Genomic DNA, 106,793 nt, shown 5'->3' with positions numbered 1-106,793 from the left:
TGCTTTTTCATATTTTGAATGGTTTCAAACTTGCTTTCATTCCGAATCAAAGATAGTCCAATCCAAATGTATTCGACACCATTTTGCATTGCTAAATTAGTGCGAAGGCATTCATTGTGAATGTACTTCGACCTCATAAAAACACGCACTGCTGATATATTCGAATCGATAATACTTGGCTAAACTTCCCTAGTGGAGGTACAAGTATCAGCCCATAACCACAGCAGAGTCTCTGCTAGGAAAAACGCTCTACTGCCACTCACTGCTGTTTCTGCTTGACCGTTTGCCTTTACCCGAACATTCACATGCCAAGGATGAATGGTTCATAAGAAGATAACAAAATCATTATAGTGGATTCTCGCCATAGAATTTAAATTCGTTTTAGTGTTGGCATCGTAAGGCAAACATGTCGCATAGATTGGTATAGAAACTCATAGTAATTATTTAATGCGAACACCCCCTGGTGAACTCCTCAAAATTTTATATACAAACTGTACACATTAAAAATTAGTAACAAAGTAATATATTAACCTTAGTAACTATAGTTACCTACAGTAAATTTACTGCAATTAGTGGTTATGATCTGCAATAAAGTGTAGTGTTACAACATACTATGCGCAATACAAAACTGTAGGGAGTTTTTACCTTGGAGACAGACACATAACAAAAACGTTGAATTTAACTTAAATGAATTTAGCTTACTGAACACATACTTAAAGGCTTAAAATCTAAATTTTAGTATGTATTTTACTAAACATCAACTTTGTCATCAGCTAAAATGTTATCACCTATCTGTATCCAGTTTCATTTTCACTCTAACTAATAACGAATAATGCTGGAATAAGAGTACGAGCATCATATCTCTTTCATGCGCTGTGTTGCGGGAAGGATTTCGACGAATAGCATATCAACATCTTCATTATTTAGTTATTTATTTATTTAGCACACTACTGCCAAATTTGAACTTCGAGAGAAATTTGGGTTGATATCGTATGGCAACAACATGTTGTATGGCGACGGTGAAGAAACATTGTGTTCTACATGAGAAGATGGAAAAATTGTATAACAGGGTCATCCTAACCTGAGGACGCACGGTACCTTCTTAGTGCAACTAGTTGACTAGGAATAAATTAAAAAGTTACTGTGACCTGAAAGTGAGTCTATTTTATCAAATTTTGTTTTGAATGATACATAGCTAATCTTGAAAAGATCTATATTGAAACTACACGATGAGTCATTGAATGAAAAGGTGCACATTTGACGGCCGTGGAAAACTCCAAACCCAAGTTTTAATATTTAATATAAAGATGTTAAATCTTGTCTAGTGACTTTCGGACTGTAAACAGTTTGCTAATGCAGTCTCTAATTACATTTCGCTTGCTGAGCTAGGAACCATTTTTCTTACAAGAACTTTAGTAGCCAACTAGCTAAGGAACAACATGCTAGACAATTAGCTCATTTTCAATTTTTGATAAAAACTAACTTAGAGGATTCACGAGATGTCTACTTCATTCTCAATGTTGTTTGGTGACTAAAAGACTAAAGAAACACTCAAACTGGGCTTTTATTTAGAAAATATTTTTTAATTTACTTCTTCCTCATCATTTGACCGGAGAGCTCCATGCCTAGAACATTTTCCTGCTACCATTCACCCTATCTTCACGTCACAGTCAAACGATGCTTGGTATGCAAATCAGGAGACGCACAACTCTATTCTATTCGCCGTGAAAGTACTTTGACCTCATAAGAACACTCACTGTTGATAGATTCGAATCAATAATACTTGGCTAAACCTCTCCAATGGAGGTACAAGTATCAGCCCACAACCACAGCAGAGTCTCTGCTAGAAAAAACGTTCTACTGCCACTCACTGCTGTTTCTACTTAACCCACTCATATAACTTAAAAAAAGTTGTATTCTTTAATCGTGCAGCGCTCATCATAAATTTTATGGTTTGACAAAATGCTAAACATTTTAGTTAACTTGAGGGCTGTGTGAAGAAATAGAAATTTGGCTGCAAATGGAACTTCAAATATTATTTGCGACCAGTACCCTGACAGCCATGTGTGCCGTGGGAGATTATTAAGTGTAAGAACTACAGTATATGCACAATTATTCTGGACATTCAGAGGCATGTCCATTTGTCCATATTCTCACTGTTGATGGATCTGGATTGATAATACTTGGCTAAACTTCCCTAGTGAAGGTACAAGTATCAGCACATAACCACAGCAGAGTCTCTGCTAGGAAAACATTCTACTGCCACTCACTGCTGTTTCTGTTTAACTTTTTGCCTTTACATGAACATTTATATGCCAAGGAAGGGTGGTGCAAAAGAAGATCAGGAGGCGCACAACTCTATGTAATGCTAAAAGCTGTGCTGAAGCTTCCCCTCGAGGCTCACCACCTCATAGGTTATGCATCTTGTTGCATACTGCTGCTACTCATGCCTTTGAGATGGATTACTTACTTGCATAAGAAGTACATTTACCCAGAATGCCAAGGCTGTTTACCTTTTTAATAGCATCAAGCATTTGTTTTCATTTGTTGCCAAATATTCTCACTATATCTAACAATTATCAAAAATTTTACATCACTTATCTGTTCAGTTTTCATGGTACAACATGCTTGTGTTCCAACTTCATTGTAATTTTCCACAATCAAAGAAGGGCTACAAGTTTCGAATTAAAATTTCAAATGCATCAAATATAACCTCTTGGCAATATGTGATAATCGATGAGAGATACAATGAATTCATTCTCTCCTTGGATTCAAGCCAGACTAGAGATTACATCACATTCATGGTAGTATTGTAAATGAACAGTGCTAGTATAAGGATCATGCAGTTAGTATAAAGCCTATTAGTATATGCGTTAGGTCAATGCTGGCCGATCGTAGGCTTCTAGCAAGAAATTCCGACCAGCTATCATGATCGGTCAACGGCAGAAAATCTTCCAGGCACTTGTGCTGACTTCACCATGTATTGTTTATTTTCTCATGGCTATTTACTATAGAATGTCGGGTGAGTATATCTGTTACTAGTTACTTTCTCTATTATATCTTAAAATAAATCGCTGTAGTAAATATTGAACTTTGACTGTAGCAAAGATGCTTATTTCTAAAGTGTTCAACTGTAATATATAAGTTCCATAGCCTTGCTTTTTGTACCGATAGAGCTCTTAATTCAAAAATGAACATTGTTCAAAATGATGCACTCTTCCTAACGCATGTTTATGGACTTTTAGGACCAGGTGGCTCTTACCATCTATAAATATATTTCCAAGTCCGTCTGTATTCAGTATGTCTAGCTATAGCTATTAAAATCTTAATATTCAAATTCCAAATTTTGATGGTTTTGAACTCACGTCGAATGCATCAACAAGTTTCATTTCCAGGCACTCTACCACTGAGCTAGAACGGCATATTGATCACAGATGTTTTTACATACCACATATCGCATGCGCATGCTAATTATTTTAGCCTTGCAATTGCGCGTTACGATCCCTCTGTTAAAAAATATTTTGGGACCTAAGTTTATGCGACACGATGCTTCTTCGTTTTTCTCATCAAGGCTAATTTATTCAACCCCACTGTACCGCACTAGTAGACTTGTAAGTCTACTAGTGCGGCACATGCTGAAAGTGTCACTACCTGCTACCAAGGCATGTCTATGTACAGTGTTTGCTGTTTAAACTCTTTTTGACTTGGCATGCTTTTAAAACTGAGTAACAAGTTCTACAGATAGCACCAAGGTTCACCTCTGAAGTCACTGCCTGCCAAAACAAACTCAGATAAATCTAAATGCTACGAGTCATAAGTGGAAGTAACTCTCAATTTATGTAGGTAATACTATAGTTAAGTTTCTGGGTGAGTATTTTAACCAATCGGCATTAAAGTTTGGCAGGTCTGATACATGTAAGTAACTATTCCATAGTTTAGCCTGTTAGACAAGTAATGTCATGGATAATACACTTGTCAGCAGAGGTTCTGAGTTCAATTCTAGTATAGAGTAGATTCTTCATTCCTATAACTTTCTCGCTATAGCTAGACACACGACAGACAGACAGATGACAGACAAACAAATACTGATATATATACTAGGTGAATGCCTGGCATTGTCCGGGTAATAATTTGCAGGTCTTAATGACGCTAAAAATCTCGATGGTACTACTTTAGAAACATTGTTTAAAATGTTAGTAAGACTTTTACATAGGGCTTTGCATGGATCACTCTTAAAATTAACCTTTTTTCTACAAATGTATTGATATAAACCTTATTTTTATATGAAACAGACATACGCAGACGTGACTGGCAGCATTGTGCAAGTTGAGTAGAATGTCAGATGACACAACCTTTCAACAACTTATAAGGACTTTAATGAATGTCAGATGACATAACCTTTCAACAACTTATAAGGACTTTAATGAATGTCAGATGACATAACCTTTCAACAACTTATAAGGACTTTAATGAATGTCAGATGACATAACCTTTCAACAACTTATAAGGACTTTAATGAATGTCAGATGACATAACCTTTCAACAACTTATAAGGACTTTAATGAATGTCAGATGACATAACCTTTCAACAACTTATAAGGACTTTAATGAATGTCAGATGACATAACCTTTCAATAACTTATAAGGACTTTAATGAATGTCAGATGACATAGCCTTTCAACAACTTATAAGGACTTTAATGAATGTCAGATGACACAACCTTTCAACAACTTATAAGGACTTTAATGAATGTCAGATGACACAACCTTTTAACAACTTATAAGGACTTTAATGAATGTCAGATGACACAACCTTTTAACAACTTATAAGGACTTTAATGAATGTCAGATGACATAACTTTTCAACAACTTATAAGGACTTTAATGAATGTCAGATGACATAACCTTTCAACAACTTATAAGGACTTTAATGAATGTCAGATGACATAACCTTTCAACAACTTATAAGGACTTTAATGAATGTCAGATGACACAACCTTTCAACAACTTATAAGGACTTTAATGAATGTCAGATGACATAACCTTTCAACAACTTATAAGGACTTTAATGAATGTCAGATGACATAACCTTTCAACAACTTATAAGGACTTTAATGAATGTCAGATGACATAACCTTTCAACAACTTATAAGGACTTTAATGAATGTCAGATGACACAACCTTTTAACAACTTATAAGGACTTTAATGAATGTCAGATGACACAACCTTTCAACAACTTATAAGGACTTTAATGAATGTCAGATGACATAACCTTTCAACAACTTATAAGGACTTTAATGAATGGTAACGTAACTGAGTACAAGAATAATATTTTATAATATGTTTCACTCCATAACATCTTTCCATATGTCAGAAATCTGACATATGGAAAGCTGTTATGGAGATGAAATACTGTTACTGTTAAGAGATTTCTGACATATGTTATAATTACTAATTACATAATTGTAGCTGTCAGATTTAGTGTAACATATGTCAGATTTCTGACATATATTGTAACATTATCAGAAATCTGATATATGTTACGATTACTGTAACCAGTTCTACTCTTATGTCTAATTAACCGCTGTGCTTTAGAAGTGGCTTTTATTCATTCTATTGATCCTAGTAGCTAAGTGACTATTACTGCAGCAGCTTGGCATTGCGCGACTTTGAAACGATCGAAAATTTACAGCTTGTAAGACAGGTTTTTATCGTTTATACAGATGTCTATCTAAGAGGTGATAGCTTTCTATTTCAACAGTATTTGTATATTTAAATATATTTTTGTTAAGATATCAAACATGAGAGCAGAATCAGAACAATTGAACATTTAGATTAAATTATGTATAAGTTTAATATAAGCTTTGTTTATGAAGTCATATACCGCAATCCCAGAGTTTACAAGCGCTTAGAGTTTGAGACAGGCTGAAAATATGTAATTTTATACCCAATTCATCAGTATCCAGTGCTCTCAGTCTTAAATTATTTTAACGGAAAGTTCACTTAATGTCTTCACATGGTTACGCTAATAGGTGACAGCGAATACTTCATAGAAACAGCAATGATCACTTGGGCTGTCAGCCACAAAACTTTGAAACTTGTTAAAGCATTCGCCACCTGATCGCCACTTTTATAAAAAAATGTATACCAGTTTTTTCTAGTTAGCAAAAGCTGCTTCTGTAATGATGTTCTGTGGCTATTAAGATCATGATTGTAAAAGTGTTTTGGAGTCATTTCAGAAAAGTTACTTGTAGCAAATAATATTATTATATGGTAATTGAGGCCTTGGAAGAGTCTATGAAATGAATTCTGGCATCGAAAATGTGAATTTCTCAACACTTATGATACCAAAATTTGTACTTTTGGTACCTGAAGTGTCTTTACAAACATTGCTCAACCAATTGACCTTTGATCTGGACTGGTCATCTTTGCAGTCAGTAGGTGAGAAACAGTAATGACTAGAGACATGCCCAGTTGCAGATATCAATTACAGTTTGGATGCCATTCTTCTCACCACTGGGAGAATTCCCAGTGGTGAAAAGAATGGCATCCGAACTTCAATTGATATCTGCAACTGAGCATGTCTGGTATACATTTTATACAAAAAACTGGTATACATTTTTTATAAAAGTGGCGATAAGATGGTGAATGCTTTAACAACAAGCGTCAAACTTTTGTGGCAGTCCAGTAGAACAGTCCAGACCAGAGTACTAATCGCTGCTTCACAGCTGTTCCTTAATTTTCTTTCCTGAGGTCTTTAGATGCACATACCATCCCTTTTACTAGGAAGTTTCTATTCATTGCAAGCATTCATACATATGAGGGAGCAAGTCATAAGAGTGAATCAAAACTGACTGTTTCACTACCTTATCAACTGTAATGCTTCATTATAATGACAAGATGAATGTCTGGCATTGCACAAGTAATTAAAACAAGTTTTTGCATGGAAAATTTATTTTTAATTGGCTAAGTTTTTTTGAGTTACTTAAGCTAGTCTAAATTTTTAACATAATAAAAGCCATATTCATCCCTCTGAAGCTAGTGTTAGGAAAAAAGATTGCATCATGATCTCTCTTGTAATCATGATCTTTAAGCGTGCTAGCTGAAGGGAAGCGTGAGTATTTTAACCAATCGACATTAAAGATTGGCGGGTCTAATAAAATAATTATTCCATAGTTAAGCCTATCCAGCAAGTATTGTAATTGGTTAGTACGCCTGCCTGTAGAGCTGGAGGTTCTGAGTTCAATTCCAGTACGAGGTAGATTCTTCGTTCCTATAACTTTTTTGCTATAGCTGGACACACTACAGACAAACAAATACTGAGATTTATATATACAGTAGGGGCTTCTACAACGTAAATAATCTGTTCCAGGAACGTTTAAGCTATAGAGATTTCATGCTATAAGAACAGTAATATACATGTAAACTGTCTAATCCGTGCCAAGATCTTTTAAACTAATCCCTTTGATCATACAAAAAAACCTGCTTAACTTTTTAATTTGTTGGCTGTGCCGTAACTGTAATATCATTACTTTGCATCGAAAAATTGTCTCCTTTTTCTGATTGATTTCACTGGTCTTATACGTAGATAATGGTTTTATAGGTAGTTTTACAACTAGTTGACGGGAACACATTGACGCACATATTTGACGTCCATTTACAAAGATTTGTTCATGTTTTCTAGACAGTAAAGTCTATTTTGGAAAATAAAACTAATAGCAAATATTTTATACGTTTACAATAACGCAAAACAAAAATATATTTTACTATAAAAAGAGCGGCGTCTACCTGTTCATCATTATCTGTATCCAGGGGCAAAGGTTAGAATAAAAGATAACTTCCGGAGATATTCCCAACTCGTGACATTCAGATTGGTAGACTTACGTTGTAAGACCTGCACCAATCGATCGCCTTTAAGTATTTTTTAACAATTGCGCAGTTACCTATTCTCGGTTTTGTCGACACATCTGACGATCTATTATGATGAACTAGAATGTCATGAAAGTTATAATATACGTAATAACTATAACGCTATACGCAGTGTCATTTTTCTCACAAGTGCTATGAGATATGTTACCATTCAAATCAAATTTGAAAAGTTGCCCCGACTTGACACTTTATGTTATATGAAATTTTTTACATAGTACCAAGCAAACTCTTTACATAATCTTGTTTAAGCTATCTGCAATTTACGTTATAAGAGTTATACGTTAAAGGAGTGTCTACTGTATATAGACAGATTTATATTGTTTATATGTTATATAGTTAGCAAATTTTTAGAGCGCATCACATCTTCAGCTTGCTTTTATCTAAGCAACTGTGATGCCTTTTCAAAATGGCAGAATTACATTATGTTTTATTTTATTCTCACAGAAAATGAAACAAATGGATACTATAGAGACGTACAGTTATATTCAGGTATGCTATATTTTTTGAAACTTAGCAACTGAGATTTTTGAAACTGAGTAAGTCATATATATATAAGCCAGTGAAAGTATCCGAGCTTATCAAGACCTATGAGGATGGTAAAAGCGGTGACTTCAGTGTCTGGGTGGACAAGCTAGAGTTAGTGGCCAAGCTTCAAAAAATGGATGATCTTACAACATTCTTACCACTATTCTTGTCAGGAGCAGCATTTGCCGTGTATAAACATTTAGAAGATCATATCAAAGAAGACTACCCAAAACTAAAGGCAAGCACTTTGTTTACAGCTTTTTGTGTAGACAGGTTCAGTGCTTATATTCAGCTGCAAAACCGAGCTTTAAGAGATGGTGAAGCTGTAGATGTATATCTGGCAGATCTCAAACGTTTAGCAACTTTGATGGGAAAATGTGCATTCATGGCAGGATTACCTACAGAAGTAGCTACACAACTAAAATCTATTGCTTCCGTAGAAGATATGGCTCCTCGAAATTACTGAACAGGGCCTGCATGATGATAACTGCAGAAAATGGTGAAACTACCTCATGTGCTGCTGAGAAAAGGAGGCAGCATTGGCAGCGCAGTGAGGTCAGGTGCTACCGGTGTAATAAACTTGGGCACATCCAGAAAAACTGTTTTCAGATGCAGGGAAATGCCAGTGGGGAAGTGTATGCACCGGCTCTTCCCCCAATGTAAAAAACTCGGGGCTACCATTTGTTTATGCATGGATAAAAGGCACAAAGATAAAAGCATTGGTGGATAGCGGATGTGAGCAATCAATTATACAACAACAGTGGGCACAGCAGTTAGGATTGCTGCCGAAAGGTCCTCAGCGACAAATAATGATGTTAAATGGACATATCACTACATGCAAAGGTGAGGCAACTCTTGACATAGAACTGGATCGCTCTTGTAAAATTACAGTTCAGTGTATGATTGCTCGGGAGCTCGTAAGTGGTTGCCAGATGATACTGGAATGGATGGCATTGCAAAGCTAGGTGGGGTGTAATAATAAATAGAGGTGTACTTTTTGGACTAGACAGTTAAGAACAGTTGGCGTGATGCTACATAACAAAACTATTCCTGTCAGTCATAATGATGACCAGCAGCCGCTGATAGTTATAGATGATAGAGACGTTAAAGCACAATATGATGGTCACAAGTGGACAGTTGCTTGAAAATGGTTAAATGTTGACTTGCAATAAAATTCACATTACAGTTATGTGGTATCAAAAGATTCACCATGTCTTACTCTGTTGTGTTGTAGGTGCCAAATGTGTGGAAAAGTGATTACAAGCTCTTAAAAGCTCAAAAACGAAAAGCCGCCGTAGATTGGAATCTTTTTATTTTTCTGATGTAGCCATGAAATTTATTTATTGTCTTGTCACGGACATTCTCACGTAAATTGAAAGGCCAATAAAAAACTTATCGTAGCACTAGTTTATGACAAACACTTCGGCTTTTACCGAAGACCCCGTATCAAATATAGATGCTCGCTACTTTACAGTTTTGTTTCGGCCTGGTTTAATCGGCAAGTCGTAATCTGATCATGTGACTCAATACTTCGCAAATAATTTTTGCAGCACTTTTCGATTATCACAAGTGACCAACAGGCTCGTTATGATTGTCAGACAATGATAAGTACTCCTTCAAGCTAAGGCTAAAAAATTAAATGAATTTTTACGATAAGTTATAAGATATCACTGCTAAAGGTGACAGCATTTACAATGACGATAAAATAGACGCGTAAGAACAATAGACATGGTTTTATTGAATGCATGAAGTATATTTGTAAAAATATTTTGACGAATAAGGTTGCATGAAGGTGTAAACAGAAATCATTTTTCACAATTACGTCACATTTGAGCGGTTTTCGAAAGAGAATCCAAACTACGGCGGTCTCGTGTGGCTGCGATTAACTGTTCGTTATTTCGCTTTTAAGAGCTTGTAATCACATTCCCACATATTTGGCACCTACAACACAACAGAGTAAGACATGGTGAATCTTTTGATATCAAATAACTGTAATTTGAATTTTGTTGCAAGTCAACCTTTAAGCGCCTACATTGTCCAATACATGTGGAGAATACGCTATAAATGATATCATCAGAGAAGAATATGAAAAACAGGTTATGTAATGGATAGACAATAGATGGCTGCAGCCACACGAAGAAGCTCTTCATGGACCTGTAACTGGCATGATTTCATTGTTGTCAGCTGCACAACCTGGTAACAAAGAGACAAAAGTATGACCTATAATGGATTATAGCGGAGAACTGAATGGGTATGTCAGCAGTCATCCTGGTTTGGACACCGCAGTATGCCAAGATAAACTCCGCAAGTGTTGTAAGTTAGGCAGTGATGCTTGCATGTTAGACTTAAAGAAAGCATATTTACAACTGCATGTTGATGGTAGTTTGCAAAGATTTCAAGCTGTTAAGTTCAATGGAACATTGTACATGTATGTCATGACTAGACTAGGTTTCGATCTCAATGTAGCACCTAAGATTATGTCGAAAATATTGTCAACAGTGTTTTCACTTGATCCCGGGGGTGCTGCTGGTACTGATCACTATATTGATGATACTTTGGTAAATAAGTCAGTAGTGCCAGCCAAAGTTGTGTGCAGCCATTTGTTAAAGTTTGGTGTAGTCACAAAAGAGCCTGTCAATTTACGTGAAGCGCAAGTTCTAGGGCTTCGCGTGGCAATCAGTAAAAAAGGAATATGTACATGGCAACGCGACTCAGCTATGCCAACAGTAGAAAGCATTCGTACAAAAAGAGATTTGTTTTCTGTGTGCGGTAAACTGATTGATCACTACCCAGTAGCTGGCTGGTTACGAGTTGCATGCAGCTACATGCAGCGGTGTGCTGCTGATGGCAAGTGGGATGATGCAATAGCAAAAGAAGTGCTGCAGATGATAGATGAACCACTAAATAGGGTAACAAGACATGACCCAGTGCAGGGCAAATGGTCTGTGAATAGAGATGAGTGTTGCCAGGTCTGGTGTGATGCCAGCTCTATAGCTATTGGTGTGTGCATAGAAATGGAAGGTAGCATTGTAGAAGATGCATCATGGCTAAGGAAAATTGATGACAGTACTGTAGGCATATAAATGTGGCTGAACTTGAAGCAGTACTTAAAGGATTAAATCTTGCAATAAAGTGGGGAGTAAAACAAGCTACACTTGTTACAGACTCATTATCAGTGTATAAATGGGTCAATTCCATTATCACAGAAAGCTATCACCCCAAAGTCAGTGGATTTTCAGAAATGATAGTCAAAAGGCGGCTTGAGATTATTGCGCAATTAGTAGAAGAATATGGCATCACTCAGCAAATGTCCTTGGTCAAGTCAGCGGATAACTGTGCTGATGTTTTAACTAGGGTGAACTAAAGATGGCTGAAACCACTAGTATCATGTGCAGGTGTAGCAGGCTCTAGCAGCGGAGGAAGTTTCAAGTATTGATGAAGAAATATATAACATGCATCAAGTTCACCATTTAGGAGTTGACAAGATGAGTTACTTAGCTAATCAGAGGTTTGGTGATAGGGCCTCAAAAGATATGAATGAAAGGGTTGTGAAAGAATGTCAAATCTGTAAACAAATTGATCCTTCACCTGTGAGATGGGAGAGAGGAAATTTGGAAGTCGAAAAGGTGTGGCATAGACTTGCTGTTGACATCACACATGTGGGCCGAATACCTTATTTGACCATCTTAGATTGCGGCCCTAGCAGATTTGTAATATGGTTAAAACTGAGAGATGAGACAGCCAACTCTGTAACAGCACATTTGGTATGCATATTTGAGGAGCGGGGTTCTCCACAAGAGTTGCTTTCTGACAACGGTCCATGGTTCAAAAGCGCGCAGTTGTCTAGCATCCTAAAGACATGGAACGTAAATCATTTGTTAAGTTGTGCTTACAGGCCATCTGGTAATGGCATTGTCGAATGTAACCATAGGACCATTAAAAGAATGGCTGCGCGTTCAGGCAACTATGTTAACAGAATGGTATTTTGGTTCAACAATACCCCAAACAGGCAAGGTGTTGTACCTTCGCAAATGGTATACTCCTATGTAGTAAGAAATCCTGACGTTGTTGCAGAGCCACAAAAATTTTCTCGTGGAGTGGTAAGAAACCCGTACAAAGTTGGTGACACAGTGTATGTTAGGCCAGTGCATGCTAAATGTACTACAATATGGGCAAAAGGAACAGTAACTGCGTTGGTATCTGATGTAGTCTTAGAGGTTGATGGCACAAACAGGCACGTTGCAGAAATATGCTTAGCTGATTGTAATAGCAGCGAGGGTACTGGCAGTGATAGGGTGTCAAGTGAAAATGCTGTGGAAGTTGAATTTGATAATCTCAACATCTGTAAAAATGACAATAGTTCTGCAGACTCAGATACTGAGCGTGACAGTGATCATGACAATGAAAATACTGCAGTGGGCAATACCAGGCCAATTAGAGACAGGCGACCTCCAGAAAGATAGGGAGAATTTGATGAACACTAGAGTCATGTTTGTGTGTTGCCGATCTATATTTTCAGTTCAGATATACATGTATGTTATGCTAGTATGTAATCTATTAATATTTTCTGATTACGCTGGTTGTGATTTATAAGCCAAGTGGGGATGTAGTTTGCATTGTATTATGTAACACCCCCTTTGTCATGTAGCTAGAACTAATCCTTTACTGACATTTCTACTGTAGTTTTGTGCCGAAATAGCTTGTGGTTTATTAGAGCAATCACAAATTTACACCTTGACACTATGGGTGTATTTTCACCAATGCTGGCTTAAAGGATAAATTCTAGCTACGTGAAAAAGGGGGTGTTACATAATACATTACATAATACAATACAAACTATAACCTTTTACTGTTTTATTTCAGAAGACAAAGCAGAAGTTTTCAAGGATGTAGATCTACATTCAAAAACGCCGAACTCAGAAATAACACCCGTAAAAACAGTTACTAAAACAACTATGAAACAAACCGATAAAATCAAAACAATACAAGAATTGAATTACTATGCTCGAAAACCGGGTGAGCGGAAAATCAGATCTGCAAAACATGTATGTAGGTATGAATTCGGTGTACGTAACTCTTCTGAAGCTGATATCACTGTTTTTTGCGAAAGAGCGGTTTTTACTCTGAAAAGGCCACCACATAAAAAGACTGGAGACTTGTGGGCGTTCTACTCAAAAGAACCTCAAGCTCGAATTTTAGACAAAACTATTCAGTCAAACTGGGATGGCTTGTTTAATTATAGTATTACATATGATAGAAAAACAGAAGAAAGCTATCACGTGTTTCGGCCAAGGCTGATGAAGATAACTGAACCTAAAACCAAATTTTATAGACCGTATCCAAAGATGCGAGAGTTTCGTGGACTGTTGCTCAATTCCCATTGCACTTCCCCCGATGATTTTCGGCTTATATTAAGTGCAAGGGAGCAATATATCTTAGAGCTCGCTAAATATATGCCTGTTGATCTTTATACCGCAGCCTTCAAAAATCAGTGTCGAGAAGCGCTCAAAGACATGAATGGGAATATCTACGTAGGCACTCAACCAAATATGAAAAACTACATGTTTTACATGGCTTTTGAAAACAATCTTTGCAAAGATTACATTTCTGAAAAGTTTTGGAAAATTTTAATTGCTGATAGTTTAACTATTCCAATAGCCTTAGGTGGTCTTTCAATAGAGGAATACAGTTCGATCGCTCCTCCAAATAGCTTTATACACGTCAGAAACTTTACATCACCTGCAGCACTTGCCAAGCACCTGAAGCTCGTGTCAGAAAATGAAAATGCTTTTAACTACTACCATGAATGGAGGAACAACTACAAACTTGATACTAATGCTCAACGAAGCTTCCATGGTTACAGATCACTTGGCTATTATGGAGGTGAGCATGTAAAATTGTGTCAACAGTAAGGGGTAGTGGGTCTTAAAGTTTGGTCAGAAATACTACAATACCAAATACTATAACTATAAAAAACCAAAGACACAGTGTTTAGTATGAGAGCTTCAGATACAAGACTAGGAGTGCTTTGTTAGCCGGTTTTGTACTGCAAACTGGAAACTTACAAAATTTCAGGCGTGTTCGTGTAATAAAACACAAACAGATTTATCCAGTATAAATGCATGATGATGAGATTGTTTAATATGATTGGTTAAGTTTCATATAGGTCAGTTAATGAAAACGCATGAGAATAGAACAACTAAAACTGAGATGTTCAAATAACCTTATTATTGATATAATTTTAAAGTATCTGAACATTTAAGGATCCGCTGTTAGCTAAACCGCCAACTTTATATTTTTATAATTCATACTTCATAGTAAGTTCTGTGACAACCCGTCAATCATCATCCAAAATGAATGACAGCTTCGAATGTACAATAGTAAAAGATACTGAAATATAGTAAAATATAGCAAAGGATGTGAGAAATCTTAAGTAATAGCCAAGAAATGAAGTCAAAAGTTGGAAGAGAAGACATTTTTAAACTTTAAAATTTAGCTCTCTTTCCATAGCCATATTCTTAATAGATAGAACAGAAATTCATAAAGTGGTTCAGTAAACCTGTTTTATGTTAACATTCTGCAGAGTAATGGAAGAAACACAACTCTTCTAGCAGTATGAACTAATATATTAATAGCAATCCTCTGTGACAATTATCTTCAATTTTATTGGCTGTAAAATTGCTTTTAATAAGAATAGAGCTCTATATATGTAGAAAGAATAATTAAACTTTATTTTTATTCATTCATTCATTAGTATACGGATACCTAGAGTTGTACCTTTGTACTGATTTTAGAAAATGCTCTTTTTAGATTATATGGAATATATCTGTGACTTGGCCTATGAGAAACCACATAAAGTTTGGGAGACATTTAGCAAAGACTACACTCCAAATGACTGCATCGATATATCAAAGCCTGAGGACCACTGCGTTTACTACAACTTGACCTGTACAATAGAATAAGTCTTTTGTAAAGTGCTAGATGACAAGTCCCTTGGTTCTGACTTTTCATACAACACCAGCAAGAAGATGTGCATTTCTTATCAGGCGTCAGAAAATGCTTCTTAGCTAAATGTACTCCAGTCAAGTGTTTTAGCATCCTAAATATTTGTGATCATCAGTACACTGGTTATTTCAAAGTTGCGCTGACTGGTGTCGCTTTTTGACAGCCACTCGATAGACTAATGTAAAGCTAAAACAGAACACAATGAAGATGGAAGTGTGTCATCATAATTTAATAAAACGGAATCAAGTTTTTATATTATCAGATTGCACCATGAAAAATATAATTTCTCCATTATTCTAAATGGTACTAAATGGTGCCAGTAGTCTTTAACTTGTACAAAATATGATTGGGTTTTTTCTATTAAATTAGAAATGTTGTATTTGATTACAATACTACTTTTATCCGGTAAAAAGGAAAAACACCCATAAGATACTTTAGCGATGTGGAAACATTGCTAGGATTTTTGACTTTCGAGAGGTTATAACTTTACTGATATGTATGATTGTAATAAACTTTATTGATTTTGAACCTTGACTTTCAACCTCAACACTTCCGGGAAATCTAAAAGCAAATGCAATTGAGTAATACAGAAGTTCAGAACTAGTTGAATGACTAACAACATTACCAAGTTTGCACAGTACAACTATAGGCAAATGGAAGAACAAGAACCTACAGATTAGAAATATAATAATGTTGTATATATTCTCACGTAATGAGAGTATATTAGATATACCAATATGCTCTCATTGTGCGTTTAGCTATACTAATATGCTCTCATTGTGTGTTTAGCTATACTAATATGCTCTCATTGTGCGTTTAGCTATGCTAATATGCTCTCATTGTGTGTTTAGCTATACTAATATGCACTCATTGTGTGTTTAGCTATACTAATATGCTATCATCGTGTGTTTAGCTAAACTAATATGCTCTCATTGTGTGTTTAGCTATACCATTATGCTCTCGTTGTGTGTTTAGCTATACCAATATGCTATCACCGCCTGTTTCGCTATACCAATATGCTTTCATTGTGTGTTTAGCTACACTAATATGCTCTCATCGTGTGTTTAGCTAAACTAATATGTTCTCATTGTGTGTTTAGCTATACCGTTATGCTCTCATTGTGTGTTTAACTATACCAATATGCTATCACCGCGTGTTTCGCTATACCAATATGCTTTCATTGTGTGTTTAGCTACACTAATATGTTCTCATTGTGTGTTTAGCTAAACTAATATGTTCTCATTGTGTATTTAGCTATACCATTATTGGCTTTGTGGTTCCAACAAAAAATATTCATGAGCTGCTGCCCGTCCTACTTAAGCTTGCGTATTTCTACTCCCAAATAGACTCCGTTACCAACTATTTCGTTGTCAACAAATAGGCTGTTTTATCAATCCCATTAACAACAAAATTACAATTTTGCAAAAATACATGATTTCAATTTGGTAAAACTGAATAATTTCAATAATAATTAAATTAAAGAATAATAACCTGACAGTATAACGCAAGGAAAATCTGTTATACTATTGTAATGGTGACAGAACAAAAAACTTCCATGGCTAATGCAGTATCACTGGGTACACCACTTAAAAAGGCCTCCAAAAAAACAACATACTTTAACTGAACTAACTATTAACTAGGTTTTAACAGATCTCAACAAATCTTATACCAAAAGGAGACAACAGCCTTTAGGTGACACACTAACAAACAAACTGCCGACACATGGCGTGTAATTGCTTTTCTTAGCTATTATATAACTACCTGCAAAAATATCAGCCACTAAAAGGTATTCCAATCAATTCCCTGCCAAAAGATATTCATGATGGAGAGGCTTACTTCTTAATTTGATGCTGTAGCAACTAAATGTATAGGATATTTAAATACACGAATAATATAAATAATCACAAAAAATGAAGTAAAAGCTGAAAAAACTGATTCAATTTATGCTTAGCATTAATGGTTAAAATAGCAATTTTATATATAGAAGTTATATTGGTGGTGGTAATCTGCACGGGATTAATGTAGGAAGGATTATTTTATATTCAGATATGTTTGTTATTAACATTTTCTTGCATTATTTAGTTTCTTTTCTTCTGACAAATTATGCATCCCCTCACGCTGTTTGTGTTACTTTCAAACTAGTGAAATCTGTACAAGCGTAAATGTGCATGTTACACTATGTTGACTTCTACCATTTATGTGGTGCAAACAGGTTTTAAATTTCATCTGGGCATTTGATGGATAACTAGCTGTTGCGAATCGTATAGCATTTGTTAATTCGAATGTCTTTATGTTGAAAACCTGTACACTCTCAAGTGATCCTCACAAACTAGCTAATGAACATTGTTTGACGATAGACTGCTTATATTAGCCGAAGTCATAAATAATCTCACAGCTTGTGATGAAAAGCTTAGCTTGTTAATTTAAGGAGAGATAATACTATTGCTTGTAGCAAACCTGAAACAGTTGTATACATAATGATCTGACAACGTATTTTGTGCTTTTGGCATCTGCAAAGACTATGTATTATTATGGTCATTTCTTAGACTTAACCATGGAAGGAGTTATCTTTTCCCTTGTTTCTCAATTGCATCGCATCATCATTTCTAATACAGCGCACGTTTGTACAGTGATCTGGAGGCAGGTTGAGTGACACTTGCATAGTTTATAGTTTGGTAGACCTTCAGTGTTGTTACAGCATGATTGGCTGATGGGCCATACTTGTTGGTCAGTCAGAGCCGTATAGCGCACAGAGCGGCGCAACCCAGAGCCGTATAGATTCACATGTGAAACTATACGGCTCTGGGGCAACCTATAGGGGAGGGTCAAATTTAAAAAAGATAACTATTAATGAATTTCTAGCCCGCAGTTCCTTACTCGGTGTGGTTGCGGAATACACAGAAATAAATTTTGGCGCCTACAATATAACTGCATGTTGACAAGGTCGTTTCTCCGGGAACTACAAAACTGCTAATGCTAGTTGTACTGTGTAGTTGTAGTAGGTTGTTGTTGTAAATGTTTTTTAGTATACTCTTGAATAGGGCTTGTACATTGATACTATTATTATTACAAACTATTATGTATGTACTGCATTACAAAACAGTTATTTTATATAACTACAGCAGGTTTTAGCTTGCCTACAAAACAGTTATACTTTTCCTTCTAATTACAATACATGTTAGAACCTGACTTTTTAGCAAGTATCAGCCTAGCTACAAAACAGTTATTTTATTTCAACTTCATGGACTTGAACAGCAAGTATTAGCCTGGCTACATAAAAGTTTTATGACTTCATACAAACTAAAGCTTTGAATTATGACAAGGTATTATCATTGTATGTTGTATGTAAAAGTTATATATTATTCAGATTTACATAACACCTCCCAACGAAACATAATATGCACCAAATAGAAAACCATTTAAAAAGTTAAATACACCAAGTTGCAAAATTGTATAAAAAGGTACACACTGAGTACAGCTGAGTACACACTGCCTTGATGCATATTCCACTAAAGCAAACAAACTGACTAGAAATACAGGATGGCTAAACTATATAAATGTATGCAACATAAAGGTTTATAAAACAGTAGTTACTACTGGATCAGGACATCAAATAGTTATTAACGTGACAGGTAATACACTATAGTAGTCCGGTCTGGACAAACAATAAAATTGTGTTTTAAAACATATTGAAGGTATGTCAGTTATCCGCATACATGTGTACATTGGAAAGCATAACAGGAAAATATATGTTTAGCTATGCGTAATAGATTTTTCTGTATATGATGTATAAATGCGTTTAGCAGACGTATGTACATATATTAAAAATCATGTGTTGTGCATACATATGTATACATTCATTACAGATGTCAGACGAAGACATACATATTTTCAACATTGTAACATGTAGTGTGTAATCTCATGGTTTAGATCTATTAAGGTGGTTACACAAATATGTAATAGATGTCTAAATAATCTGTTATGTGTAGGTTTATATTGCAGGCTATAATACAGAATATGAGTTAGGGTAGAAGTGACATAGAGTGACCATATATCTAGGTACTACTAGGAGCAATAAAAAGTTTGGCTGCTAATATGTTGGAAATATTGATACCAAACAATATGAAACTTCTATTAACTATCTGACATATAGCATTCAATAGAACAACAGCGCATACTTTTGTTTTCATTCAACTTCTTCTTAGTAGACTAGTTCTTATCAAGTCCATGGCGACACAGTAGCCACATCTTTCCAACAAGCAACACAGGGACCCCATTTAAGTTTTGCACATTCTTCAAATCTGCAGCACATGTTATATAATTTTACTTTAGATAAAATGCTAAAAAAATTATTTTAGAAATAGAACTCGCAAGCATATAAATGAACAACACGATGCAGAATAAAACTATTTTTTAGCTTTTTATGCTTTTTATTTTTGTTATAGAAACTCATAATCAGAAACATCCAATGTCTAAATATTTAGGCTTTTTAGTCCATTTTTGTATGTTTCTTACAACATTTTATTGCAAAAATTTTCTAAAATCAATGCTCACGCGTGTTAATGTAAACCAAGGAAATAAGTTGGAATCGCCAAATTGTGGTAGAAGTCCAGTAGTTCATTCTTGCAGTCATTGACTGCCCATGAAGTTACAGATCCAAACCCCAGACAGCTACAAACATTGTCCCCAAAACTTTTAGGCTTCAGCCCCTTTGTATAGCTGTCTGTGATCCAAACCAATCCTTTCTTTTTCCAGCTACCCAATCCCATGAGCACAGCCAGCTAGGTGTATAGTTGGCTAAATCAGGATTAGCCTCTAGGCCTACAGAAAATTTATAATAATTATAATCCTATAAATCAATAATTCCCCTAGCTGGGGAACCAGGAGCACATGCACTTCCAATCTCATCTCATCCAATACTAAAAAGTTGACCAAACAAATAACTCATTTTGCGTTGTATCTAAAGTAATTGTACTGTATGCAAAACACCAGTAACCATTATTTAATGCCAGTAATCATTCTTTATTTTCAAGAAGAAGAGTTTTGACTGCAAGCATGCAGCACAATGTTGCTTGTTTTAGAAATGCAAAAACGAAACAAATATTGCCCGCTAGAACAGGGCACCTAACACTGATGTCAAAGGTTATTTTTAAAAAGTTATACAAAACTATTTTCTTACGTCCATGGTACTACTGATTACTTATAATCGCCAACACAGCTACACACTTTTCAAACCGAGTTAGGAACTGCGGGCTAGAAACTCACGAATAGTTATTTTTTTAAATCTTACCATACGGGAGCTCGTAATTTTCAAACAGACCATGCCCACTGTTTGTAAATAAGCTATAATGGAAAGACCACAACATTAGTAAAAAACAACTTCCATTTGCAGTTGCTCCAACATTGATTTTGGTATTATACACCATTTGAAAGAAGACAAAATCCCCTACAAGATGGTAGTAATAATTTTTATAATTTAAGATAAGATAACCCTTTTAAAGCTGAAATCAAAACATAGGTCTTACCTAAATTTGCATACATATAACTCAAATTCTGATAGATTTTGCATTTTCATTGAGATTTTGGTTTGGATTCTTAAAGGAGTCATGTTTTGCTGTCTGTGGAAAACCTTAGGTGATGCTGCTTCACAGATATAACAACATAGTGGTTAGTGGTATTATTCATTTGAATACTGTATGTGGATGCCTTTCCTTACCCTGTTAATCTCTTTTAGTCGGTTTTCTATTTTGGTCACCGGACTCTGTGCACTATGTGGCTCTGTTAGCCAGTGATTTGTGATTTCAGGGCTGGTTGTTGACCTATGAACTCTGATTTAGCAGCCGAGTGCGCAGTTAGCTTGCACAGTCAAAGTAACACGTATTTAATTACCAAAATAATTCTTGTTACACAAAGTCTCAAAGTTATTTACCAAAAGGCAAAATATTCTAGTTATGAACTTTTATATTATACTTCTAATCTGTAGGTTCTTGTTCTTCCATTTACCTACAGTTGTACTGTGCAAACATGGTAATGTTGCTATTCATTCAACTAGTTTTGAACTTCTGTATTACTTATTTGCATTTGCTTTTAGACTTCCCGGAAGTGTTGAGACTGAAAGTCAAGATTCAAAATCAATAAAGTCTTTACAATCATACATATCAGTCAAGTTATAACCTCTCGAGAGTCCAAAATCCTAGCAATGTTTCCACATCGCTAAAGTGTGTGGGTGTTTATGGGCGCTTATGGGTGTTTTTACTTTTTACTTGGTAAAAGTAGTATTGTAACCAAATACAACATTTTAAATTAAAAAAAACCCAATCATGATTTGTACAAGTTAAAGACTACTGGCATCATTTAGTACTATTTAGAATAGGGGAGAAATTATATTTTTCATGGTGCAGTCCGATAACATAAAAACTTGACTCCGTTTTACTAAATTATGATCACACTTCCATCTTCATAGTGTTCTGTTTTAGCTTTACATTAATCTAATATGCGGCTGTCAAAAAGCGACACCAGTCAGGGCAGCTTTGAAATAACCAGTGTCCTGGTGAGGAGAACTATTTAGGATGCTAAAACACTTGACTGGAGGTTTAGCTGAGAAGCATTTTCTCATTTTCTGACGCTTGATAAGAAATGCACATCTTGATAATATATAACTTTTACACACAACATACAATGATAATACCTTCTCATAACTCTAAGCTTTAGTTTGTATGAGGTCATAAAACTTTTATGTAGCCAAGCAAATACTTGCTGTTCAAGTCCATGAAGTTCAAATAAGATAACTGTTTTGTAGCTAGGCTGATAATTGCTGAAAAGTCAGGTTCTAACATGTATTGTAATTAGAAGAAAAAGTATAACTGTATAACTGTTTTGTAGGCAAGCTAAAACCTGCTGTAGTCATGTAAAATAACCCTTTTGTAATGTAGTACATGCATAATAGTTTGTAATAATAATAGTATCAATGTACAAGCCCTATTCAAGAGTATACTAAAAACATTTACAACAACAGCCTACTACAACTACACAGTACAACTAGCATTAGCAGTTTTGTAGTTCCCGGAGAAACGACCTTGTCAACATGCAGTTATATTGTAGGCGTCAAAATTTATTTCGGTATACATTCCGCAACCGAGTAAGGAACTGCAGGCTAGAAACTTGCAAATAGGTAGTTATCTTTTTTAAATCTGACCCTCCCTTATAGGTTGCCCCAGAGCCGTATAGTTTCACATGTGAAACTATAGGCCTATGCCTCTGGGTTGCGCTACTCTGTGCACTAGACGGCTCTGACTGACCAACAAGTATGGCCCACCAGCCAATCATGCTGTAACAACACTGAAGGCCTATCAAACTATAAACTATGCAAGTGTCACTCAACCTGCCTCCAGATCACTGTACAAACATGCGCTGTATTAGAAATGATGATGCAATGCAATTGAGAAACAAGGGAAAAGATAACTCCTTCCATGGTTAAGTCTAAGAAATGACCATAATAATACATAGTCTTTGCAGATGCCAAAAGCACAAAATACGTTGTCAGATCATTATGTATACAACTGTTTCAGGTTTGCTACAAGCAATAGTATTATCTCTCCTTAAATTAACAAGCTAAGCTTTTCATCACAAGCTGTGAGATTATTTATGACTTCGGCTAATATAAGCAGTCTATCGTCAAACAATGTTCATTAGCTAGTTTGTGAGGATCACTTGAGAGTGTACAGGTTTTCTAGTATTTGGAGGACATCTGCCAGGTTATTATTCTTTAATTTAATTATTATTGAAATTATTCAGTTTTACCAAACTGAAATCATGTATTTCGACAAAATTGAATTTTGTTGTTAATGGGATTGATAAAACAACTTAGTATTTGACAACGAAATAGTTGGTAACAGAGTCTATTTGGGAGTAGAAATACGCAAGCTTAAGTAGGACGGGCAGGAGCTCATGAAGACTTTTGTTGGAACCACAAAGCCAATATTGGTATAGCTAAATACACAATGATAGCATATTAGTATAGCTAAACACACAATGAGAGCATATTAGTATAGCTAAACACACAATGAGAGCATATTAGTATAGCTAAACACACAATGAGAGCATATTAGTATAGCTAAACACACAATGAGAGCATACTAGTATAGCTAAACACACAATGAGAGCATATTAGTATAGCTAAACACACAATGAGAGCATATTAGTATAGCTCAACACACAATGATAGCATATTAGTAAAGCTCAACACACAATGAGAGCATATTAGTATAGCTAAACACACATTGAGAGCATATTAGTATAGCTAAACACACAATGAGAGCATATTAGTATAGCTAAACACACAATGAGAGCATATTAGTATAGCTAAACACACAATGAGAGCATATTAGTATAGCTAAACACTCATTGAGAGCATATTAGTATAGCTAAACACACAATGAGAGCATATTAATATAGCTCAACACACGATGAGAGCATATTAGTATAGCTAAACACACAATGAGAGCATATTAGTATAGCTCAACACACGATGAGAGCTTATTAGTATAGCTAAACACACGATGAAATCATATTAGTATAGTTGAACACACAATAAGAGCATATTAGTATAGCTAAACACACAATGAGAGCATATTAGTAAAGCTAAACACACAATGATAGCATATTAGTATAGCTAAATACACAATAAGAGCATATTAGTATAGCTAAACAAACAATAAGGACATATTAGTATAGCTAAACACACAATGAGAGCATATTAGTATAACTAAACACACAATGAAAGCATATTAGTATAGCTACACACACAATTAGAACATATTAGTATAGCTAAACACACAATGAGAACATATTAGTATAGCTAAACACACAATGAGAACATATTAGTATAGCTAAACACACAATGAGAGCATATTAGTATAGCTCAACACACGATGAGAGCATATTAGTATAGCTAAACACACGATGAAATCATATTAGTATAGTTGAACACACAATAAGAGCATATTAGTATAGCTAAACACACAATGATAGCATATTAGTAAAGCTAAACACACAATGATAGCATATTAGTATAGCTAAATACACAATGAGAGCATATTAGTATAGCTAAACAAACAATAAGAGCATATTAGTATAGCTAAACACACAATGAGAGCATATTAGTATAACTAAACACACAATGAAAGCATATTAGTATAGCTAAACACACAATGAGAGCATATTAGTATAGCTAAATACACAATAAGAGCATATTAGTATAGCTAAACAAACAATAAGAGCATATTAGTATAGCTAAACACACAATGAGAGCATATTAGTATATCTAAACACACAATGAAAGCATATTAGTATAGCTACACACACAATTAGAACATATTAGTATAGCTAAACACACAATGAGAGCATATTAGTATAGCTAAACACACGATGAGAGCTTATTGGTATAGCTAAACACACGATGGAAGTTGGGTTTGGGAAAGCTGGGTTGAGTAGGTTTCTTTTTGTGTACAACATCCACAACACTCCAATTAATTGAACAAATTCTTGTGTACATGTATTTTTAAAAGTCGATTATAATATATGTAAACTTTGTAAGATATGCTGACTCGAACAATGCTACTAAATGTGTAGTCATATATTTTAGCCAGTGAACTTTGTATAAATAAAACAGGTGGGGGGAAGGTAGAATATGGCGCAAATGTGTGATGACAGAGTCGCAGTATGCCCGATGTGAGATTACATGTCACGTTGTGTTGGCTACGTTATTTCAAAAATTGAGATACGAATTAAAATTTAAAATGCATTATGCTAGGTAGAGGTATCTACACAATGATTTATAGTTTCATTATAAGCGTCTCTATCAGAGGTAGATATCTATTAATATTACGTCCGGGCAATTCTTTATTTGTAGACCATGAGAAAGGCTTACCTTTAAAAACCTGGCTAAAAAATTTGGAACTTCCCCAATCATACATGTATCTATTGATGCATCTTATTTGGAGCACTATGCAGACATGTGAAGTGGTGTGCTTAACACGATGTGAGAGGGAAGACAGAGTGTACACAGAGTAAAACAATGTTAGTATCAACTATAATAATGTTTGTAAAATATGGTATATTATTTTAGTACATGTACACATTTTAAAAATGTTAAGTTTGAAACCATTATTAGTATGAAATTTTAATTTTTAGAGCAACCTGGTTTTGTTATCAATCAAACTTTTTCTTATCGTGGTACTTTTGTTGAATTTGCCAGGAAATCTGTTCAACATTGTTTCAGCCTGTAGACTGTCAGTGAATCATGACAGAATGCGCAAAAGTTAAAATACTTTTGTCAAGGAAACCAGTAGACAGGGTTAGCGAAGTACTACCTTTAGTATGATATCAAGAGGCCTCTATGACTATAGCTCTATGACTATAGCAGTGCTCTAACTGTCAGACTGTGAGCTAACTTACACAAAAGGTAAATGTACTAAAATAAACACTATCTATAAAATACAAGCACCAATAAAATTTGATGTATCCCAAAATTTAAACTATATTGTCCCAAAATGATGAATCAAGATATAACTACAAACAAACAGGTGTCCAACATTTAAAATTAATAATTCATCAAATGTCACAAAAAACCGAATATCTTTCTTTTATCCACACCAACCAACAAATTTTTGGAACGGGCTAAAATCCTAACAGACTATCGATGCCTTTGCAGTATCATATCGGATGCCTTTTCTCCTATCATGATGGCGGGTGCATTGGTGTTGCCAGAGGTGAGGTGTGGCATTATGGAGTTGTCTACCACTCTCAAACCTTCTATTCCTCCCTGTACTCTGTAGAATAGACAAAATATTTCTTACTTTACGATTCATTTACCATTCATATGTAATTATTGTAGTTATCAAATAAGGACTCTCCATAAATATAGCGAGTTTTGGTGTAGAAAACCATGTGTTTAATATTTTTCAAGAGCTCCAATTCAACTTATATTGTATTATATTAACAACTTATATTAACAAGCCCTTTCTTATTGTGTGCGTCTGTTAGTCCATGTGTTTCCAAATTTTTTGGCTGATTTCATCCAAACTTCACAAGCATATGCTACGTGCCTTCTGCAAGGTCACCAAAGTATTTGGTTTCAAAGGTTTGTCTGGTTGATGAAAACCAGCCCTATAAACACCGACCTCTGCGTCATCTGATTGAAAATTAAGGAAATCCCAGGCCCTTCATCAGGGTTAGCGCTTGTATTATGTATAAATTAAACTTCAGAATTTCTAATAAAGCATTCAAAGAAAGCCATTTAATAGGGCTACATGTATGTGGAAGATGCTCATAAGATAAAATGCAAAAGAATTCATGTCATGTATACAATTTATGTTGAAAGGCAGATTAGTTACAACAGTTGTTCTAACACTAGTTGCTGCCACATAGCTAGTTGATGTTCTAGACACTAGTTGCTGTCACATAGCTAGTTAATGTTCTAGACACTAGTTGCTGTCACACAACTAGTTAATGTTCTAGACACTAGTTGCTGTCACATAACTAGTTGATGTTCTAGACACTAGTTGCTGTCACATAGCTAGTTAATGTTCTAGACACTAGTTGCTGTCACACAACTAGTTAATGTTCTAGACACTAGTTGCTGTCACATAACTAGTTGATGTTCTAGACACTAGTTGCTGTCACATAGCTAGTTAATGTTCTAGACACTAGTTGCTGTCACATAGCTAGTCAATGTTCTAGACACTAGTTGCTGTCACATAACTAGTTGATGTTCTAGACACTAGTTGCTGTCACATAGCTAGTTAATGTTCTAGACACTAGTTGCTGTCACACAACTAGTTAATGTTCTAGACACTAGTTGCTGTCACATAGCTAGTCAATGTTCTAGACACTAGTTGCTGTCACATAACTAGTTGATGTTCTAGACACTAGTTGCTGTCACATAGCTAGTCAATGTTCTAGACACTAGTTGCTGTCACATAACTAGTTGATGTTCTAGACACTAGTTGCTGTCACATAGCTAGGTAATGTTCTAGACACTAGTTGCTGTCACATAGCTAGTTAATGTTCTAGACACTAGTTGCTGTCACATAACTAGTTGATGTTCTAGACACTAGTTGCTGTCACATAGCTAGTTAATGTTCTAGACACTAGTTGCTGTCACACAACTAGTTAATGTTCTAGACACTAGTTGCTGTCACATAACTAGTTGATGTTCTAGACACTAGTTGCTGTCACATAGCTAGTCAATGTTCTAGACACTAGTTGCTGTCACATAACTAGTTAATGTTCTAGACACTAGTTGCTGTCACATAGCTAGTTAATGTTCTAGACACTAGTTGCTGTCACACAACTAGTTAATGTTTTAGACACTAGTTGCTGTCACATAACTAGTTGATGTTCTAGACACTAGTTGCTGTCACATAGCTAGTTAATGTTCTAGACACTAGTTGCTGTCACACAACTAGTTAATGTTCTAGACACTAGTTGCTGTCACATAACTAGTTGATGTTCTAGACACTAGTTGCTGTCACATAGCTAGTCAATGTTCTAGACACTAGTTGCTGTCACATAACTAGTTAATGTTCTAGACACTAGTTGCTGTCACATAGCTAGTTAATGTTCTAGACACTAGTTGCTGTCACACAACTAGTTAATGTTTTAGACACTAGTTGCTGCCACATAGCTAGTCAATGTTCTAGACACTAGTTGCTGTCACATAACTAGTTGATGTTCTAGACACTAGTTGCTGTCACATAGCTAGTCAATGTTCTAGACACTAGTTGCTGTCACATAACTAGTTGATGTTCTAGACACTAGTTGCTGTCACATAGCTAAGTAATGTTCTAGACACTAGTTGCTGTCACATAGCTAGTTAATGTTCTAGACACTAGTTGCTGTCACATAACTAGTTGATGTTCTAGACACTAGTTGCTGTCACATAGCTAGTTAATGTTCTAGACACTAGTTGCTGTCACACAACTAGTTAATGTTCTAGACACTAGTTGCTGTCACATAACTAGTTGATGTTCTAGACACTAGTTGCTGTCACATAGCTAGTCAATGTTCTAGACACTAGTTGCTGTCACATAACTAGTTAATGTTCTAGACACTAGTTGCTGTCACATAGCTAGTTAATGTTCTAGACACTAGTTGCTGTCACACAACTAGTTAATGTTTTAGACACTAGTTGCTGCCACATAGCTAGTCAATGTTCTAGACACTAGTTGCTGTCACATAACTAGTTGATGTTCTAGACACTAGTTGCTGTCACATAGCTAGTTAATGTTCTAGACACTAGTTGCTGTCACACAACTAGTTAATGTTTTAGACACTAGTTGCTGCCACATAGCTAGTCAATGTTCTAGACACTAGTTGCTGTCACATAACTAGTTGATGTTCTAGACACTAGTTGCTGTCACATAGCTAGTCAATGTTCTAGACACTAGTTGCTGTCACATAACTAGTTGATGTTCTAGACACTAGTTGCTGTCACATAGCTAGGTAATGTTCTAGACACTAGTTGCTGTTACACAACTAGTTAATGTTCTAGACACTAGTTGCTGTCACACAACTAGTTAATGTTCTAGACACTAGTTGCTGCCACATAGCTAGTTAATGTTCTAACACTAGTTGCTGTCACATAACTAGTTGATGTTCTAGACACTAGTTGCTGTCACATAGCTAGTTAATGTTCTAGACACTAGTTGCTGTCACATAACTAGTTGATGTTCTAGACACTAGTTGCTGTCACATAGCTAGTTAATGTTCTAGACACTAGTTGCTGTCACACAACTAGTTAATGTTTTAGACACTAGTTGCTGCCACATAGCTAGTCAATGTTCTAGACACTAGTTGCTGTCACATAACTAGTTGATGTTCTAGACACTAGTTGCTGTCACATAGCTAGTCAATGTTCTAGACACTAGTTGCTGTCACATAACTAGTTGATGTTCTAGACACTAGTTGCTGTCACATAGCTAGGTAATGTTCTAGACACTAGTTGCTGTCACACAACTAGTTAATGTTCTAGACACTAGTTGCTGTCACACAACTAGTTAATGTTCTAGACACTAGTTGCTGCCACATAGCTAGTTAATGTTCTAACACTAGTTGCTGTCACATAACTAGTTGATGTTCTAGACACTAGTTGCTGTCACATAGCTAGTTAATGTTCTAGACACTAGTTGCTGTCACATAACTAGTTGATGTTCTAGACACTAGTTGCTGTCACATAGCTAGTTAATGTTCTAGACACTAGTTGCTGTCACACAACTAGTTAATGTTCTAGACACTAGTTGCTGTCACATAACTAGTTGATGTTCTAGACACTAGTTGCTGTCACATAGCTAGTCAATGTTCTAGACACTAGTTGCTGTCACATAACTAGTTAATGTTCTAGACACTAGTTGCTGTCACATAGCTAGTTAATGTTCTAGACACTAGTTGCTGTCACACAACTAGTTAATGTTTTAGACACTAGTTGCTGCCACATAGCTAGTCAATGTTCTAGACACTAGTTGCTGTCACATAACTAGTTGATGTTCTAGACACTAGTTGCTGTCACATAGCTAGTTAATGTTCTAGACACTAGTTGCTGTCACACAACTAGTTAATGTTTTAGACACTAGTTGCTGCCACATAGCTAGTCAATGTTCTAGACACTAGTTGCTGTCACATAACTAGTTGATGTTCTAGACACTAGTTGCTGTCACACAACTAGTTAATGTTCTAGACACTAGTTGCTGCTACATAGTTGATGTTCTAGACACTAGTTGCTGTCACATAGCTAGTTAATGTTCTAGACACTAGTTGCTGCCACATAGCTAGTCAATGTTCTAGACACTAGTTGCTGTCACATAACTAGTTGATGTTCTAGACACTAGTTGCTGTCACATAGCTAGTTAATGTTCTAGACACTAGTTGCTGTCACACAACTAGTTAATGTTTTAGACACTAGTTGCTGCCACATAGCTAGTCAATGTTCTAGACACTAGTTGCTGTCACATAACTAGTTGATGTTCTAGACACTAGTTGCTGTCACACAACTAGTTAATGTTCTAGACACTAGTTGCTGCTACATAGTTAATGTTTTAGACACTAGTTGCTGCTACATAGTTAATGTTCTAGACACTAGTTGCTGTCACATAGCTAATTAATATTCTACACACTAGTTGCTGTCACATAGCTAGTTAATGTTCTAGACACCAGTTGCTGTCACATAGCTAGTCAATGTTCTAGACACTAGTTGCTGCTACATAGTTAATGTTCTAGACACTAATTGCTGTCACATAGCTAATTAATATTTTAGACACGAGTTGCTGTCACATAGCTAGTTAATGTTCTAGAGTCTAGATACTAGTTGCTGTCACATAGCTAGCCTTAGCAGCAAGTCCAGCGATGCCTGGGATTTTTCTCATTTCTAATCAAATACCTCGCTAGCATGCATGCAGATTTTAACACAAGTTGCTGCACAGCTTTCAAAACAACAATCTATGACTGCATTTATTGAGCGCAGTTGTAATCAATGTATGAGATGGCGGACACTTGAGTTTCAATTCCGATAGATCGTGGCAGATTTATACAGAAAACGAAAGTTCAAGACTGGCTATTTATCAAGGCGTATTTTGGAGTTGGCTTCTTTTACATTAAATAGGTCATAGATGACTCGCGGAACTTTGGTAATCCGCTCTCATATTTCTTCCTTTATGCGAGAATTTTTAAGTGTCATGGAACAGCGCTTTTATTATAGCAAACATATTCCGCAAAGCGACAAGGCAGTTGGTTACTTACAATAAAATAACTCTGTTCAGATTGTAATCTTACTTAAAACCGTAAGTAAGATTTAAGATGATGAAATAATGAAATAAGATAAGCGGTAATTAAAGTGCCTCATAAAAGATTGCTTTGGAAGAGATTTGAACCCAAAACTTTCAGTTTAATAGACCAGAAGTGTGCACTAATCAACTGCTGTTTGACTGACTGCCTGGCTGTAAGTCCGGTGATGCCAAGGATTTCATTAATTTTCAATCATATATCTCGCATGTGGGTGTTTGAAATGGTAGTTCTTAAAAGCCGGATGGAGTTTTGAGATCAGATATTCTCAGTGATCTGGCAGAAGGCATGGAGTATATGAAGGTGAAGTTGGAGATCAGATATTCTCAGTGATCTGGCAGAAGGCATGGAGTATATGAAGGTGAAGTTGGAGATCAGATATTCTCAGTGATCTGGCAGAAGGCTTAGAGTATATGAAGGTGAAGTTTGAGATCAGATATTCTCAGTGATCTGGCAGAAGGCATGGAGTATATGAAGGTGAAGTTTGAGATCAGATATTCTCAGTGATCTGGCAGAAGGCATGGAGTATATGAAGGTGAAGTTTGAGATGAGATATTCTCAGTGATCTGGCAGAAGGCATGGAGTATATGAAGGTGAAGTTGGAGATCAGATATTCTCAGTGATCTGGCAGAAGGCATGGAGTATATGAAGGTGAAGTTTGAGATCAGATATTCTCAGTGATCTGGCAGAAGGCATGGATTATATGAAGGTGAAGTTTGAGATCAGATATTCTCAGTGATCTGGCAGAAGGCATGGAGTATATGAAGGTGAAGTTTGAGATCAGATATTCTCAGTGATCTGGCAGAAGGCATGGAGTATATGAAGGTGAAGTTTGAGATCAGATATTCTCAGTGATCTGGCAGAAGGCATGGAGTATATGAAGGTGAAGTTTGAGATCAGATATTCTCAGTGATCTGGCAGAAGGCATGGAGTATATGAAGGTGAAGTTTGAGATCAGATATTCTCAGTGATCTGGCAGAAGGCATGGAGTATATGAAGGTGAAGTTTGAGATCAGATATTCTCAGTGATCTGGCAGAAGGCATGGAGTATATGAAGGTGAAGTTTGAGATCAGATATTCTCAGTGATCTGGCAGAAGGCTTGGAGTATATGAAGGTGAAGTTTGAGATCAGATATTCTCAGTGATCTGGCAGAAGGCATGGAGTATATGAAGGTGAAGTTTGAGATGAGATATTCTCAGTGATCTGGCAGAAGGCATGGAGTATATGAAGGTGAAGTTTGAGATGAGATATTCTCAGTGATCTGGCAGAAGGCATGGAGTATATGAAGGTGAAGTTTGAGATGAGATATTCTCAGTGATCTGGCAGAAGGCATGGAGAATATGAAGGTGAAGTTTGAGATGAGATATTCTCAGTGATCTGGCAGAAGGCTTGGAGAATATGAAGGTGAAGTTTGGCGGAAAATGACCAAAAAGTGTGACAAAACATAATGTTTACGCAGACTAACAAATACACAGACAATGACAAAGTGAGTATTAATAATACAGTAGACCATCGCCAAATGATTTTAATTCATTCCATGCAGTGTTGGCATCGCAAGGCGAAAATTTTGTATAGAGGGTATAAAAACCCATAGTAACTATCCAATAGAAACACCCCATGGCAAAAATCATCAAAATCTTATATACGTACTGCACGTATTAAAAATTAGTAACGAAATAATATGTTAACCTTAGCAATAACTATAATTACCTACAGTAACTTTAGCGTATTTAGTGGTTATGATCTGTAATAAAATGTAATATGTGCAGGACGTACAGTCGGAGTTCTTACTATTGAGGCAGACGTATAAAATAAATGTTGAATTTAACTTAAATGAATTTAGCTTTTCAAACATATACTTAAAGCTAAGTTTTAGTATGTATTTTTAACTATTTTATTGAACTTCAACTTTTTCATCGCAAAAATTTTATCACTTATCTGTTTCCGGTTTTGTTTTCACAATAACTGTGATGTAACCTACTAAATATCACTGTCTCAACGTAAACCACATATAGGGGCCTACTTTTGTTTGGCTTGATGCTATAGCTTTAATATATTGTTTCGTTTTTGCCCATACTGTTGGGCATATTTTTTTTTGGACGTAATCAGCACACCGACTTCCAAATTTGAATTCCGAAAATTTTTTGATTTCGTATGGCGAAAAATATTTTGAATGGAGAGAGCAAAAAATTGGCTGTTTTACACCACAGGGCGAAACAATCTTATAACAGGGAAGGGACATCGCAACCCAAGGGTGCGCTGTATTCGTAATTGGTTAATTTATGTGTATTATGTAATGTAAACTTTGTATTAATCTAATACAGTGCACCCTGGGTTAATGAGTCCTGGTTTTACAATTTTTTTGGCTTACAACTTGAAATTAAAATATGGTAGTTGGTGTGCGGAATACGCATAAATCACGAAAATGCCGATAGGCTAATTGCCCAAAATCCCTCCCACAACGCCTTAAAGAGATACGATGCTTGCTGTCTCTCAGTTCAGCATTCTTCGTGTTTTGTAAATGCTTGATATTGCGTGAGTGAAACGAAAATTAGTAGAAGTTAAGCGAAAGTAAAAATTTATTATTCTCCCTCTCTTTCCTTACCCCTCCCCCTCCCCTCCTCCTCCCCCTCTAGACTGCATCCTAACTAAAACTAACCTTAGCTGATGATCTACAACAGCTGAGGGGTCTCCTATGGCACCCATCTTACAAGATCCAGCAGGGTGGTAAAGAACTCCACTTAGATTCTTAATCATCTCATCTTCGTACTCCGTAGAGGCTGGGTCTAGTTCAGAGGCTATTCTGTCCCTGGTTGGGTACTTATCGTCTAGCAGGTAGGCACCGAGAGCGCGGAGCGATTCAGTTTGTATAAGATCTTTGATGAACTTGAAGCCTGCGAAAAACAGCACAAAACAATGCCTCAATTCCTAAAAACAACACGTATGTCACCAGGGCCGTAGCACTTAAACTTACACTTTTATATTACTTTTACATTTAAACTTAAACAATATTGAAGGCTAATCTAGCAGCTTTATAAAATACACATTTTGGCATCATTCTCATGCAACTTGGTGATACTTGTCTATGCATTTCCTGTACAGCTGCTTTGGTTTAGCAAAAGAGAATATATCAAAAATGAATCATGTAAAACAAAAAAGAACAACAAATTCCCAGAAAAGCTTATCATTTCTGTAAGATCTTATAACAGTGACCAAATGAACTAAGGTAAGACGATTTCAAAGGCCAATCAGCTTACTTATCAAACACACTATGTACAAGCTCATAAGTTTAATTGAGAACCACCTACAGCTAACCAAGACGTGAGCGTCATAAGACAATAAATTAACTTCTAGCTAGGTAGCTAGCAACTGTGGAATCAGTCAATTCTAAGCAAGTATTACCCTACATACAGTAACATTCTTATGTCAAAGGTGACTGAAAGCTAAGCATATGTAGGTAATGGATCTATTTATATATTTTCATAATTCAAACTAGGCTGCTAGATAGATGACATACATATTTATATTTTTATTTATTTCAGCTCCCCATGCCGGTCTTGCCTATACTGTCTTTTCTACATGATTATTAAACAAAGTAGAGCACATGTATTCATTCACATACAAGCTTCAAAACTGGGTTCCAGAGGGCTAAAGACCATGAGGTTTATAACTTAGAACAGCACCCAGGCTATGCATCCTCAAACATGGCGTTTAGAATGTTACCTATCGACTTTGGTAGAGCCTAGAATAACACCTCAGACCCTGAAGCCTCAAAAATGGGGTCCAGAAGGCTGCCTTAGGCCGTGGTCACACGATGGCCGAACCGACTTAGGTTTGGTTCGGAGGTTGTTTCGGTTCGGCTAAGCCGCATGTCACACGGCATCCGAAGTCACTTCACTTCCTATATACCATAATCATGGAGACAGGGCACTGTTTCATTGGTAGTTTTTATGTATTTGAGCTAAATATTTCTATTGTAAACAAAAAACTTTGAGGAACAATTAATAATTATAATTACGCAGCAGATTTATCAGAAAATCGTTCAGCTGCTCAAAACAAATCACACGATACAAAGATTTTGCCAACCATTCTCGTCAACAAAATGATATTTTTTATTAACATATGAATGTTTTTCTATGCTGAGTACATAACACACAAAATCAGTCTTTATCATAGTACTGTGGTTTTACATAAATAAATCAGTCACCATTCTTCATCAGGATGAGTATGACACATTACTTCTACATATCTACTTCTATTCTACACGAAAGAAATCCACACTCATTCTCTTACATTTATGCAACACAATCACAAGTTACATTGTGCCTGAGTAAAGCCCGGCAAAATACTTTTACAATATATCATCCTATGGCAATTGATGACATCTTTTAATTATTTTACTTATTTACTAACGAATTCCATATAGTTTTGTGCTCTCAATTCATTCGAAATGAAGGACCAAATGCTGTAAATGACGCCATCTTTTTTGAGGTAGTCCGGGTGAGCCTTGTCTTAAATTGCTTCATGTTGTTTAATTAACGAAATAAAAAAGATCGTCCCATTTCTTTTTTAACTTTGCTCACACACGTAAGGAAAAATGTGACACGTGCTCACTAAAATTTCAACCAGCCAATAAGAGCAGGGGTTTGGCCACGAAATTAGGAGCAGAACTGAAATGGTTTGTTTTGGCCAGAAATGTCTTCTGCCGAACAGTTTACAACTGACACCGACGTCATTTTGCGTCATTTCGGCTCTCGTTTGTCTACCCCTTTAAACCCATAGTGGAGGCTACAACAGCACCCTATCTCCTGAAGCCTCAAAATGGAGTCCAAAATGCTGCCTTAGACCCTTGGTAGAGCCTAGAGCAACACCCTAGCTCCTGAAGTCTCAATAATGGGGTCCATAATGCTGCCTTAGACCCTTGGTAGAGCCTAGAACAGCACCCTAGCTTCTGAAGCCTCAATAATGGGGTCCATAATGCTGCCTTAGACCCTTGGCGGAGGCCAGAACAGCCCCAGCTCTTGAAGCAATTGAGAGCTGGAGCTACACATTCACCTTATACAATATTTGAGGCTAGATTAACGAATAGCTTCAATATACTTTATGAGTTGTTCTGAGAAGATAAGTCTTGTCAGAACAACAAAACAAATCATGTCAAACAATTATTACTAGAGATAAGACAACTCGCCAATAATGTAGTCTCTGTATGCCCGTTGCACCATGAATATGATGCGCTACAGTTTTGGTTAGTGGTTCTCAATAAAACCTACAAGCTTAGATATGATAAAAACTTGATTGGTCGACAGAAGGATCTTTGAGGTTAGTTCTTTTTGATACCGTTGTACAATCATTTACACGAATCTTATCTCTTTGAAATTATCATCTTTTCTGACAATTTCACTCTGCTTTATCCTGATTTGCATTACCCTTGCTAGATGCGCCCCCTTCGCGAAACTGAACCAGTTTGACAGAAAATGTGTAAATAGGTAATTACTGTTAAACAACTCAAAATTGTCACTTTGGTACTAGAAGTGAAAATGTCTAGCAAAATTAAAACAATAATAATAATGGCAATAATGATAATAACAACAAGAATTATGAAAGTGTTGATAAGAGAACAAGGCAGAGAGACAGAGAATAACACAATTACAATAAAACTAAAGCAATGAGTTATAATATTTAAAATAAAACATAATAAGAGTTAAATGAATGAAACTGTGACGTTTTCTGTCAAAGGTTAAAAGAAAAAAAAACTGTAGCATTCATGAAATCAACCAATAACAAACTCTTCACAAATTTATTTCCAACAAATTTTTATTCAAACTGAATTAATAATAATTTAATTATAATGTCTTAATTTTGTATTTAAGTTATGTTGTGTTGTAATTAGAATTTTAGTGCAATAAACTGTAAGATATACAACTTACCCGCCCTAGCAACCTCTTTATCCTCTGGATGTGAGAGCAGTTTAGGGTCAATTTTAGGTCTGTCGAGAGGGTCAGCGCTAGCAAGACTGATACTGCCAACACTACGAGGGTGTAGAATTGTAACAGACAGCAAAGTTCCACTGCGGTAAGACCCACTGTAGTATCTTGATACCTACGCACCAACACAATATATGTAAAAAATGCATGCGTAACAAAAATGGTTTTTTAGCTATGTGTACGTAGTGTGTGAGTGTACTACCCAGTTATATATGGAAACAGATTGATTCACCATATTTCATGCTCACACAATAGAATCCACTGATTAATTTTGAATGAAAAACTCTTAAATAGTTTTTTGACATCAACTTATCAACTGATGTCACATAGAAATTGTATCTAATATCTTTTGGTTTGGACAAAATTTAAAAAAACGAAAAATAACCATCGTACAGGTATAGATTTATTCATAATATTATACAGTTATGAGTGCCAAATAACTAGTTCCAGAAAAGAATGAATATCCGCGCTTTGTCAACTCATTGTCTAAGAGTTATGAGTCAAGGTCAAGGTCAACGCTGCTTGGTCACACTTCAGTGATGCTAATCTTTACTTTTCATTCGCCGAACTGAAGATGGGCATGTGGTACATAAACGAAAGTTACAATGATGGATTCAAGCTTGAAAAACTAATAGTTTCTTATCAAAATTTATCAAACATTAAAGCCATTATTCGGCACCTGCTGGTGTGTGTCAGAGAACAGAGTGACAGCTGCACATTATCTCCGTTCAGAAAAATTTCCATCACATGAACTAGCGTCACATAGTAACGGTAATAAGCAATTTGGTTTTCTATTCTTATTGAACGACTTCTGCAAAATTGTTCTACGATTTTTTCAAAAGTCTATATTTTATATAACAGTAACTGAAAGTTTTTTGAGTAAACTGTTGTGTGACATGCCAACTGAGTACCTTCTCTCTTTTTGTGTTTTTATGAACAACGGCACAAAGTTGAGAAACATTAGTTTTTATGATTTTAGCTACAGTTTACAAGAGCGTTCTATTTACAAATAAAACAACAGATCAAAAAAATAGTTACTGGATCCGAAAAAAGAAAGTCCATTTGCCATTCTGAATTAAGTCCAGTTTCTACCATAAATACGGCCAACACTTTTGATAAAACAGGTGGATTATCAACAGATGAGCGCAATCGCTATGTTAGTCACTTTGAAGGTGAACTTACACCATTGAAGTTATTCAAATAAAAATAATCTATAAATGTATAAATCTCAGTGCTTGTCTGTCTTTCGTTTTTTCAGTTGTAGTGATAACGGTTTAGCAACGAAAAAGTCTCTTCGTACCGGATTTAAACTCGTGACATGCAAATCGCAAGTCTACTAACAAGCGCGCGTAACCACAATGGTAAGCCAATCCTATTGCCCCCCTCGCTCGTACCATATATTGTATATCCTTTTGACAATTGCATACGCTAAATGTGCCCTTTTTATTATTAATTTGTTAATTATTAATGTGCCTTTATTTATTTTTATTACAGTGTGTCCTTGGGTTAAGATGTCTCCGTTTTACGATTTTTTGCTTTACAACGTGGAACATGATGGTTTGCCGTCTTCGCCAAACAACGACAAAATTTTTTTAGACTTTTTCACTATACGATATTAACAAAAGATTTACTCGAATTTAAAATTTGGCAGTTGGTGTGCCGATTACGCCAAAATAACAAAGATTCCTGTATGCTATTCGCCAAAATCCCTCTCACAATGCCTGAAAGAGATACGATGCTCGCTCTCTCAGTTCAGCATTATTCATTATAAGTTATGGTGAGAATGAACCTGAAAATAAGTAGGCGATAAAATTTAAGCCGCTTACAAAGTTGAAGCTAAGTTTAGTAAAATACATACTAAAACTTAGCTATAAGTATGTTGTTTAGTAAGCTAAGGTAAGAACTCCTATGGTACGTACTGCATGTACTACATCGTAATGTTACATTTTATTGCAGATCGTAACCACTACATGCACTAAAGTTACAGCATGGTAACCTTTTTATACACACACTTCTATGCTCTAACTGCTGTTATTAAGTCAACAAATTCATTATTTTTATTGCGCTTTTTCAGTTTGTATTAATTTTTATCATTACTAAATCATTTTTCATTGCAATTGTAGCAAAGCAGACTTTCTTTAGCCATTACTTGCTAATTATTTAACATTTACATTTAAACACCTTTACAGTTGTTTTATTTTTTCTCTTAATTTATTTGAACTGCACAAAACGCTTTTCTCATGATATGAAGTTTGGAAGTTAAGAATGGTAACTGTTGTTATATGTTAAACAAAAATTAATTTTCTGTGCAATTCAACTAGTATAAATATAAAGCTGGGACATCAAGGTTCAATTTGGTATAATTTTTGTCTTTGTAGACCTACCCAGTCCAGAGATATAATAGTTTAAATGAGATCCTTGCATTGACGATGCAGATTCAAGTGAAAGTGTTGTTATAATATCTATAGTTTCACTTCGACAAAGTTACCAACAGAATAGCAGGGGTCTCAACCTGTCCAGAAAAAAATCCAAGCAAATACTTCACATTTCTTTGGTAAGGAACTTCTTACCTGAGTTCAAAAGTTTTATTGGTATGAGGGCTTTCAACTTGATGAAGAACAGAAAGTGAGTGGGATGTAGCACTTAATGACGTATGAACAATAAGAACAATCGCTATACAGGCAAAGAAATTTAGGAACTGTGCAATCTGTTATAGTCCATTGTAGCTTTTTTGCAACGTTTCAACAATTCATCTTTATTGTCAATTTCCGTGGCTGGAGATCGTTTGTTGACCTTCATTTGTAGGATCGCATTTATTGTCTCTATAGCAAGACTATTGCGTACTGGTGTGTGTACAGCCTTTAATAGACTAAATAGCCTTTCAGTACCTGCATTGCTATTGGGAAAAGCTAGAATATAGCTCATCGCTAACTGCACAGCTGGATACTTCTCTGCCATATGAATCCAGAACGGTATACAATCCTTGGCTGTGTCAAACTCATCACAAAGCATCATCCTCAGCTGTGTTTTAAGGTCTTCTGGCACTGGTGCTCCTATCAGCTTACACAGATCAATAAATAGTTTAATGACATTGCGATTCTCAGAAATGGTTTGTGGGTTGAGGACACTGAAGGCTTTTAGTAGGTCAACTGGAAAGGTGGTTCGGAGCTTGGTAAAAAATGCAAGTATCCAATCCTTGCAGTAATTTAGTACCTTGTGTTCGGTCTCGGTGTCTTCATCATAGATACGTTCCAATTCTATCCTACAATCAGTACTGATGGCAAACTCTGATGGTTCTAGGAAACTACTCAAATCAATCTGGGAGAGATCATGTCGCAGATACGGTCGAATCTTTTCTGGAGGGAGAATGCGACCCAGTAAGTCCTTGATCAGAGACAGGGTTGCCTCATAACCTCTATCAAGTATAAACTGCTCATTCTGGAAGAGTACATTGTACTTGTCAACAGTTTTCAGCGTATCACTCAAAAAGAACAGCAGTGGCTTTGTCACCGGGTCAGTGAGGATATCTTTTATATTCTTTGCCTTTCCTCGCTTCTCGGCCTCCTTACAATCTATGAAGTACTTCATTATGGGTTCATAGAATACCAGCAGCCGTTCTAGACAGGGCCTTATTGACAACCAGCTAGTAGAACAATGCTTTAGGATCCTCTTATATTCAAGATTTGGGTATGCTGCAAAATAGCTTTTCAGCTCTTCTGTTCTGGGCATGCTGTTGTCAAAGTGGTAATGAATATCTACCAAAAGGTCGTCTACGGAAAATGGTAGAGCTTGACTGGCCTTTTTAACACAGAGATTGCAGAGATGACAAATACAACCCATGTCTACCACATTTGGATTTTGGTCTCTAATGAGTCTTATCACACCTTTGTGTTTGCCTTTCATCACATTGCAATTGTCGCTCTGGAAGGCAACAACATTAGTCCATATTATCACACTATGAGTTTTGAAGAATGAGTCCACGAGCTTGAATATGCCATTAGCAGAGGCATCTGAGCATTTTACCAGCTGAACAAACCTTGTGGAATTTGTCTTGGTAGGTTCATCATATAAGGATGCCAGAATTGCTAATACCTTTTCACTAGAATTGTTGCTTTCGTCGATCATAAGAGTAAAAGGCTTAAGCTTCAGCTCTGCAATGACCTGAGTATTATAATCATTTCCAATGCACTTTGTGATTTGTGCCACTTGAGTAGCTCCACACATCATTGACTTGGCTATCTTGCTGTCAGAGCATACAGATTTTAATCCCCTGTAAAATGTATAACAATGTACAGTATGTAGTCTATTATTGTTAGAATAATATTCCATCAATACTACAAGTGAAAAAGAAAATATATTATGAAAAATAATAAGCTACCTAGACTATATACAACTCGTGAGGAAAGAATCACTGTCATGTAAGAGTGCTTACTAACTACTCTCAGTTAAACTATGTTGTACCTACCTAGCAACCTCAGCACAAGCAACAAAGCTGACATTCTTCATGGTAAGCATCTGAATTAGCATGACCTCGGATTCTATTACATTGTTATCTTCTTTGTTTTTCAAGCCATACATATCCAAAGAACTCTGCTTTTTATTTCGTTCCACTGCCTTGATATGTTTGGTGGTATTGGTATGTTTCTTAGCATCTTTGGCTCCCCCTCTTCGAATGTTAATAACTGATCGGCATTCCAAACAACACAGTTCATATTCAGAGTGCTTTTTAAACGTGTTTGGACAACTTTCATTGAGCTCAGCAAGTAAATTGGCAGATGCTTTGCTGCCAGCAAGCTTCTTAGGTTTGTTAGATGGTGGGGCAGCCTCAACAACAACCCCTTCTTCACTATCGCTGCTGACCGCTAAGGGAGAAGCAGCAGCCATTTTTCTGCACACTAAGTTGCTTTGTAGATAACATGCATGTTACGCATGATAGATTTCATCTTACGTTTAGCATTAATTCTGCTGCATGTATTTCTCAGACTAGCTTTAGCTTGCGATCATAAAAAATGAGCATTTAGCGTATGCCAAAGACGTAAGATTTCATTTGAAATGTGTGATTATTACTATATATAACTATCGATTCAACAACGAGTTACCCACATTCGTATCATACGGGTATATTATGATTAAACCTTCATGATTCACCCTTTATCAGTTACAGAAGTTAGGTTATAAAATTTAGCGATTCAAATAATCATTTCTCTTTCTTTGTCAAAGACAAAGACGTTTTGCTAATTAATTAAACTTCTTTAAATAAAATTTTTTAATGAATTTCTATCTCTTTTAAAACAGAGATTAAGCTGATAAGAAATGTGAACAAGCAAATTCGAGTAAGTGGTTGAAAAATCCTAGCAGATTACAAGGAATCCGAGCATAAACCTTTATTGGACAAAATCCGTCCGAGTGACTGCTTTTGAACTTCAAATCCGACCAATTCGGATTAAATCCGAGTAGTTGAAACCCCTGGAATAGAGACACATCATGCTGCAACTTGAATGCAATAGATGATACTAATAACGAGAGAGACAGTCAGTCGCGCAACTAATGACATCATCTTGCCGCATAGTTTTCTTCTCAGCGTTTTAATCGTGATCAAGTTTTGTCGATTTTAATCTTGAAACATCCTGGCAGTCAGATCACTTAAACATCAAAAACAATCGCAAATGGTAGAAAAAATATTTATACTTCCTGATGAAATCTACAAAAATTTTGTGTAAGTTTATTTTTAAGGATATGTTTGGATATTTTACAAAGTAGATTGACCGCTATCTCTAAATACAATACATTAAAACTTAGACTATGCTAAGTTATCCTTACCGTCCAAGGATTGTAGTTCAAAGACTTCACATAGCTGTCACCCTCCTGGAGACCTATGCACATACCAAGAGCGCATACTTGAACCCGAGGTGGAAGCTCATTGTATACATAGCTTCCATCTTTGATATCCATAAGACACATGGCTTGCACCGGGTTAGTAGCTAGTAAGCCTGGAGAGCAGAAAGTGGATACTACAGATATGCATAACAGTAGCAACAGGTCATGAGTATAAGGTTGACAATAAGGATTTAATTTGATGAATATCTCATCTAACAAAAAACTGTATTATCTGAAATATTGGCTATAATAAGAGTCGTGTCTGTCTGTCCATGTGTCCAAAAACAAGTTAAGAGTGTTAGGTAAAAATATTGCACCACACTAAAATTGAACCCTGATACTCAGTTGCTTAACCAAGCACACTACCTTCAGTGCCACTAGACCATCTTTCCACATCTAAGAATAATTGTACACATATTTATTACACCTGATAATCTCGCATGACACGGACTGTCAGCATACTAGTATTTTAACAGAACAACCTAAATACTTTACCAAAGCCCTGTAATATTTAATATGAAAGCCTGTGAGGCTTGCATGTTAAATATTACAGGGCCCTTTACATGTCGCCATTTTCTCTTATAAAAGCTTGTAAGGCTTGCATAAGAGGAAAGGGCCACATGCTAGCAAGTTGCTTGTCTGGTTGGGGTAAAAACTGCTGCTTAAATTGAGTAAAAATGTTGACGGGGTAAAAGCTTGTGATTTACAAGTACATTGTGACTACTATTTTGGTACGACTTGTGTGACAATTCAAATGGAAGATCTATTAAACAGGACTAGTAAACAAGGCTACACTCACCGGTGCCCCTAAGAGAATGCTTTAAGAATGTTGACTTTTTAGACAACTCAGCGACATCACATGTTTTGGCCTTGGCGGCATCTTCAAAGTACATGTGTCTGAATAGTGATGCGTGGTCCTGGTAGTTTTTTCCCACGGGCAGGTCGGCAATTAAAGGAATCTGTAACAGTTTATATAATCATAGATATTTAAAAAAAGTCAAACCATCATACATTCCATGTACTTTTTTAAAAAACATTTTAAAATGATAAGTTATCTATAAACAATACATTTACCAAATTGTATTTGCCAATAAATTTAGCAAAAAATGCACTCAACAATTTTATTGGGAAGTCTATCTTTTGTCAAATGAGATAAGAGAGATAAGATATATGTCTAGACTCAGTAAGAGAGATAAGATGTATGTCTAGACTCAGTAAGAGAGATAAGATGTATGTCTAGACTCAGTAAGAGAGATAAGATGTATGTCTAGACTCAGTAAGAGAGATAAGATCTTCCTTGTATAAAGTAAGAGAGACAAGTCTTCCTTGTATAAATCTTTGTTTTTGTGTTTATGACATCACATGGCAATACATTTTTTTGAAATTTATCTTCTGTTGCATCTTATGTAAAACAGTTTTGTCTATAAAAAGGATTATGGACTGCTCAATAAAAGTATATTATATATATACTATACTATATATACGTACTATACTGTATATACATACTATACTATATATATATATGTATATATATATATATATATATATACATATATATATATATATATATATATATATATGTATATATATATACATATATTTCTTTATGCATATATATATATACATATATTTCTTTATGCATATATATATATACATATATTTCTTTATGCATATATATATATACATATATTTCTTTATGCATATATATATATACACATATATTTCTTTATGCATATATATATACATATATATACATATATATACATATATATACACATATATATATACATATATATATACATATATATACACATATATATATATATACATATATATAAATATATATATACATATATATATACATATATATACACATATATATACATACATATATATTTATATATATATATATATATATATCATAGAATGAAAAAACTATTTAAAAAACCAATCAGAATCTTTTATACCGTACATAACCACATGTTTGTCAGTCAACTTCTACTCTTAGAGATTTATGCATTTCACTTCATAATCAAACAGCCTTCAATACACATCTAACTAACACAGTTCTGCTGTGAAATCTCACCAGCTGCAGGTAAGAGAACTCTTGTCTCCTGGAAAACAAAACTAATAAATACTAACTCCACTTGCTATAAACATTGTCATGTTTTGCTATGACTAATATTAACATACAACTATTTTCAGTTTTCTATAAACATTCCATAAACAGCTTAAACTACCTTCTTTTACCGGTGCAAAAAGAGTGTAGCTGTAGCGAAGTTACTGGTAGGACCCAGCGAACAACAGTCGACATGCGGGGCGTAATGTTGACTCCTTGAGCAGGTATGTGGAAGTTGTATTTGGCTTGTTTAACTAATTTCTATGTTTGTGGATGCGCTGTTTGAAAAAAATGGCTATTTGTTTACATTATTACTTGTGAGACTATTACTATTATTACGATTACTATTATTACTATAGTAAAACTGCAAACATATGCTCTTATTATAGTACACTTGACCTGCTGGCTACAGTACAGCTATCACTTGCACACGCAGAGACCTTTCATTGCACTACAAACAAGGTTTTTGTTAGCAGGCGCCTTGTTTCTGCCCCGTTTATGGTGGACTTTGGTAGAATTAGATAATATTTTGCTATTTGTCTAGCAAACCGATCTGAGGAAACCGATAGGCGCGTTTGATTTCATTCTGCTCTTCTATCCACTTGCTTCAGACAATGGTAATATCTTTCACTGTTTTGCAGTCTCATTTGCAGCATTTTTATGTATATGCATGTACCTTTGATTTTTTATTTTTTAATCATACTCCATGCTTATAGATTGCATATTTGAAAATTGTTGAGCATTTCCATTTTAGTGTCAAGGATATAGTTATAATAATATAAAACCAATACACGCCTCAGTGAAGATCTTCCTAGACCCTGTTATCTACACTAGTTATGAAGTTACTTATATTTAACCCATAATATGTTTATGTGCAACCCTTTCTAGTTATGCTGGTCAAGATGACTCTAGTTAGTAACTTACTCTATGCTTTTCCAGTTCCTCCTTTGGTCCAACACCAGACAGCATGAGCAAATGTGGGGAGTTGATTGCTCCTGCAGATACAATAACTTCTTTATTTGCAAACACTTTGTATGAGAATCCGCCGTCTCTTACAAACTGCACACCAACTGCTTTCTTTCCTTCAAAGAGTACCTGCATTAGAAAACAAACTATTGCCATTATTTGTTTCATAAACATGCAACTATAAAACAATTAATACATCCTTGCATTAAATTATCTGTTTGTGATTTAATACACTTCAGGGAATGGCACGACTTATTTTAACATTGGAGGTGTGCGCTGTCCTTAACTTATTGTAGAATTAACGCAACCCTGGACCATCACCTAAGTGAAAGTAATAATAAAAAGAAGAAAAGTTGGCTATACAAACCAATAATACTACAATTATGGTACAGCCAACAAATGCAAAGGTTAACTGTAGTTTTTCCTTTTTGGATGGCCAAAAGGGTGAGTTTGAAAATCTCTTGGAACGAATTAAACACTAATAATAATGAATAATAATAATGAACCAATAATACTACAATTATGGTACAGTCAATAAATTAAAACGTAGAGTTTAGATTTTTCTGATTTAAAGGGCTAAAGGGTTGAGTTTGAAACGGATTAGGCATTTTGTATGTATTTTAATATAAAATTTATTCATATTAAAATATAACATATTATTAGTATTTATAACATAAAATTCCTAGGAACATAAACATTCCTAAAACGGATTCCTGAACAGAACATTCTTGGTCCCGGAACGGAACCTACTGTATTATGAAAGTGTGTAAAATAGCAGTTGTTTCCTCCATATAAAAGTGCTGATAACTACAAGCAACTGCTAGGAAGGAGAATAAAGTTTAGAAAGTCACTCATCTCTACGATAAATCTGCTAAAGTAGTCCAGTATTCTTAAATCAAGTTTTGCATAAAGTTTTAATCAATAAATTTTTATTATATAGTGCCTTACCTATACATTTCACACAGTAAAATTCAAACTAATTTTTTTTGACTTTCTTGTCCCACGACCAAACGGGCTGAGCGAATGTTTGAGAGTTTTTATGATAAATGCATGTGCACACAACTCACGAAAATTATTCATCAACAACGTCGCAAACCCTTGTACCAAAATCTCATCAACAAATTTAAGCATTTTTCTGTGGAGCCGTTGAAGTATAATAACGATACAAAACACATATAAACCTATTTAAATATATTACCAAGTCTTTGAAAAGTGTCGACAGTATCTTAAAACTTACCCATCTGAATGGATTATACACAAATAGACAGATTAATTTGGCCGAAAATCGTGATTAAAACTTGCTAAGCCTCACTTTGATCAAAATTAAGACCGGCAATTGAAACGCCGAGCGACAGAGAATAGAACCATTAAGTCATGCGCATTTCACGAAAGAATAACGTGCACATTTCACCAGTCTATAGCATTGTCGAATTGCCGAAGGTTTTTGTAATTAATGTAGGAGTACTGAAATATAATTGTTTCATTTTTGCCAATTTCAAAGTAACTGACATTTTAGACACTTTTGAGTACTTTTGTATTCTAACTGATGTCCAACGCAGTGAAAGTAAAGGAAATGACGATGATATTTTTTTCTAACGATTCTTATGAGATTATTACAATATTTAATTATAAGTTTGGATGGCTATTGAAGTGTTATAGTCACACTAACAACATCGATGATAGGCAGTATGTTACTGTTATTATTTTATCTAAATAGTTTTGTTAAATAGATATTCGAAAAATCTATATAAATATCACAACTTCCTGATATTGTTAGCTATGACGTTTTGAAATGTAAACAAAATTGTGCATTGGTTTTCTATTATTACTGTATATTACTATATTAATAATATTGGTTATTCTAATAATATCAGTGCATTTTACTTCTAATATTGCATTTCTCCTATTGCAGGGGGAGAGATATAAACATATAATCTTTTCCTTTCATTATTGTTGTTTGTCATGACCAAACACTTTTTAAATAGATTTTCTAAAAATCGATATAAATATCACAACTTCTTAACATTGTTAGCTATGACGTTTTGAAATGTAAACACAACTGTGCATTGGTTTTCTATTATTACTATATTAACAATATTGGTTATTCTAATAATATCAGTGCATTTTACTTCTAATATTGGCCAATATTGCATTTCTCCTATTGCAGGGGGAGAGATATAAACATATAATATTTTCCTTTCATTATTGCTGTTTGTTGTATATAATAACACTCACACCCAGTACATTACAGCTATCATTGCAGTTATCCTACTGCACTGCAGTGCCATTTGACTGCTAATATTGCATTTCTCAACCATCAGTACCCTTTCTTTTTCCAATACCGCTTTGGTCGTGGGCTGTATGACAGGGGAATTTCTAGTCTTAAAATGTCAACTAAAATTTAAGCAGGCAAACTGGGTAAGTCATAGCTAATGAACAACGACAAAAGAAAAGTCAGTAGAATAAAACTAGGTGAACCTGTAAATTGAACGGGGTGATGATTCATTATTTAAGACTGCCCTATAGAGCAGCTGTATAATCGGATATTATTTATATATTGTATCAGAGAAGCTTTTAATGAATCTGAGTGACACAGTACCTTGGTGGTATGAGCCCCTGTGACAACGTGGAGATTAGACCTTCCCATGGCTGGCCTAAGATAAACCTTTGCAGTGCTTTCACGCTGCCCATTCTTAGCGCTGACATGAATAGTGGCGCTGCCTAGAAGATGGTGAAAATGATCAGACATTTGTAATCAGCAGGCTCTAAGAGTGCATTCTGAAAAATAAACTATTTATTCTATTAAAATTACATTTCTGCTTGGAAACTGGCTACAAAGGGTTTTTATATGAAAACTCAGAGAACAAATATAATTGATATTTACAAATAAACAACTTTGTGCCCATAAAATTTTCACACCGTTTTAATTTTCTATATTCAATTGCTGGCAGGATATTATGATGTATTATTAGTTGCATGCATTGTGAGAAAAATAGCAACAAAAATGCCAATCATATGCAGTTTATGGTTTCATGCTGGCTAATATCAAACATAACGCTATTGCTGCCAGCATTTAACTTTGTGCAAATGAAAGTCAGCCCGCTTACTCAGAATATGCATGTTTCTACTAGGGTAGCTTTGCACTACTAATGACCTCGTACAACAACTGCTTCTAGACTAGATAAGCTCAAACGAAATTTTGAAAAACTTAAGCTTGGCATTTTTCATAATAATAAAAATATAGTTAGTAGACATTTTTATTATTATAATTTTCTTGCACAATAATGAATCAAATAATTAACTGGCTCATACTCAGCACTAACGTACACTAACATACTCTGCACAAGGAAGACATAATTTGGATGCCAGTTCTAAATTCCAGAGCTATAATGTAAAGAAGAAGTTTGATGAATCACTTGGGCATGTAAATAGTTACTAGCATATGACAGGAAGTTACTAGGATATGGCAGGAAGTTACTAGGATATGACAGGATGTTACTAGGATATGACAGGATGTTACTAGGATATGAAAGGATGTTACTAGCATATGACAGTATGTTACTAGCATATGACAGGATGTTGCTAGGATATGACCGTATATTACTAGCATATGACAGGATGTTACTAGGATATGACAGGATGTTACTAGGATGTGACAGGATGTTACTAGGATGTGACAGGATGTTACTAGCATATGACAGAATGTTACTAAGATATGACAAAATGTTACTAGGATATGGCAAGAAGTTACTAGGATATGACAAGATGTTAATAGCATATGACAGGATGTTACGAGGATATGACAAAATATTATTAGGATATGACAGGATGTTAATAGTATATGACAGAATATGACTTGGATATGACAGAATGTTACTAGGACATGCCAAGATGTTACAGAATTCACTCAGATGAGAGCTAAATGACCTTAACATAATTCTAACAAGAGCTAATGCCCTCGTATCAAACCGGAGAGTTTTTATGTCAAGAATAGGAATAAGTTAGCTACCATTGTTGACTCCGCTGTTGTATGATGGATTTTTAGGAACTCCGAGTTCAGCAGCTGCCTGTATGAGACTATCACTTAGCCCATAGTTTGTATTGTCAGATATAGTCAGCGGTCCTCCATGACCCAGCTCCTCTGTAATTGAACATTGTTTTCATGCAGAGACCTATGACCATGTCAAATATCCTAGTATGATGTTTAGCTACATTGGAAACCACTGATGGTTCTTGACAGTGTTAAAACTAATCGAATAGCGGATCACGTTAAAGTAATTCTACGAAAAATATAAATATCATGTTTAGGGTAGCAAAGCATTGACATCAAAAACCACAAAATATGCGTTTATTTAAAGATTGCTATGTTATTAATGACCTTTGAAAAAAACGTAGAAATTTTAAAGGTACATGGAGTAATCTCATGCCACCTGCTATGCAGAAACACAGTAAAACTATAACAAATACTTCATTACTGAATACCTACAGCTTCCATATTTGAATATATTCCAAAAGTTTGTTAATATAGTCTACAAGCCTTTATCACTGTTTCCATGACGCGGTTTACCTGCAAATTTACCATCAGCAAAAATCCACATGTCGAGTGAGTTTTGTTCCACGCAAAATTTTACTGAATGTTTCAAGCTTGCAAAATACGGAAACAGCATGATGATGTGTCAACACTTTCCAAACTTTAGTCATTTTTGTTTTGATTTCAGCAGTTTCGACTGCACCGCTATGACCTCTGGCAAAAAAATCATCTTTTTCAACAAAGTGCTTGGGTTAATCCACAACAGGCGAATGTCTATTAAAACACTTATCACATGGTAACTCAGCGAACGCACAACTCCAAGATCGCATCATCTTCCTCGTGGAAACATATTGTAAATATTACATAGTTAGCATACTTACTGCCGGTATGCAATGATTCAGCTCTGCACAAATAACTGAAGAAAGAGAAGAGTCTTTTTATGAATCCATAAAAGTACTCAACTGTCAGAAGCTCAGAGAACTCTAAGTGATTATTAGACTAGTAACACTGTAAAAAAGACTCATTCAACTAATTTTGACATAAAACTAGAATCTAATACAGTTGATATACACGCAGGTAAAGGAACTGCACAAAATCTGATTATTTATAAAAATTACAACATAAAACTGTGGACCAGCTTTACCGCCAGGCATGAAGTAATTTTCCATCTTCTTGTAGTAAGGCAGCACATCATCCCAGCCCCAGCCTGTGCATCCGAGCTTCTCCCAACTGTTATAATCATCTTTGTGTCCTCTGAGATACATCATCCAGTTTACTGAGCTACTGCCTCCCAAAACCTTGCCATGTTGGGTATAGCTTTTCTACATAATAGTTGAGTGCACTATATCACAACTGCGGAGACCTTCAACTTATAATAATACTGAAATGAGGGCAGTTGCAATTTAACTTAATCACACCTGAATCATCAGCTAGTTTTATATTGAAAAACAAGACAGATAATAAAACTAATACCAGAAAAAAATCTGAAACAATGAGAAAACAACTCCAATAAACAAATAACTGCAGTTAAAATTTTGAGTAGCAAATAAAGACTACAAATGCAAACTTGAAAAGTTCACATCAACTTTTACATAATTCGTAGAAGTAATAGTACATACTTGCATTTCACACTGTCAACATTAAAATCTAACATTTCTAGTAGATGTCAACTGATTGGGAAACTGATTGCTGCCATCTGTGCTATGCTGACACATGTGCTATGTTGTCACTTGTGTTATGCTGCCACTTGTGCTATGTTGTCACTGGCTTTTGATATCCACTCCTAATATGAATAATCTCATCAAAAATGTTGCCTGGAAGTTATCACCCAGACAGATTCACTGATTAGTTATCCTTGCATTATTATGTAAACAGCAGCTGAAAGTAGTTGAAGTCATTCTTCAGTAGCCAGCTTAGTATCTAGAGAAGCAATAAAAGCTGCAACTTGCTAACCTACTGTAAAACCACTATTTGAACGCCATAGTGCTCTATTTTTCAACACATCTAAAGTGGCGTTTTATTAGAGGTGGTGGTCAAGTACAGGGTGGTGTTGTATTTTTTGACTAGCTTGTCACTCTTTTGAGTAGATTAATTTAACCCCTTTAAGGGTTTTTGCACTTTTTGCACGTTTCTTCGAGCAGATAGACATTAATGCCCTCGACCTCAGAAATTTTGCTAAACTGTTTTTCATAGGCAGAAGTATCAGACCAAGTTAAACAAGGAGCTACTTTCGTTATAAAATATTAGCGAGATACAATTATTAATTATTTTGATGGTGTCACTTTCCGAGTTTTAAAGAAACAACATTAAAGCTTTGGAGTTGAAAAATGGAAAAAACTTTTTAAAAGTTTTAAAGACTTTTTTAAAGTAATATAGTTAGTCTCAGAAAAAATTTTTCATCGTTCATCAACACATTTTTTAAAACCTTCAGGTAAGCTTGTAAACTACATTATGGACAAATCTGAAAACAATGGATAGGATTTAGACTTTAGTGACTTCGAATCAGAGTGTAGTTCTGATGATTGCGACGATCGATCATCTCAGGTACATCCTCACTAAAATCATGGCAACTACTACAGCAACAATGAAAGAATTAATTGTTATTGATGTAACCATGTCATTATTAGTACTATTTTGTGGACAATTTTCTACTGATCCCTTTCTGTTATGGGTTCGTAAAGATCAAAGAATGCCAATGTGGCGGTCAAATAGAATTGGGTTCAATTAATGGGCAGTGCTAGATTTTTCAACTCTTCTTTTATGGTGGCGCTCTATTAGAGGTGGTGCTCAAATAAAGGGGGCGTTCAAATAAAGGTTTTATGGTATTTGAGTAAATTTATCATATGAAATAGGCTTGTTTTGCATGTTTTATACATCCTTATAGTTGAGGTCATTAGAAGTCACAGATGGAAGTTAGAAAAAAATCGCATAGCGCAGGATTCAAACTAGTGACATTCACTTTAGCAGCCCAATGTGATAACACGGCACTAATCAACAACCTTGATGCTTTTTGGAATAATGGTACATATACATGTAGTTATTATAGCTAATGATCTCTCACGGCGTTCCAGACTGCCAGGGTAATAGTGACCATCAAAAACAAGTTCTTAGAGCTTCACTAACAATGGCAAGTTAAGACAAGCTGTTTCATGTCTGACACTAGGATAGGCTGCCAATTTATTTACCCTATGTGATGGAACAATTAAGTTGTGGTAGTAGTTTTTAGCCAGCGATGTAAGGCAACTCTTCACAATCTTATACCTCATGCCTGTCAAAATGCAGTCAAAATTACCTGGTCATTGAAGCCCTGACAGTTCTCCTGAGGCACTGTTAAATCCTCCCACATGCAGTCGTACTGGCTGCAGGTTGCGCCAGCCATCATAGGGATGTGCATGAGTGGGTAGCCGGTTTCCTCTTTGCCTGCTTCCAAGACCAGTACTGAAAATTTTCCATTTGCTGATAGCCTGTTAGCAAGGACGCAGCCTGCTGAACCTGCCCCAACTACAAACAGGTATGGATAACTTTAACTACAAACATGTGTGGACAACTTCAACTACAAACAATATGTCAGTCTTTTTGATCATGCTTTGAAGCTCTGGTACTCTGAGTGAGCAATCCCTGAAAGATAGAGTATGCCATCTGCTTATCTCACTGTAAGTAGAGACTGTGTGTGTTGTCAAGAGCCAATGTTACACAAGCAATGGCTGTGATCTTGGCTGGACATGTCTGATTCCAGTGGTGAGAAAACCTTAATGACTGGTTAGGTTACTACAAACAATGATATAAACCCCAACAGGATAGGCGATGGCTATCATATGGGTCAGTAAAACCAGCCAGTGGTCAATTCAAATTACTATGCAAGGGAGGAAAACTGACAATTTTGTGAGCGTGTAACTTACCGATGATGAAGTCATAGCTATCCTTCCAATTGTTACGAACTTGACTCTGCCTCTTTTTATAAATTCTCTGAAGGATTGCTGCCAAAGTAGCCGTGGAGAGAAGCCCTAGCAACAGAGGCCTTACACTACTGCCTGTCAGCCTGTCAGTAATGATGCTCTCCAAATAGTCCATGACTGCGCTAGCAGCTTCTTGCAAATACCTTATCTTAAAGCATGCGCTACTATAGCGGCTGGTATCCGCAACTGTCATAAATCGAGTACCCTTGCAAACATGCCACAGGGCAATCTGCACAGCACTGTCATAGCACCCTTTATGCATATGACATCACATCCAGGGTAGCCATTGTCACTAGCTTATGGCTATGTCATTACTTATACATTATACGCTATATACCCTTATATACGCATATATATCGACGCTATCAACTGACAGATGCTTGATGACCAGGGGTATGTAATTGAAGGCATGGATGCTTAGAGTAGGTCAATGGATATGGAGCCCGGTTCACATTATGAATCAGAATAGGAAGTAAGTGGATCTTTGGAAGGTAAAACCTCCTCTCTATGGCTCCAAAATTTCATACACACCGAGTCAGCCCTTTAAATATAGCTGTTGATTACCAAATTCAAATAGAACATGTGGTAGTTTTTTGAGTTTCATGAAACGTCAAAAATTCATGGGTGGAGTCAAAAAAGATCATTTAATTTTAGTTGCTGCTGGCTACATTACTAACACTACAATGTAAGTTTGGATCTGACAGATATAGGCTGAGACGCTGAGCAGGTGTTCAGCAAATAAAACTCATACATACTTTGTTTGCTGACAACCAGCAAGAGTATCTAGTTTATAAATTGTAGTCATCGCAAGCTTTGAGTCCTGAACACTTTCTAATCTTGCTTATCTAATCCATTTATTCAATTGACTTCTTCACCTCGTTTGGTTTCCTTTTCATCTAGTTAAGCAGAATACAGTACCTCTAGTTGGGGCCTTGAAGTAATTTCTTGTTTCGTAGTTGTCATCTCTTGTACCTCTCTTTATTTTCAGCACACACAAGTTCAAGTTGGAAGGCCCTACGATAGTTACTACTTAATGACCAGTCCATTTTTACATTTTGCTAATGTTCTAGTCAAGCTAACAATGTTCGTCTTTTACCAAATTTTTTCCCTTCTGCATCAGCTCAGCTACTTTACCCTGGTGTCAGAACTCACAATGCCATCTAGGTGAATATCAAGAAATGCATTTGTTAAAAGTTTAACCATCAATTTTTTACTAAAGATGACCTCGAGTTCATCAGCAGGCTGGTGCAACCGTAGACCTATTAACTATAGTATTGTTAATAGGTCTATGGGTGCAACACAACCCCAGCTCGATAAACTATCAGATAACTGGGTATTTACTCCAATCAAGCATCGAAAATTTGCTATTTGGTTTCTATTGGTCTTGCCAGTGGATGCTTGCTGTCTCACCTGAACACCTGCTCTCACACCTCAGAGAGAAATAAGCATGTGCAGTTTTCCTCAATGAATGCCTACTGTGGCGACTACTAGCCTTATGAATGCAAAACAGACAAGTCATATTTTGGGTGATGTTTACGGGATGAACATGGACTAATTATTGTATTTATTTAGACCTAATTTTGATCTTCTTCAAGTATGGAAAATATTTTTATATTATTTATAATTTAAACTAGCGCTCTGGCAGTTTATTGTCTGTGAGAGATCATCAGGTGTAATAACTAATTGTGTAATTATTCCAGTTTTGCGGTAAGGCAGTGGATTGGCGCAGCAGGTAGAGTGTTGGTCGCGAGTTTGAATCCCGTTAAAAGCAGTCTTTTTCTTATTTTTTAAGTGTGGCTTCAAATGGACACGGCTATTATTGTACTAAAAACTTGTAGCAGAAGTACCTAAGAGTCCTAATGAAATTGTGAGAGCGCAACTTCAATCTCAGAGTGTGATGATATGTACAGTAGCTAAATCAATTGGCTGTACACTTACAAGCTAGTTAGTCCTTGATGGCTGATATGATTGTATCTATACCAACCTGTATAAATCTATTTACAGCATCTTCACCTTGATAAAAATAAAAATAACGCCTTCACTAAATAAAATCGAAAGTTCTTTAATTTCTTAAAACTAGATTTGAGTCAAGACAAGAGATGCCGACTCCTAAGCAGCCACTCAATGCATGGAGCCTTCCAGTCTAGTTCTAACACAGCTTTGGATCAATTTCAATGAATCGGGTAACAAACTAGTTAAAATGTTGTACTTCAAAGCCCATCAATGAGTAACTCTCATCATGGTTCAATGCATCTGTAAACGGTTGCTATAGTTACCTATTAAGCTAAGACTAAGCTCCCTCCAGACATCTGAGTTGCAGGAGCGGCGCAACTAACTGATTTGGCAATCTTAAGGTTATAAGAACATTGTGCAGTGACTGCACTGCAAAGATTGGGTACATTAATTCCTGATTTTTCACGATTAATTGGGATCAACGTGAAAAGTAAAAATCTACGCAACACAAACTGATAAACTAGTATCTAATAAGGTTTCTTTTCAGTAATCTTAACCATTTTCCTATTTTTGTAAAATTCATTAATTGATTCATTAAACGATTTGAGGGTCGAGATGGCTTAAGAAACATGCTGAAAGGTGTCACAAGGGCTTTGCACTTTTACACTTGGCAAAACGTAATAAGAAACCAGCGAACTGTGATGACTAATATCACAATGATGCTAGCGAAAGGATCTCACTAATCCAGAGTATGAGAGAGATTTATGTATTTTGGTTTTTAGTTTTATTCATTTTCTATTAATTTATTTTTTTTAATCTATTTTCTGTTAATTAATTTTTTACAACTCAAAAGTACTGAAACTGCTAAAATTGCACTGAGACATAGCAAGAGACTACTGTATTGGTTCACAATCAGGTTACAAAAATTTACATACATGTATATTAATATAATATATCATATATTATACATAGTATACCCCATATATAAATAATATATATTTGTATATATATTACATATATATTTATATAAGGTTACATATATTTACTCGCAACATGTGCTAGTCAGTGCTAGCAAAGGATTCCAAGTTTACAAGGATTAGGGTTTATCTTCTCATGCTCAAGCTCTGAATTATGATTAATAGAAAGGAAGTTGCAGTGTCAACTGAATCAAAATCCTTCTTTTAGTAAAGCCAAAAATAGGTGCACCAATTGAAAAAAATTAAGCAAACATGTACCTTGATAATTTGAGGTAATTTTAGCCCTGCTAAAGCTAATTGTATTCTGCAATCTCACTATGTGTATGATACAGCAGATAGACAATACCTGCCGTTTACAAGTGAGCGTACTCATGACATTGTATGCCTTTAAAATATCAATCTAGAGCAACATAGAGTCTAACCTTGACTATTTAGAATTGTCTTATCCGTCTGCAGTAAGACAAGTGAAAAAATAAGATCCCTTGATTTTCGGCCATGATAAATTTAGCTTGAAGTAAATAAACATCAGGTCGGCTCATAAAAAGTACCAAATTTAGACAGTGTGATAAGGAGTGTCAGCAGGTTAAAAATAGAGAGGCCTAGCATTTAGTTTGCAATAACTTGTTCGACGGATAATATAACTCGCTTAAAAAGGACCCTAAATACAGCAAATGACTATGTATATAGAATACTAATATTATAGCACAAATATATCTGCAGCTGCCAATACCACTACTTGTTGGCAACCTTAACAGCATTCTGAAGGAGCCAAGAGAACTTTACAATTGACCTTGTGGCTGCTAGCCCACTCTATGTTCACATCTTCCTGCTCAAGATGGCTGATGATTAGCGAGATCAACTTGACCTCACACAACCATGTTTCTCAGTTTACTAACACATAATCTAATAAATGTTACAAGTAAACAAAGAGTTCCTGCGTTCAACAAGAATCTAACTTGATTCTGAAATAAATCCGGCATTGAAATGTTTCATCTGTAACTCTGCAGTATGATATCAGACGCCTTTTCTCCTATCATGATGGCGGGTGCATTGGTGTTACCAGAGGTGAGGTGTGGCATTATGGAGTTGTCTACCACTCTCAAACCTTCTATTCCTCCCTGTACTCTGTAAAAAATGTAGAATTTTTCTCTCTATTATTCATTCAGATTTTCGATGCAAAAACCATACTACAGTAGTCAAATGAGGATTCTCTATACATAAAGGGAGTCCTAGGGCAGGGAACCATGTTTTTGGCATTTTTAAGAGCTCCAGTTCAACCCATTATCCATATTAATAAATCCTTTGTTATTGTGTGTGTCTGTTAGTCTGTAAACGTTATTCATTTCTAAATTTCTGGTAAGTTTTCATCCAAGCTTCACACTCATATGTTCAGTGCAGTCCGCCAGGTTGCCAAAAATATTTGGTCTCAAAACTCCATCTGGCTCCTGAGAACCAGAAAACTTTTATTTTCAATTAATAATATTAAAATGTTTTTAATTGAAGGTGAAAGAAATTCCAGACATTACCGGGCTTAATGCTATTAGAACACAATAAGAGCTAACTTTAGCTGAGGATCCACAACTGCTGAAGGGTCTCCAATAGCCCCCATCTTGCAAGATCCGGCAGGATGATAAAGCACACAGCTTATGTGCTTAATGATCTCATCATAATATTCTGATGAAGTAGTCTCGAGTTCTGGGGCTATCCTGTCTCGAGTTGGGTACCTCTCATCTAGCATATAGGCCCCCAAGCTAGCCAGAGTCTTTGTCTTCATTAAGTCTCCAACAAACTTGAACCCTTGACAAGAGTACACAGTAATCACTGGATCTGCTGTCTGTATAAAGTTGTAATATGCTATAGCCAAACCCCTGATGAACACCTCAAAGTCAGAACCACCCAACACTCCATGTAGAGTTTGAGTAAAGACTTCACTTTGTACCACAATATTTTTAAATATATGACATTCAAAGATTTCTAAAACCCATTTCAGTTAAAAAAAACTTTAATTTAAAGATTAAAACAAACAAACTTATGCTATGCATATTGTTTCACTGTTATGACCTTCACCTCTGAGCCTAAGGCTACACTTCTGTTAAACTTCTGTTGATGCACCTGACAGAGAAAGTGATGATAAAAACGTCTCTTTAATAACCCTATTTATTAATTTAGATTTTTACATAGTATTATATAATGTATTTATTTTAATGCTATGTGTAATAGACTACAACGTTTATTAAGATGGTACTGTAAATGTTTGAGCTGGAGAACAAGTGATACCAGTTCTAATGGATTTTCATAACAACATTTGCTCAAGCTTTCGACAAATTTAACATATGCATAAAACCTCGGAACGAATTAACTCTGTTGCAGAGGTTTGAATGTAACATATTTGTTAGCCAAATTAATTATAGGTCAAATGGTTACCTAATTTTTGGCCTACAGAGGGTGTTGACTTCAAGAACAAAGAAATTTAAATTTTACCCAAATAAAAAGCTGATAATCTTAAGTTGAAAAGCCTTCACTTTACAAAGGAACAGTACTAGACATTTTAGCATTAATTTACTTGCAACAAAATTCCCATCACAGTTATTTGGTATCAAAAGGTTCACCATGTCTTACTCTGGTGTGTTGTAGGCGCAAAATATGTGGAAATGTGATTACAAGCTTTTAAAAGCTAAAAAAACGAACAGTTAATCGCAGCCATCACAAAAACGCAGTAGGTTGGAATCCCTTTATTTCGATGACGTATTCAACTTGACGTGGTTATTGTTTAGACACGTGATGTTATCACGTAAATTGAAAGGCCAATAAAAGGCTCAATATAAAACGTCTCGTAGCACTTATTTATGACAAACACTTCGGGTTCTATCGAAAAGCCCTTATCACATATAGACGCTGGCTACTTTACAGTTTTGTTTCAGCTTAGTCTAATCATCTAGTCGTAATCTGATCACGTCACCCATACTTCCTGCCAAATAACGCGAACAATTTCTGCAGCATTTTTCGACTATCACAGGTGACCAACAGGCTCCTCATGTTTATCAGAAGATGATATGTACTCCTTCGAGATAAGGTTAAAAAATTAAACTAAATAGATATGGTTTTGTTGAATGCGTGAAGTTTATTTGTGAAAATATTTTGACGAATGAGGTTGCATGAAAGTGTAAGCACATCGCGGTCAACTACGTTCTATTGAGCCGTTTTGGAGAGGGATTCCATTGCGATGACTGTGATTAACTGTTTGTTTTTTAGCTTTTAAGAGCTTGTAATCACATTTCCACATATTTTGCACCTACAACACAGCAGAGTAAGACACGGTGAACCTTTTGATACCAAATAACAGTAGTGTTAAATTTGTTGCAAGTCAAACTTTAAGGAAGAATAGATGATACTTATAATGTAACACATATGATCATAATACAGTAAAAGTAAAGTAAAATAACAAAAGTGAAATGAAAATAGTAGCAATCGTCTTTGGAAAAAATGATTAATGTAGATCTTTCACGTTCTAAAAATGAACTGTTTATGGACACACTTTAGTTATGTTTTTTAGTAAAAACAGGAAAAAGACTATTGCAACCAGAACAAAAGTAGTTAAGGAATATTGAATAATATTAAATTGATTATTGTCAAATGTTTTATCAGTCGAGATTTAAGTTTGAATTTATGGTTAAATGCAAAGTGGTAAATTTAAATTTGGTTTAAAGTTATGGTAGAGTTTGAAGTTTAATTTATATTTGTGAGCTGCAAAATAAAAAGCCACTTAATCTGCAGCATGTATGCGCTGACCCAATTCATACGGCTGCTGGCAGTATCCAACACGAGAACTCACCCACTCTGGCAGCCTCTTTGTCCTTTGGATGAGTGAAAAGTTTAGGGTCAATCAAAGGCCTTTCTAGAGGGTCAGCGCTGGCTAGGGTTATGCTGCCGATACTCTGAGGGTGCAACAGGACAATAGCTATCAGTGTTCCACATCGGTAAACACTTTCAAAGTATCGGGATTCCTGTACAAATTAGGTCATTCCCTATTCAATAATAAACGTATTACCAGAGAAAAGATCTTTTTAGGGAACTACATATAATCAGCTGTTATTGACGCAAAATGGTGGCAAAAAAATCAGACAAAAAACCTCAAACTCACTATCAACAAGATAGTATACCAGCAACATCATTCAAAATCTTTTGGTATGCTTTAAATAGTATGTATGCAAAGGAGACTTTCAATTCTATGCAATATTACACATAGCATGCAATGCCAACTGGTATATGATTGCCGAAATTACTAATGAATGATAAAAGTGATTTGTGTGAACAGCACATCCAAGCATCACTATGGCATGTGTGCAAGAGTTGATATACAGCTATACAAGCGTGCTGGTCTGTGACAGTTGACGTATGGAACTGCCGTGGAGACATATTTGGTGAGTAACTGAAGGAAGAGGGCTTTCAATGACAGGACTGATGTCTGGTAGCTCAGAAATGGCAACTAAGTACACCTAATAAGACATGCCAACTAGAAATTGTCAGTGACTAAAATGCTCTCAGAAAACCCCTTTCTAGCCAGCCTTACAATGGTATGTCCATTTTGTTTCAACCAAAATTAGTCTTTGTCTAACCTATCAGTAGATATGTAGCGATTCAAACCTGCCATTACATACACACGCTCACACGCACACACACTCGCGCACATATCCGTGCACGCATGCACGGGCAAGCATGCACATGCATGCATGCAAAAACTGGAACACACAGCCAGCAACATCTCATACACCCTTATAGCATAACATGTCTCTCTTTATCTTTAACAAATAGAAATTAAGCAAGATAACTGCAGCTAGTAGTACTAGTAGTACTGTAGAAATCAGCATAAATCTGTAAACATACAATCCATGAAGTGAGATTGAGGGACTTGAGGTGGCTGTCATACTTAGAGGCTCCAAGGCACAGACCCAGAGAGGTGACTTGGAGTTGAGGCATGCTCTTATAGCATGCATAATTATCATTCTCTACATTCAAGAAATTCATAGACTGAGTCGGATTTGCAGCCAGCAACCCTAAAAAGTGGAATACAGTATCACATATGACACTGCATAGATTGTAACAGAAGAACACTATGCCGTGATGCCAGAAACTCTGGCTTTCATGTTTCATCTGCACCAAGTATATCGGTGCACGCAAGTGCTGCTCACTGTGTGACATTTTGCGCAATGTTAAATTACTTGAATATTTTTGAAACCAAATAAACTTTGGGATTCATTCACTAAATGCTAAATATTTTCTTTTTATCTCCTCCCACAAAGTGTTAGCCAATATTTTTCTAGAGCAATAATAAGCAGTAACAAGGCAATAAAGCTTGGGGTAGTAAGCAAATGCAGTTAGAAAAAAGTTCAAATTCGCTTCTTGAGAAGCAACCCTAAGCATGTGACCACTAAGAATAGAATAAAATTGCACTATAATAGCGTGACAGAACTATGATTCACATACCCTACATATATTGGCTATGATGAATGACAATGAAACCTTCTATATGAATGGTCTATGTGTAAAGGTAGTTTTGAGTAATGGGTATATCATAAGAGAATTGGATGTTACTAAATATATAAATTCCTTATAGTGTGCCAACTATGTCACTGATTAAAAATATAGCACCTGTCAAAAGATGACATCTTACCTTATAAACTATAACCTGTAATATATGACTGCTTTGCCTTGACACGCTGAATTTTAATTTAAATAACATAAGGCTTGTGCAAGAAAAAAGTATTTTTAGAAACAATTTTTTGTATCAACTCACGTATTGAATTAAGTAATAACCTAAATTTTTCTGCAAAATCATACACGCAATTGGCAAAATTGATAGACGGCCAGAGAGCACAATGAAAACTGTATTAAATATTACAAAACAAGACATAGAATAATGGTAGTTACAGTTTGTCCTAGTCAGAAAGTCAAACCTGGTTCTCCCAGTGCCCTGCAGCCTCAGACATTTTTTAAAATAATAGCAGTAGAATTCGAATGGATCAGGAATTTTACAATGAAAGACATACTGCTGGTCCTACTTTAAAAACTGCAATGATTCAAAGACTAGTGTGTTGCTCTGAAACTAATAATTACAAACGCAGGTCAAAACAAACTGATTCCCTCATCTGCCGAGAATGTCAGAACTGGAAATCTAACCACAGATAACTAACATTAAAGTATTAAATTATGTAAAAAGCTAGATGCTTGGCTAAGAATAACTGTGAATAAACATGAGTGAAATTTTTGAGGGCCATACATGCCTCCCACCTGAACCGCTGAGACAGTGTTTCAGTTGAGCCGATCTTTTGGTGAGCTCTGCTAGATCAAATGTCCCAGCATTTCCAGCATCTTCAAAGTACACGTGTCTTAGTATAGCCGCATGGTCCTGGTAGTTTTTTCCCACGGGCAAGTCAGCGACTAAAGAAATCTACAGGCAATCCCAATCAATCTTTATTACAGAGACAACAAGACTGAATGGTTGTTCTCTCTTGCTCACCTCTTGCTTTAGTTCAAAAAATCAGAGTTTTCCTTCCTTGTAGTTGTTTGTTTCTAATGAATTTTGCAATGATATAAATTAACAAGTTACTTTAAAAAATACCATAATCAGTTGGTGAATAGCGGCTTATAATAGCTTAAAGAAATTGTCACCTCCTGCTCTCAATAAAATAGTACAAATTATTTGCAGAGAACTACTACAAAAATTGTTTTTATGGGTTGAATATGATTTGAAATGTGAAAGAATTTTACAGTTTTTAAACTTTTGAGTAAACCATATTTTAACATAAAAGTGCCATGCAGCAATGTTAAGGAATCGTCAAGCAACACACCTATATGAGTGAGTCATAGCAAAGATCAAAGGTCACCAGAGACTTGTGATATTGAATAATCTATAATAGCTAAGAAGAAGACAAAGTTAAACTATCTTCAGGTAATTTTGAGTTACCTGCTCAATGCTGTGATTTGCAGCAGATTTCTCCCCTCTTGAGTGATAGCGAGCTATGTTTTGTAAGAGTTGTCCCCTCTTGAGTGATAGCGAGCTATGTTTTGTAAGAGTTGTGAAAGGCTGTCATGATTGAAATGAATCTTATTCATTATGAAACTACTGAATGTAAAATGTAGTGATTTATTATGGCTATCTACCTTAGTATAGAACCCTTGTAAAAAGCTTTCTAACATAGTCTAATCTCACAGAACAGTATTCATATTATATTGACCGCTGATTGTGATGTTTATCTTAAAGAAATTCTTCAAAGTCACTGGTCAGTTCATAACTTCAACAGAACCAATGGCCACCAATGACCTCTACAAACGAATGCAACTATTTTACATGCGTATTCTGAGTAATCAGCACTGCGTTGGCAAAACTATAAACTGACCCCATGCTTTTCCAGTTCCTCTTTTGGTCCAACACCAGACAGCATGAGCAAATGTGGAGAGTTAATTGCTCCTGCAGATACAATGACTTCTTTATTTGCGAACACTTTGTAGGAGAATCCACCGTTTCGTACAAACTGCACACCAACGGCTCTTTTGCCCTCAAAGAGTACCTGCATTAAAACACAAAAGTATAAGGTACAGGGTGGGCTTTCATAGCGATAAATATTAACTGAACTGTCTGTTACCAGATTTTATTGTAGTGATGTGACCTACAATTAGAGGTCAAGTGACATGCGATGACAAGTGACATGCATAGGAAGTGGCTACAATGCAGATACTTAAATTAGCTTTTATACTTTTTAAGCAAGTTTACAAGAAATCTTCAGCTAGCGACGTTGATCTGTTCTTAAGACGTGGTGTAACTCGTATTTCTATGTAAGTTGGAACATTCTGAATAAATTACTCTGCGCTCTTATCAATACCTATTTTCACTTCCATGATGATGGCCCTTCTTTGAATCATTACCGTTAGAAGAATCTGCCTTGCGTTTTAGACTCAAAATGAAAAAACTATAAAAAAAAACTTTACAAGTGACAGATTGAGAACCATCAAGCGCAACCAAAATGGCGTTACAAGCACAACAAAACATATTCCTCTCTTGCACACTGGATACTATTTTGTAATTGTTGCAGGTGACGCTAAGACAAAACTATATGGAATATTATTATAAATATTTTTATGAAGTGCGTTCATAACCTCAAAGCAGCAGAGTCGAGATTGTTGTAATCCAAAAACTCTCTGTATTTTTTGCCAAGCATGAACAAACTATAATTTGCAAATTGATGTTGTTCTAGATTTTAAACAACAGTAAGTAATAACTGACTATATTTACTTTTTATACAAAAAAATTACTGATATAATCACTAAAATACCACCTTTGTTGTATGAGCCTCTGTGACAACATGTAGGTTTGGCCTTGACATAGCAGGTCTAAGATAGGCTTTCGCAGTGCTAGCTCTCTGGCCACTTGTAGTTGAATTGTGAACAGTGGACACACCTAGCAAGTAGATTATTGTGGATAAACAGTCAAACTTCAACTCTCAACAACCTTAACAAATAATTCTTTCAATTATTCTAATATGCAATGTATTTTCACATACCTAGATATATGCATATCATATATTCAAATCTTTAACATGACATGATGCAATATTTTCTAGACCTAATATAACAATAATATCTAAACATAATATATCTACATTTGTAATATAACCAGAAATATGAATGAAAATCATATAGTGACTACTGTTGCTAAGGTGTTTTTCATAAAAGAAGCCACAGCAATGGTGCAACAAGTTATTCTCTGATTGGCGGTGTTTAATAATTCAATGAAAACTAATTTACTAGTGTTAAGAATAGCAAGCCTTAGCACCAGACATTTGTATAGTAAATGAGAAGTGAAAACTGCAGTATCTAAATTTAAAGTATTCCTAAAGTATTTAAAGCCATCTAAAGCATTACTGTCCACTTTTCTGAGAGCCTCTGAATGCACCACATGTGCAAGTCGTTGTATTCAACATAACATAATATCAGTGGATATCAACAAAATGACAAGCGGTAAGTTATAAATGTACACATTAATAATGCTTGAATATATTTTCACAAATCTATGATTAAATTAGATTAAAGGAATCGAAAGGCTGCAGGAGACCAGATAGGTGTGAGTAGCAACTATCTGGCAAGTGATTAACTGGTTGCACCATCAGCCGGCCATAACGGTAGAACATGAATACGGATTAAAAAAATATGAGACATGTAATAGCAAACCAAAATGACAAACAGTTTGAAATGTTTTTACGAAACTAGTGTAATTATTAACTGAACCAAACGAAAACTATCTACCATTATTGACTCCGCTGTTATATGAGGAATTCTGAGGAATTCCGAGTTCAGCAGCCGCTCTTATCATAATATCGCTGATGCCATAGTTGGTATTGTCAGATATGGTCAGCGGTCCTCCATGACCCAATTCTTCTGTAGGTCAACAAGGTATTCATGTAGGGAATTAGAGAAATGTCAAATAACCTAGCATTGTGCAAATCTTTTTAAAATGGACCGTTAGTCTAGATATCGATTAAGACAAATAGATTTGAGAACAGCAGCTGCAATCCAAGTTCAGCTGTGTTCAAACACTTGATATTTAGGTCATAATAAGTTTTAGGAAAAATTAAAAAATAATTAAATGTAAAAAACACTTGTCTATTCAAGCCATTTATATAAATCCCTCGCAAAACCAACTTTCATGAAGAGAAAATATAATTCTATTTAATTAATAAATGCCGTATGTTATAAAACCACAACACAAGTTTGAAAGAGTAACTTATTTTATACTCAGTAAAACCAAACAGTTTTAATATTTTGCGCGAAGATAAACCTTCTAAAATAGTTGGCTGTTACAGGAGCAACCTAACCTTTGGTGCTATTTTTAGAGATATATGCAGCTTACAATTTTTTCTCCCTAAAGGCTAAATATTTAAAAGTATATACAGTATAGTGTACAGTATATAATACAATACATCTGTTTAATTACTGTGATTTTTTCTGTATATATAAACCTATATATAATCACATCGATTAAACTAAATAATTGGCTAAACCGGACCCCCAACATCCCTAGTAGTCTATTTTAATGAGGGTGCTACCGCCGGTGAATGACAAAACTACAAATTATATGATGTTTTTAATATTACAAACTATGTTAACAACATGATATAGGCTAACGAAGAACATATACAAAAATAAAAAGGAAAGCATGCTTAGCAAAAAGGCTAACTCTGACATCACCTACAATGCAGTAGTGTAATTTACCGAACAGTAATATTACCAACACAGGCAAATAACTCCAGATTTTAATTTGACATTCAGGCAATTACCTCGTGCTACCTACATAAGACCATCATAAAAGCTTGAGTCACAAATGTCATCAGCACCTATCACTAGCTCTTCACTAAAAAAATATGTACCATCATCTACAAAAAAGATGAAAGGAGAATTTGTCTAGAGTACAAGCATAAACTATACTTATGCTCTCAAAAGTTAACCTTACCATCAGGCATGAAATAATCTTCCATCTTCTTGTAATAAGGCAGCACATTATCCCAGCCCCAGCCTGTGCACCCGAGCTTCTCCCAGCTGTCATAGTCATCCTTGTGTCCTCTAGCATAGATCAACCAGTTAACAGAGCTTCCACCTCCCAGTACTCGAGCATGCTGAGTGTATGTCCGCTGCATTTATTTAAAAACAAGTTACATTCCACGTATTTTGACAAACTTCTATTTAGAAATGTAATTATTCCTGCCGAGTTTCGGTTTTGGTCTGCCTGATAGCAAATGTCAAGCATTTGTTTTGTTGCAGATTGTTCACACAAAAAACAATTTATAATTTATTCCAATATTACTGACCACATGAAACAAGTGTTCAGAGCTTCACTAACAATGGCAAGTTAAAACAAGCTGTTTCATGTCTGGCACTAAAGCAATCTAATCACATTACCTAACAGGTACATAATAGAACATCAAAGTCTGCAGTAATTTGTAAATAAGTGATGTAAGACAATTCCTCGCAATTCAAAACCACATGTTGGCCGCCCAAAATTACCTGATCATTGAAACCCTGACAGTTCTCCTGGGGTACTGTTAGATCATCCCACATGCAGTCGTACTGGCTGCAGGTTGCGCCAGCCATCATAGGGATGTGCATGAGTGGGTAGCCGGTTTCCTCTTTGCCTGCTTCCAAAACCAGTACTGAAAATTTTCCATCTGCCGAGAGCCTTTTAGCAAGGACGCAGCCAGCTGAACCTGCCCCAACTACAAACAGATATGGATAACTCCAACTATAAACATGTGTGGACAACTTCAACTACAAACACATCACTTCATGCAAGTGTGAGAGACTAGCTACTCTTCAGCTATAACCTAAAAATAAGATCACCATGATATTCTTTTTTCATTGCTTCATCCAACAGGAACATTTTAAAAATCATCTTTCTGCAGGTTACAGCAAAAAATGATACTTGTTATTTTTTCAATAAGGACAAATTTCAAGGCTACTAGACTCATCTAACTAGCATGTGCTATATGTTACAATATATCAAGTCATCATTGCTCTTACAGCAAAACTTACCGATGATAAAGTCATATTGTTCTCTCCACTTTTTACAGATTCGACTCCGCCTCCTCTTAAAGATTCTCTGAAGGATTGCTGCTAAAGTGGCTACAGAGATAAGCCCTAGTAACAGAGGTTGTCTATTAGTCTCTATTAGACTTCTAGTTATGATACTCTTCAAGTAGTCCATTACATCACAACCTTTTATTACTAACTGTGCTGCTATTGAGATTAGACTGATTGGAGGTAAGGCAGCAGATGCGCAGGTAACTTTTCTGGTGAATGTCAAATGTTTTGAGAGCTGACCGGTATGATAAATTGTTTATGTAAAGTTGCAGGTCAAGCAAAGGACAGCCTACTCGCTATAACAGGTTGCTAAATGGATATGTAATAGCCTAGCTTCTCGAAGGCTCTATCAGAGTAACCAGGTCTGGCACACCCATGCCCGAAATGACTTTTGAACTGAAATGAACAGACCACTAGCAAAACGAAAAACCAAAGCAAAATTAAAGGACCTCAATTTGCATACGTAAAATTAAACATGAACACCAAATAGGGGGTGACATCACAGGTCACTTAAGTGGTCAGTTCGACTGACACTGGCTACTCAAACTGACTGTGTCAAAGTCTAGGCATGAAATGAAATGCTTTGAAGGCAAACAATCACCACTGCTAGCTATATAGTTCAATTAAAAAAGCGAGTAGTCGAATTTTCCAAGAACTATCAGTCCAGACAAGACAGCCAGTTTCCAAGATGACCGTTGGTATTGAAACAATTGACAAACTATTGACATAGAAACACCTCCAATGCGTTATAGCTTACAATTAGGTACTTAATCGGATGAGTACCAATAGTGGCCAATACTAGCCTAGAGGAAGAGAGCAAAATGAGCAAACAACTCCTTACCAGCAATGATAAATGAATGATCATGTCATGAAAATGTATATGATCATTAGTTCAATCAATCATATCTTGGTTTGATGTCAAAACTTCAAATAAAAATAATCTACATTCACAAAGTTTTACAAAAATCAAACAGTTCTTCGGTGGTTGCCAAACCAGTTGATGAGTTCCAGAGAAAACTAGAAGCAGATCCAACAAATGAGGTGAAAGTTTTTGATAATTGATGCTTTTAGTAATTACTAGCAATGACAATTTCTCAATCAGGGATTATCACAACTGCATGAATGCTGCAAGGGATCAGGGATTATCACAACTGCATGAATGCTGCAAGGGATCAGGGATTATCACAACTGCATGAATGCTGCAAGGGATCAGGGATTATCACAACTGCATGAATGCTGCAAGGATCAGGGATTATCACAACTGCATGAATGCTGCAAGGGATCAGGGATTATCACAACTGCATGAATGCCGCAAGGGATCAGAAAAGTTTTTTTGGTTTTTTGTTCTAATGAGCCATAGTAAAAAAAGATGAGAAAACTTGTTTGTTTCCGTATTGCTCTCACTACGATGCAGATAAAACGATGAGGTAACAACTCCTAAATATCAACTAACAGTGTGGAAACCCAACTCCTAAATTTAACTACCATTAAATGTGGACAGATAGTTTGTGCTAAATTAGACTTGTATTATAAAATGCTTATAAAATGTTTGTTTCATAAACTTGATCAGACACCTAAAGCACATGTTACATTTGGCAACCAATCGAGCTTTAGTTAACGTGAAAGAAAGCCAAGTAGTTCTGGTCACAAGGTTTGGCTTTTTCGCACTCTGCCCTTGAAGCCAGGTTTCTTGCCTCCGTAGAACTTCTCTATAACTGTTGGATGACCACGCCACCAGCGCTCTTTGTTGATTGGCTGAATGTGAGCCAGTTGGTATGCAACTTCACCATTATTGCCAGGATAACCTGTTCACGAGACCAAAGAACTGCCTGTAATTGAGTGTGACAAAACAACCGCTACAAAAGCATTCTTTTCCATCTAATAATAAACGATTTACCGAGCTGTTACATTGAACTTGATCAGCAAGAACAAAAAAGAACAAATAGTTTGCACAAAAATATTTTTCAACTGTGATTTATCACGTAAATGGTTTCTTACATATATAATGTATACATGTATAATAGTGTGAAGCAATGAATGGCAGCAAAGATTATACTTGTATACATTGTAGACAATTGTTAACATAGTAGTTGTACTTCTTTTGTAAGACTACAAGTCAAATGCTGCTTTGATGCGCTGGTCAAACAAATAAACAACAAAAGGCTGATAGTACATACATTCACTGATTCACTGTGTGGTATTTTTCCAGATTAAAGCCTAACTACATGCTTGTTGGTTCTACATCAATGCTAATAGAACATGTATAATATACATCTACTGTCCTTCAGATATAGTGTGGAGCATTTTTCAGCTTTGATGAAATGTCAGTTAAACCATAAAAGTAAATTGACAAACCCTACATTTGCATTGAGACGAACCCTTGCTAGTAGCGAGAGTGAGTCTCTACATGTATACACGATAGATGAAATTCATGGAACAGCTAGCTTTACATTTTGCCATTATTGTGCAAAAGTGCAACATTACAGATATTTTCTCCTAACTTGAAGCGGTAGACTCATAAGTGTAATCAATGCAAAGCGATAGAACCAAAATTTATATATTCTAGTTGTGGCAAAACTAAAATGGGTTCTGAAATTAACAAACCATCAAGTTCTTTTCATATCTGTTAAAATGTCTGGATAAATTATGGCTACTTGAGATATCAGTACATCTTTAGGATATCATGTGTAAAGTTTCAGCAGTACTCAGGTTTATGCTTCTTTGTGTGAAATTAAATTCTGTTAAGTTACTTTTCAAGAAAAGGAAATCAGGATTCAGTGCACAGTGCAATGCAAAACTGAACCATGAAGCACTGATGCCACAAAAGGAGAGCCGCGTTACTGTATGTCCTCGCGTACAAGCCTATCTAGCGTATAGGTTGAGTCTAGAACAACAGCCAGGGACTATATAAGAATTCACCCACAAGCCGATCATGTAAACCATAACACGCCGTACATACCCATCGAAGCAAAAAGTTGCAGAAGTAGAGAGGCTTTTGTAAGCTTAGAACAAAGCGTTTCTGATTGGATAGTAGTTGGATAATTAGCCTATTATGTCTCAGCCTAATCGAAAGGAAACAATCATCTGTTTGTGTTGAGCCAATAGAAAACATGTTTCTGTCTCACGCTGACCCCGGTTTCGCTTCGCAATAACATTTTTTTATAGTTATTTTTTCTTCACAATGATCAGACACATTACAGTTATGCAAGTTTCACAAATTGTAGATCAAGGAACTTCTGATGATTATCTATTGGGGAATAGTATTAGTGACAGCGAGTATTTATTTTTAACAATAATAATCATGCCGTAAGCTATAGTACTACTGCTAACTCGTCTGACTCGGAACATGCTCAACTTGTCAACCACGGTAGTATGAAGAGAATAATTTAAGGTGTCTGAACTCTTTCTGCAACACAATTGTGGCCTTATTATGGCATCAGATGATCGTCATTAAATTTTATGTTAACTAATTTTTTTCAAACGTTGTAACTTGTATGCGCCAATGTCAAATATTTGGTTTTACCAAAAATTGAATTGTCTCGGTAAAAAGAATTTATCTGGTAGTGAATGAGTGATTGTGGTAACAATTATTGTTATGTTGTTCCTCTACTGCTTTTAGTTTAAAAGAAGCAGAGTAAGATATTTGCTTCTTTTTATTGGTAGAATCAAACATTTCTTTGGTAAAATCTTTTCAACTGTACCAGTGATACTATTAATGCAATTGCATGTGATGCGCATAAAACGCAAACGATCACATGTATGACTAACAAACCATCGACTGTTATTGCCGCCATAGCATAATATTATCAAACAAGCGATGCTTCGCGTGGGTGCACATGCGCTTACCGCTAGAACAGAAGCTGAACAGAACCAGGCTATGTGCACCGGTTCCGTTAAATTTTTGTCAATGAACTTTCATATGCGGCTTTTCTTCAAGTGCAGCCATCGCTACTGTATAAAACAAACTGTAAGTCAAAAGCTACCAGCCGCATGCTTCGAGTTGTAGTTGTTGAAATTAAGTTAGCACAATTTCATTTCGGTTGCTTTTAGTCAGAGCTACGCACGTGTTAGCCGAACCCTTTAGTTTGGTAATGTTTTTGCATTCTAGAATGGGCTTATATACGATATATCAAAGTTTCACCGGATCAACCCAACTATCAAAGAGGGTCAAAAATGGAAAGCGAACATAGATAGTGACATAGTGTAGAAGCTACATAGACAGTGCCATAGCGTAGAAGCTACATAGATAGTGACATAGCGAAGAAGCTACATAGATAGTGACATAGCGTAGAAGCTACATAGATAGTGACATAGCGTAGAAGCTACATAGATAGTGACATAGCGTAGAAGCTACATAAATAGTGACATAGCGTAGAAGCTACATACATGTAGATAGTGACATAGCGTAGAAGCTACATAGATAGTGACATAGCGTAGAAGCTACATAGATAGTGACATAGTGTAGAAGCTACATAGATAGTGACATAGCATAGAAGCTACATAGATAGTGACATAGCGTAGAAGCTACATAGATAGTGACATAGCGTAGAAGCTGGCAATGACAACCAGCTCGTCTGCTTCACTCTTCACTCGCCTAAGAAAAGGCTGTCTAGATGCAAATAAGCTTTAAAAGTGTGAGCAAATGTCTCTATAGTAATAAAAAATACAAATGAAAACACAGGAGTTGTCTTACCTGTTTGAATGCATGAGTGAGACAACTCTTCTTTTTCTTTTTCCAGCGTGTCTTTCTCGGATCGAACCGCATCCATAACCTGAATAGATTTTGCAGTTACCAAGTTTAGAATAATGATAGCGTTAAATAATCCCAAGATTTTTAATACGATGGTATAAAATCCGATCTTCAAATGCGCAAACACTTAGCAGCTTGTATAATTCCAATATTTAACGAGAAGAAGGTTCGTAGGTCTAACAACAATGACAATCGAGGAAGGACATGAGGGAATCTGCCATTAACTTTGTCGAACCTTGCGAGTGAATTCAATAGATCACCTGAAATGTCAACAGACACAATTTGCTAATGAAACACACCTCTTAACAATCTATCACGATAAAGCTCACTGACCTGAGATTTTTTAGCATAATATTCCTCTCGTTCAGCTGCCAGCGACTCCTCTAGTGCTGCCAGCTTGGCACTTTTCATGGCATACATTTCTTTGATAGCCTTAGATCTCAGCTGGGTCCTAATTGATTTCTTGAGGAAATACCTAAAACCAAATAGAGTGAAATTACCCACACTTTCATATATCAACACTTTTACAAGCTGAATTCCAATCACATTCATAATTAAGAGTTGTCTTTTTTTGACATGAGTCTATGGAAACCGTATCATGCAATGCATCTCACAAAAATTATGAGCCAGCAATTGGTGTGGATTTACAGTAAAGGGTTGAATGCCTTCAAGAAAGTGTGACACAAGAATTTTAATAAATTTAGACAAAAAATAACTTTGCAATAACAGAAACAACTAAAAATAAAAAATAGAATCGTCTCCTTCGGCTTTCCTTCAGTGTGAAGGGGTGTGAAAATGCCCATGACTATGCTGTTTAAGTGTGGACTACAAAATGCTTAGTATAAGCTTACATATTGACATATTGGTATGTTTTAATATTTTTGGTACTGCTAAAAATAGAAGATTTGCATGTGCTGTCTTTTTAATATTAAAACCAAATTCAACCAATATTAAACTGCTAGTCTTCAAGCTACTGCTATAGTATGATACCATTGCTCGTATTAATAAACAATGGCATATTTGAATGCCACCTTTATTTAAATGTCACCTCTATTTGAGCGCCACTATGGAAGAATGGTTGAAAAATAGAGCGCCACCCTTTAATTGAACGCCACTTTTATTTCAACGCCCTCTATTTGACCACCCCTTCTATTTGATATTCTTGATCTTTACGACCCCATAATAGCAATGATCAGTAGAAAAGTGTCTGCAAAACCGTAATAATAATGACTCGATTACATTAGTAGCAATTATTTTGTTCGTTGTTTTTGTTAGTATTGAAGTCCGTTTTCCAACTTAGTCTTTATGGCTTTTCCATTAAAACTTTGAATGCAACACAATATAAATAATTAGTAACTGTATCCGGCTAATAATAGTTCCTTTTTAACGCAGTCTTGGTACTTCGATGTATGTAAAAGGTTTCCGTATTTACGATGGAATCTGTGCTAGTACATATTTTGAGGCTGCAATTCTGAGACCATTTTAATTATGTGTGGTTTTTCTTTAGTTGTGTGAGAAATGTATATGTGTAATCTAAAGTGCATTGCATAAAACCTTTGCCTCGCTAAAAATTGTTTGGATACTAATATCAACTAGTTCAGCTGTGCAAAAGAGGAGTTGAGATCAGAAAAGACTGGGAAGTATTGAACAGCATGAAGAATATAAAATGGTTATAAATGGAAGCAACAATCAGAATGCAACTGATGCAACGATGCTAATATTCTTGTTTTAGAAATTGTTAATTTTTGTTTTAAAATGCTAATTTTCGTTTTTGAATGTATTATAAATACTTTTTATGGCACTTGTTCTTAAATATATATTTATACCATTTGATCAACTATTCTTTTATAACTTATAAGTTTGAAGATTTATAGCATATCATTTGATAGCATCCTTGCAATAATCCGAGCTCGGTTTACAATGGATCGACACTCATAACTCCCCTTCTACTGCACATAAAAAGCCAGTTTTGGCTGCACACTGTATCAAACATATCAATGAGTGTAATTAGCTTTTATGCAACCTTGTTAAATATAGCTAGAAAATGAAAATATGCCTTCAAATTTAAAATGAAATAAAAAACTTAAAATCTCCAACAAATTGCAATGCAGGCTATGAGATTACTGTAGATTAATTGCAAGCAAGAAATATCAATTGATTAAAGACATGTATTAGCTTCCCCGCGCATATTTATTTAGAGATCTACGACAAGTTGAAAGTAAGTTAGCAAATTCCTTGCCTCCAAAAGGGTTAACGTCGCACTGCCCGAATGAGAATGCAAAATATAAGTGACATTCCATTCACCAGTGAAAGAGTTAAATTTAACTTCTTAATATTCTGATGTGATTTTGGAAAAATACAGCACCACTCTTTATTTGAATGCCACCTCTAATAAAGCGCCACTCTAAGGAAAGGGTTGAAAAATAGAGCACTATGGTGTTCAAATAAAGGTTTTACAGTATGCACAAGTGTGCAAAAAGACTATAAATGGTTATATGAATATGCTACTTTTGATTATTTTTATTCATTCCATTTATACTTTCAAAACTTCTGCTGCAAAATTAATTGAAGTTTTGAAGCCTGTTGCCTTCGAAGAAGTCGTCTGATCACTAGATATGACGAACAATTGACGCAAGTCTATAGAAATAGGAGTGCACAACAAGGAAAAATATCCTAGCGTCTGCATGTCTACTGGCACCGGAGAGAATCTAATTCCTGTTGCCACATCCTCAGAAACACAGGAAATTTAGTTGATTAAATTGATTAGATTGAACTCAAGGCATTACTTCAACCTATAACATGAATATCCTATAAATAATTAACCTAGGAATGCCCTATGCAATTTATAAGAAACTTTTAGAAATGCATGACAAAACATGACAACCAGGGCTTCTATTTGTGAATTTACCACATCATCAAGAAGAAATGGAAATGCGTTTTTAGCCTCAGACTTTAAAACTTTACAAAAAAGGAAAAGGCTACGCCAGAATTTATCAAGATGATTTAACAGAAAAGTGGCATGTTGAGGGAGCATTAATCTCTTAACATTGCAGAGCTTCCTGCAACCTGTCTACAACCTCGGTAAGTGTTTGTTAAGTGTCAATATTAGCAACACTGAATAAGCATAAGGCCTGGCCATAGAATTCTATAACTAGAGTGATGCAGAATATACTGAAGATTTTGGTAAATCACTTACGGACTTGTAGGTATATAGGTCAAATCCAGTTCTTTGACTACCCAATTAAATCTGTTGATGTCAAACCTAAAAAGATATTTTAGCATCTTTGTGCGCAGTTGAATTCCTTCAACAAGCTTCCTCTTTGTGTGCTTATCCTGTAATAATAGCACGAGATGACAACTGACTAGCATAGACTTATCCTGTAATAATAGCACGAGATGACAACCGACAAGAATAGGCTTATCCTGTAATAACAGCACGAGATGACAACTGACTAGCATAGACTTATTCTGTAATAACAGCAAGAGATGACAACTGACTACCATAGACTTATCCTGTAATAGTAACATGAAAATAACAACTGTTTGCACTGTGATTTTTACCTGCAAAAATGTGCAGCATTCTTGGTGTGCCAGATTAAAGCAATTTGTTGCAGTCAAATGAACAAAAGGTAATCAAATCAACCTTTTCGTAATCAAATACTGTCCATTCATCACGATTATTATCAACCATTATTCTTTGCTATTTTTTGGCTTCATTAAAATAGACATTACTTCTTTATTCCAAATACCTATTTCGTACATAATATTACTGTTTATTAGGAGATGCTAAACAAATTGATTACTATTTTGGATTCATCACCTCTTGACTATTGACTCTTATGTTATTTCCTTTGACCAAAACATGTTTTTGTGACACAGGCTACAGTCACATGTCATGACTTCCCACAGGCTACAGTCACATGTCATGACTTCCCACAGACTACAGTCACATGTCATGCTCCCCACAGGCTACAGTCACACGTCCGGCCTTCCCATAGATTACTGTCACATGTCATGACTTCCCACAGGCTACAGCCACATTTCATGCTTCCCACAGGCTACAGTCACATGTCCTGCCTTCCCACAGACTACAGTCACGCCTTCCCATTGACTACAGTCACATGTCATGCCTTCTCACAGACTACAGTCACATGTCCTGCCTTCCCACAGGCTACAGTCACATGTCCTGCCTTCCCACAGGCTACAGTCACATGTCATGCCTTCCCACAGGCTACAGTCACATTCGATGCCTTCTCACAGACTACAGTCACATGTCATGCCTTCCCACAGACTACAATCACACTTCCTGACTTCCCATAGGCTACAGTCACATGTCCTGCCTTCCCACAGGCTACAGTCACATATCATGCCTTCCCATAGACTACAGTCACATGTCGTGCCTTCCCACAGGCTACAGTCACATGTCCTGCCTTCCCATAGACTATAGTCACATGTCGTGCCTTACCGCAGGCTACAGTCACATTTCATGCTTTCTCACGGACTACAGTCATATATCATACCTTCCCGCAGGCTACAGTCACATGTCCTGCCTTCCCACAGGCTACTGTCACATTTCATGCCTTTCCACTCTACCTAAAATGCTCTCACTCCCTAATCACTCGGTACAACTAGAAACCCTGAATATTTTTAGTCAGCCTATTATCATTCCATCATCTACACGCTGGTTTAGCCCTAGCTCCTTTTTCCCCGTCTTTCCTTAAGACATGTGTCCCATCATCAGCTGCTAGCATCTCATAGAATGCTTGAAACCAATAAGAGCCTATTCTACAATCTCATGCCAAGAAACTAACCTTGGGGAATCTCTGCATATGACTTATTTGCTTCCTTATATGTATTGTTATCATGGCAACTGCAAAGATAAAGGAGACGAGCATCTAAAAACAACTGGTGATGAAAGGTGTTGATCAAAGAGTTATCAATCTTACAATCACACTGCTCCGGAACAGTTGCATCTATTTAAAAAGAAGCTCAAATGTTAGTAATTAAGAAATAAATAGCCTGCACTCAGGGTTGCCACCCCTTCATAAGCTTTACCTTATTTGCAACCAGGTAGCCACACATATAAATTTAAAAGCCAACTATTTATTTATATAATGCATTTGTATTAATGCTAAATGTAATTATCTGAAGTATTTATCATTAAGCTTCTGAGTAGTAAAACGATTTAGATGAACAACAATATGCTATTATAGTAACACACAATGGGTTTACAATACAAAGTAAATATCAGAACTGATTAGGTTTCTATGTTGAAATTTTACTACGATGCAGTCAATCCTACAGAATAAGAATTTAACTTTTTGCGTACTGTGAGCTGCGTAGTACATTTCGGCACAGTGTTCGCGTATGGCCAAGAGCTGCGTTGTGAGGCCTTAGTAGACTTGTTTTTAGTAGGGTTTGTACCACGCATATCTGATTAGTGGGTAATTAATTAGCCCATGGTGTCTGTACTTAAATAAGATAAACAATCGGCCTTCGTTGAACTGATAAAAATAGGTTTACTCCCCATCTTGAGCCTAGTTTCGCTTTACAAAATCTTTGTTTTTATCGCAGGTTCTTCTTCGCGATGACCAGTCGTGTCAGACGCATTACAGCTACACAGGTTTCACTAATTGTAAATCAACGAACTTTGGATGACTATCTATTGAACAATAATGCTACTGAGAGTGAGTATTTCATTTTTAGCAGTAATAATAAAGCCGTAAGCTATGATAATAATATTGATCACGCCGGAATCGGAACATGCTTACGGTAGTAGTGAAAATGGCGGAAAAAGTGTGTGAGCTCGAGCTTCAACACATTTGTAGCTTTCTTTATGCCATCAGAATATGTTAAATCTTATGCTGATTAATCTAGCATCAAACTATTTTTCGTAGACCGTGCGGTTTAAAAGTTATAACAATTCATACGAGTCCTTATAAAACATTAGGTTTCACAAAATATTTAACTATGTCCTAGTAAAAATATTAATTTGGTAGCGTATAAGTTAACTCTCTATAATACTGAACAGAATGAGATAAAGGTCTTAGTTACAAACTTTGGAGTTCCTGCGATGCCTCATCTGTCACATCCCTGGCAAACTTATCTTTCACCTTTGCAAGAAGTAGCTTCATCTTCTCATCCTATACAGATACACGCCATTGATGACAAATTTCTTATCCTTACTACAGTGCAACGCCTTATGATTCTCGACATCAACTATATACAAACTAAAGATGCTCTATATCAAGCTTAAAGATTTACTTGCAACAAAATTCACATTACAGTTATTTGGTATCAAAAGATTCACCATGTCTTACTCTGTTGTGTTGTAGGTGCCAAATACATGGAAATGTGATTACAAGCTCTTAAAAGCTCAAAAACGAAAAGCTGCCGTAGATTGGAATCTCTTTATTTATCTGACGTAGTCATTACAGTTTGGTTATCGTCTGGTCACGTGATGTTCTCACGTGAATTGAAAGGCCAATAAAAAGCTCAATATAAACTTATCGTAGCACTAGTTTATGACAAACACTTCGGGTTTTACCGAAGACCCAGTATTAAATATAGATGCTCGCTACTTTACAGTTTTGTTTCGGCTTGGACTAATCGTCAAGTCGTAATATGATCATGTGACCGAATACTTCGAAAATAATTTTTGCAGCACTTTTCGATTATCACAGGTAACCAACAGGCTTGTCATGATAATCAGACAATTATATGTACTCCTTCGAGCTAAGGTTAAAAGGTTTAACGATTTTTGACGGTAAGTTATAAGATATCAGTGCTAAAAGTGACAGCATTACAACGACGATAAAACAGACGCGTAAGAACAATAGACATGGTTTTATTGAACGCGTGAAGTATATTTGTGAAAATATTTCGACGAATGAGATTGCATGAAAGTGTAAACAAAAACCATCCTGTAACAACTACGGCGATCTCGTGTGGCTGCGATTAACTGTTCGTTTTTTAGCTTTTAAGAGCATGTAATCACATTCCCATATATTTTGCACCTACAACACAACAGAGTAAGACATGGTGAATCTTATGATACCAAACAACTGTAATGTGAATTTTGTTGCAAGTCAACCTTTAAAGCATACCGATCTACATACTAAGGCCATCAGAAACAAGTTACTAAAATAAATTATCGACAAAGCTCTGCTTGAACATTTCACATAAACTAAGCTAGTAATTTTGCCGGTAAGAATGCAGAGGTCACAAGACAAGAATACCTTCCAGTCCCGACAAAACATTGGCTTGAGTGAAATTATCAAATCAATGTATTTTCTTTATAAAATCCCTTATAAAACTGCTACACCTGTATATTCCAAACATAGTCAGGAAGTTCACTACTATCTTTTATCCCAAAGACACATAAACACATTAGTGAAAAAAGATTGGCTGCTCCAAGACTCCTTGCACTTTGCACGCCTCACTGTCTACCATCCACAAAGTTTGACAATTTTCCTTCGTTCATAAGCAAACGGTACAATTGTAGTTAAGCTTTGTAAAAATTAACCCTACCAAACGGATATAAACCAATTGCTACCAAGCATCTGCGTATATACTCACTCCATCAGCACTGTGTATTGTAAACAGCTCCTTTTCCTCTTCCGATAACCTAGCATAGAAACAAATACTAGTTCTAGTCTGGAAGCCATAACTCAAACTGATAGGAAAGTTTGTTTAATCACAGATTTACAGGGTTTCACAAAGCAAATAGTATTATTGTTTGGTAAGCTGAGAGCAGTGAGTTCACAATCCAGTTTGAACTCTCCATACAGCGTTAATTTGTTTCGAGATCTACTTTGTATGTTAAGACCATCTTATGTTAGAACAAATCTAAAACAAACATAGTGTAATTTAACTTTTTCACAACCTAAAGACCTTTGAAAATTCTTCCATAAATAATGTAGGTAATTACGCATAACACTGAAACAAATAAGTTTAACACAACTATATTTTATTTCATTTTAACTACATTTTATACCACTATATAAATAAATCGACATAAATTTAAATTATACGTATAAAAACAAAAGTAACAACGAGAGGTTTTTATTGTACCTTAGAGAAATGCGAGCTAAGCTGTTTAGGTTAGAGGTAGTGATGCCATTGCAGAGCATAACTTACTCCAAGAGAAGTGACAAGGTAAAGTTTAAACACACCTAATTTAAATACTTTGATAAGTTTTATATTCTGTTGTTTTATTTTTTGTTTTCAGTTCAAGGAGCTTCCAATATCATTTGTTGAAAATTATTTCGAGTGTAGAAGTTGTTTCTCGTTCCAATTTTGAACTGTGTATTGAAATATCGGAAGAGTGAGATGATTGCAAAAAGGTTTGACTATATTAATTCATCTACCATGACTATAACTAGAATTCTAAGGAGTAGCATAACTATTATCTGTTTTATATGACTAGACGTATTTACAAAACCAACCGATAAGTTATGCATGAATCAAACTCACATAATTACAGTCGCTATTCATAAATATCAAATTTCACTTTGATAAACTATAAAAACACAAAATATTTTTCAACACTTTTTAGACTGCAGAGCATAAGGCAGGCTAAAAGGTTATATAAACTGGCTTTGAATTTTGAAATATAATATAATAATATAATTATGCAACCCCACACCGCTTCAAGCCATAGGTAATCATTTGCATTTCAAAAAAGGCAAAAACTGTTTATGAACTAGGCAGATCTTATCACCCAAAGTATTCTGAATCAAAGAGTAAATTTTGATGCTAAATAAATGTTTGAAAAGTTTCACTTGAAGTTGGACTAGAATTAAATCATTCAGCTTGAAAAAATAATTTTCATAAGGTCCCACTACGATCCTCTTGATGATAAATTAGAGGGTGAAAGCTAGGATAACACCGATGATAGAGTTACTTTAATTTATTAGCAGAAATCGTGTCGCCTAAATGGCCATCATGAAAAGCAAGTGGATGTCTGAATATTGCAAAGAATAATATCTAAACATACAAGAAACACTTTTCAAACACAGTAGTGGCAAACTCAAAATTCTTTTGGATTTAAGTTAAGTTTTCAGTCAAGTTAAGTTTGAGTCAAGTGTTAGCAGATGCTGTCTGATTACTATCATTCGTGCTTGCTTCTTGAAGATCATAATAATCTACTTTGCTTGTATGGCCTGAAATACTTACTCAGTGCTGTTGATCCCAACGCTGCTGAAGATGTGGTCATCCTTGGCAAATTGAACTGGCAGCTCCAAAGAGTTATCACCTAAAACGTTACTGCGCCCTTGAGCAACTTCTGAGTGTAAGTTTCGATATAGCGATAGTGTAGCGACACACCCCCATATGACACTGCAATGCCTTCATAGAAACAGCCGCGTCGCTCTCATTCTGTTGTGAATCAGTGTCGCTGTTTGGAAGCGAGACATCCGCGTGATGTCCTATCTTTGTGCCATGAAAAAAACCTTAGCAACCAATCGCACCGCACTTGTATGTGCACAGTTTTTTTCTTATCATCCATGGTTCATTTTGTCCTTGACTTCTTAAAGATATAACCTTGACACAGTGTTACACAATGATCCCTCTACTATAGCGCCCCATGAAAACATGATCTGCTTGTCAGCCCAGCGCATCCAGGTTTCGCTACACTATCGCTGTATGGGTACTTAGTATATATAAATGACACGATGCCATTCATACTTATCTGACGACGAACTAAAAGCTATCGCCATTACTATAAATGGTATGACCAAAGCTATTCTGTAGGTTTTACATACTAATTACGCAACCATTATAAGGACCATTAATCAAGACCTCAAATCAAATCCTACATTATCAACAAACCAGTCTTATAAGGACCATTAATCAAGACCTCAAATCAAATCCTACATTATCAACAAACCAGTCTTTTCTGATAACAGTTGAGCGTAATTGACAAAGGTGTATCCTACATGCTTCTCTATTTTTATGTAAACTATAATACAGACACAGAAGACATGGGAAAACACGTAAGCTAGGGTTACTTATTCACCTGAATAGTCAAACTTGGGAACAGTTGGTCCACTATGAGTCCTCAGTTTCTGCCATTTTGTCCTGTAATAGCACCTCTGGACACATGGTAGGCCTAAAATAGTTCTAGTTTTATTAACTCACAAGCATCCCTTGTTTTTTGACACTTTCTTTGATGACACTAAAATCATATGCTGATCATGAACCTACATAATCATATGTTAAACTGGATGCATACTTTGATGAAAATATACTGGTGATTTACTGCAAAAATGTAGCTGGTAATATACAGGAAATAGATTTTAGTGTATGGCTTATTAGTAAGAAAAGTTTATTTTAGTAAATCCTACTTTGTCATTTTGTCTGTCTGTTAGTCCATGTAAATAATAAGCGGTTTCTCATTTTTGGCCGATTTCATCTAAACTTCACACGCATATGCTACATGCTTTCCGCCAGATCACCAAAAATATTTGGCTTTGACACTTCGCCTGATTCCTGACAATCAGACTTTTAAACACATGCGAGCTATCCGATTTAAAACGAAAAAGATCTCGGGCATCGTCAGGCTTAATACCAAAATGAATTGTATTTGAATGTTCTAAAACAGACTGTAATAACCTTCAGCGAAACGAGCCTACACGTCATCATACTATAGGCCTATTTATGAGTACAGTGGACCCCCGGCATACGACATTAATTCATTCCGATGTTGGCTTTATAAGGTGAAAATGTCGTGGAGAGGGATATAGAAACCTTCGTAATTATCTACCGCAAACACTCCCTGGTAAAAAAACATTGAAGTTTATATAGGTACTGTACATATTAAAAATTAGTAACAAAATATTATACCTTAGTAACTATAGCTACCTACAGTAACTTTGTTGTATTTAATGGTTATGATCTGCAATAAAATTTTATTGCAATAAAATTTTTATTGCAATAAAACCATTTTCTTACTTCTTCCTTTGATGTCGCTATCAACCTTAGGTCCTCATTAGTGAATTTGAAGGTTCTCTCTAATTATGTGCAATCATAAATATTTTTTCAGCTATTTTGATTTTTTAGCAATTAAGCATTTACCTATGTACTAAAGAATACTGTGTGATGTTTTGTAAAAATATGACATCTTTTAAGATACTGGTAGCTTAGGGGAGTATATTGCATAGTAAATAAAACAACAAAAACAATGATGTTAGTAGTGGTAAAAATTAAAACAGCAATAAGATATAGTATGGATCAGAGACATAAAGACAGAGCATAAGTAATGCAGAATATGTAAAACAAATAGTAAGTTGACTCAGTGGTAGAATGTACAGCTATTGGAGTTTTACTTGACTTCCTTTACCGGTGTGACCAAATTATAATTAACAGCTTTTAAAATCGTGCCTATCCTGCATAGTTTTATGAATATGTTGTTATCAGTAAAAATTATTTTCTAGTTTGTCTACTTGTAAAGGAACTGCCCGAGTTACTCTACTTGTTCCCCAAAAATCAGACCACTCGAGTACAAGGTAATGAGAGTATATATTTCGTAACAAATATATAAAAGGGTATAGTCAAATATGCAATTAGTATATAATTGACTGCACATTGTGAGACTTCAAGGCGCTCTGCTTTTGCTTGCTTCTGCGGCCTGTTTTATAGTCTTCTGGCCTGCTTTGGGTTCACCCCTCGGCCAAGGGGAAGCATTACTAAAGCTTGCAAGAGGTGTGGGGAGCATTACCGAGGCGTCAAACACCTCGGCAGTCCCCTTGCTCTTGGCCCTGGCAAACGGCAGCCAAGTGCAAAGCTGAGAGTGAACCACATACTTATACTGATAAAAAAGAATACTCTAGTTTACATTTAGGTACATATATACAGGTATGCGGAGATTTCATAAGTGAAAATTGCCCTGTTTACATTTAACCAGTTTATTGGACACCACAAATTAGTGAAACACTGCAATGATTGACGCTGCGTTTTTTTGTTGACATGACGTTCTATTGACTGGAGCCTCTGAGTTGATACATGTGGTACACCGCAAAACAATATCATATAGACAAAAACGCTATTTACAAAAGGTTGCTTGCTACTGAAACTGAACCACCAGCAAATATGGTGGCTTTCCTAAGATCGAGCAGAATATAGTGAGTGTTAACCCATCGGTTTATAACTGTTGTATGGAGATACTGCGAAAACAACATACCAATAGGGAATGCAGCCAGACCACAGAATAAGCATATAATATGTACAAGCAGCAAGACGCCCAAAGACATCAAAAGATCCAATAATTAGAAACCGTCAAAAGCAAATTAAAAACTTCAAAATTAGAGGAATCAATCATAGAAATTGCGTTAGTACCAGATAGAGAACATGCCAAAGGAAAGTCGAAGCAATTAAACCTACCAACCACTGTCACCAGAAAACTACCAGAGACACATTGGAGACGAGTCAAATGAGTACACATATACAGATTTGCCGCTCCTGTCAAACATGTGCTAGATACCAGGAGTAAGTCACGAGCTCCACCCGACATGTCTACATTATGTGCACCAGCTGAAGACTTACGCAAACAAGATATCTTCACATGCCTGATATAAAGCATTAAACTTTAACACTCAATCTACTCCTACAGGCTAACCATCCCACATGCCAGATATCTATAAAAGAGAACAGCTCCAAAGACTCAGCATCTCCATTTCTATCTCTCTCTCTTCCCGCGGACTTCCTTAAACGCTCTCCCCTCTGCCTGCTGAGGTGCCTCTTTTTCTTTCTCTTTCTCTTTCCGCCCCCTCCTCTACAGAGCCTCATTCTCATTCATCAGCTGAGCCTTTTCTACACCACTATCTCAACTGCCGACACTCTCTACCTATGGACTGTCACGATTCCCGTTTGACTGTCAAGACTCTCAGCCGTACGGAGCTCAGCAAACGAACATGGACTATCATTCGAGTAAAGATGTAACTTTCCTTAGCTAATCTAATCTTTTGTCATCAATATTGTTTTAGAATTTTGTTAGTTGTGTATTTCAATGTTTGACTTGTAGAATAAATAAGTAACTTGTACTGGTAAATATCAGTATTGCTTACAAGTTACAGCTTAACACCTTCACTTGTACCTGAGCGAGTAAAATCAAATTAGTTCCCACAAGCTAGGCAAAAGTGCACAAACAAAACATAGTCAAAATAGAATAAAATGACAAAGCAATTTCAACACTGATGTCGTGTGTGGATTCAGATTAGTTATGCATAACATAACTATAGCAAAATGTTTGCATTTATTTAATGTGACTCATACTTCGATATGATTAATGTTAGTTCAATTAATATAAATGCAGAAACAACTAAGTAATTAAAACTGCAAGTGATATGATTCATTCAGGCTAAAAGGTAATGGCACGAGAGTAAAATGTCAGAATGGATTATTTCAGGATTTCAGACTGCTACCAACCTTCGAAACTTTTTGAAGCTTTTAAAAGCGTATTATTTATTACTACGCTAGTAGATGTCCGTAAAAATCTACATAAAGTTGGTAATCCCGACATTTTAGCGAATAAGTACGTTTGTAGACGGCATATATTCAGATAGCGCTGAAAACTATGTTGACCAAATTCCTGGTTCTATTCTGAGAGGCATTAATGAACGCCCAATTTTAGATTCTAAAGGTTTTTGGGCTAAATTATTTCTGGGCGCTGCCATTTTTCTTCCGTAAATTACCGAACATGACCGAATGAGGCGTATCCCTTAACAACCAACGTCATTTCCACAAAAACACAGTTTGTTGCTAGACAACAAGTACACAACGAGTAAAATCAGTTTCTCTCAGGACATCTCTTCTATCATTCGGTAAATTTATAGCTCCACAAGCATTATAATGGAAACTACAGTTATGCAACCAAGTGCGGCAGACGCCTTCACAATAAAGTCGTACCAAAAGAACTCGAAGGTAAGATTAATCTTCTGCTTTTACGTTTTAAACTAGAGAAGTCTGAACTAGCTAGATTTCCAAGTTGACTGCTTCTTATTTATTTTTGTAAGAATACTAACAATCAGTTAGTTAGTAAAATTAATAAAATATGTGCACCTGCAAAAGCACTAGTTAACACAATACAAAATTTTTTTAACAAAAACACAGCAATATATGATAGTTGAACTCTGTTTAACTATGTCGTGTATCTCTCCAATGTTGCACAGTGAGAGTTAAGTAGCACATTTTATAATGGTTTCTGTTAGTTCTAGCCTATAAATAAATATTGAAATATACTTGGTTTAAATTGCTAAGTATAAAAATATTTTTAAGAGACACAGAACTTTTAGCCTTTCCTTTACATTTTTTGTAAAAGGGTGATCAATCTTTTTTTGTTGAACAGCAGCAGATTTGTTAGTAAATAGTGACGGTCACCATAAGTGAGATTAAAAATAATTTACAGCAAAATAATTTAAAAGAAAATCTGTTCTAGATTTGTTATCTACCAAAAAATTGCAAATGTAGTAAATTAGGATAAACATAGTGCCACAATAATACCGGATACTTTTGACATAGGGTAACCTCTGAGGTTCTCTATAAAGCAATGAATAATCCATTATTGTTGATTGTGCTAAGGGTGTTGAACTGCTAGGCAAGCAATTAAAGTTATATCTATTGTTATGAAGGTACCATAATAAAAGCTTGGCAAAGGTTACTTTCCTTCTAATTGACTCAGAGAATAATTCTTTATTCATAGAGAGCATGTATAATTTTAGATCATGGGACCCACTGCGGCTGGTGCATTCATAGAACGACCTACCGGACCAACATCCTTCCGAAAATTTTACGAAAGAGGAGATTTTCCCATAGCTCTGGAGCACGACACAAAAGGAAATAAAATTGCTTGGAAGGTGGAGATCGAGAAGCTAGACTACCACCACTATTTGCCTCTTTTCTTTGATGGACTTTGCGAGACAGAGCATCCTTATGAGTTCTTTGCTCGACAGGGTGTACACGATATGCTAGAACACGGCGGCTCTAAAATTCTACCTGTCATACCTCAGCTTATCATCCCAATAAAGAGTAAGTTTATCTGATCAGCGTCTTTCATTCTCTAAGACAAACATTAGCTCAATCCACCAAATGAAAAGTTGTACGATTGATTTTGTTTGTGCGTAGTCCTATAAATACTGAACTTGCAGATGCACTGAACAAAAGAAACAGGCAGGTCATGTGCACGACTCTCAAAGTACTGCAGCATCTTGTCATCTCAGCCGACATGGTTGGCGAAGCTTTGGTGCCATACTACAGACAAATACTGCCTATTCTCAACATCTTCAAAAACTATAACTGTGAGTACTTAGTAATTAGTTTGTTATGTTTGAAACCACCTGTTCATGCTTGTCACTTTATTCGTGATTAAGCTAGAACAATGCATCAATACTATTTTTAAATGCCTAAACCCAAAAATTTAGCTTTAAAGACTTTTTCAATTATTTACAGGGTTCTAGACAGTTGATCAAAACAGCTTACCTTTGTAGAGTTTCTCATTACTGTCATGTTGTTCTTGCAAGTGTTTTGATGATGGCTAAATAATTAGCAAAAGTGAATAATTCCCAAACCTATCTAGTGTCCTACTGTTGTTTGTAACATTATTTAACAAAGCCATCAGAAATACAATAAATTAAAAATAACAGCATCGATACTTTTTAAGCCATAACACAATAAAATTAGTTTGGAATTACAATATCCAAATACTACAATAACATGACTGCCCATTTTTTAACCTTTGGGCCAAAGCTTTTAATTGTCAATTACACATGTAAGTAGCACATTTCAAAAAACAAAATTAAACAAATTAAATATGACAGCACACAGTGAACGGTAAGCCTCATATCCCTTGCATACTATGTTGTACAAGTGCATTCTACATGACAAGTGTAGATAACTCTAGGCAACATTCAGTGAGTTATAAAGGGTTAAAAATCCAGCATTTTGCTATAATGTTACTTTCATCTTTTTAATATTCTTAATTAATAGTACCAGATTTGCTAATAAACTGCTATAAGTTTTTGATTTATTTTATGAAACAAGTTGACTATGAGAACAACAAGTGAAACAGCTGCACTCATAGTATGCTGAAGACAATGAATAATAATCTAAAATCAATTGCTGCGTGGGTAATATTGATCATAGAGCAAGGCAATTATCCTAATAAGGAAGAATGAATGTTATGCTTTCGGAGCCGTCAGTGATGTTTATCAAGATTAGTTGAGCACAAGTTGCACGCAAAGGTCGAAGGGTTAAGTGTCTAGCAGGAAGGCATGCTAGTTAGTTATTTGTGACTTACTGCAGAAATGTGCTCTGTGTGATACAATTTGCAGCTCATAAAACAAGACCTTGACAAAATTATTGTGAAACTCTTTACACACTGCACACTTCCCAGAATCGTTTAATCTTTATGTACTGTGATGAAAAGCATATGGTAATTATACACTTTAGATGCTTTGCGTTTTGCCTTGCACAGCAAATCAGACCAACATTTTAGTTAGCATATGGAAAAGCTAGTTGTAGTCTGAACTGTAATAATACATCCAATTGCAGTACTAACTGCGAGGGTGGTATAAAATTTACAATTGGCTTTCCAGCTGTCCAGCAGTTTTTGAAACCAACACAAGCATAAGTTTCAGAGTTGTTTGCGCCTTTTTCAGTTAATTTCCGTCTTACTGTAATCCATATTTGCTCTAGAGATTTGAAATTGCCAGAACTTATGTTATCATCATTGCAATATTTATGTAAATATTCTATGAAACATTAGTCACCCAGATAAATAGCTGACGCAATGTATATGACTCATGCATAGTTCACACGGGAACAAATCTCCAACTAAACTTAAGACGAAACCTTCTAACTTTGTTTGAGCAAAAATTTTGGACCTGCTAAAGCTTCATGGTAATCAAGCAATGTATAATTGTTTCATTAAACCAATAGGGAAGAGCATCATTATGATTGGATAATTATAGCTTTTGTTGCCTCCCTATTGGATGAAGCTAAATCTGCGCTATTGACAAAAAATTAATGATGTTCAGGCTGCAGCAGAATATAGATTGTTATCATTGGCTGAATTCGTAACTTGAACAAAACTTAAGTAAAGTGTGGCTGCCCAGACAAAAGTAATATGTATTTTATTTTGCCTAATGTTTCATTGGAGTCGCATTCTCATGTGAACTAGGCATGAAGTTCATTTATAGCTCTACTTGGCATCTAAACCTTTTGTTCTTAGTTGCGTTCTATGCATCCTTTAATAGAAATATTGCTTTATAGAATTAATAGGTCCAACATGCATATTTTTTGGTGTTTTTTTAAATTTTAATGCACTTACGAAAATGAGCAAATATTTGTAATGTTTTACAGTAAATTCTGGAGATGGAATTGACTACAGCCAGCAAAAGCGAGAAAACATCGGTGATCTAATACAGGAAACGTTAGAAGCATTTGAACGGCATGGAGGTGAAGATGCATTCATCAATATCAAGTATATGGTCCCCACTTACGAATCGTGTATGCTCAATTAATCTCCTCAACTCTCTCAGCACTACCAGAGTCTTCAAATGATGCGTGTACCAACTTTGTACAAAGAAAACAAATCCTTCTTATATTGGTCACCTGAAAGATGGTTTTAAGGACTTGAAAATGTATGAAAATATTTACGTGTCACAAGACGAAGATCTCACTGAGCTAATATGATTATTGCATTTGAGCTTTAGATCGAGTTTGCTAATACCGAGAAGAAACAAATAAAAGTTTTGTATCGCTCAGACTTGTATGATGCTTCTATGAGGGTGACTGTCATCGAGCTAGCTTTGACATACACACGCGAGTGACAGGTAGTGGTTTTACGAAAACTCAAGGACTGCGCTTGGTCAAGACTTTATAATATTTTAAATTAACTTAAAGCCGAGTATGGATTTTTTGGCTCTTGACAGGTTGCCCTACAGTAGGCATTTAGCGTGTTTTACATTTTCATTGTATAACCATTGTATATAACATAACAGAGATATACAGAATATATTGTACCGACTGAATTAAACTTCAATTGGTAGTGCCTAGACAAGCCTCTTTCTTTCATTGAGCATGAGAAGCGTTTGAAATCATTACCTACTCTAAGCAATAGGAATTCAAGTGCATGCGTCACTAAGGCTTAGCAGCTGTATCGATGGCAGCATGGCAGCGATACAATAAATCCCAGTTATTGTATTGTATTCGTGTTTATGCCGAGCTGCAAGCCTAATGAAAGTGACTTGCCAAAGACATTCCTCAGACAAAAGTGTGTCACTGAATTGTTTCGCAGCCTGATGTCTCATTGCAAAGAACTATCAGGTTGCTAGCTGTATGCAACCATCAGGTTGACACCTCTGTGTAATTATCAGATTGACACCTCTATGCAATTATCAGCTAGATATTTCATGGCAAAAATCATCAGGTGAACACCTCTATGCAATTATCAGTTTGATATCCCATTGCAAAGAACCATCAGGTAGATACATCTATGCAACCATCAGATTGACATCTCTATGCAATTATCAGCTTGATATTTCATTGCAAAAACCATCAGGTGAACACCTTTAAGTCATCATCAGCTTAATATCTCCATACGATGAATCATCAGGATGACACCTCTATGCAACCAACCAACTTCCGTCTCTGTATAATCAGAGCCTCTTACAGTTGATATACAACCATTGCCTAACACTCATAGTATTAACCATTATAAACACAGCTTTTATCAAGTTTGAAAATGTTGGAGTTATCAGCTCTAAAGAGTCTCATCCTCAATCTCATCAATGGCATCAGCAGGTTAGATCATATCAACCAGATTATTAGTCTTGCGGTATCATACTTTATTTGTTGGGCATGATTAGCAATAAATGATGCAATGTAGTTGATACCAGATGCATTATGCAACAGATTAAAAACAAAAATATAAAATATGGAAACAAAATTTTAAATATCTATATTAATATATCTTACTTTGCCATTGTATGTTTGTCTGTTAGTCCATGTAAACACTATGCATTTCACATTTTATGGCTGATTTCATCCAACCTTCACACTCATATGATCCCTGTCTTTCGCCAAAAACATTTAGTTTAAAAACTTCATCAGGTTTCCGAAAGCCAGCCTTCTAAACACCCACCAGCAGACTATCTAACAGAAAATGAAAAAAATCCTGGGTAATCCCAGTTTGCTGCTAGGCCTGACTAAAGCCTTAATAAATAAACGTACAACAGAACATTTTGTAAATAAGCTCGTACTATCCTTTCATAGAATTCTAGTATCTAAACTTACAAGAATTATGCTGGTGGTGGGACATCATTGGGTGTCTAAAAGTAGCAGTAGGAAGACACCTGATACTACCTGACAATCATTATTATCTGCACTCACTCAACTGTCGGTCTACATAATACACCTTATCTTTGACTTTCCGATAAACATACGATCAACATATTATATATAAATCTTAAAGTTTGTGTGTGCTCTATAATAGCTATTAAAGTCTTTGAATGAAAAAACCGTGTCACAGAAAACTTGATCTTGGAACTTCCCATTTTCAAACAATATGCTAAACCGTTGAGCTACGCGGGGATTAATGGTTCATTGAGCGATATATGTCGTTATGTGGTTGAAAATGAGGCTATGAGGAGACTGTTTGATCAATCCTATCTTGTTCATCATTTCAGTTATTTGTTTCTAAGCCATCTACTAAAAAGTAAAACTTTTCACAACATTCGTGTGTAAAGTCTTTTCCCAAATGCAGTAGGGTACAGTATTACCAAATGTGTATTTTTATAGGAATGATAGAAATTGAATGCAAAGAAAATCCTAAATAAATAGTTTTTTATAATGAACTTTACTCATAAAAGAGTAGATTTTTTTTATAAATAAATTAGCCTTTGAGCAACCTTTAATCAGAAACCGTAGTCTTTATACAGTTTTGAAGCAGAACCCTCAGTCAAGTAAAGCAATGAATGAACATAAAGCTTCAGCACAAAGCTGAAGCATTTTTCAGCATCGCTTGATAAATCTCAAGGCCTAATGACAAAGTATACCAACATAATTATAATAGTTTTGCGAGCAACTACTATTATTGTTGGTACAATGTACTGTATATTGTAAGATTTTTGTGTGTTTTATATAACAGCTATAGAGTTATCTCTACATACAACTTAAACTGTGCGGTGTAGAGAAGATTTTTGGTTAAGCTAGGTTCACATTAGTTAATGTTTATGTGCAAAACTGTTAGGAAACAGATGCCAGGTGCATGCGAACGTTGAAGTGAAAGACATACAGATAGAAATGTTTGGCTTGTGTAAACTTGTTTGTCCTGCTTTGTGAGCTGTGATGGTGTGTGGGTAGATTTAGGAATAGACCGATGTGAGCCAAGCTTTGCTGACACTGTACTAACACTGAGTAGATAAATTTAATACATGTCGTATCATTTTGCTACTGATAACAACATAAATTAGTACTATCTGTGTCGCGGGTTAAAGTGATTGCAACTAAACTACAAGCCATTACTTCTCCTAAGAAAGATTTTGAGCACAACTTAAATAGTATCTACTCATCATATATACCACATTTATGACATCTTGACAAAAATAACATCATATGAAAAGAGCAGACGACTCTACTGTAAACCAATGATCATTCACCACAGCTTATTATATCTGTTGTAGTTTAACTCTGCTTGATACTGTATTAAGATAGTTTTTAAGAAAATTTAGTAGATTTTGGCAGCACACAATGACAAGTTTGGATATACACTCACGGCTTCTTAAATATAAACCATAGTTGATATTTTATTGCAAAAAGAAAAAAATCTTAAAAATGAGCAAATACTCTAACTTGTTTTGTTCATATTATTCTCTCTTAAACTTTTGTTAACTGTTCAAAAAACAAATACATACAAAATCTTCTGTCGATAGCTAAAAATAAATATAATAAACGTAAATAAACTGTTTATTACATGCTGATTGCTGTTGAAACTGCTAGCTGAGAATTAAAATCTTCATATATCCCCATACTTCTATAATAAATATGAGTGTACTCGTGCAGGTACGTATGGCAACAGAATGGGTTTTTATAAAGCCCATATGCTAAGCTGCTACACCACTACATGCCATAAAAATCTATCACTGCATGAATTATATAAAAGTTATCATCTAAAACATTTTAGTTGCAAATCAGAGCAGCTAAATAAATTCAATTCAATAATCAAAATAGTTTGGAGTTGTCCTACTACCAAAAGTTGTCATCAAGCCAGAAAGGACCAAGAAAACAAACTTCATAGCATGTACATTGTTGGTGTTGATGCACCGTAAAAGCTTATAATAATTAGATGAACATAAAAAGCATAGATTTCTTGTCAATCAGCTTTAATAAATGTGTGACAGACAAAAGCCTTGGTATTGGCTGCTAACTTTGAAAACTAACAAACACAGTTAAGTGGAGACAATTAACAAATAATCAAAAGCGCGTAATTCCTATAAGTCTCATGGAAAGAAAAATATCAGCAAACAATCTGAAATTAAATAGAATTATAGCAGAATTTCAAAATTGAGCATTACCAATAGACATTTGAGCTTTTGAGATGATTACAAAATTTGTTCGGTAGAAAGATTTTGGAGTTTTTTTATATGGAAGATTTGAGAGGTGTCAACAAATGTATTCGGTTACACCCTGTCAAGGTCAAACATTATCTTGTTGGCCATATTGTAGTCTTGTTTGTTAGCAATCCTCATTTGCAATGTAATGGACCTTGATGAATTCCTGGTCATGATTCACAAATTTAAACGGCTACAGCAAGGAAATGCCTCTGACTATAGAATTATTTGTAGTTTAATAGAGCAATGCAAATGACAAATTAAACACCACTTTTTAAAACTCAAAAACTATTCAAGAGGAACAACCCAAGTTTTATACAATATATTTTTCAATTTTTCATTTTTAATGTAAACTTGTGAGTTAATAGAAATCATTTGTTGCATGAACTGGAAATAGGTTACAACTAGTGAATACAGTAATTTACCAAATATTTCCCACTTTAGGTGGTATTTAGAGCACACGCAAACAGCTGCATAAATACTTACTAAGACTATTGAATATTTCATACCAATCTGGCACATATCATCTCCTTAATAAGAAAGTTAAAGATGTACATAACTACCTGTAAACTGTGATACGATACTTATTAGAAATTGCTGTATCAAATACTCAATTTCAAATGCCTTTTAGAAATCCAGCTTAAACTAAACCCGTGAGAATCACTGTTGCAGTTATTTTTGTACATTGTTGACTAGACTATTAGCAATCATTGTCCTAAATTTCACGCATCATTGAGTCCTGGGTATGACTATCAATGACATTTAATGTTCAATCACGAAGGTTATGAAGTGTATCCTTCAATCACGCGCGCAAGTCCAGACAACGATTTGTAGCGGTAGGTTGTGAACATCAGCTACCAACCATTAAACTGAAGGATCAATAGTTAAATTGTTTACTGCAATTCAAGCAGTAAGTAGAAGTTTGCTCTCTACTTTGACATCCACCAACAGGTGCTCTGAGTGTTTGCGGTAGGAATCAGGCAACAGAGGTAGGTAGAGCTGGTAAAATCCCAGTAAAATCTTCGCTACACTATCGGAAGTCGGCTAAATGAAGTTTAATTTTCATGTCAGATTAGCAGAACATTAATCTTCAATCTGTATTTATAAATCGCAAAGTTTGTTGTTGTCTGTAGTCACTCGGTGTCTGTCTGTCTGTCTGTCTGTCCAGCTACAGCGAATAAAACCTAACAATGAAAAACATGTATCGCAGAAGATTTGATCTCATAATCTCCCGTTCACATGGTGACAAAAAAATCCATTAGGCTACACAGGACGAAATGGATTCATTGGGTGATATGAGCCATTATCTGGATTAAAATACGCATAGTGACTCTGCGTTACGCGCAATGTCACTAAAGCTTTTTATTAGAAAGTTTAGCAATCCAGATACATATACTAGCTTACTCAAATAATTAGCCAATGGCAACTACATTACCTGTCGTTGTTTATAAGCTGTTCTTAATACTCTTGCAACGCCAGGCATTCGACTAGTGTGTGTATAGATTAAGAGTGGTTGTCAAATAGATAGGAATATACTCAAGTTAGAATTTTAGTTTACAACAACAAATATTAAAACTATAAGAGTACTGACCAACCTACTAATGCTTTGAAACTTTTATGACAGCTTAATGGTTGTGTTTCTTATTTCTGTCATTAATACATTCAAACCTTGACGTGCAATTAACTTGACTTACAAGTTTTTTTTAATATGTGACCTAAACTTTAAGCATATATAGTGCCTCAACCTATGAAGTCATTCCAGCATATAACATCCAAAGTTTCTTGAAGCACTAATATTTTGTTAAGAAAAGTGGACAGCCTGGTAGAAATTAAAACCAAAATGTAAGACTAATATAAAAAATTATAAATTGGTTATTTTAAACTTCCACAGACGTAAATTAGAGTAAGTTATGCCTACTATTTCTAGCATTCACTTTACCATGGGGCCTACACGTTGCCAAACTATATTTTTGATCATCTGTTTCTCAGAAAAATTGAAAACAAACCTTCGTCTCACTGGTTATTATTTTATTAACATTTTGTTTTTAATTTATACCCTTATACAATTATATATAAAACACATAATTTAATACTTTATGTAGTCATTTTATATTTTTTGTGCTCTGAAATAAATCAAATAAAATGCAAAGTATTCTTAAAAAAACATTCACATCAACGCGCAATTATTTTGACATATGAAATAGGTTTATTTCATATGTTGGAGTAGCAGGAATGCTATATCTTACATCTACATGTAAGATGTATCTTATCTTAAATGTATACATGTACTCATACCAGATTTGAGCACAAGTAGCTATCATGCTGCCTGCTGTTTATTACAATTACTAATTAAGGATCCATTAAATCATGCTAGGTACTATTCAAATGGAAGTTATCTGCTCTCTAACCAGCTTCTTCGGTGTAATAGCCTTAAACATAAGTTTGATGCTGAAATGGAACACTTTAATTTTGACCTTAAAATTGCTGTAACAAATGAACTCAATGGTTTTTGACTAGTTCATCTGTGTTTGGTATGTTACGGTAAAATTATGCGTGTTTGGTAAGATATGGCTGATCTTCTTTCTTTACCAAGGCCATGACTCAGCTGTTGCAGCTGGTAGCTTGTTTCATGTTGTTAAAGTTGACCTTACAGCTGTATCAGATATCCAATCTATAATATCAGGGTTTCTAATTAGCTGCACTCTCTCTGAAGAACATGAGCTCTGGCATAATTCTCTTTCTGTCTACCTGTCCCTTTTGCCAAACTCTTCTGTGTTAAAACTGTGGTATACATGTATCATGTAGTCAGTATGTGCACTGATCACAATTATCACATAGTGAGAGATTAACAGTTAGCTTCAACTCAAAGCAATTAGTATTAGTTGTTTGATATTGCATAACTCAACATAGATTGAAGTTACATGACAACAACAAGAGGAGACAAATCTTAATTGTAGTTTGTTAAGAGTGAACTTGCACAAAATTTTGTTAGACTTTATTAAAAATAATTGGTATTTTCCCATCATGTGAGATTATTTTTGATGTTTGAAGTGATCTGACTGTCAGGATGCTTCAAAATCAACAACGCTTGATCACGCCTAAAACGCTCAGACCAATCGAAAGTGCAACTATGATGTTTATAGATGCAATCGAGACAGAAAAGAGACGCGTAACTTGCCGATTTTAATCTTAAAACGTCCTGGCATCCTGATCACCTCCAACATCACAAACAAGCACAAATTGCAGAAAAATATCGATACTTTCTGATAAAATCTATTCAAATTTTGTGCAAGTTCATCTTTAGGTGCAATAAATGTGCCTGAAGTAGTTGGGTCTCAACTATGCACCATCTTATAATATATATGACTTTGCTTTGTTAATGTGTTACTTCTGATCAAACAAATCTTGCAAGCCCCGGCCCAAAAATATGCCCTATGAATAAGTTTTTTGTCAATGACAACGAAATGTTAAAATGATAATTCAATGAATAATTTGTATGTTATATCGGACACAAAACCTTACTTTTGCAAATGATTGATTTTTATGTTTTCACGTATTATATATACATGTATTACTTTATTGGCAATACTTTCATTTCAAATTATGTAAACAAGCCTTTTGCATTTGTAGCTTATAAGAAACCATGGAGAGCTTTACAAAGCACCCGATGGCAGGCTCCACAACTGGAGAGTACTTTGTAAGTGAAGATGGTTCTGTGAGGGTACCCGCTCTTACAGCAAGACGAGAAGCGCTACCAAAGATACGGGAAGATTTGGCTGCACACAAATGGAACCGCTCTGATTTTTTGCTGTCCACATATCCGAAAACCGGTAAGGCAACATATGTACCGTTACAAAAACAATGTGTGAAAAGGAAGATTATTATTTATATTTACCTGTAGGTAAATGAATCGATAAAACTGAATGGAACTGATAAAACAGAAGGCTCAAGAGTAGATAGGGTAGAAAGGTAAATAATGTAACTAGTTGAAATAGCAAGCTAGAAAAAAGACCAATAACTGTTTAGAAAGAAAACTAGCGCATATGTAGTTATAAAAATAAGAGGATAGGCAAAACAATGTAAATATGTTGGACTGCAAGGGAAGCTTTACAATGCATGGTTTAAGACAGAAGGTATATGTAACAAGGTAGGATAATTTACAATTAGAATATGCTCAGCTTTGTAATTGCTAAATCAAATGCCTAACATTAAGTTTTGCAAAGGTGGATAAGAAAAGATTATCCAATTAACTAATTTAACAAAGTTGTAAAAATAATAATGATATGAATCTGTATTACTACATAGGGTTAGGCTGATCAAGCCATTGTTACTGTAAATTAGAAATTTTAATTGTTACTGAGATGGTTCCGGTGATACAGTCTCTAGTTCAGACACTTGATAACAAAACAAATATGAATTATCTACTTAATTTTAAATATTATGTATTATATATTGGAGGCAATGATAGTGCTACTCAATAGGTCACCGGAGTGTGTTGATATCATCAAGACTGCGTTGCTAATAGACCCGTTTCCTGCCAGAATTTGTAATTGATATCGCAGTAAGCTAAATAGCAACAGCAATAAAAATCTGCCTTTTTCATTGACATTTGCGAAAGCCTTTGCACAAGTTATTGTCATTATTATCATCATATTGGCGAGTAGGCATTCTTCCACGAGAAGATTACTCCACATTAAATATTGGCTGTTCTGATAACTTCTGTGATATGGGATAATAGGATCTGCTTGACCCATAATCATGTTCCTAAAATATTTAGAAGGTCTTGCTTGTTGTTATAGTTTTAAATTTTAAAATATTGGATTTTAAAATTGAAAAGTTTAAAATGTTTATTGCACAGCATAGAAATTTTAAATTTTAAAATGTCTATTGCACAGCATAGACATTTTAAATTTTAAAATGTTTATTTTAAAATGTTTACGCTGTGCATAGACATTTCTTCTTTGAGCAGCAATAAAAAGGAACTAATACTAGGCAACTCAGCTGGCCTCAGCTATTTTGCAACCAGCTTAAATATTACTATCTCGAAGGTACATGTGTTTTCAGGAACCACCTTTGCATGGGAGGTGATGACAATGCTACTCAACGGCTCACCTGAGTACATTAATGTCATCAAAACAGCGTTGATGATAGACACATTTCCTATCAGTGAAAGTAGCAAACATTTTCCTTCCCCTCGAGTTCTCAACACTCACTACAGATCTGATGTACTTCCAGCTGAGTTTAGAAAAGCAAAAACTGTAGTAGGTGAGTCAAAGTGATATTACTGCCCCTTGGTTGAGTTATTACCATTAATGGATGTTGCATGACTAGAATATAATCAAGCATAAAAATAATGCTAAAACTATAAGTCTAGTAGCCAGACCTAGTCTAGATCACAAGTAAATCAGTGTTTTTCAGTTATTCTCCTTGGTAATGCATGTTCATACAACCCCCTTCTATGAAGCCTACCGGACTTTGCAGAATAATTCTCTATACTTAATTTTGGCAAAGGTGTTTGCCACAGTTTAACTGAAGTTGAAGGGACTCATGTGTGAGTTCAAACAGCAATAAGACTAAATGTAGGCGTCTGTCGTGTATTTAGAATTACCAACCTGTTAGCATATAGCCAATATGAAAAAACAAAACAAAATGGATAATGCAATTCAGAGGTAAACCAAGCCTAACAGACCAATAGAACATAAAATAATAGACCCCTCTTGGACTTATGTCCCAAAATATCCATTCTCTTAACAGAGAATGGATTTCCATTTTCTGTTAAGAGAATGGAAATCCATTCTCTCAAAATACCTTGAAACCCATTCTCTTAACAGAGAATGGATTTCCATTTTCTGTTAAGAGAATGGAAATCCATTCTCTCAAAATACCTTGAAACCCATTCTCTTAACAGAGAATGGATTTTAAGGTACAGTGGAATCTCGGTTCTCGAACAAAATCTCTTCCAGAAGATTGTTCAAAAACCGAGTTGTTTGAGATCCAAAACAATTATTCCCATCATAATTAATGTATGTAAATTTTAATCTGTTCCAAACCGAGAAAACAACTTCAATAAAGTATTTTCTTTACCTTTCACACCATAAACTGTACTGTGTACTGCATACTATAAATAAAAACGGGTAGATATAGATCGTGTTTATTTTTAATAAAATATTTTCTATCTACAATGATGAAAAAAGAAACCAAAAATTGTAAATTTTGTATGTTTTGCTCTTAAAGCATCAAAAACGTTCTAGATTAAGATACAATACCAAAAATTGCAGAAATTGATAATGAAACAGCAACAGAATGCAACAGATCAGTTACATCAGAAATTGTGTGAAAAAGGAAATGTAAACAGTAATGGTGTGGTAGACGCCGGGCCATGACTTTGTTATTTTTATAAATACGCCTGTACCGTATATCTTGCATGTTGTGTCTGCTCTTTTTATTATATCGTATAGTCACTATAATTTGTTCGTTTATATTGTACCGCGATTGTGTTTTGCCTTGACTTATATTGTATCGCTTGTAAATTGTTAGTTTTTATAGCCATGCCAGCATTAGAGACTCCATTTATATTTATTGTTATACGGTTTTTCTTACTCGGTTCCATGATCTGGAATGGGTAAAATGAATGTATACAAAGGGAGTGCGCTAGATAAGAGAGCTGAGCAGTAGTCGCAAGCTCCTCGACTAATGGATTTCCCTTCATAAATAAAAGCAAACGAAACCCATACTTATTTTCTTTTCTTTATGCAACATTCTAAATCGTGCCTAAGTAAAGGCTGGCAAATTCCTTTACACTGGTGGCAGCAGTAGGATTGTGCCGAACCCGGCAGGCACAATCTAAAACTTTAAAAATCAGACTCCGGCAGACCTCCTGCCCTGTTTGCAAAAGCAACCTCAGTAGAGGAAAACAGGAGTAGTACGGCAAACACCGGGGAGTTCTGAATCTGGCCAAGATAGCTTTACAGTTATCCCCCACATTGGTAGAGAAACCCTATGTTTTAGAACACGCAGGTAAACTACGCTAACTATCCCCACTCTGTGAGACACTCGATACTGCCAAAAAGGCTTAAGGACTCCAAGGCAGGCCACAATTATCTATAACGTTTCCCCTTACTCGAAAAGAAGCTCAAAGTTATGTCTTAAATGAAGGCAAGAAATGTAGACCGAGACATGGACCGACTAGCTCACGCCATAGGGCAACTTGTCAGATTAAATCGGAACCCGGAGCCGACTTCCCAGTTCAAAACACCCGAGTAAAATGGCGTCGGAAACCCAGAATATTTCATTACCAGGTTTATAAAAATCTCAGCTGCAAATAGGTGGGCAGAGGAGGCCAGCACACAGCATCTTAGAAAGGCTTTGAAAAGAGAGATCGAGTCCTGCAGAAGGGCAGTAAGGGTGGCAGCCATCTTTGAAGCCATCCGAGCCCGATTTGGACTATCTCTCCGACAAGCCTGATCAGAAGTGAGCAGTTTGAAAAAAGAAACCCAACCCTTTCTGCAGAAACATGCGACGAAAATTGAACGGCTCATCCAAATAGCCTATGCTGAGCTACCCAAACAGTTTAGAAGCAGCATGCCAAGGAGTACTTCTCAAACTCCCAAAACTACCCTGCCCTACAGCGACCCCTTCTAGCGGTACCCACAGAGACTTTCGCGGATGCAGTACAAGCTGGAGGAAAATTTCTCCAAATCTAACCTGGAGAAAAACTGACCCTGGGCAGAGCTGTCTGAACAGTGGCAGAAAAAATAGAGGACTCACAGACCAATACGGGACACGGTGCAGTACGCTATGTCAAACAAAACACCCTGAACGTATTACTATTCACAGTAAAGCAGCTGGCAGAACAGGTCAAGTCGCTGCAAAACAAGCCAACGAAGCCTCGTGAAAGTAAGTCTGCCATCTGTTGAGAATTTGGAGTATTGGACACCTCCTAAAGGATTGCTCTAGTCAAAAGGAAACGGGGTTAGGAAATGAAAAAAAGCCACAGCAGTTGCACCCGCTACTAGCTGCGATAAGGCCCCTATAGTAACTAGAAAAAACAGAATACCGATTTAGCCAAGGCTTCACCCAAATGAACTTGTCCGAGAAAATCAGGCCGACCCAGAACTCCTCCTCAAGCCACCCGCACGGCTACCCAAAATGAGTTCCAGCCACTACACCTAGAAGAGTCAGGCATGAGTCACTCCGAAGAGTACTACGCCTTTTTCTCAAGTACCTTGGCGCTCGGTTCTGCCGAGGACAGCCCCCCGCCACCACCCAAAGAAACCTGCCCAGGCACGTTCTCTACCTACATAAATGAAGTGGCCTCAGACAGCTCTCTTCCACCGCAGGAAACCTGCTAAAGCACGCCTGTTAGGACGCCCACGCTCTACCAGTTACTTCCTCTCAGATAAAATTGAAGGTCGAGCGGTGCACTTACTGTTGGATACTGGTTGCACCACTAACATGTTGAGAAAACAGGTGTTCGATCGACTTTTTCGGAGTGTAAGAGACCAATTGGAGGAGAGTGACACTCATGGCCTGCTCGCTGATAGGACCAAGTTGCCCTTTAATGGAGTAATCCGGCTCCCTGTAAGGCTCCGCAAAGGGAAGACTGAAGAAGACTTCATAGTCAGCCAGATTAGTGAAGACACTATTCTTGACATGCCCTTTTTTATGGCACACCAATGCTCAATGGAGTTCGAATGACTCGTGAAGCTGGATGGAAAGCCATTGGCTTGTACTGACTGAACAGGAAGCCCTTCCAGAACAAAGTCTAGGTAATTAGGGACAGAGGTGCCAGTGCGGTGTAGATTGACTACATGGAATTTCAGCCTGCTAGGGATAATAGAAAGGTAGCCCGAAGGCAAACCTCTAGCCACACGCCTGAATGAGCCCAGAGCAAACAGGAAGGTGTTGTTTAGGTGTCTCAACTTGTTCAGGAAGCACTGTAGGCACATACATCAGTGTGAAAGCCCCTCCTCCTATCGCTGGTCTCCTTCACTTTAAGGGAGGCCCTGCCATGCTGATCACCTGAGTCGAGGCCAAGCCACGGATCCTTCAGGAACTGTACCATGCTGCAAGACCCTCATGCTAGAATGTAGAGCAGGTTAGAAAGCTGGCTATCTTACTGACCAAGTATTGGTCAGTGTTCAACACTGGAGATGAGGATATGGGTAAAACATTGCTTGTGGAGCACTCCATACCCGTGAAAGACAAGATTCGACATAACTGTCAATCCCCTCACCGTCTCGGACCATGCCTCCCTGCGATGGCTCTGCCGCAAAAAGGAGTCCTCTTACCATGTGACATGTTAGCTAGAGGTGCTAGCCAAGTTCAAATACATGCTGGAACACCACCTAGGACTGAAGCATGGCAATGCAGATGGCTGAAACCGACAGACCTGTGAAGACTGTCGACAGTGTGCCCAAATAGAGTACCGCAATGGGGGCCGCCTGGAGTTGAACCAAGAAAACCAGAAGGAGGTTAGAACGAACGAGGGAAACTATGCTCTGTAAGGGATCATCAGGCCCGCTTGCGAGGCGGCCGGTCAACGAATGCGACCTCTGTCTCAGTTGGGACAGCCAAGGTCAACCCGGGATCGATCGATGCCATCTTGAGATTTCCTGAAATTGAGTGGGTGATGACCTGAGGCACTACTAGTCGCCACCAGGAACCACGTAAGAGCTGAGCGGAAGTCGCCAGAACCGAACGCGAGACAACCGGCCAGGCGGACCCGAAGCAGCGTCTCAGCTAGCCAACGAGTTGGTTTGGCTGGAAACAACTCGGCGGAACAACTGGAGTTGGGCAGCCAGGAACTCAGGATTCTGCATAATAAGAGGCAATCTATGAGAATCAGGCAAGATGGCGTGATGGAAGCCAGAGTGGCCCTTCATGATTAAGCCCGGTGGTGTGCTGTATGCCCACCAGCTATGAAGGAACCGGTTACCTGGCAAACACTCGTCATGACCCACTCTGGGGTAGAGAGGATGGCAGGCCGCCTCCAGCTTACATGGTACTAGCCCGGGCTGACAGCTGCTGTCCGCAGGTTGATACGTAGCTGTGAGGTGTGCCAGAAGGTTGCCGTTGACTTAGTGGGCTCCTCCTCACCACTCTGAGAGGCAATAAGTGGATCTTAATGCTCTCGGGCCATTTTACCCGATGGCAGGATGCCATTGCGTTCCCAGAGGCCACGGCTCCAGTGGTGGCCAATGCCCTCGATGAAAGAGTGTTTTGCTACCTGGGACTTCAGAGAAAATACATACGAACCAAAGTGCTCAATTTAAGAGCCAACGGATGGAGGAGCTTTGCCAGCTCTAGAGGGTGAGCAAAACATGAACTACTCCATACCATCCCCAGGCGAATGGGATCACAGAAAGAAACAATTGAAGCTTGGATGACTCTCTGAGAGCCATGTTGTTTGCACAAGGACAGGAGGAATAGGATGAATTCCTACCCCAGCTCATGTGGGCGTACCGAGGCACCCCCACACCGTGACTGGCAAGATGACAAACTTCATGTTGTTAGGCAGGGAGTTGCGACTGCCTGATCAGTTGGAGTGCCACCCCTATCTCACGGAGATGCAATCTACCAGTGAATACATGCTGCAGAAACAGCAGAGGGTAGAAAAAGCACATGAAGCTTTAAGGGAGACGCAGATGAAGACTAGACAGGCAGACCAAGAGGAGCCACCGCTGTTCGCACCTGGGATTGGGTGTGGTTGGTGAACAGGCGATGGCGAAGGGGAGCAAACGCTAAGCTACAAGGTAAGTTTGTGGGGCCATACCAAGTCAGAACTGCCTGGCCCAACGACACTTATGTGGTGTAAAGACAGGGCCAAACCTCGACACAACACAATTCCAGGTTAAAACCATAATATACTTGCCCAGAAAACCTTGGACATGGTTTAGCAACGCTCAAGCCTCGACAAGGGCCATATATGAAAGGGGCCAGGAGGGCTTGGCCCTTACGAAGAAACCACCCACAAACTGATGAGGAATTAATGGAGTTCTCTTCCCAAAGGAGTTAGCTGATAAGCTTGACGAAATGGGAAAGGCAACTCCGCAAGCCAATGTCGAAAACTGGCACGAAAACTTGCACAAAAACTTGCACGAAGGTTCGAACTCCAAACTTCCTGCAGCACATCCCCAAAGTGAAAGTAGAGAGGAAATAAACCCCTCCCCTCAGGAAGGCCCCGGTGAGTTGGATACGGACCTGGACCCCGGACACCTGGCGATGTTCCTTCAGGCCGTAAAAAATCCTATCACCACTACAGAAGAGCTAAACTATCGTCCATCCCGTATTAGAGAAAAGCCGGGACGATATGGAGATTAGATTTACCAAACAACAGAAGACGCAAGAGGATACGGAGGACCAGCAATAACCGGAGCCACTCGCCTAGAAAAAGACAAGCCACAGACCAGACGACCCAAGATCCTAGCTACTGGACCACTAGATCATCAGTTATTTGCTAACAATTAGCAGTTGATTAGTCAAGAAATTACCCGCCTTGAACACCATGTTGAGCAGCTTGAGACGTAGGCCCGACTGGTTACTCCACCCTTTGTTTTAATTAGAGAGTCTCTGATTGAGGGGAGTGTGTGGTGGACGCTGGGCCATGACTTTCTTATTCTTACAAATACTCCTATATATCTTGCATGTTGTGT

At 36.2% G+C, this 106,793-nt stretch overlaps 6 protein-coding genes across 7 annotated transcripts in view; 3 read left to right on the top strand and 3 right to left on the bottom strand.

Annotated features, from left to right (window-relative positions):
* Positions 1–8,378: 8,378 nt before the first annotated feature.
* LOC137404708 (alpha-(1,3)-fucosyltransferase 11-like) lies at positions 8,379–15,933 on the top strand. 2 transcript variants are annotated; one of them, XM_068090943.1, is made up of 3 exons: positions 8,379–8,418; positions 13,318–14,337; positions 15,265–15,933. In XM_068090943.1, exons 2-3 carry the CDS (start codon positions 13,410–13,412, stop codon positions 15,414–15,416), a joined length of 1,080 nt encoding a protein of 359 aa, XP_067947044.1. In that variant the 5' UTR covers positions 8,379–8,418; positions 13,318–13,409; the 3' UTR covers positions 15,417–15,933. The 2 variants fall into 2 exon arrangements, with proteins under 2 accessions (XP_067947044.1, XP_067947043.1); XM_068090942.1 differs by lacking the exon at positions 8,379–8,418 and adding an exon at positions 10,672–10,767.
* Positions 15,934–25,978: 10,045 nt separating this feature from the next.
* LOC137404707 (alcohol dehydrogenase [acceptor]-like) lies at positions 25,979–54,412 on the bottom strand. Its single transcript, XM_068090941.1, has 11 exons — positions 54,170–54,412; positions 53,563–53,771; positions 51,415–51,592; positions 50,250–50,381; positions 48,840–48,961; positions 46,199–46,369; positions 43,955–44,114; positions 43,099–43,268; positions 37,222–37,393; positions 33,954–34,188; positions 25,979–26,288 (listed from the first exon to the last, which is right to left on the bottom strand). Exons 1-11 carry the CDS (start codon positions 54,339–54,341, stop codon positions 26,153–26,155), a joined length of 1,857 nt encoding a protein of 618 aa, XP_067947042.1. The 5' UTR covers positions 54,342–54,412; the 3' UTR covers positions 25,979–26,152.
* A 3,733-nt stretch (positions 54,413–58,145) lies between these two features.
* Positions 58,146–67,844, bottom strand: LOC137404097 (4-pyridoxate dehydrogenase-like). Its single transcript, XM_068090249.1, has 9 exons — positions 67,661–67,844; positions 66,457–66,588; positions 65,487–65,611; positions 64,554–64,724; positions 63,445–63,604; positions 62,041–62,210; positions 60,989–61,160; positions 58,719–58,953; positions 58,146–58,281 (listed from the first exon to the last, which is right to left on the bottom strand). The coding sequence occupies exons 1-9, from the start codon at positions 67,842–67,844 to the stop codon at positions 58,146–58,148; spliced, it is 1,485 nt and encodes a 494-aa protein (XP_067946350.1).
* Positions 67,845–70,207: 2,363 nt separating this feature from the next.
* On the bottom strand, positions 70,208–87,091 carry LOC137404311 (small ribosomal subunit protein uS15m-like). Its single transcript, XM_068090501.1, has 10 exons — positions 86,960–87,091; positions 83,553–83,645; positions 82,712–82,790; positions 81,113–81,161; positions 79,593–79,677; positions 78,346–78,404; positions 76,731–76,867; positions 73,868–74,009; positions 73,478–73,556; positions 70,208–70,589 (listed from the first exon to the last, which is right to left on the bottom strand). Exons 1-10 carry the CDS (start codon positions 87,051–87,053, stop codon positions 70,429–70,431), a joined length of 978 nt encoding a protein of 325 aa, XP_067946602.1. The 5' UTR covers positions 87,054–87,091; the 3' UTR covers positions 70,208–70,428.
* A 229-nt stretch (positions 87,092–87,320) lies between these two features.
* LOC137403579 (parkin coregulated gene protein-like) lies at positions 87,321–91,547 on the top strand. Its single transcript, XM_068089540.1, has 4 exons — positions 87,321–87,454; positions 88,252–88,558; positions 88,678–88,827; positions 90,890–91,547. The coding sequence occupies exons 1-4, from the start codon at positions 87,383–87,385 to the stop codon at positions 91,048–91,050; spliced, it is 690 nt and encodes a 229-aa protein (XP_067945641.1). The 5' UTR covers positions 87,321–87,382; the 3' UTR covers positions 91,051–91,547.
* A 4,398-nt stretch (positions 91,548–95,945) lies between these two features.
* Positions 95,946–106,793, top strand: part of LOC137403578 (sulfotransferase 1C2-like) — a 15,889-nt gene continuing 5,041 nt past the window's right edge. Inside the window, exons 1-3 of the mRNA XM_068089539.1 lie at positions 95,946–96,128; positions 98,770–98,969; positions 100,204–100,404. Of these exons, the coding sequence (XP_067945640.1) occupies positions 98,783–98,969; positions 100,204–100,404 (388 nt within the window). The 5' untranslated portion in view covers positions 95,946–96,128; positions 98,770–98,782. The remainder of the gene's footprint in view (positions 96,129–98,769; positions 98,970–100,203; positions 100,405–106,793) is intronic.

Source organism: Watersipora subatra, chromosome 9, assembly GCF_963576615.1.
Source record: "Watersipora subatra chromosome 9, tzWatSuba1.1, whole genome shotgun sequence".
Taxonomy (NCBI): Eukaryota; Metazoa; Bryozoa; class Gymnolaemata; order Cheilostomatida; family Watersiporidae; genus Watersipora; species Watersipora subatra.
The sequence above is the reverse complement of the archived record's forward strand: the minus strand, read 5'-3'. Positions and strand labels throughout refer to the sequence as shown.

Excerpts from the sequence above, each read along its gene's own strand:
- LOC137404708 (XM_068090943.1), top strand. The coding sequence starts at position 13,410 with ATGAAACAAACCGATAAAATCAAAACAATACAAGAATTGAATTACTAT. Across the intron at positions 14,338-15,264 it reads ATCACTTGGCTATTATGGAG|ATTATATGGAATATATCTGT; the intron begins GTGAGCATGTAA and ends TGCTCTTTTTAG.
- LOC137404707 (XM_068090941.1), bottom strand. The coding sequence starts at position 54,341 with ATGGACTATTTGGAGAGCATCATTACTGACAGGCTGACAGGCAGTAGT. Across the intron at positions 53,772-54,169 it reads TAGCTATGACTTCATCATCG|TTGGGGCAGGTTCAGCAGGC; the intron begins GTAAGTTACACG and ends ACCTGTTTGTAG. Across the intron at positions 37,394-43,098 it reads TGAACTACAATCCTTGGACG|GTATCAAGATACTACAGTGG; the intron begins GTAAGGATAACT and ends GTTGGTGCGTAG.
- LOC137404097 (XM_068090249.1), bottom strand. The coding sequence starts at position 67,844 with ATGCAGCGGACATACACTCAGCATGCTCGAGTACTGGGAGGTGGAAGC. Across the intron at positions 61,161-62,040 it reads TCAATCTCACTTCATGGATT|GAATCCCGATACTTTGAAAG; the intron begins GTATGTTTACAG and ends TAATTTGTACAG. Across the intron at positions 58,954-60,988 it reads CAAAGAGGCTGCCAGAGTGG|GGTTCAAGTTTGTTGGAGAC; the intron begins GTGAGTTCTCGT and ends ACTCTTGTCAAG.
- LOC137404311 (XM_068090501.1), bottom strand. The coding sequence starts at position 87,053 with ATGTCGGGATTACCAACTTTATGTAGATTTTTACGGACATCTACTAGC. Across the intron at positions 83,646-86,959 it reads AGCTTCAAAAAGTTTCGAAG|GCCTACCATGTGTCCAGAGG; the intron begins GTTGGTAGCAGT and ends GAACTATTTTAG. Across the intron at positions 73,557-73,867 it reads ATTATGCTAAAAAATCTCAG|GTTATGGATGCGGTTCGATC; the intron begins GTCAGTGAGCTT and ends AAATCTATTCAG.
- LOC137403579 (XM_068089540.1), top strand. The coding sequence starts at position 87,383 with ATGGAAACTACAGTTATGCAACCAAGTGCGGCAGACGCCTTCACAATA. Across the intron at positions 87,455-88,251 it reads CGTACCAAAAGAACTCGAAG|ATCATGGGACCCACTGCGGC; the intron begins GTAAGATTAATC and ends GTATAATTTTAG. Across the intron at positions 88,559-88,677 it reads GCTTATCATCCCAATAAAGA|ATGCACTGAACAAAAGAAAC; the intron begins GTAAGTTTATCT and ends CTGAACTTGCAG.